General features: G+C 42.9%; 1 protein-coding gene across 1 annotated transcript; it reads left to right on the forward strand.

Annotated features, from left to right (window-relative positions):
* The first annotated feature begins 11,413 nt into the window (after positions 1-11,413).
* Positions 11,414-120,743, forward strand: PAG1 (phosphoprotein membrane anchor with glycosphingolipid microdomains 1). Its single transcript, XM_075141597.1, has 8 exons — positions 11,414-11,576; positions 38,639-38,698; positions 103,692-103,902; positions 107,055-107,106; positions 107,654-107,750; positions 110,699-111,297; positions 115,780-115,839; positions 117,781-120,743. The coding sequence occupies exons 3-8, from the start codon at positions 103,778-103,780 to the stop codon at positions 118,129-118,131; spliced, it is 1,284 nt and encodes a 427-aa protein (XP_074997698.1). The 5' UTR covers positions 11,414-11,576; positions 38,639-38,698; positions 103,692-103,777; the 3' UTR covers positions 118,132-120,743.
* The last annotated feature ends 19,386 nt before the right edge of the window (positions 120,744-140,129 follow it).

A 140,129-nucleotide genomic window follows, 5' to 3' on the forward strand; every position in this document is an offset into this window, starting at 1 on the left:
ATCAGACCATCGTCGCCCTCACCACCGCCGCTCTGCTGATCGCCCCAACAGCACCAGCCACAGCGCTGGTTGCTGCCGCCACCATTTTTCTGTAACCTCTCTGACATGCAGCCTTCAAAGCCTGGATGTTATTCGAGTAATGGGTCTGTCACTGTTTCTCCCCGTCCACCTCCTGCTTCTTCGGCCCTCCTGTCAGTCCTCTGAAGCCACGTGTCCCACCAGGAGCTCGTGTTCACCCATCACCTAGGAGGCCACCTAAATTCTTTGCACAATCCCTGATTTCCCCCCATCAGTCCCCATCTTAGGCAACCTACAGTTATTTGGATGTTTCTATTTTTATTTTTAGTTATTGACACATAATTTTTCTTTCTTTTCTCACATTAGTTCAAGGGTTTATAACTCAATGGGAACTGTTCTGAGAGCACCTCCGTGCAATATGTGTAAGCTTAGTTAGCACGTTTGTCCCTGCTCTGTCCCCTGGTGTCTGCTCTGTCAAAAAAGGCTTTAATATTGTTTTTAAAAGAGTTTACATGTTACATTATGTAATGTAATGTTTACATTCGTTCTGACGTACTTCAGATTTGCTCTCCCTCCTTCCCTCCTTTCCCCTACCCATCTCTCTGCCTGCAGCCTACGCTTTCTGCCTGTCAGCTATAAAGAGATTTCAGAATTTTAAAAATAGCTATTTAAAAGCAACAAACCAAGGCTGAAATGAAATACAGCAGGGAAGAGCTGCTCTAGGGAAACTCCGTAAGTTAGAATATACCAGGGCTTTCCTGCAGGGTTTTAAGGGTGACTTTGTGTAGCTGCATAGAGCTAAATCTATACATTTCATTAGCTGAACCATCATTATGAGAGGTCTGTCCTTTATCTGAGTATAGCTAATTGCAGATTTACTTTGGGAAGAGGAATTCCAGATATAAATTAATTTAAACTAAGTTTTATTACATATTCTTCTGTTTCCATGAAATTTTATTCTCCCATCCCAAGAGTTTACAAGCTAAATCTGGATTTAGGTGCCTCTGTTCAAACAAACAAACTCAACAGATTTTGCCCCATGGTATTTAAGGCCTTTCCCTTTAGAAATAATCAGTTGAGAAAAGATTAGTGAAGATATATTTATGTTCAGACTGTCCCCTGCAGCGAGGTTAGGGGGTATATGCACATACACCAGGATTAACTCAGTTTCTGCTGTAGCACTGCAGTTCTCCTCAAAATGTATAGCCACTGCCCTACTTTTCAGGTGGCTTGGTGAAAGTCACTCCAAATCCTTCTGGCGCTTCAGCACCATAAAATTGTAATGTTTTACTGGGATATAGCATCCTCCTGAAATGGCAAATAATACAAAGGTCAGTCACAAAATGGAATTTGGAATGTTAATGTTGGGAAAATGACCAGAGTTTTCATAAGAAGCACAGCCAAGGAGCGAGCTGATATAGAAGGCCCCTACTAAAATGCCCTATAGGAATTGGTCTCAAAGGGCAGTCTCTGCGTCCCCAGATGTGTTATAATCTTCGATGACCACCTTTTTCTGCTCTTCTCCTTTTTGTGAGGAAGTTACTTGAATACTCTGGGAGTTTTTTCCTTCTTTTTTTTTTTCTTTCTTCATGCAAAATAGCAGCTTTACTAAAACCAGGCTTATGTGTATGTAGAATTACACCAGCTACATGCTGCACGGCACAGTTTATCTTCAATTCTTGAAGTTAAAATAACACCAGCTTGCTCCACAGCCCTTGCTCCCTGCTAAGGCAGTTTCTCGGGAAGGCAGTGTTGGAATATTTACCAGCCCGAGAGGGAGGTGGTGAAAGCCCAGGACAGGCGTGTTCGGCACCTTCCGCCGCTGTTCGCATTCGTGCCCCTCGAGCTGTGCACGCGGTAGATGGAAGCTGTCAAACGAGGTGGTATAGAGCACCGGGTCTATACACATGGACTTTTCACCCTAAAACAAAGACAAAGGAATACCCAACTCCGATGCCAGCAGACAGACATGTGTGAGCTTATAGGGAGCAAATCCTTAATCGCTTTCTTAAACACAAGAAAGACTTCTCATAAATTAAACCCAACCAGATTATGATCTTAAGCTCTTTAAGGATTTGCTTCTGATTTTATAATAGCAGCCTCAGTAAAAAGCGGAGCAACATTTTCTGTAGCTGCGTTAGGAACTCCTGAAGTATGTTATTTTGTAGCAGAAGCTCGGACAGACATTGTAACTGCTGTATCACTACCAGTATAATGGTAAAATGATCTCCTGCATCGCTTTAGTCCTGTTGAGGATTTAGTGAGGTTATTAGAGAGCATGTTTCTGCTTCCCTGCACCGGCTGTACAAGGGCTGCCCCAGAAAAGAGGGCATGAACATAACACCCAGGCAGTTCAAAACCCACATCGATTTGTCATGCCCAGTAATTACATTAATATCTCTGTGGTACAGTCACACAGTATAGCCAGTGGGAAAGGGAAGAAAAAGGATCTGGTGAAGGAAAAAAGGACACAAGTCAGCAAATTTGCTATTACACTGTAGCTTGAAGGACATGTGGGGAATTGCATATTGTTTCTTCATCAGCTTCTTCAGATCTGGTCACCAGTTCAAGGAATTGAGAACAATATTTAAAGTAACCTGCATTTTAATAAATAATGTTGGGTGATAATTGATATAAGCGCTATGATAAGTCAAAAAGTGGTGGCACCAACACAGCACTGAATGAGGGAGCTGAGTGTTTCGGCACTGGTGTGGCTTGCTGCGGCCAGAAGGAAAGCCTCTGTCTGTGTATCCCTGTTGCTGTGGTGAGGACCATCAACTACGTGAAGGAGGGAAGGATTTCTGCCTCTGTGGCACCCCCCCCCCCATCATTCCCAGGCTCTGTCCAGGCTAACGCTGCATGGGAGTTCATCTGCCAGCGTAGGAGAGGTGTTAGGCAGACAAGATGGAGGGGGACAACCATGGCAGATGCCAACCAGATCACCTGGTTTTATGAGCAGGAAGAATTTTCCCTCTACTACCCTACCACAGAAGTTAGAGAGGGGGAGATCAGCTTTTACTGGAGTTGAAACACCCACCTGACACCCCACAGAAGTACCCCAGAGGATAACTCACCGTGGAGCGTGCCAGGTCACAAAGGCAGGAGGGGGCTATGCAGCCTACAGCTGTTAACACCTGGAAGAAAACTGTGTCTGAAGATGTCAAAAAAGGGTTTGCATCCCAAGATTGTTCCAAGACGGGACAACTGATTCCCCTCTAACAGGTCCCTTGGAAGTGAGCTAATGCTTCCAACCAAGGTATTAATTTGGCTTATTTTCTTTTATACTTGCCTTGTTACAAAAAAAAAAAAAAAAGTAAAAAAGAAAGTAGCAGGCATTTTGGAGAGTGAATGTTGCATATAGGGTAGTATCTGCTAGTAGTTTAGAGAGACTTCAGAACACTGAGGATTAAATGTTTTTCCTAACATTAACACTGTACTAAATCAAAAGCTTTATTCTCCCTGAATTTGAAATAGATTTAGCTACAAAACTGAGCAGATAGCCTTTGAAACAGAAAGGCCTTTTTACCAAAAAGGGAATAGTTCCTGAGTTTGCCTGGGGCATGTTTCCTTCCACAAGATTTGAAAAGGTGGGAAAAGAAAGTGGAAAAATCTTTCATCTAACTTATTTTAAAACACATATATTACATTTTTGCATTTCAAATAATGACTTGCTTAAAATTCATTCTGTCTGTAATTCTTCTCTATGTAATGGATTTTGTTTGCTTCTCATTTTAAATACATCCCTGTCTTGGGGCACCTGAAGTATGCATTCAGCTCAAAATTAATTTCTGCAGTTTTAATTAATTATGATGTCTGTATTAAAACTGAACTTCAAAGTTATTTTTAAAATCCTTCTTTCTTATTTGTAAGATACCAACAGAGAGGAGAGATATACATAGCCATAAAAATCATTCTTGGGGTTCAAAAATATTATTCTTTTTTTTTCAGGTCTTCCAGGCTTCTCTTCTGATTGCCTGACAACTCAAAGCCATCCAGAAAAGCTATTACAGAAGTAAAAGGTAGAAGACTCTGTAGGAGCTGGGCTCCTTGGTGTCACAGCTGTGCACCAGGACTGGCTCAGCTCAGCTCACCTCCCGTGGGCTGCTGCTGCGTTCAGAGGAGCTGATGCCCCTGTGGTCACTCCCCCCACCTGTAGCCCTTGTGATGGCGCTTCTTGTAAGGTGGACCGCCACAAGCTGACCCCACGCGCGGCATTTAGCGTGCCGTGTAACTCTGAACCTTTAATTTGACCTCCAGCTTCCTGGCAGGGGAGGTGGGAAAGGTCAACCGCTTTAGGCTGTAATCCTTCAAACCCCTTCCTAAATGCAGTCAGCTGTGAAAAGCAGTCATACATTGGTGAAGCATTTGTCATTCAAATTGAGCATTTGCCTGGACTCCTTCCAGCCCCCAGGACCTGAGCCCTCCCTCGTCCAGACCATGAACCAGGGAGACAGAACCTGTACTTTCCCATTCGGGGTGGGAATGGGCTGCAGTGCCTCGTCCACTAACTTTCACCTTGAGAAATGTAATTCACCTCCTGCACTACCACAGCTGTCACTCTGGACTATACTTCAGCCCTTCTCCTTCCTGCTCTCCGTATTTTTCTGGTGTCTTTGTGAGTAATAATTAATCATTCTTAGCCTAAAGGCAAAGAAATTTTTCTAGCCTTCACAAGAATCAACCTTTTACCTCAGCATGTGACAGAGTAGCAATGTTACTGATTTTCCTTTCACTAATTTGTCTTTCTTTTTTTTGGCAAAAAGCTACTTTTGCGCATTAATGGCCACAATATGTTCAGGTTCGTTACACTTGGCAGGTGGGCTATTAATTGAAATGAGCATTAGTGAATTCGGAAAATCTTTTTTACTCAGTTCCTCGGGCAGGTTCTGATTTGCTTCCAAACACTTGCTCTGTGGTCAGGCTAGATGTTCGTAATGGGCTCCTCTCTGGTAATGGATTTCTTGATGGGTTTTTTTCAGTGCGTTTTTAAGAATCGCTTCAGCTTCTCTAGACATGTTGCAGCAGCATCTCTGTTCATATTTAGCAATGGGAAATCGGTCCTTTACTCACCAAAGCCAGTAATATGTTCTGAACTTTGCTGCAAAAAACTGAAATTGCACAGTTATCGCATTTTTAATACAAAGAGTGGGAGCTCAGATAGACTGAGTAATTTGCGTGACTCTCATTAGAAGCCAGTCTGCCATCCTAGTAATTACGTTCAGACGGGTTTTGGTCAAACTCACTTACTGTATTGTTTCTCCTAGAAAATGAACACTATGATCCTACATGTTCTTGAATGACAGTTTAAAAAATATTGACGGAGGATTATATCACAGCAGTCTTAAAGATTTTTTTTAAGGTAGTTATGCAGGAAAAAAAATAATTAATGAAAATAGTTTGTAACTGTGAATGTAGACAGTCATTATTTTTAATACTAGCAACCAATTTTCTGACTGAATAATTCATACACAGATTTCTAATACTTGTGAAAAAACTGATTTTTATGTGATTTTCTGAACCAAAATATTTTCTCAATCAGTTACGGTCATTAGTTTTAATTTATTATCTTCGTTCTCTTTCCCAACCATCATCTACAATCAGTGCTGCAGATGAATCATTAGTACCACTTCTCCAGTTTCCTATCAGCATGCTGAAAGTCTGATGGATGAAAGTCAGTTTAAGGGTGCAAGTGTTTTCCTTTGTCTCATTCAGGCCATTCCTAAAGCTAAAAACAAGTAAAGCAGTAAAAATAACCATCTTTTCCAGTAATGAGTCAAGATATAAAGAACAACCAAGTCCTCCTGAATAGCAATACTGAAGCACTGTCAGCTAAAATGCTGTCACGGACACCTGCTCACTCCCTCTAAAAATAAATTGCTGGATTGTGTCACCAGAATTGATAAGCCTAAAACATCTGATGTCTCATGACAATAGGATTCCTGGGTGGAAAGCTGTGTGTGGAAAAGTGCTGGGCAGATGCACCGCAGACCTTGCTCTGCTGCCCTGTAGCTGTGCTCCTGAAGAGTGATCCCAGCCCGGTCGAGGCACTCCAAGGCTGGCAAAGTGAGTCAGAAGCCACTGCCGGGCTCCCGGAGCCCACCCCATGGTGGGGAAGACCGGTCATTTGCTAAGTCTGATCGTGGGTCCAAGCACTGCTCGGCAGGTACAGCAGCTCCTTTAGTCTTCTCTCCTTCCTCCTTGACGAGAAGCGTGGAAGTGGGCTTCCCCGATGGTGGCGTCACAAGGAATGACTTTGCCCATTTAATAAATCTCTCTCCTTTGTAGAAAACCTAGGCCCAACGCTTTTGTCAGAAGATAGCTTCCTTGCCTTCGAGGCCTCAGCATGAACCAGGAGGCAGAACGAACAATGACCGTCTCAGACAAATCCGCCATGCTAGGAGCCATTTCTTTGACAGAACTATTTTACGCGCCTCAACCATAATGCGATTTGTCATTGATTTCAGAGATGCAGCTTGTAGCCATCCAGGCTTTCACAGGGTTTTTTTGGCCTGTAAGAAAGTTCTATTAGGTTATTCAATCGGACAGTGCCAGTGGCAGCTTGTTACTGACGTGCTCCTTGAATGGAAGCAGTGCTTTCCTACCAGCCCCCACGCCTCCTTTAAAGTCCCCTTCCTATTTCTAATGGCTTGATTTCCAGAGGTGATGGTACCCTCGGGTCCTTTTGCTCCTTAAAGTAGGACTGCTCAGACCTTTTGAAAACCAGGCCAAAAATGTACCTATAGAGGTAATTGTTATCTTTGTGGGCAGCTCCAGGCAATTCCATAATACGCTCTGTTAAGTGAGGACAAAGTCCACGCTAGATGGATGAGAGGCTAGGAGTGATGCAGGGCTGGCATGAAGAAAGAAACACACGTCAGTCTATTCAAATTTTTTTTCCCAGTGTGCAGGGAGAGGGCGCTGAGCAAGGATGAGCCTCTCCCCCGTCTTAAGGCAGATAGAGCACATTAAATCACACAAAGTGGCATGGGTGAGGGACACTGGAAGGGCTTGTTTAAACCCACGGTACTTCTCTGCATTAGTCACCCATGGGAAATTTACACTCGTGTAGTTTAAAGTTGCATTCTCTTTATAATGGGTTTGCTTATACTATACACAAATGATAATTAGGGGATACACCTCAACATATCTTCAAAAGATGCTTCAGTTTCCCCAAACCGCAGAACCCTGCAGGCTGAGAACTCAGATTTTTCCCCAATTACTTACTAAAACTTCTTTAATGAGTATTTCTATATGAATAAGAGATGTGGAACTAAGACCTCACTTTCTTATATAAAATAAGAACTTAGGGATTGCAGCAAACTGCAGAGCTGCCTGCTCCTGCAGAGTTTGTGCATTCCTGGGTTAACACGTGTAAACTGACCTCTAAAGCTGCATCTGTGAGCACCTAAGCATATCCAATGGCTTGCTCTTGCCATAAGGGGGAAGTCTTGTTCCTTCTCCTCCTTTTCTTTCTCCTCTAACCCAGACCTCTTTCCAGTCAAAGACCCTGCCTCCTCACTTGTGGTGGCTCTGGAGCTTATTTGACTTGCCTGTGAGCTGATTCAACTCACTGACCCAGCAGAAAACCAGGCAGCTGTTTCCTTCTGGGTCACATTTCTGCTCGATTAGTGAACAGCACTGGTGAGTGAAGGGCTTCATTCATTCACAGGTAGCAAAGCTGATAAAAGAGAAATGATGGGATCACATGGCTGGGAACAGGGCCTCCTCGTTTTGGTGGAGGTGAACTGCTGGCTTAATGCATACCATCCTACGAAACTGAAACCTAAGGTGTCTAAATTTGAGCACCTAAATCCACTTTAGACATCTGAAAATGCAGTTTAGTAAAACCACCTGCTTTGCACAAGCGCAGCCGAGGCCAGTACTGTGCCCCTGGAGCGTAACGCCTCCAGCAGCTCCTGCAAGCCCCGCTGCCCCCCTGCCTGCCCCCACCGCGCCTTCCCGTGCTGGCTGGCCGGGCGGCCAGGGTATCGGTACACCTTCACCAGGACCTGGGCTGGGAACTGATCCAACTGAAAAATAACTTCTGTATCCAGCTCGCTCACAAAGAGTTGTGCCGGTACAATGCGGGGCAGCGCAGGGGCTGAGCAAGGGACAGAGATGGGCTATTCCAGCCCGGGTCAGAGCGAAGGTTGTACGTGTCCAGCTGCTCCTTGCCCCCGCTCTCCCAAAATGTTACAAGTCAAGGGCTGTGACCTCCAGCAGCTCGTACGCCTTTTGCTTCAGCTATTACTGTGTTAGCCTGCTGCCCTAACTACTACCAACAACAGCCGTTTGGGCAAAAGGTTAAATCGGGTGCTTGACTTTTCCTGGTTCTTGAATGGGAAAAAAAAAGCAATGGAAGTGCCTGAGATGGAGGGTGGGTCTCTACTATGTATGTACATTATTCTTATATTATTTATGATTATAACCATTAAGTTGCGTAACATAGGCTTGCAAGGTTTCAGCTTTCCTTCCTCTCCTGGTCCCTTATGCTATTTTTTACATTCCTTTGTTGCATCTTGGCTCGTGCTGAACTGTAGGGCCCTTGTGGCAGGGACCACGTCATTTATGTATCAGCGCAATGCCTCGGATAATGGAGCTCTCGCAGCGATGGGGGCCTTTGGGAGCGCCTGTCAGAGAAATGACAGGAGGGAATACTTTCACTCTTGCGGAGTGCAGAATTAATCACGTCTAAGAGTGCTTGATTTTTGCTAGCCTTTTTGAAGGACTTCATCTTTGCCTCTTGCCTACCTGGTTCCTCTCCCTCCATCTCTGCCAGCTATCGATTGCCTTTACGCCCCCCACCTACCCCTCCATTTTGGCTCCGTGGCTGATCTTTCCCTTTTGTCAAGAGATGGCAGGCTGTCTCCTTTCCTTCATTCTCTGCATCTCCCCTTTCCTTCCTGATCTTTGCCTGTGTGCTGAATAGGGCTGCAAATAAAGGTTAGTTAATGAGCAAACCCCACTTCCCTAGATTTAAAAGAGAAACATATAATAATTGTTTTCTTCCTAAATACAGAGGAAGATAAATTAAACCAAATGGTATTTGGAGCTGGAGGGCAAAGGGGAGAAACGAGGTGGGAGAGAAGAAAGGAAGAGGCAAAGGAGAGCCGCCCCGCTCCTTTGGAGCTGTCTTTGGCTTTGTTTACATTTCAACAGCAGTATAGGTTAACATGAGAATACAAATTTTAATGGTAATACCCTTTTTATACCATATATAGTGACTCTTGTTCAAAAGCAAGTATATGGTTTTGATTTAGCTTATGGTTTTTGGAAGGTTTTTCAACTAATTAAATCCAAATAAACTAAGTATCTGGAGGACCAGGAATGTCTACAGTAGGTTTAAAGAGATGGAAAGTTCCTGTGGGTTTCAGTGTACTGGCATGCTTTGTGCATCCCTTGTGAAGACTTGAGGAAAACTGCATTTTGCTGATGACAACAAACTGTGCCAAAAGATACAGCTGAAGGGGAGTAGCTGCTAGAATGTTAGTTCCCAGTCTTTTTGGACCTACACACTACTGTTAGCCTCCAAAATTTCCTACAAATCACAATGTGATTTCATACTTTAAACTGAAAACACTATGAAGGCACGAAATGGCTATGATGGCCTACCACGGCTTTATAGGACTTCTACAATCCTTGGGTTGAGCTGGGGAACCACTGGTCTAGAATGAGGGAGGACGGAGGTAGAACAAAAGTGCTGATTAAAGACTCCACAAGTGCAAATCTTCATTGACTATAACAACAAGAAACCAATACAATTGGAGGGGAAAGGGTTAAAGTCTTTCAGATACTTGGGTTCATTGCAGAGTCACCATGTGGGATGTGGATGCAGATGTTAGGGGTTTCACAAAGCCTGCTTGTTACTAATGGAAGGATTTGATGGGAACTCTCTGCAAGAAGGACAGGCAAAGGAAACCAGAGAACAAAGTCTGAGAAAAACATCATTAGGTCAGCTAAAATGTGCCAGTATAGTGGCATGTTAGGAACAGAGAAGAAAAGCAACACCAGATTGGTAAAATGACGACCATCAGCTGGATATTACAAGAGCTGGCCAGCAACATAGTAGAATAATACGCATTTTGTTGCAGGAGCCATGTGGACAAACTGAGATGGGCTGGACTCTGCTAGATGTGAACTATGTCGCCCAGGGAGGACAGAAGTTGTTGGACAGAGCTTAAAAAAGGCTTAGAAGAAAAAAAAAAAAGCAAACAAATCAACAGAGGAACCCAACAGCTGGCAATACTGAAAGATGATGTGAAGAAAGGATCAGCTTTGAGGATTCATTGGATGGATGTGCATGGAGATAATAAACTGAGCTATAATCTTGCCAAAGGCTAGGTGAAGACGAAAATGCTGAAGGTACTGCTGTATTTGGATTATTAAACAAAAAAAAACAAATAAAACCCCTGACACTTCCCTGCATAGGTAAATCCTTTCTTGGTAAGCATCTAATGCAGATTCAGGCTCAAACCTTGAGCCAGCCACGTATGTGACATCTGTGTTACTGCAGAATGGAATATGGGGTTTGAACTTGTTCTCAGGAAGTAAGAAACTCACTGGGTGTTAGGTCAGTCCTTACATCTGGGTGGAAACTTATGGTAATTGTGCAATTTCCCTAGAAAATCCCCAGAGATCTAAGTTAGACATTTTGCCTTTGCAGCCTTTCCTGCCTTTGCTCTTGCAGTGCTTTCCACTCAAAGTCCTTGCACTTTCCTACATCATGTAAAATATGGTTATTTCTTTCACTTAAAAGACCTTGGTACAGCATTAAAAAGCCACCAGTAACTACGCGGAGGTCCCTTTTGTCATAATACCTGTCTTCATTAGTTACGCTCATTTAATGGGGGAAAAAAAAATAGGACGCATGGATTCATCCTTTTTCCCTCCTTTTCCAGGCTGGCCACCAGAGCACCCTCCAGTCGAGCAGCCTGGAGACGGGGCGTCCATATGCAGCAGCCGGGGGCGGCGGCTCCAGCAAGCCGCTGCGGCCCCGGCCGCCGGCCCCAGCCCTCCGCCAGCGGGCCGCCTGCGCTCCCCGCTGCTCGGGGGCGGCCGAGACCCCCCCCCACCCGCAAGGCGGGCAGCCCGGCGCCGGCTGGCGAGGCCGTGTCCGTGCCCCCGCCTCCGCGGAGCAAGGGGATGCGGCGGCAAGCCGTGCCCCGCGCAGCCTCCGCAAAGGCGCGCTGCGGTGCGCGGGGGGCTGCGGGCCTGCGCTGCCCGCCCGCGGCGCCGCCGCCGCCGCATCGGCCGCCTCTCGGCGGCGGGCGCGGGGACATGCGCACTGCCGCGCGCACCCGCTCCGCGCCCGCGCTCCGTCCCTCTCCGCCGCCTCCCCGCCACCCTCCTGCCGGGCGGAGGCGGGGGAGGGGGGAGGAGGAGGAGGAGAAGGAGGGAGGGAGGGGAGAGGAGAGAGACGCGCTGCAACTTGCTGCGGCTCCTCCCTCCCCTCCCCTCGCCGCGCCGCTGCCCGGCCCCTGCGGGCTGCGCTCCGCGGGCAGCGCTCCGCGGGAGGCGGCATCCCCGGGCGCGCCTCTCCGCGGGGCCGGCGGCTGCCGGTGAGTTGGGAACGGTGCGCGAAGTTGGCGTGTCTGTGTTTTGGGGGAGTGGTGGTGGGGGGGTGGTGTGCTGTCGCTGCGGGCGCGGGTCGCTGCGCGGCTGCGGGAGGCTGCGCGGCTGCGGGAGGCTGGTGGTGGGGCCGCCGCAGGGCTGCGGGGCTCGGCGCGGCGCGCACCGCAGGGCTGCCCCTGTCCGGCCGCGGCGGCCATTTGGGGGATAATTTGGCCGGGAGCGGTCGCAGGTGCAGGGCACGGTCCGAGGCGGGCAGGGTCCGGCCCCCGGCCGGGGTTGCTGTGCGGCTTCGCGGGCGCAGCCCCCCGGCATCCCGCGGCGGCGGGGTGCTCCGCGCCTCCCGGCTCTGGCTGCTGCGAGTCAGCCCCTTAACTATATTTTCATTCAAATCCTGTTACGTGGTGACAGACTCCAGTTTGTTTCACAGTGGCATCTGCTCTTGGTCTTGGAAACTCTTTAAAAGGAAGGGATCACCAGGGGAGAGCAGGGGCTGCTTTCCAAAGCGTTTCGGAGAGAGCTGCAAGCACAAATTAGTCCCAACACATCATTTGCCGTGTGTGCTGCTTGAGGCATTTATTTCCCTTAGTGCTTCTAGGAGGGGAGAGAAAAAACTGGCGAACAGTCATACCAGAAAGTTGTGTAGCTTGAATGTTACATACGCTAATGGACCCAATTATCTAAATAAACAAACATAGTGATTTATAGGTGTCTGAACTATAATGCTTTGAATGATAGAGCTCTTTAACCTTTCTTTCTAAAGAAAGGTCCTCAGAGATTCAGTTTTAAGGAGAGTAATATATCATCTGTGGTGCTGAATACTTGAGTTGATTACATTTGTAAAAGGAATGGCCTTTGAAATAATACTGAGCCATTAAGCAACAAATGCAGAAAAAAAGAGAGAGGGAGAGCAAAGATCTTTTTGGTAGAAAAGATCTTTCCCCTTCCTAGCAGCCGTGCTCAATTAACTTTTATCCAGAGTTCTTATTTTATTAAATTAAACTTCAAAAAAATAGGTGCGCTGTGTGAAACCAGAAACAAATCCTCCTTAGTCCTCTTGAAGTCTGTCTGCGTTGCAGTTAAATGATGACCGGAGCAGTGTCTGTTAAGAGAATTTGCAGAAGCAAGCACTGCTAAAGACACCCAGTAGGTAAATGGAAGTACTTTGTTATTGTATTTGTTTCTCTTAGATAATGAGAAGTAGAAATTTCAAATTCTAGGGTTTCTTATTTTACATCTTCAAAAATTTTTCCCTGGTAAATATACCTATATGTGAGGTGCGCAGCTTCAATATAGCAAAAGTGCCTTCCCTTACTGGAAAAGTGATTAATTCAGGTGTTAGCTTATTTAACAAGGGCCAAATTCTGCAGCCTGTGGAGCATCTCCTGTAAGGGGTGAGTGTCTTTTGCCCTCACTGAAAAAAAATTGTGAGTACAGTATGCGCAACATCTTGCAGGCCTGAAGTACAAGAGCAATTTTATCTTTAACCAGTATTTCAACACAGGATTTTATTAACATAAAATCAATATTCAGGTCAGGAATGGGAATCTGCAACTTTCAAATGAGAAGCTGATCTGAAGGCAACACGTTGCTCGTATGAGTAAAGGATGCGGGATATGACACTCAGCAAGCTCACCTGTCTTTGTTCGGTTCCTTTTATGAAATGTCATTTAATGAGGAAAAGAAACAGGTAATCCATTGCATTTTAAGGCACAGTGCTCCTCATAAGCCTCATTGCCAGGCACCTGAATGTGAATGTGACTTTAGATCATGTATTGTATACAAATGACTGCTACTAGATAACTTAGGCTCTAAATTTATCCTGCTATTAAAGTTATATTGATCAGAAAGAGGCAACTGGTTTTCAAGTCCTAAATAAGAAATGCTCAATAATCTAGAGCTAATTTATATTTTAAGAAGCACTGTTCTGAGGAATCCACAAGAAATGCAATCGAGTTTTCCTTACTGGCTGTGCAGTGGCATTTAGTTAAGGAACACTCACTCTTTCCTGGGGCAGCGCTGGCTTCTTTGACACACAAAGGAGTTAAATCTGTTTATCAGCTCATTGATGCTGGTGGTAAAGTGCTGTAGAGTTCAATGGCTGGAACAGGACGGAGTCTTTTTTCTTCTGGTAAGGATGGCGATGGAGAATGGAGGGTCTTTTTCAAAGTAGTTAACACTGTATCATTTGTAACTGCAAAATATAATGTAAGAATAAGATTAATAGACCAAGAAGGCTTGAAAACATTGTTTAACACTTAATTGAAACAATAAATCATTCAAGTAACATTACCCAGGCTTCTTTAGTGATGCCTCTGCTTCCAGGTGTTGAGAACGGAGCAGATTTGGGCGCTGGGTGCGAGGGTGGCTCAGCCCCAGAGCGGCGGTGGGCGGGCGGGCGTGTTGCAGCCTGGTGGCCCTGCTGCAGGGAGCCCCGGCGGGGCGAAGGGGCGCAGCATGCCGAGACTCGCCCCCACCTGCGGGGTGCCAAGCGAGGGCTGAGAGAGCCCCCTCGCAAGTTTGAGTGTCTGCTGAATGAATGGCAGCTGCTGGCCCTGTCCCTGGTTGTACAGCCTGTAGCTTGCAGGCAGGCTGCCCTGGCTGCTCGCTGCCCATCCCTGCATCCCAAGGATGCTATCGGTTGCAGGTCTTACACTGTGTATAACGATGCCAAAAAACTGCTCTGGTGAGGGAAGAAGTTCAGGACGGCTTCCTCCTTGGGAAGATGGTGTGTTTCTAAATGTTCGTATGATCAGATACTGCTTACGTTGGTTAAAACATGGAAAGGGCAAGCAGTGCACACTCATTTGTGTAGTACTGCTAGTAATAAACTCTAGATTTTAAAATCATTGTGCATTCGTGCAGGCTCTCAGAGGCCTTGTAAAATCCTGCTATGCAGATGAGGAAGCTGAAGCCTGAAGATTCGGCTGCAAATTTACTGAAGGGAGTTGAGATGTCCTTGGTTGCTCTTCCCCCATCTCCATCCTGGTATCCCTCACGCTCTGAATTGCCCCGCCATGCCATGGCTTCTCTGTAGGTCTCTCGCAGGCACATGTGCCACATCCATCTCGCCTTCTCCCCGGCCCCTCACCTCCCGAAAACCCCATGGCCGTGCAGGCAGCACTGCCCTGCTCATGAACCGGGCTAAATACCAACCCGCAGGTGTTCGGTGACTCACTCGAGGCCCCAGGCTGAAAACCCCTCTGCAGTTTGGCTCTGCTTTTCTTCCGTGGTGAAGCGGTTTTTACAACATTGTGCCCGCAGTTACCTGGGCAGGGGAGGGCGAGCTGCGGGTGGTGGGACCTGCAAAGGTTGCTCCTGCAAAGGTGCACCAAGCACAGCTGTCAGGTGAAGATGATGAGTGACGGGAGGCGTTCCTTCGCTTTGTGGATGTGATATAACCAGGTTTTAATTAAAGCAGCGGTGGCAGATTATTAGGGCAGATAAATACTGCCTTGTTACAGCCCTCTTGGGTCGTATGTAAGCAGTATTCGTTTTAGAAAGGATGAATGAATAGTCAGTGTGAAGGATAAAGATCGCATTGTTTATCACTCAGTCTTCCGTGGGAAAGTGTAAACTCACGAGGAAAGATACTGTCCATAAATGTCATTTAAATATTTACATAACTTGGGGATAAAATTTTGATATTAACGGCTGCAAGTACCAAGTCATGTTTGGGTTCCTGTCAGAGGTAACTAGGACTTGTACAGCTGGGGTTGGTCGGTGGTGGGCTGTATTTCTATGTAATGCTTTGCTAGCAGTTATGAAGAGCTCTTCTTCAACGCCACTGTGAAAAAAATTTAATTGTTCTTGTCAAAGTGCAGATACAAAAATTAGGAACTTGGGAGACTACATTTGCTTAAACTCCTGTGCTTCAGGTGGGCTTAACTTCTGGTGTCCCTGGGTAAGCAGCGTGCCAGTCACCGTAATCTGGGCTAGGGGCATGGGGGTTGATCATCCTCTTACAGCTTGTGGCTGTTGATACACCTGCAGGGTGAGAAAGAATGACTCCAGGTGGGGAGGGGTGGGTCATTCCCCCCCCATAAATAACTGGAAATGGTGGGAAATGTTCCTGTGCTGATCCTTGATTTCATAATTCTCACAAAAGTTTCTTTTGTCCTTTTCCAGCTCTCAGAATGTGATAACAACCCTTGAAAAAAAAATGTGTGCTTTCATGTAAATGCAATGAGGATGAGCCTTTGAAAACATATCTTAGCTGATGTTGATGAATAAACAAACTTGGCCAGAGTAAATCTTTTCATCTAACTTCAAGAGCCACACTGTAATGAAGTAAATATAGATGTACTTAATGGGCTCCTTTCATCCAAATACATAACAAACCCTCCAAAGTAATGTAAACAAATCTAAAATGGATTTGTAAGTAGCTTGGTTTTTTTTTGGTACTGGAGCAGTTTAGTCTAACCAGGCTAGGGTGGGAGTGGAGCTTGCTCCCAGAGTTGTGGAGATGCTGGAGCGAGTGCTGCCCTAAACAGCTCTTCTCCTGCGGTTGTTCTGCAAAAAAGGCAGCAAGTGCTTGTTCCACATGTGGTTTAAAACACCTCATTTGATGAGCTTCTCCCTGAACTCATCCCTTTGGAAGGCAGCTTGCAGATGAGGTTTCGAGAGGCAGGGGAACCTGCACTGGCTGCACAGGGTCTCGTTGCTGAGCCCAGGCTGCCCCAAGAGCCTCTCCGAGCGCCGGAGGGCTGACAGCCTGCGCGTGGCATACCACCGCTTGGCCGGACGCTGACGTGCCTAGGGGGCTTGCTCTGCAGGACACGTCCTGGCGGTGCCCCAGCCTGGTTCCTGGGTTCACGGAGTACTTGAATCTGGTGTTAAAGGTGGCCTTGGGGCCGTCATGACAGCTGCTGTAGACACAATCATTGAAATATGACTGCAGCGGTGGTGTTGACTTTGGCAGCATCTTGTTGGTTGGAAGCTGTGGGAAAGAAGAGCTCAAAGAATAGGTCTGCAGATCTGGACGTTCACTGCGTGACAGTGGATTTGGTTTCGTTTCAAGACTTGTAGGATGACTGTTTTCAATGACAGCATTTGTAAATAGATTAACGACTTCTTGTGGAAAGCGTGCCTAGCAAATACAGCTGTATGATTTCACTGTCCTTGCTTCATGAAGAAGACCAACATGTAATGTTTGTATTTCCTGTATCACAGAAAGAGTCTTTGGATCTTCTCTTTAAAAAGCACAGTTATAAAACCATTTTACTTTAAAGACAAGTTCTTTGTTTTGAAAAGGATAAACCCTGTTTTGGAGAAAAAGACCATAATTTGGTCTTATCTTTTCTTAATAGGAAAAGTTCAGGTCCATTTCATTCCATTGTGGAACAAAGTTCTGTTCAAAGCTGGGTGATATGCCTATGAGAGTTTGAATATTAGACTATTTAGACAACTATGTCATCATAATTACAGAAATTCTTCAGTATGAGCTTTTTCTTTGCTGAGATCTTGATGAGTGGGAAATACTATAAAGAATGATTTCTGTGACTGTTGGAGGAATTTTGTGAAAGAGCTTTAAATCTAGCAGTGTTGTACTTTAAAAAACACGACAACTAAAGTCCAGATTCAACTCACTATTTGACACCTCAAATACTCAGACATCCAGTTTAGCTAGTTGTGTTGTGCCACGCGTACAGAAGTGAAACGCATTAAAAACGCTCTGAAACAAAATCTCTTCATTACTCTGTGGATTGCTCACTTCTTCGCTCCCGCGCTTTGTTCTCGCAGGCGCGGGGGAAGAAGGAGGTGCTGCTTTAATGAAGGTGTACGTCAGCCTCCACTGCTCCTTTCAAAAGGTCACCCAACTAAACAGCAGCAATGAAATGCATGACAAAAGATAAATCTTTTATTGTCCTACGGAGATACGTGGCATTCCAGTATTTTAGAGGAACGACTTAGCTGCTGTAGTTAAGACTTCTTTTCATCTTATCGTAGCAGCAGTGCCTATGATGAATTACTAAATCAATGAAAATTTTGCATCTAATGCACGGCAGGATAGGGCCTCAAATTAAGGGCCGTTTGATGTGCAGTACCAATTACAACTGTGATATTTGGGCTTGATCTTTCAAGATTTTACTGCGGTTAAGTATTCTTGCTCAAACTGTTGACTGCAATGGGACAAGTCTTTGTGAGCAGTGATTTCTCATTTGAGCAAGAATTTGCGTTATTGAGCTCCTATTTACCAGACATTGAAGTGTAGTGATGAATTTCTTTTCTTGCAAGAAAGAAGAGCCGTTCTGCTACCCACTGACTTAATAAAGTGTATTTGAGTTGAGTTGATCTAACAAAATCTCATTTTAATGGAAAAAGTGTCTTAATGTAAGATCAGTTCATCTTTCTGATGACTTGATTGCTTTAGAGTTATTAGCCAAGTTCTGTAACAGTCTTTAAAGGTGCTAATACTTGCTTGCAGTTTAATAGCCCTAACTATTGCTAATGTACAGGAAATGTTCAAATCACATCATTGAGAGAGAACCCTAACAAATCTTACAGCTGTTTTAATGTGAGGTTTCAGATGTTACTCTTGTTTAATTGAAAGGTGAATGCTATAAAGGCTTTGTCAGTCTGCTGTTTCCAGATGACAGCACTTTCTATGGAGTAAATGTAAGTCCCAGAGCGCTGATCCCAGCTTTCAGCTTCAGGATTCATCGCTCAAACTCCTCCTTTTTTACCTGGCAGAAGTGTGCATCTGTGGTGTTGTCTGGATTTGTGTCTTGCAAAAAATACTGGTTTCGATCAAATAAAATGAGAAAAATTTTCTGAAATAATGGTCACATTCTGCCTGATACTGGGGAAAAGGGGGCCTTCGCTCCTTCTTCTGGAAACCAAAAGATTAAGCTTCCTTATAAAGGATTAACAGAGCTCTCTTCTGTTAATTCGTAGTGGTGTAGTCAAAGTGCCTGATTCTACATCAGTGGAAAATCCATTATCAATCAATGGGAATTTTGCAGCTGAAGCCAAAGGGATTAGAGACTTGTCATTGGAAGGGACTGAAGGAGGGAAAGGCCTGGATATGCCTGTTGCCGCATGGCTGTGAGCCACCACCAGGCTGTGGCCACAAATAATGGCAGAGGAAAATCTTCGGTTGCCTCAGGCAGGCTATTTCCAGAGACGTAGGGAAGGGTTAGTGCCACTGTACGGGGCTGTACAGAAACCTTACCTGGGGTGCTGCTGGGAGTGAGATGTTACTCATGTCCAAGCAAGATGATTTCGAAGTGGAAGAGGTACACAGAGAAAGATGACCTGAAGTCCTCTTCTAGGGATTGTGCCATGGTGGGGGAGAGTTAATGAGGAGGTCAGATGTGCAATGGGAGCAGGAGTTAGGAAGAGCAGTAGAAGAAGGGCGCAGATTTGGGGGTGAGGGGTGCAGAGGAGCACGGTGCCTACACCACAACTCTCTTACCTGCTGCCACTCAGGCTGCCACTCCGGGACGTTGGTTGAGGAGACTGGAGTGTAAGGGAGATGCAGGAAGAAATTGCTGAAGGAATTGCTAAAGAATTTGCTACTGATGGTGTTGAGGGTGATGTCCTAACAAATTGTGTTGCCTGCCGAAGTTTCTTCCTTTAATAAAGAATAGCTACTTTTCCTCCTAACAGAGTGCATAGACCAACGCTCAGACTGCTAGAGCCTGCAAACTATAAGAAAACCTGCGGTTCCAGACTTTAGTAAGGAATATTCACCAAGCACATTCCGAAATATAATTTAACTTTCTTCTGAAATGCTGTCATAGAGTTTAGCTTAAAAGTAGCTGTGATCTAGAGCCTAGTTGTGGAGAAAAGGGTGGTCTCCATGACCTCTGCTGCAGCGTTTGGTAGGTACTTTTCCAGGGATGGAACCTAATACATCACAAAAAACTATTCAGAGTAAAAATTACACTTTTTACAATGATTTGGTAAATGTAAATGTATTGTCTTGATCTGTTATAATAAGCAAGATTGTGTCATTTAGTTTGGCAGTTACAGAGATTAAATTAATTTCATTTTCCTTTACTCTTGTTAAATGCAAAGTAATTGAGCACACATCATGGAAGGTTGAGGCTCTCTTGTTTGTAGCTTCATCATTTATTAATCTAACACATTAGATGAGAGGCTTTATAGATTTGCTTGCCTAAGGAAAAAGAAGAAGAAAATATATAAAAGCCAAACTAGATATGTGTATTCTGTCTCACACTTTGAGGTACTGTCAAATGTTGCCTCATTTTTAGTACATTTTGTAAGAAAGGAAACTGATTTTCTCCCAGAATGGTAAATTGTGACCTAACGCTTAAATAGTCTGAATAAGCTCATTTTTGGATAGGCAAGGTCACTTGTGCAGTTCCTCCCCCTCGCACTCTTCATGTAGGGATATAACGTTGTAATCAGGCAGGCAAAATAAACTACAAATGAGCATGCCGTAGAAAGGTATGTTTGGGCACTATCTTGACCATCTTAATTGGCTGTCCTAGTTGCAGGAGGAAGCCGTTTGTAACGTGTGCCTTCCTCTAATTTAGCCTTTTCAGAAAACAGTATTGGCCTAATACAGGCAGCGGTGCAGCAACAGCTCAGTGGTGGCAGAAGCGCTCTCTTTCTTACCTTTATGTAGCTGGAGGGGATTTGAAAATTGGATATTTCTCTCCGTCTCTGCAGCTCCAAGTAGCCCCAACACTGCCAGCCATGGATTAGTGAAATAAATCCCTCACGTTCATAGTGAAGTGGAAAGTATAAAGAGCATTTTCTGCCTTTTTTCCCCCTTTATAATGTGTCATTTGCTAGCTGGCACAGTGACCTCCATTTCGTGACTCTTGTGATGTGACTTGTCACAGAGCTTTTCTGTGTGGATTAATTCATCACTCAAGGGCATAGTAGCATGTGACATTATGCATGTGGACCTGAGGTAAACAGTTACCACCTATAGACCACCTATAATGAATCTGTACTTCAAATATTATCTGTTAATGCAGTTTGATTTTTTTTTTTTAAATGTGATTTTCTTTTTTGTTTTATCTCTTTTCTTAACTATGTCCTTGGTAGTCAAATGGGATGCATACAGGCTGGATCGATGGGCCGAGGCCAACTGTATGAGATTCAACAAGGCCAAGTGCCGGGTCCTGCACTTCGGCCACAACAACCCCAGGCAACGCTACAGGCTTGGGGAAGAGTGGCTGGAAAGCTGCCCAGAGGAAAAGGACCTGGGGGTGCTGATTGACAGCCAGCTGAACATGAGCCGGCAGTGTGCTCAGGTGGCCAAGAAGGCCAACGGCATCCTGGCCTGTATCAGAAATAGTGTGGCCAGCAGGAGCAGGGAGGTGATCGTGCCCCTGTACTCGGCACTGGTGAGGCCGCACCTCGAATACTGTGTTCAGTTTTGGGCCCCTCACTACAAGAAGGACATGGAGGTGCTGGAGCGTGTCCAGAGGAGGGCAACGAAGCTGGTGAAGGGCCTGGAGCACAAGTCTTATGAGGAGCGGCTGAGGGAACTGGGGTTGTTTAGCCTGGAGAAGAGGAGGCTGAGGGGAGACCTCATCACGCTCTACAACTACCTGGAAGGAGGTTGTAGCGAGGTGGGTGTTGGTCTCTTCTCCCAAGTAACTAGCGATAGGACAAGAGGAAATGGCCTCAAGTTGCGCCAAGGGAGGTTTAGATTGGACATTAGGAAAAATTTCTTTACTGAAAGAGTGGTGAGGCCTTGGAACAGGCTGCCCAGGGAAGTGGTGGAGTCACCATCCCTGGAGGTATTTAAAAGACGTGTAGATGAGGCCCTTAGGGACATGGTGTAGTGGGCATGGCGGTGTTGGGTTGACGGTTGGACACGATGATCTTAGAGGTCTTTTCCAACCTGTATGATTCTATGATTCTATATCTATAGTCAACTTCTCATGTTGCCAGTGTAGCCAAATTTGGAAAAAAATATTCCTGGCAATTTAGCACATTAACTTTGCCAATGCATTGGGAAATGTTTTTATGCTAATTGTGTCAAGGTACGATACCACAGTTCAGTTTTCCAGGGTATCTTGGTGGACAGTCTGTCAAATCTTTTAAATTGTTGTTCCAGTCAATTATATTGACTGAAGTGCAAGCAAGAATTAATCTTTTTTTTCCATTCTTAACATGAAGATTTAATTTCATACTCTTGATTTACATTTCAGTATCAATTGTGTATTTTAATTTGTGTGAGTGAACCCTGAAGCCCTGACTCAGTTGTGACTCCATCTTTAATTTTGCCTGACAAGTCCATCTCATTTCTGAAAAGCACGTACACCAGGAATTGATTACCATTAGCAGCCGGGTAAATGGTAGGGGAAGAAGTGATGTCTGGGTCTGGTTACAGAATTGCGTTATGCTGTGTGGTCTCGCCAGTTACGGTGGAATTGATGGATGCTGGTTTCCAGGTGATTTCTGTTATCATCCTCCTCAACAGGTTTGGTTCAAAACAGCCCTGGGGAAGTACTGGAGAAAGCAAACTAGTGCAGAAGCAGAGGATTGATTTCCCCCCAAAATGGGAGGTCATTATTATGAGGAAATTAGCTAAATTATTTACTCAGCAAAGCAGGCAGATAGCCAATAACTCAGCATTTATGTGTTTCCCATAAACATAGTGTGCCCAAATGGTGCGGTGCAGTCGGTTCCCGACAGGCACATCAACACCTGTAGTTGGCCTGGGAGGAGAAGCCCAGTCTGTGAAACAAGTGATGGGACCCCCAAACTGCCATGGTGGTGGCCTTGACGGACCTGCCTGGCCATGTCCTGGTTTCCAGCACCTGCAGAGATGTTGGCAAGGTAGGACAGGCGCCAGACTGTGGAGCAGTGGGAGTCTTCTCTTAGAGGTTTTCTGGAGGCAGGCCACCTGGGGGTTTCATCCCCAGCTGTGGACCATGGAGCCTGGAAGCGCTGGAGTCATCCGGCACCATGGGATGTGGTTCCATGCAGAAACGAGGTGGCCTGGGGAGGTGGTTGTACCTACCCCGGGACACCACAGCCCCGGAGGTTTGGACCTCATGGTTGGCAGTCTGGGAACCTGGAAACCCTTGGTTGATTTTTGTCACTTCTTTCCTTCTCCCAGCTGTGGGAATTACTGAAATACTAGTTCTTGGACAGTGGTAAAATTAGCACGAGTTGTCAGTTTTAATCAGTAAATAATGTTTTATTCAGGAAATGCAGTAACCAAGAAAACTTGTTTTCACTTGGTTTTCTGAACTAGGCAGATATTATTCGTTGCAGTGCTGTGATTCCCTGGGAAGGAGAATTTCCAAGACTTTGCAGTTTCTGTGTTCCACGTGGCACGATGTGTGCCCTGCTCCACAGAGCAGTAGTACTGTCTATATTAAGTATTAGCCTGTATACTTAATTACACTGAGCTTAAAAAAAAGCAACAGCTTTAAACAGAAAAGGCTTCCTTTCACTGGAGTCTAGAAGAATAAAGAAAAAAAAACCCTCAGGAATTTCTGTGCTTAAGCTATCTGTCAATAGATAGTAATGGGTTTTCTGAGGTGTAACTCTGAAATGTTAGTGCTCATTTAATAAAAATCATGCTCCCTGCAGTTCATCAGCGGCTGGCACTTAGAAAGATTGAATTCAGAAAAAATAAGTGTGAAGATTGGTGTAGGTAAGTGTCCAGAGCTGAGAGATTTATACCTTTTAAACATCTAGCTACCTGGTTTTATTAACACTCCAGGATCTGTGATGTGTGTCGGTATCAGCCTGACGTTAAGCAGATTGGAGCAAGCACTTGCAAAAAAAATTAGTGCTATTAAGTCAGTCGTATGCTGAAGAGCGAGGTTTCGGTGGCAGGGAGAAGTGCAGTGCTCCTTTCTCTTCCTGCAGCTGGTGTTTCAGTTTGGCAATGGAGGGGTGGTGTGGCTGAAGGCACGTGCTATGCACGTGCTACGCACTTAAAACTTGCCTTTTTCTCACTCTGCTGCATGATCCTTTAATGGATTTTTGTCCCTTAGCCCTGGCAGTTCGATACAGGAAAGGGTTAACTTCCAAAAGCATGTCTGGCAATTTGGCGTGTACCAAACTTTAATTAGGGGATGCCGATACAGTGCAGGTTGTAAAGTGGAGCTTGCAGGAGGATCTAGCCAACATGGGATTGAGGGCCACGGGTCATTTATATGCTGACAGAGGAGTCATCTTCTGGTGGGGCAGCTGTACTTGTGGCTGGCCCCAGCTGATCAGCGCTGTGTCCAGGGGATGTCACCTTTGGCCCTGCTATGGAGAGCAGCTAGGAGTTACCCACATCCAAAATTTGAACATATGAGTGGAAGAGACTGGGAATGAGGGGAAGTGCAGAGTCCTGCGCCTGGGGAGGAACAACCCCAGGCACCAGTACGTGCTGGGGGCCAACTAGCTGGAAAGCAGCTTGGCAGGAAAGGCGCAGGGGTCCTGGTGGACACTGAGTTGGACACGAGCCAGCAGTGTGCCCTTCTGACAAAGACGGCGAGTGACGTCCTGGGCTGCTTTAGATAAAGTAGGATTCTGTGATGGCACCAGCTACGCTCTTAAAGTGGCTGTGCTGGATGGGTGATAGGACCACCTCTGTGCCACCTTCTGTGCAGACATGCTTTTTTTTAAGAGACCCTGTTCTAAAATAACAGTTCTTTAGTTTGTTCTTTAAAAATTTGAAAAAGATTCTCCATTCTCCCCGAAAAAAAGGATATCAGCGTATTCTTGGTACCTTATGTCTGTATCCTTAGTTCACTCCCACTTTTTCACCTTAAGTTTTTAAACAGAAAATCTCTTATATGCTCCCTGGATTGTTCTGCAGGGATGCAGTATCGGTCATTGTCTCCTGTTCCTGCAGGGTGTGTGCAAAAGAGCAGTTATTTCATCTCTGTTCTGCCCACGTACGTGAAAAACAAGGAAAAATCTCATTCTTTGCAGCAACTTGAGCCTGTAAATGTTGGACAAATAGTGCTTACTGTGCAAGCCTCTTGTCTTGCTATTTCTAAATATTTCCTTTCCTTTAAAGCCCGGTTCTTACTAGCTCCATTTCCGAGCCATTTGTAGCTAGCGTCATGTCCCATGTGCCTCCATGGAATAGCAGACGAGGTGGCGAGCTTAGCTGTCGTACTAATAGGCCTTAAGCGGTATCATGTCCAAGACTCAAGGCAGGAGACTTTTATCAACACAAGCCTACAGAGAAGGCTTTTGTTGTAAACCACGACGGTACGCTGCCTGTTTCCTCCTCCTGGCGAGTTAACAGCCGCCTGAAAACAAACCCCACCAAATGTGCCGCTTTTTATGCACGTGGGAGCAGTGGAGCTGTTATCGGTGACCTTAGCCTTCTCGTTTTGGCTTGCAAGCTAATTTTCTATTAATTACAGGCATAGCTTTCATCTTTGTCAATAGGGCAGCAGCAGTAGAGTTATCCTTTGACTATTGATGTCTGATTTGTTTTTATCCCCAGACTCACTGTTTGCAAAATAGACTGAAGCATTTTTTGTATAAATTTATTTCCTATTCACGATTTTTAAAATTCACAAAGAGCCTGATCTTAGATATACTGGTGCTGCCTTCTCAGTGTAAATACTATTGCTCTAGTGTGATCCTTGGAGACTGTAGAGGCTTTCCAGGTCAGGGAAAAAGTTTTTTGAGGTGAAAGAGGAGCAGTCTTAGCATAAGTTTTTTGATTTTCCCAAAGGAGAAGGAAAGGTCTCTCCTCTCCATTTTAGGAGAGGACAAAATCCAAACCTTTACACTCCCCAAATTAAAGGTATGCATGAGAGCTTAGGTACTGTTTAAGTTTTGAATATACTTGTAATATTAGAGACTTCAAAAGAGAAACAGCTGCATACGTGAATAGAGTGGCGAAGACCTTAGTGAGCTGCAAAATGGGTGAAAATTTCTTTTAAAATCTGACATGGGAAGTGGATGTAGACTTAGGTGGGAACAAGAGAGAGACATATATTCCTTCCTACAGAAAAGAGATTTCATTCTTTGGATTTGTTACCTAAAGTCTCTGGTGTGGGAAGAAAAAGTGCTTGGGAAGATTGGAGTTCATACAGCATCGTAATTCATGTTAGAATATTTAGGAAGGTTCAGAAACAGACCTCATTATTAACCAAAAGGTTGCAAAGGTTGACAGGCCAAAGTGTACATGAATAATAACTGTTGAGAAGATTTCCATGAAAACTGAAAATGTGGATTTCTTATCACTTTGGAATTTGCATGTTCATACCCCATTGTGGCTTCAAAGGGATTATACAAGCAAACCCCTGGTGCAGAGAGGTGACTGCACGTATAGAGTGACACTTGGTGCAATGTTTGCTCTTTATTATGCAAGAGGTATGGTTATTTTTAGTTTTGCTTATGTAAAAAATGTGACACTCCTAAAACGGAGAAGAAATATTCCAGTGTTTTCATGTTTTTATTGCAGCTAATTGATATGAGACAGTGATCCTAATATCTGTACCTAATAACAAAATAAATCAGATTTTTTTTTCTGTTTTTTCTGTTGTATATTTTATTTGTCTTATACTCACATGTGGCATGAGCAGTGAACTCAAGAATTACACTCCTGTTGCATTTAGGCAAACTTACCATTGTAATACAAAGAAAATACACACCGAGACTTCAAAGAGCTTCAGAAAATGTCTGAATTACAGTGTATACATATCTTAACTTTTAGGGCTTTTTAGACACTGAGGTACCTTTCCCACACCCAAATAACAGCAGACCTGTTGAAAACAGAAGAAAGTCAGGAGGGAGAAAATTAATATCCTCAGACGTGGCATGGGAGGCTGCTTAAATACATTGTAAAAGTCATAGTATATGGAAGTCATGTATATAAGCACGCAGAAACAGTGGTCTGCTGAAAGCACAAATGTTAGGAGTTATTCAGACTACAAAGATATCCTTGAGCCAGACTGTGTTGAATCGAATGCAAACTGAGCATGAAGATCTGAAAAGGACTTTGAAGAGCAAAGACCCTGCAACGTAAAAGTAAGTGATGAATTGTGTATATATATCTAAAAAGGTGGATACCTGTAGGAGCACTGGTGGGCATGCAGGGTCACCAGGCAGGACATCAGAAAAATGAGAAGCTAGTTGAATTGGTCCTTGCAGGGAAATTTGGGGAGGTGCTGCATTGGGTAACGAAGATGAGAAGGTGTCAGACTGCTGAGGTATCACAACAGAAGTGCTGAGAGAAGCTGGAGAATTGAATACGGAGGCGTCACCATGTGTCATACAGAGCATAGCCAGCGCTCTGAAGAGGCAGCGCTGCTGACAGAAAACACACCACGCGCGTGGATGCCGCAGCTGCCGTTTGTGAATCTGAGCACTGGATTTCACTTAAAAACCCCTTAAAATTTTTGGCGGAAAGCAAGTGGTGATTTTGAACAGGCTGGCAGTGACAGTCCTGGGAGGGTGTGAGCTCCCAGGGGGACAGTTTCTCTCCTCAGCCCACGCCAGCTCCCTCCTTTGAACTTCTGCGGCTTTGCGCCCAGGTGGGTGGGCACAGCAGTCCTGCTGCCGTCCGTTCCTGCCGTCCTGCCTGCAAGCCCTCAACTAACTCCACCATCTAAGTCCATCCTCCCCCAAAACTAGCTCCTTCTTGACAAGATACTCGTCTTCAGCTTGCCTCTGATTTGTGAAAGTGAAGAAAAATAATGGGAAAAATGGGTGCTTGGTCTTTTGGATATTTCATGAGAAGGCTGTATTGTTCATAAATAATTTATGACTTTGAAGCTACACACTTTCTCCCCAGCTTATATGTCTTGTATAACTGAACTGTATGATTTACCTTAAATTGCCCATCTGCCACGCATCATGAATCTTCATACGGCGCTGTTTCTCCTCTCCTGTACGGCCTTCACTTGTAGATAAGAGATTTGCATAAAATGATTTCTTCATGTAAATGCAATCGGGCTGCGGCTCCAGCATCTTGTTATAACATATGTACCAATCCCCTTGAATTGGGCTAGCGCCTACCTCGGTAATTGAATCTATTTGTTTGTTGCTGTAGTTTCGGGAATTAGTGGGGAGCAGGATGCATGCACTGACGTGCTTTTACTGCGGTCTTTGTAGCCTTACCTTATCCTAAGGCTTCTTTGAAAAAAAACAGCAGGTGAGGGTCGGGATGGGGGTCGGCAGTGCTGCAGCTCAGGCTGGCGCTGGGGTGAGAGCCAGGGGCTGGGGGGGGCTCCCCGGGGACACCCCGATTATCCACGCTGGCTCTGAGCCAGGCAGCCGGCCGCTATGGGCACGACCTGCCCAGGGCCCGCACAACCGGCGTAATTAAAATGGTGCGTAAGCCAGAGAGATAAGGAGCCCTGCCATTTCGGTTGGTGTCATTCAGGCTATGACGTGGGGCCTGCCGGGGGTCCGTGAGATGCCGGGGTGTGTGAAGCCCCTGCCCGAGAACGGAGCAACCAAAGCACAGACCATTCCTGCGCCCCTCTGCTCCCAGCAGTCTTAGCCTTGCACTTACACAACATGGAGTATTTTTTTTTTACCCCCAATCACTGTTTTTGGCTGAACCTCTTCATTCATGGTCTCTCTTCCCTGGCCTCACTTTCCGTGCTCTGTTTGACTTCTCTTTCTATTCTTCCAGCTCCTTTTGTAGCCATCTTGTCCCAGCTTTGCAGTCTTCCTGGCACCTCCTTGTCTCCCCTTTACCTGAAGCATGAATAAATGAGATAATGAGACACAGGCCAGTCACCCAATTACTTTGTATATATATATGCATATGTATGCCCTAACCCGCTCCCTTGTCTCTCATGATTCTGTCCTTTTCTACAGCAGTCTCTGGAGGATGGGATTATCTTTTGGTGTGTATTTAGAGTGTTGATGCTGCCGCAGTATGAATAGCATTGACTAATGGTATACGTATTTTGAAAAACTAGAGCTGTATTGTAGTGTTCATTTGGGCCAGTAAAGCCTAACAAATTACCATGTAGCCTAGCTTGTCATCACCGTCAATAAAATGTTTTCCTGCATTCAGTTGCATAGTTTTATATTTTGAAGTTTGAAGGAAAGATAAAATATAGTCGGTACGGCCTGTAATAATTATTTAATGCTTTTTATACTAATGTTAATGTGTTCTGAATAATGGTTTATGGGAAAGATGTGCTAATTTAGGTAATGGTGATAGTATTTTGATCAGGTGTGTAGTAAATGCAGAAGTTGGAGGGTATTTTTTTTGAAGGCTTCTCCATCTTTCTATAATTACCAGATAGATAATATGAACTTGCCAGATCCAACATGCTAATGATTGCCTTCCAGCTCTTAGAGAGACAGAAATTATACACTAGCAGTGTCTGAACGAGATTCTGCTTTGGTAGTGTAATAAAACATACAATACTGTGCTCTCTTGCCATTGCGTAAACATCCATGAATATGTCCCCCATCTTTCAATACAGAAAATAATGAAGATGAAGCTAAATTTACTTTAGGAGTACTCAAATGGCTATTGATGGCTTGGGAATGCTGGGTTATCAATAGTAGCTTTGCTGTTGTCTGACACTTTGTAGAGTTATCTCATGAATCATTTCCAGATAAAAGGTAAATGCCCTTACTGTCCAATTTTGCTCCTTTTAAATTGCCACATTTTTCAGCTTCGTCTGCAGATTTCCTGAAGCAAGCTCTCTGTGGCTGAGATGTAGGGTATTTTCTTAGCGAGACGCCTTTTTTGAACTGGCTCTGAACTGTGCTGCCTGATTAAAGGCAAGTCTGCTAAGATCGTAGCATGCGATGATCATCTGCTGTGCTCTCTATTCCACAGGCAACTTAGCGCTGGTCTGTGCTGGGCCATTAGGAGGAAGGTAAAGAGAACTGGGTTTGGGTAATATTCTTAAATATATCGCATACCGTCGGTGCCTTGCAGTTGGGTGTAGACTAACGGGGAAGAGAGCACTTTGGCTGTTGTGCCACTGGCCATTTTATTAGTTGCATCTTGCTGTATCTCACTTTTAAAGGAATAATTTGCAGCCGACGAATCCCTCTGTGATGAAGAGAGTTCTTTCCAGTATTTATTTTCTTCTAAAATGCAGTTGGTGTGGGATGTTACTACAGAGGAGCATGGACACCTTTAGTCTTTCATACTTATTACCATTACAGTGGGACTGTGTAGGCACAGGAGCGGTCTGAGGTAGCAGGTCAGCCTTCGGATGAAGAAGAAAAAAAAGCAAAGTGGTAGAAGCTATAGCAACAATATTCCTGAATCTGCATGAAATCATCTAATCCGTAGTTAATATAAAACGCTCCTAAAATTACCAGAGCTTTTGAAATTGGTTTCTTTGTTTCAGAAGGAAGTGGTGCAGCACCAAGGCAAGGAGTGGTGTGAATTTACTGGGATATTGCTACAGAAAGGTCTCTGGAGATAGGAGACAGTAACCTCACCTCTTTCTTTGGCTCAAGAGCTGTGAACCAGATCACACGTTGGAGAGTACTCTGCAGCACATGGGGAAATTCTGGGAGAAAGCTTTTATAAGCTTATTCTGTTTGATTTATTCTGAAAATTCATAAATGAGATACCGCTATTAATAGTGTGTGTTTTATACTATTCAGTGTTCTGAGTAAGAGGTGAGGCTCAAGTTCTCCTGCACTTCTTTCAAGCTGCATATAGTAAACTCTTTCCGGACACCTTCTTGTGTCGTAAGTGTCAGTATCTGTAACAGCTGGACTTCTCTAGCTAAGGTGAGGACTGAAAAATACATTGCCTGAGGCTTTAAGGGTGATTTGGGCACAGAACCCCCAGTTCATGGATAGGTGGAATACCCGGAAATCAGCTTTTATGGTTTTGGATGACTGCTGCTTATTATCTTGCCTCTCCTATCTCTCCCCCACCCTGGATCTTCCCTTGAACTTGCTATACAATTGCATAGATTGTATGAAATTAGACATTATTGGAACGACTGCATCAGGCAGCGCTGAAGTCTCCCGCACACACTTTTTTCCAATAGCTAAGAGGCTGCTGTTGACATCTAAGTGTATTGCTGAGTTACTTTAAAAACTGCTTCTGTACTGGGTCATGGGAAAGGTTTTCAGCGCAGTATTTTACCCTGATGCATCTATAACTCTAGCAGCAGCCATCAGCAGCACCACTTCTGCAGCGTTTTCAATAAAGAAATAAATCTCACAGTCATTTTTCCTGGGCTCTGCACACCAGTTCCATGAATTAAAATGCACAAAGAGATTACAGCATAAGTGGGGGTGGTTGTGTACCTACCAGTTACCATGGAAATAATTAAGGGCGCACTCACACTAGTGGACTCAGGAGCACTAGTGTCCCCCCGTTTCTTGTCTCTCTCCCTCCCTTGCAGCATGGTTTCTGCAGGAACAGCAGCTGGGTGTGGGGTTCAAAGGGAGCCCCCCACACCCCTGCTTCACTTGCCAGCCTCTGGAAACCTGGGGAGGGGTGTAGTGACAAGAGCGCCTGAGTATTTCTGGCAGGTTTCGGACCTTTGTTTACCTCAGTGGGTGTTTTTCTTCTTCCATCACAAGCACCAAAAAGATCTTGCACCACCCGTCTTGCTTGCCTCTCCTGCAGTTTGGCAGCATTGTCCCTTTCTCGTCCAGCAGAAGTTGAGGGTCATTTATTCCATGCCCGTGGTTGTACCTGGAGAGCACTAACTGTGCTGGAGGCAGTGCAAGGATGGGAACACCCTGCAGAGCTGACTCGTCACAGCCTCCGGCAGGTGCTGGGTGGGAGAGATTATGGGGCAGGCCTGTCTGGTTTTCCACTGGGAGTATGGACTCCTCTGTCGCAGACTCTCGAGCTGTTGGCATGTCTGAGAAAGATAATTTGAACAAAATCCACAGCTGCTGTAAATTGGTATAGTATCCTTAACAGGCACAGAGCATTATCGTTATATAGTTTGAAAGAACTATACTGTAATATCAGTCCATTTTACTACTCTATTGCTTTGTGCTATTGGTGCCAGCAGAGCTGAGAAATGAGGTAAAGCAAAAGATATGTGCTAGCCCAGTTGTCCCCAAGGTGTGTATTTTACTGTGACTACATACCTGCAGTCCTTCATGGACTTGGCTCTGGAGGGGAGTATGCATTAGTGGTACAGACTCTTCTGCATAGTTCTGCCAAAAGATGGTCTCTTCTGACCTCCTCCTTTTGACTAGACCTGTTTCTTTCTTCTCCTATGTTGTCTTATTTTTGCCTTTTTCCTCACTTTGACAACTCTCCTAGGTGTATTTCCCTCCACGGCCACTCTTCCTGTCTTAGCAGTCTGTCCATTTTCTCTTTTTGCCCAAATGCACTTACATTACTTTCCCGTCTTTCACTTGGCTCCCCGTTGTTGCCAGCCTCCCCTGCAACTCTCAGGTCTCCGTTCCTGCAGCCTCAGCTCTGTGTCCTCCTGTCTCTGCCAAGCCAGGGCCGATCTCCTTTTGTACCAGCTGCATGTTGGATGGGTCTCAGCTCACCCCGGTCTCATCCAAATAGTTCCTGATCTCACTCTCCTTTTCCACCCATTTTTTTCTCCTTAGCTTTTGCTTAGAGCGACTGACTCTCTCACCCTCCTTCCTCGCTACTCTCTCACCCTCCTTCACCCTACTTTTCTCTCTGACTCCCCAGCCAAATTGTCTTGCCTATGCTCATCCATCATCTTCCACACGTATCTCTCAGTCCCAATTTTCCCTTCCTTTCCTTACTCTTCTCCTGTTTTCTTACGCTTGTTCCTGTTTTCACAGGATTACGCCTTTCCCATTTCAGAAGGCAGTAAAAAACATCTCTCAGACATAAAGCTTTTTCCTAGGTCATGTCAAGTCCCTGCTTCAAAGAGTAGAGATACTAGAGCTTCTGAAAGAAAAAGGATGCCAAGACCTTTTAACTTGGGCAGTGAAAAGTACTTTTCTTTGGCTTTATTTTCAGCAACATGTGCATCGTTCTAATGGAGATACCAAAATGATATTTAGCAAGAGGCTGCAATTTTTTAACAGTTGAAAGTGGCTCTGGAAAGGGGGAAGTGCCAGACAGCTGTAATAAGCAGCACTGCTGCCAGCCTCACCTCTGGTACTTATCATCAGGAAATGCCATTACAGTCTTCTAAGTCCTTTTTCTCAACACGTTGGCAAATATGTAGTCTTGGAAAGATTTAATATTATTCTGCAAATTTTACAGGGCTCCCAGCAGAGTCAGTTGTCCAAGGAGAAGGAAATGCATGAGTGTGAACTGCTGCCTGCCTTGCTGGCTTGTAAGAGTCAGTTGGGGAGTGAGAGCCCCACTTTGGAGTTGGACGTTGTTTGGGAGTCCCTTCATGTTAGGACTGCATGTGTGTGTGTATATATAAACATTTGTTTGTTTATTTATTTATTTATTTTATATATATATAATGTATCTCCTAATCATCCTTGCTCCAAGACTAGCTCTATATACTAAATCAAAAAAATAAAAGACACTTCACGAATTACAGGAGCCTGTATTACCGTCGCCTTCCCATTTTATAGAAGAGTCAGACTGGGATGCTGATATCCAGAAGACAGTTGGCGATACTGCAGAAAATTCACAACTGTTGGAATAGATTTTTTGATTTTTAATGGATAAGCTCGGAGAGCAGTTCCACCAACCTTATATTGTACAAGGTCTGCCTGTTAGGTTGTACTTTTTCGCAGATAGTAAAAGGAAGACATGATCCCCAGTGAGTTAATAAGAATAATTCTTTCATGCCGGGAAAAAAAGTGAAAGGAAAAATGAGCTGCATAAGATTTGCCTGTGACATTTAAAGTCAAAATCTGAGTTTATCTGAGTAATTTATCTTTGGGTATTTGCAGGAGGGAGAGCAGGAGAATATGAATGAGTGTATCTCAGTTATGTCTGAGCTTTCTGATAGATGAAGAGAATTTTTGGTGACTCCATCTGGCTGGAAGATCTATCTGTATGATCTCTTCTCCGGCAGATGGAAGATAACACTAGGAGGAGTCCTTTGATTATCAAAGCGTGGGAATTACTCCAGTGCAGTATCACCCTGAGACACCACTTTCTTTCAGAGTGACAGGTGATGTTTCTGGGATGTTAGAGAGAGCTGATTTCCCCCTGCTGCACTTGAACATGTGTATACCAGATTTTCTTTGGCAATATTAAACCTATCCACCTTCTGTATCTGTTGCTGGTGAGGAGCGAAATGAAAATAGAGAGTATCCATGTACAGAACATAGCAAGTACAAAGGGACCAAAGGAAAAGGATGTGTTTATCAACGTCATTAATATTTCTTTTACAATCTGCTTGGATCCTTGGAGTTTCTATGAACTATTTTTTGAAACATGTGAAAGATGATTAGGCTGACATTAATTGACGTCTTTCCTGAATGTAGGGTTTTTTTCTCAAAGAGCGTAGCAATTTTTATTTCCCACTACTGTTGGCTTTGTGCTTGCACACGTGTTTGCAGTGTCCCATTGAGCAACCTCACACTTCTGTCAAGACTTCTCTTTGCGACATGCAGTGTTGCATGTGAACCTACCAGCAGTCCTGCATCCAGATCTTCCTTTAGTTTCTAGGAATAAGATTCAGCTTATTCTTATGAGTACGAGAAGTTAACTAGTGGAGCCAGCGTCAGCCTTCTGTGAATTGCCTACCTCTTTGGCATGTTACCTGCGTGTAACCATCAGAAAGCAGCTATGTGTGTCAGTCCTTGCTTGGAGGGAGAACAAGAAAGGACTGTGCAGCCATAGGAGTCATGGTTCAGCAGGGTTTCCTCAGGTGCCTGGGGAAATGTGGGCTGGGGAAGACAGTCTCTACCCTTTTCTGCACTGCAGCATGTTCTGGTCCATAGGAGAAGGGTCCACCTGCCCCACCATGGCACTTTTGGGGGATTGCTGCATTTCCAACAGGCGAGACTGGAGCACTATGTTTATTCTTCAACCTGTGCTTGTTTCTCATCTGCTTTTCCCCACAGTTGCACATCACATAGAGTCACTTGAAATACAGCTGTTTTCACCAACTGCTTGCTGGTGAAAGGGCTGGAAGGCATGTCCTATGAGGAGCGGTGGAGGACTCTGGGTTTCGGCTGGGATAGAGTTAAATTTCTTCCTAGTGCTGTGTTTTGGATTTAGTATGAGAAGAATGTTGATAACAGACTGATGTTTTCAGTTGTTGCTAGGTACCCTGCTAGTCAAGGACATTCAGCTTACATGCTCTACCAAGCGCTGGGAGGCAGCATAGCCATGACAGCTGGCCCAGCTGGTCAACGGGGTATTCCATACCATGTGACATCATGCTCAGTGTATGAATGGTAGGCGTGTTCCAGGAAGTAGCGATCGCTACTTGGTTATTGGTCAGTGGGTGTTGAGCAATTGCATTGTGCATCACTCACTTTGTGTATTCTATTATTATTATTGTTGTTGTTGTTGTTGTTATTGTTGTTGTTATTATTATTGTTATTATTATTATTATTTCTTTTTCTGTCTATTAAACTGATTTATCTCAATCCACAATTTTTTTTTTTCCTCCCGATTCTCCCCCCATTCCACTGCCGGGGAAGGGGGGGGAGGGGGGCAGGGAGTGAGCGAGCAGCTGTGTGGTGTTTGGCTGCCTGCCGGCTTAAACCACAACAGTCTAGTTTGGAGAAAAGGAGGCTGAGGGGCAACCTCATTGCTCTCTATGGCTTCCTGAAGAGGGGAAGCGGAGAGGGAGGTGCTGATCTCTTCTCCCTGGTATCCAGTGGTAGGATGCGTGGGAATGGTTCAAAGCTGTGGCAGGGGAGGTTTAGACTGGGCATTATTAGGAAGCATTTCTTTACCGAGAGGGTGGTCAAACACTGGAACAGGCTTCCTAGAGAGGCGGTCGATGCCCCATGCCTGTCAGTGTTTAAGAGGCATTTGGACAATGCCCTTAATAACTTCCTTTAACTTTTGGTCAGCCCTGAATTGGTCAGGCCGTTGGACTAGATGATCATTGTAGGTGCCTTCCAACTGAACTATTCTGTTCTATTCTAATATTTTACAGTCTGGACACTGGCTGTGCAGTGGAATTCACCTGTGCTAATGATGCACAGCAGACTATGAGGTTAACAAAAGCTGTGCCTGTGAGACCACATTTGCCTCAGTCACTACTCCCCTTGCTCTGGAGGAGGTTAGGAGAAAGTAATTTGAGGTAGCCCCTTCCTACATACAGACTGCCTTTCCCGACTTACCCATGCTTATCATTGCAGATCAGTAGAGAGTTAGTGCCTGAGTCACACCTCCATCCAAATTCAAAAAGATGGATAGAGGTGACCTTTGTTGATAGGAAATACTCATGTAGGGTGTCTCACTGTCCATCCGTATGGGTCATTATGTATGAACTTGCCCCTTTTACCACATAACTACTGTAGCCTCATCTGTGACATTAACTTATGTTTGTACAAGCAGTCAGTGCTTTGTTCCTCAGAAACCTGGGGCAGATCAGGAACAGTCAGGTTTGGGGGCGGTTTCTGAAGTGAGATGAAGAATTACTTTCTGTGGAGCTTCCCTGTATAATTCACAGGTACATCTTGCTATCCGCCCGACCACTGCCTGTTTCGTTTCACCTCTTGCTCAGTCCTGGTTTTCAACATGAAATTCTTAATCATAGCTCATGTCATATCTTCAGGAAATGCCATTTTAGTAATCTCAGTGTTGGTCTTTCACTGTCTTTCGGTGCCCACCAGCGCTAAACAATACAGAGGGGACACTGTAAACATCTGAGGTTCCAAATGTCAAACCTCAAGATCCTGTTACAAAGAACTTCGGACAGCAGCTGGGTTACTCTACAAGTTTTGATTAAAATGGACATGTTTACTGCTTCTTAAACATTTTCTTTGTTTTATTTTAATATTTATAAAACTTTTCCTGCCTTAAGTAACTTTTGTAAACTTACTTTTCTATTAATACCCTAACATGGCTGTGTGTAATCAGCATGTGATTAATACATTTAATGGAGTTTCAGTCCTGAATGTCAGTCTTTGGCACTCTTTCTGATTTTTTCTCTTTGCTATTCATGTTGGCCACCTGAGACACTTTCTGATTTTTTTTTTTGGCATAGCGTTCATTTTGATTCCATAGTTGATAGCATTATTATTTTATCAAATAACCTGATAAATTGTTACAGCAAGACTGTAGCAGCAGCAGCCAAAGCACTGATGCTTTCTAATGGTGCACTTTACCTCTGCTCTATTATCACTGCCCATTTCATTATTTGCAAGTTGATTACAGCTGCGTTTCTCAGGGGCTATGAAATATTCAGCAGCCCGGATTAGCCTGGGGAGAATTGCAGGCTTTGCAGTTGAACACCTGCCCTCAAAGGCAAAGAGGAACCAAAAACTTCTCGTGTTTAAAACTGATGGGGAAATTCCTTCTCTGCTTTAGATTTCCCACAACGCTGACTTAGAGGTACACGCTAATTAAAAATTGCCGCTTTACTTATGCTTGCCATTGGATGGAGGGAAGCATAAGAATAAATACACAACTACTGCATTTCTGCCATACTTGTCTGGCTACAGCAAAGAAGGAAAGAAATGTTGGTATAATTGGTTGCCTGTGTGTCAGTGTGAGGCAGTTGGCGTTCTGGGTGGAGTTGGGGAAAAAGCTCTCTGTTAAGGGCAAAAATTAACACTACCGGTTATGTTCTCACTTTGTGTCTCTGGAGGACTAGCCAGCAATGATTGACTGAAATGTGCAATATTTTACCAAGTAGGAAACAGATAAGATTTTTATAAACAGGATACTTCATCATTAAAGTAAAGAAACAATTGTTTTGACCTTGACACTGAATGAGTAAGGCCAGCATTGTGATAATTGAGAATGTAGCTAAGCAACAGTTCTCCAGGAGCTTGCACTGCTTTATTTTTAGTAGACTACACCAGTAAGGGAGGGGTGGGGGAGGGGGGCTGAACGAGCAAAGCAACTGGTTAATGCTTACAAAAAAAGAAATTATTTCTGTCTTTGTGCAGAAAGTTTGAGTTGTAATATGCGCTTATACCGATTTTAATTTGGGTTTACATCAAAAGAAAGTAATTGAATCAGTCTATCCTTCTGTGGTCTGAACAAGCGGATAGCCTGACAGTATCCCTGATTTCTTAAGCTGCTTTAGAGACTTGAGTCTCTTCTGAAAATTAATGGTGTAGAAGAAATGGCATATTGCTTCAGAAATAGTCTATTTTATATCTATTTTAGCTTACTTTGGTGGTAATTAGATTTCCTAATCTTACTGGTTAGCACTGTACAGCTTAATTTATTTGAAAAGTTGGACAGTAGTTTTAAATAAATGAATCTGGAAATGCCTTTAAATAAGTTCTTGCAACTACTTGCTGTAGATATGCTCTAACTTTGGTTTAAACTAGTCTTACAATACTACAGCAAGCCAGTTCCCTACAGAGTTAACGGCGTAAGTCCCTTTAAATCTGAAATAAAGGGAAAGGAAAGTAATTTCATCTAGCTAAGTCAATTTACAAACCAAGTTAGTTTGATGTTTCACTTAGGCAATGGAAAGAAAATCAGTCTGAGAAGTTCAACATTTTTATTATGTAGGCCTTGCAGGATTGATTGGAACCACATGGCCACTCTGTTATCCCGTAACTAAAAGTATGTGTTGCAAGGCTGGTGCTAATGGAAAGTTTGCAACCTCTTTACCTCTCTCTGTTCCTAGTAAATCTCCCACCACTGACTTGGATCCTCTTTCTTTAGATACCAAACCAATACAATTACTAAGTAACAATGAGTTTCTGCTCATAAAACCCAAGCAGTTGCAGAAATCTTTTTGAAGATACTGTCACTGCATGGGTATAAACTACCCTAACTTCACGTGTAGGAGCCTTTAATTCTGAGTTGGTCTATGAAATCCATATTATTGGCAACATTACATAAGTGAGAGAATAAAAATGTCCTAATTCTCAGCCTAACTTCTTTATCAGATCTTTGAAAGTCAGAAGATAGTAAACAGACAAAAATAATAAAAAGGAGTTTTAAAACTGTATTAGTTACTCTCAGGGATTTTAAAAACAGGAAGGAAACCTTTTTCTGAAATACTTTTCTCCGGATATGATTTTAAATTTAAAGAAACAGGAGATAGTGTATATTGTTTGTTATATTCCCATGCTGTGGCATAATTGAATTCAGAATTGTGAATTCTTCTTTCTTTTTTTTGCCTAGGAGGAAACATTTGTCAATACTATATATCACTTGAACATCAAGCTCTACAGAGACTCCAAGGTAATTGTTTATGCAACTGCTTTTTGTTTCCTGTGGTGGTCAGCTTGGCTTTAGTTTAGTTTTGTGAAGACCCTTGTAATTTATGAAGGTGCCATGCTAAGCAATTAAACTGGGCAGCAGCAATGTTACAAGTAGCTTTTATAGAAGCTGTTGCTTACAGCTTCGTGATCCATGATGTGCTGTGTGAGATGCCTCTGTGTGTGTGTGTATAAAATAAAGACGTGATGCATTTTCAAAATGCAGTTGTTGTTTTCATGTCTTAAAAAGCAGCAGTACCAGTCCCAGCTGAAAGGCAAAATCAGCTGGATATGTGTTTGTATATGGTCATTCAGAAAGCCTTTCCTTACCCCTCAGCATCCCAGTCTTCTAGCTGTTTGTCTTCCTGGAACTGCGTGAGAGGCACCACGTGCTCTGCAGCACTGGCACAGGCTTTCCTGCCCCAGATGATGGGAGTTTTGGTTGGTGGATCTGTTTTCAGTCAAGCGGAGCGGTGACTGCCTCATTGGAAATTGCTGGTTTTGCTCACTTTGCCAAGTTCTTAAAAGCTGGTTCTGCTGTTGTGATTGCTGTAGATGCCGCAGATCTATACATTGCATTTGTTTGTTTCAAAGCCTGTTTTGAAAGCATAGCAAATGAGTTCTCCATGGGTATGGACAGAAAATAAATAATAAAATAGACAGCTGGGGGTTCATATTTCACGTTCAAGTTACAAAGCTATCCCACTGCAGAGGGTACGGAAAAGAATACTGTGGTTAGGAAGTTAGTCTGGGCATGCAGTCTGCAAGGCATATCTGGTACCTTTGCATGGAGACCGATGAGATCCGGTCTTCACTGTGTAGACTGGTGCTGCTTGCATTCATTTACTGGAGTGATGAGATTTGAGCAACATCAAATTTATATTGGGTTGTCACTTAAATAATTAACATCTCGCAACACCTGGCAGATGGTGAATTTTCAAACGCTGCAGTTATTTTTTATTCCAAGTATCCCGGCCCTTGCTGGGTGGCTGTTTCTAATAAGTGATGATATGGTACTGGACCAGATTTGATTGTATGTAATGCACTCAATTTGTCACTGAGTTGAGAAATACTGGGAAGATTTCAAGTCCCTTCCTTAGCACAATGATAGCCTTGAAACTTTCCGTGGAATCAGTGCTTTGCTAATGCATACCGAGCAGGTGGTCTTTACTTACGACGATAAGTGAAAAACCTTGAAGGTAACCACGTTGCATTAACTGACCTAGTGCATGTTCCTAGCTTTTCCTAAAGGAAGGTTGGTTTGCCCAGACAAGTGTACTGGTTTGACTTTGCTTTTGCGGAAGCTGAGAGCACACCTCTGGTAACGTACTTGGTTACCACAACTTGTCTGACCAGGTACCTCCTGAGCTACAGTGACTGGTTGTACGAGTTTGTGTGAATATACTCTGAGTCCCTCTCTCAGTCTCTTTTTATTATCTGTACATAGTACAGAGATGCTTCAATCTCAAATCTTGAGCCCATGAGAAGTGTATAAATATAACTCACATATGATTGATGGAAACATTGCTTCTTGGTAGTATTTATCTTTAAAATGAACATAGAAATCAACAAGCTTGACCAGACACCTTAAAGATAGAATTAATGTAAAATCAATTTAATATCACACATGTTTCTGGAGTCTTACCTTGTGGAAGCCAGAGGATTGTGATAGATGCCTTTAAAAATGTCACAGGTGAAGTGTTTTAGTTCTGAACTCTCATTCTGTGAGAGTGGCCAAGAAAGCCAACGGCATCCTGGCCTGTATCAGAAATAGTGTGGCCAGCAGGAGCAGGGAGGTGATCGTGCCCCTGTACTCAGCACTGGTGAGGCCGCACCTCGAATCCTGTGTTCAGTTTTGGGCCCCTCACTACAAGAAGGACATTGAGGTGCTGGAGCGTGTCCAGAGAAGGGCAACGAAGCTGGTGAAGGGCCTGGAGCACAAGTCTTATGAGGGTTGGCTGAGGGAACTGGGACTGTTTAACCTGGAGAAGAGGAGGCTGAGGGGAGACCTCATCATGCTCTACAACTACCTGGAAGGAGGTTGTAGCGAGGTGGGTGTTGGTCTCTTCTCCCAAGTAACTGGCGATAGGACGAGAGGAAATGGCCTCAAGTTGCTCCAGGGGAGGTTTAGGTTGGACATTAGGAAAAATTTCTTCACTGAAAGAGTAGTCAAGCATTGGAACAGGCTGCCCAGGGAAGTGGTTGAGTCCCCATCCCTGGAGGTATTTAAAAGATGTGTAGATGTGGCGCTTAGGGACATGGTTCAGTGGGCATGGTGGTGTTGGGTTGACGGTTGGACTGGATGATCTTAGCGGTCTTTTCCAACCTTAATGATTCTATGATTCTATGATTCTCTGTAAAAGATACTCAGCTTTGGAAATGAAAGACCTCTGAAAGGTGAGGGTTTTTTCTCTCTCTCTTCCCTGTTGAATAGCTTATCATTTTTGAAATTCTGTTTGCAATAAAAATGTGTTGATGACTCTGCTGCATGTCAAAAGGACCTGGATAACCTGATGTCTTGCATGGAAAATCAGAAATTGTGAACAGGTTATCATGCCATGTAATCCTCCATCAGCGTTAGACAGTCACATGGTGTCAGCTGAGCACAGCTGTAAGTCCAGTGAATTTTCCTTCCGGTTCAAAAAAGTTGGGAATCTTAGAGCTGGAAAAAAAAAAAAAGATTGTTTTATTGGGGCTTTAGGGTCTTTTTAAATCTGGATTTACTTCTCTGATCCCTTTTATGGTACAACCCAGAAACAGTTGTTTGGCCTTGAGTGAGGCTGGAAGGATCCTTTCAACCAGCTTTCTCCACCAGCTTTGTTGGTGGAGAAATAGTACCAAACTTTAGCCTGGCAGCATGGGATTTTTGACTGTGTAAAAAACCAAACATACACACCCCCCCATAGATCATGTTACAGCTATGGTTTAGAAAGTAGCTGAAGGAAGTACCTTCAGATGGAGGTGGGGAAGGCAAGTGTGGCCAGTGATAAAGGAGGTGGGTGGACTGAGGACTTCTGTCAGCCAGTCAGGCTGCCGAGGGTCTCCCAGTGTGGAACCACATCTCCAGGTGCTGCATGCACACAAGGGTCTGGGTATTTCACTGAGGGCTTCCTCCCCGAGGTTGGTATGGCTCTGCCATGTCAAGGTTGAGAGTTTACAGCCAGTGTCAGTTTTAGGAAGCATAATTATTCATTTAAATAGCATAAAAAGTGTAAGAAAGTGTGAACCGTATAGTTGTTGGTGAAGTGTCCAAGGTAAAGTGGTCCTGTCACCCGACGGTTGGCAGAAATACGTGTTGTGCAGTCATTTTGTTACAAGCGGAGGAATGGCGGTTTCCTGTGATAGGTGTTGTGGGGCGAGGGACGTGCGAGAGGTGAAGAGCAGGGCAGGGGTCTCTTGGGTAGGTCTCTGTAGCAGGACAGCTGAGGTGTTTGCAGACCCTCCCTTGCAAACCTATGTCTTGTGCAGGACAGGCAGGCCTGGTTTGACATGTGGTCATGTCTGGGCTTCGCAGTGGTCTGCCATGTTCCCTGTGTCTCTGCTCTGGGTTGTCTGGCCTAGCGTTGGCATGGCGGAGGCACAAGGCCTGTGGCTGAAGGAAAGGGTGTGAGCCAATGAGCCAGGTGCCGATAGCAGAGGGCTTGCTGGCATCTGAGCGCTCATCAAGACTAGGGGAGCGCCGTCAGGAGCCCGGCCGTGCCTGCTGCTGGAAAGGCAGCAAGAAGGGATGAAGAGGCACCTCTCTCAGAGCTGCTTCAGTGCACGGGACACGTGGTTTGGTGCTTAAAATTTACGGCTTGCCTCTGTTGGAAGTTACTCAGGAAGAGCTGCTCTGCTTTCAGTTTCCATCCTGCCTGTTTCCCTAATAACGTTCACATGGAAACAGTCCACCGCCGTGCCCAGGGGTTGGGGTTTGTACATATTCAACATGAATAAAAAACCTACAAGCTTCAGCCTGAGCCTTCCCCTTTTTGCTTTTGTGGGTTTTTGGCGGTTTTGGGTTTTTTTCTGTTTGTTTGTGGTTTTTTTGTTGGTTGTTATTTTTTCGTTTCTTTTTTTCTGGAAAGCCCCCTCTCTTTGTCTTTAGCACTTCACTTTCTTTGAGTTGGTAAAAGCATTTTCTATCTGTGTTGGTGCTAATGGGCTCCACCATGTTGGCTAGTGTGAGCCTCAAGACATCTCTTCTCTCCACTGCCATCAGTGGTAGCTTCTGCATATCTGTAGGTTTCCTTCCCCAAGACGTCAGGTTTTCCCTCTGCTTTCGTTAGATTGCCCTTCCAGATGGCCGCCTCTCCTGCAGGAGTAAGCACCCCCGAGCAAGGGCGCTCAGCTGCGCTCCTCAATCTGAAAGGGTCATAAATACATGAAGTTTGTGCTTTTCATTACACTGAACGTAACAGGAGGAGCCGCCTTGTCAGCATGCTCCCGAGGGGAGGATCTGCACTAAAAGGTCTGCATAACAGCGGGGGGGGGGCGCGAAAAACCCCTTTGAGAGCAATGTCCCTGGGCTGGATGTTGGTGACTTGGAGTCAGTGATCTCACAGGTCATCTGTGGGTCTGACTACAGCTTGCCGTCTTGCCTTTACCTCTTCGTTTTCTTCCCCCTTTGCTGTTTGCATGGCTGTGCTGCTGAGCCTGGATTCCTGTGGCTGTTCTGAGGGCTGCCGGCAGCGAGCACCAGCAGCTTGCCCCCTGTCCCAAAATAACCCAGCCACCTCCTCACGGGCTTCCAGCGTGAGGTCGATGTTTGCGAGGAACACGGTGGGAAGGCGGCATTTTTGAGGAGGTGAGGATCCATGAGACTTCTGCCCGCTGGCAGAAGGAGGTAACGGTGAGCCGGCAAGGGAGGTAACGCGCACCATCGGCCGGGGCTGAGCGCTGCTGCTTGGCACAGCTTTCCTGGTGCCGGAGGACATGGAGGTGGAAGGAAGGAGGTGCAGGAGTCAAGCTGGTGCAGGTCCACCTTCAATAAGGTGCGGGAAAACAAGTGAGCAGCAATTCCTACTGATGCTGCTCACTGTATGGTGCATTTAACAAAACCCACCCTTCTCGGACGTAATGTAAAGGAATTAAAGAGCTGCCTCGCAACAGGAGTTAAGGTCATTTTCTATAGACCCGTCCTGTAGAAGTGGAGCGATTCAAATATTGCTGCGGCAGGTTTGCATCTGTGGGGCTACCATCTGTGGTGGTGTCAGACCAACAAACTGCTGACTGCGAAAATAGGCTAACATTGCAGGAATGACTAAGGCGATTACAGAGCTGCATGAATGATTAATTTACCCTGCTTTTGTTTCACTTTTGATCCCAGGCCCTCTGCAAAAAAAAAAAAAAAAAGGCAATTTTAGAAGAAGGTGTTTTTAAAATAAAGAATAAGTCAGTTGTAATAATAACTTTACTATGCAGATGTGCAGCGAAACTACTCCAAGAGGAACAGAGTAAAAAATCAGTTGCTACTGTATCTCTGTAACATGAATATTTGAAATTTGTAGATAAGTATTCACCAAACACTTTGCAATCAGAATATCTATTCACATTTTAAGAGGACAATATTATTCTTCAAATAGGATACGCAGTGACATAGTGGTAGTGCTTTCTTATTAACCCTCCTTTAAGCTCAGTTTAGAAAGCATTTGTTTAGTTATTAAAATTACTCTATGTATTTGAGACAGACTTTAGCTGAACAACTGCCTAACACGTGCTAGACACATATTGATTTTTTTTGTCTTAGCCCAACATTTCCCCTGGGCATCATATTATTTATTCATAAAGCAGAAATGATGTCTGACAGGCAGTTAGAGGGGTGTAGAGCTGAAGTCCAGAAACAATGTGAAAAGCTTTGCAAGGACCCCAAGAAATCAATGTGCTGATGCTAAAGAGCAGCCTTTTAATTCTGAGCACACATTCTTGCAATCGTTCAGTGTGGAAAAGGAAATTTAAATAACAAATAGTTACTATTAAAACTGCGGGCCTAAATTTTCATTCATCTTTATTCCAATTATCCGAGCCAAGGTGGAAGTAGGCAGAGAAGGCAACTAGCCAAGCTCAGACACCCCTCAGCCATAAAGCAGGCTTGCTGCTCTAGCCCTAATTTGCACATTTGTATGTAGATTTCTGTGGGAAGTAAGATATTTTTATCAATAAAGATTTAAAACGCGAATGTTGTTGAGAGAGCCAGATATTCCTAAAATGTGCATGATTCATAACCACTTACTCTGAGTGTTAGACTGATGTCTGTACAGCAGATTAAAATAATAAATAGCTGGTATCTTTAGAACATGAGTTGAAATATTTTGATAAGGTAGTCATTGTGACAGACCTGTTTGAAAAAAATTAGGCAAAAGGAGTTTTGTTCTGGTTTTGTTCATTCAAAATTAGATCACAGCATACTATCAAGCAGTATTTGCTGGTGAAAAATATATTTTATTTCCAAAATTGTTTTGTCTACTGAAAAAAAAAAAAAATCGAACTCACAAGTATTCTTAAGAAAATTTTTATGTGATCTTATACTTCTCTCAGCAAGATAAGTAACTTTAATTATTGAAGTATTATGAAATGAGATAGACATCTGAATATCTTGTCAAATCAGGCCACTATGGCATTTGTTTCTTGTTATTTAAAACACAGATAATGCAGCCGAAAAAATAGCACGTCATCATGTAATTAAGTATTTCATTTTAATCTATAAACACAAGGGAGCTGAACTAAATTTGATCTGGCATTTCTTGACTTTCTAGTACTTGACTTTGAACCTGAATGTTCTTTGATATATAGGGTTGGGAATTTCAAAATTTGCTTTGCATATTTTGAGGGGGGAGGGGAAATGTAAGAAAAGAATTCATTTCTACTCTATAGAAATGAAAGTTACTGTCTTTCTCTTGGTTGAGAAGGTGGTCATGTTATTTACAGTGAAACCAAGGCACACATTAACCTCAGGAAGCTAAGAAGTTAACGCGTATTCCTTAAATTGGTCTGCAGAACACCTTATAGTTGTTTTCCCCAGGGAAGGCTTTGACCTCTTCAATCATGAAACATCACAATAAATGCAATTTTAAATCACTCAACTGAGACAGCATAATCTGTGTCCATCCAGAATAAGTAAGAGTGCCTGAAGCATGCACACATTTACATCTTTTTTTCCCAGGAAGTGGTCTTTAAAAAGAAGGGGAAAATATGATACCTCATTGGTATCTTCTAGGAAATCAAATGTATGAACTTTCACACTTAGTGTTCTGACATATGAAGATGACGTTGGGGAAGCACTGTAGTGTTTTCAGATGACTGTCTTGCATGGATTTGAAAATCTAATTTCATTTGACTTGATCTGAAAAAAGTACCAAAAATGACATTTTTCTGGGTATTGTACATGTTGCAATGGGCACATTTTTATGGTTGCTATCTGATGAGAACATGAAGTCATGAAAATACTTCATTTCTCAAAAATGGATGCATTTTGATTTGCTCTTGCCAATACTTTTGAATGCTGCTGTTAACTCACAAGAGTTACCATGTATTTACAAGTAGGTTTTAAATAACAAATTTACTGCATAGCGTTAAGGATGTCTGAATGTTAAGTAGCAACTTTAAATGTCATTTTCCCAAACAATTAAACTATAGCTGTAATAATAATTCTTTTAATCTATTTAGATAGCTGGTAGACAGTTGATTAATAAGGTTTGTTCATCCAAAGCTCAACTGCATCTCTCTGAACTTCTATTTTCTTAATTTAGTTCTGTCATTACTGTTGTCAGGAACATAACTCTCTGCTTTTGACAGCAGAGGAATACCCAGCCCCAGATAAAGCACTAAAACACAAATACACGCATTTTCTGCTTCACCAGCCTGGAGTGCTCTTCAGGACACTCAGACAGAGGACGTCTGCACCAGAGCACGAGGTCTCCCTCTAGTCAGGGGAGGGAAGTAACTACTTTTAGGACATGGTCCATTTAACTTATTTGGAGGCTTATTTTGTTGTACTGTAAGTTGCATTTTGTAAGAGCCTTATAGGATGCTGAAGGGAGTGTAGGTACCCAGCTGTGGGGTAGAATTCAGCTTCAGGCTGAGATACTTCTGAGCACCTGGGTCCTCAGGTGAGCACAGCATCCCCGTTCGAATTAGTGGAGGTGTCTTCCCTGTAGCCGGTGGAGCCTGGAGAGCAGTGCCGCTCTCCCCGAGCCAGGCGCTGCTTTGTGGGATCGCTCGCTACGGATGACCGACCGGGCTGGGCGGGACACAGCGTTCTTGTTACCAGGATGCTGGGACTTGGTGTGCCTTCCAACCTACAGTTATTTAGGACAGTGATAAATTAGCAAGCTAATATGTTACCTACTGGCTTTCCTTTGGGTGTTGATTCTTACTAGCTTTTAAAGGACATAGTGAAGAGCGCTAAGCAAAAAAAATGAAAGGTAAGCCATATTTTTAACAGTCATTTCATTGTTAAGACTTGTCTGAATACAGTACAGCAAAAAGAGTTTCCTTAATTTTGTGATGTTGTTGTGTTCCTAAAATTGCTTTCTTCTGATGCTTTGCTGGAACTTTTGATGAAAAGTGGTTGATTTGGAAACCACCATTAAAAAGGTCGTGTACGGGAAGATGATGTCGGTTGCCTTTTTCTATTTTTACTTTTTTTTTCCCTAACCAATAATCTACCTAATGTCAACATGTCTTTGGTGAAACACCTTGCCTCACCAAACAAACAGAGATTTTCAGAGGCTTAGTAAGAGATTGGCAAATACTAGTCCATCTCAAGGGTCAGTTGGATAAAAGGCAGCACTGCTGTTGAGACTGTCATCTACTGAAAGGCAAATGTGTTTTAAGACCAAGGTTTGTTACTGAGCTCAAATGGACCCCAAATGCCTCTGCTCTCTTAACTTTGTAAAATGGCTGAGCTAAGGAGACAACAGAAAAAAATATTATCTGAAATATTTTCTGACAGAATTAAATAGCGAGTACATATGTGAATCAATTTATAAAAGACCAAGTTAGTTGTGGAACACCGAAGTTTCCAACTGTTGCATACAGATATTTTAGGAGTCATTAGAAGATAGGAACTCATGAAAACAACCAACTTAGCTAATGATGTCCTGGGCTTAAAAAATCAACTGTGAAGGATGTTGAATAAGGCATGCTTCTTCCTCCAGAGATGTCTGTGGACTGAGAGGTGTTTAGGAGCCAGCCCTAGGGATGCCTGTGGTCATGAAACGATGCCACCCCTCAGTCCACTGTCAAGCGTGGTCCAGACAGAGCTTGTGTAGCTTTTACCTTGTTCAAACCTGCTGTAAAAAGAAATTTGTTTTCTTGTGAGCATTTCTGTAATATTCATCTATCTCTCTTATAATAATGGTAGTAAGAAGCAGCCCAATTCCATATCCAAAGCCCTTCTGGCCCATCCATCCACACATCCCCCCAGTTCACCTGCAATATCAGCTTCATCACTGACCTGCTGTGTATTCAAACCTGCATCTGTGGGCTTTATTCATTGCTACTGCCGAAGTTAAGGATGAGCTGTGGCCAGACATCAACACACTTAACCTCATTTTCCCCTTTTAAATCCCCTCTTAAAATCTCCTCTGCCATAATCCCTGCAAAAAAAAAAAAAAAAAGAGTAGGTTAGTGATGTGTTACACCCACTGCCTCTTGTGTTGACTGATGCTGTCTCTTTGTTTCCTCCTATTTCCTTGTCAACCATCCATATCCACTTATTGGCCTTTTCTTAATGTTTGTGACTCTCCAAGGCAAGAACCAACTTTTTGTTCTCTCTGAGCACAGCCTCCAGCGTGCCTGTATCCTGGCCTGGGACTCCTAGATGCAACCGTAACGCAAGGAAGAGAAAATAACTGTGATGGCTCAGTGCTTCACAACTTTTATAGGCTTTTTCGCAGCAGGCTATGAGGAAAATGAATGTTGTTATCATATGTCCTTAATAAGGAATGTTCTTAAAATATTTCTATTAATTTTGAATCTCTGAGCTGAAATACAGATCTCTGTTTTCTTAAGGGCTTCTGGCGTTCCTTAGTATTTAATATCAGATCTCCCAGCGCTTCCATTTGCAGGCAGCAACTGCTGCAGATCAGAAGGTTGGGAAATGGGGAGTTTGAGTATGGAGGGGATGTTTGCTCAGTGTTTTCCCAAGCATCCGTAGGAGCTCTTTGCCAGAAGCTGTGTCACCAGTCTAATCATAACACTCCTCAGGTCTCCTGCCACGATGACTTTATGCCTTCCAGATCGTGGAACGAAGGCAACACGATCCTACGGGCTGGCAGTACTCAGAAAATCAGTAATATAGGAGCCTTCCCCTACGCTTCTGTTCGTATACCCCTACTGCGTAGACCATCAGCTTTCACATGAGGGCATGACGCGTGCCTGGGCCGCAAGGACCGGCTGAGGCAGGACCGCAGGCGTTAGGAGCTGTGCTTTCGGGGCAGCGTGTGTTTTGCCGCAGGCGGGCCCGTGCGTGCGGCAGAGTCGCGGGCTCCGCACGCTGCCGCAGCGCTTGGCTGAGCCCGGGTGGCTGCTCCTCTTGGGAGAGCGTCAGCCTGGGCAGATTTGGGTGGGCTTGCGCTGGGACCACAAAAGGCTCCTCCACACCTGCCACATGTACAGAGGATTTTTACACCAGTACTATTAAAATATAAATATTATAATATAAATATAAATGATTTTTTTTTACATAAAATACCTTACTGCTGTTACTACTCTGTAGTTTTCTTAAAATTTAAGTTAAACTTCAGTATGTTTTATCGTTTCAATAAGGGTTATGTTAATTGGAATAGCACATTTAGTCAACAAATATTTACTGGGGGACAATAGTCTTCCTGTAGATCGCATCTCTCATTAAAACTCTCCAGTTAAATGCCGTTAAAAGCATTCGCTTCCTTTTATTGAAATGTAGGGCCTACACACAATATGTGCTAGTATAGGGTGGGATAAAGTTTTAGCTACCATTTGGGATAGGAATATTTTAATTGCCATTGAATCTATTTTTTAATGTCTCTGTTGGTAAATCTGGGCATTGTACTCTCATTATGCAGGGTATGACGGTGTTGCCTTCCTGAAATCGTGGTAAATCTCAATGTATGGCTTTTTTTGGTGTATAGGAACATCATGATTTGAAATGTCGCTGTCTGTGACACTTTTGAGACAAGTAGCATATACCAAGGAGAAACTAAACTTCCTTTTCAGTGGTGTAAATCCTCTTTATGATGTCCTTAGATCAGCTGTTGCTCTCTCTCGGTAAAGCAAGTACTGCTGGAGGTCCAGGTACTTTGCGTCTTTGGCATGGAGAGTATCTCCATTTTGCATGATAGACAAGAGGAATGCATTCATGACAGGTTGACTCATTTGATGATGATGGATTGAGGTTGCTGGCGTATGCTGCCAGAAAATTTAGTGAATAGGAGATGTACATAAATGTTATTTACATATTTTCTGTATTTGCGGGATGTTTGTCAGTATGTGCATGTATAATACATTTCTAATTGGAGATTGACAAACGTAGACGGGGCTACACTACAACATTTGTTGGTTGTAGAGTGAAAAGTTAAAATATACAAAGCTCCGTCTAAAAATATATGAAATAATGCATTTCTTGCCTATTGAGGAAGTCATATAATGGATCTGGAAATATAAAGAATTTAAAGCCACAAAATCAGAAGTACTAGGTCAAGCTTTTCCAAACTGAATTAAAATATATTTGAAAGAAAGATCTCTAAGATGCAGCAAAGTTAGTTTATTTTTGTTTCTCTAGAGAGTCTGACCTGGACATCCATGTTCAGAGCGGAAGAAGAGTTCGGTACCTGTAGGATCCAGCTGCAGACACTGTCAGCAAAGCTCCCTGTTACGATGGCACTTTGTGTAGTGCAGGCGCTGGGCTACTCTCTGCCTTGCTCAGACCATGTTTCTATATAGAGGCCTTTTAAGCATGCCTTTGCAAATGATTGCCTTAAAGCTTTTAAAGTTTTTGCGCTGCAAGAAGCTGAGCAACAGTTTCAGTTGTTATTCACAGCATATACTCTTGGCATATATTCCTGCAGTCCACATCAGAAATCCCCCTCGAATTAAATGGGCTTTTTGCCTGACACAGTCTCTCATTCTAACTAAATTAGCAGTAACAGACTTAACTATAAGGTTTTTTTTGCTCTGGGCACATTCCCTAATAAATACCCTTCACTAGTAAATACTTCACTGTATCAGTGAGATACAAGAGCTTTTCATTCTTTAAACTCAGCAACTGTTTTTTATTTCGGGACTGGTTCTGTTGGAAGAGGAGTTTGGTTTGGTTTTATGGTAAGAGAGATCACTCTTAAAAACAAGCCTGAGCGTATAATTAGGACATTGCCTTATGAAATTACTATCTTATAGTATGTGAAATTTTTCCCCACTGAGCACCTTCTGCGTTAGAGATTGATGTGGCCAGGTCTAGGAGGGCTGGGTTCTTTTTTAAATGCTTTTATTTTCCAGGTATGTATTAATATTGAGTAGAGGCTGATTCATGCTAGACTACATTTTTAGCATGGATTTAATTCCACCAGGAATCAGGGTAGTGAAACGTGCTGCATGGCAGCTGGCACAACAGCATTTTTAATCAAATAATAGATTCCAGCTGGTGGGGAGTCAACTGAGTTCTGAAGCAGCCATGACTTAATGCAGATCTTCCTTATTTCTTCAGTAAAATGCATTACCTTTGCATATTAAGCAAATATAAATGGAGGAGGGGAAGTGAAGGAAAGCAAATTTGCTAGAAATAAAACTAATTACTATAACCTCATAAGGTGAGTTAAACAAGGGAGAATAGAGGAGTTTGTGTTCTGTGTGATAAATTATCATGGACTCTTCTCACGTATCATGAAATGATTTCTGGTTTGCAGGTGTGGTGGTGATTACAAGGTTAATTTTCTATGTTCAAGGTTCATTCTGTCCTTGAATACCGCATTTAGTGCTCTTCAACTACCTACTACTGCCACTGTCACCAGAAGTCATCCTAACGTTAGTCATCAGTCTCTGCACGGTACTTACCTGGCTAGGTTACAGTACGGTGGTATGAATAATAAACCCCAGCAGCAAAGCGGGGGTCTTTCTGGTGTCACTGAACTGACAGTTGTTTCAGACAGAGCTTTTTCAGTAAAGTTGTCTTCTCTGCTCTCACTAAAAGTGTAAAGATTTTGATAGGATTAGATAATGAGGATCCTATCGATACGTAGAGCTGCAACAATGTGATTGTGCTGCAAAGCCAAATGTAATGGTACTGGAAAGGTCAGTGCATATTGGAAAATGTCAACAGGTGCTGCATTTTCAATGATTTTTCTTGTTAGCTTCTATCCCATGACCTAAGCTCAGCGCTTAGTCAGGATAAGCAACTCATTCATCACTTGATGTTTACTGGGGCTTAGTTCATGCTGTTGAAAGAAATGGCAAATGCCACAAAAAGAACATACAGTGGCTAAGGCTTTTTCTTTTCCTAGTTTTCTCCCCGTCTGGAAGCTGAAGCGGGACGCTGGCTAGTTGCCCTTCTGTTATTGTGTGTTGGCTGTTCCTCACAGAACCAAGGTGAAGTTCAGCATCGCCTCACCAGAATCAGTAGGGTCTCAGTGGGAGCAGGGATCCCGCTGTCCTGTCCACAGCGCAGAAGCATGAACCTTTGAGGAGCTGATAACTCCCATCCCAGCTGCAGAGGTTTGATACTTCACACAGCCCAGGCTGAAAGTAAATAAAGTATGAAAAAGCATGTCTGATGTGAGGAGACCCTTTCTGAGCTCAGGGACCCCCATTCCCTCCCAGTCCCTCTGAGGTCACTTGTTTCAATCAGGAGCCGCTGCATGACAGCAAGATCAAAGCTGTTGGAAGCAATCAGACTTCTTCATGACATCTGCTGAAAGTGTGCTACAAGGTAAGTTTTGTCTTAAAAAAATCATTTCTTTTTACTTTATCTGTGTGTTCAGAACTTAATCCTCAGTAAAAGTCCTATGGAAGAAGAATACTAAGGACTGTTTTTATGTAGATGGCTGCAATTAACGTAAATCTATTAATCCAGGCTAGCAAGAGAGTATTGATTGCGGTGTTTTTGCACTACCTTCTGACAAGATGTAAGTGATGAGAGAAAAACAAAGCCAAATTGATCTCATAATTTCAGGAGGTGTCTTGAAAATAAAAATAAATATTCACATACCTTCAATTTATTGCCTTTATTATTTCCATGATGCTTCTATAGTTATTGTCTGTTTCTGACAACATTACAGTATATATTAGAGACGTTTTGTATTAGGTTTGGTTTTGCCATGTCAGTCGCCTTGTTCCTCATGTAGCTTCTTGATGCCATAAGTAAGTTAAAAATGGTTCTGAATGTGGAAAATGCATAGAAAAAGAAAAAAGTAATCTGGGATATGGCAGATACTAATAGGAGTTTGAAGGAGATACTTAGGTAAGCTTTTATATTGAAAAGTTCATATTGAGCTTCTGTTGTGCATTGGTAGTTCAAGAGATGCACTGGAAGCCTGGTTGCTTGTGTCTGTGATTGGTCAAAACCCCAAATTTATTTTGGTGCAAAATGCTAGATTTGAAATGTGCTTTTTTTCATACAGAAGCAAAACTGGGCCTTTTGGAAACATTAATGAAACGGTATGGAGAAAAATTCATCCCAGAGCAGCCAAGTGTATTTTGGCCAGGCACTTCCGAGTAGCACCGAGAACCCAGCCCCAGGTCTCTTGTCTGAGACATCCTGGACAAATGCAGACTGACAGTCAGTCAGCGGCTTCTGGTCAGGAACATGTATCTCCCGCTTTCTCCTGCTCTCTCCACTAATCTGGAAATCTTAACCCACATCTGGGAAATATTTCTAACACCAGCTTTCTTAGGAAGTGACGTATTACTGCCAAACATTTCAGTCACCTTCAGTTTCAAACCAAATTTGATACATTTAGAGCCAGCTTTGGTAATTTAAACTAATCTGGTTGAGCACTGGATATGTTCTCATTTTCAGAAGAGCCCTATGAGTTAACAGGCTTTACATTCTATAAAGTGTATGCTGATGTGCATCAAACAGTTGAGGTTGTGATGACTAAGTTAAAGATACGGGTTTGTCTTCAGCCGTATTGACTGGAATGGCAGTACGCTGGTTTTCATTGAGTTCCATTGAGTTTCATGCACCACCGGCAAAGATTTGACCAACAATCTGGTGGTTTTAATGAAGTTGTGTCAGATTCACAGGATTCATTTCAATGAAAACTGATAAATGAAGGGTAACAGATTACATATTGGTCATGTAGTTTAAGAAAGCAGTTATTTCAGAACTAATTAGTCTATTTATGAAATAATCTAATAAATATTTAATGATTTGTTTGATTCTTATAAACAAATACTTGTGCTTGTAAAAGCTAATTAGATGAGCAGAGCCCTTCACTTTTCATGGGCAGAGTTATATTTGTGTTGAAGTGTTTGTTGTATTCGTGCCAAAAAACAACCAAAAAACCTCATTAAGATCTGATCTTTCAGACGTGCATGTGCTTAACTTGACTGCTCAAATAATGTTGCTTTGGCAGTGTTGATTTCAATACTTTGATCGTGAAATACCTCATGTAAGGAGGGGAGAAATGAATACAGCGGTAGTGTTGATCTGTATAAACAGTCATTAATAAGTACACGTTGCACCTTTCCCTGGAGGCAGAAAACCATGTTTCTGCTGAGTGGATGAGTAAAATGAAAGTGCTCGCCGAAGATACTTATTGTCTTGAGATCCATTTTGCTGCTGCTATCTTAGCCTGAACTCAGACTTCAGAGTGACTGTGTCTGTATTTTTCTGTGCACAGATTTCTCTGGGCACTGCTCTCCAGCGTTGAGGCTCTTACTCCTGTTCACCATATGCTAGCTGCAACACCTTTGGCTCAGTTCCCTGAACTAGACTAGGGATAGCACATAGACGTTTATAAAGGTAAACAAGAATATTACTTGAGTGTCTTTACAAATAACAGAGGGTAATTTGTTTGCCCGCTGGAGGAGGAATGTTTACTATCTAGCAAGGAAGGAAAAGTACTTCCCCTCCAGACTTTAAGTAGAAAAAATTACTGCAGCTTAAAGCCCCTGGACCCTGGAGCGCCTGAACCTCTCATGTCGGATACCAGCAAATCCTCAACTGACGTTTTTGGGATACAAAAGAAGGGCCCTGGGATCTAGCAGGGCATGGGCTAAGGCAAGATTAAGGGAGAAGTATGGGAATAGAAGTGAAAAGCCATGTAAAATTCATGAGGGGTGGGGAAAGGAGATCAACAAGAAGATGGCAGGGGTAGATTTCTGTGATTGTTGCTCCTGAAGGATGGCTGGCAAACACTCCCACCTGCCAGCATTTCATATGCATTTCTGCCTGGCCACAGTCTCATTTATAATTATAACAAGGTATTTGAATTTCTTCTGCACTACTCCTGTGTGGAGTTCTTCCTGCATTGGTTTTCATGTTTATTTTCTCAAAGGAGAGAAAAATTTGCAGACTCCCCAAATATTCTAAGAAGAAAAGCCAGCCGTTTATTTAAGCTGGTTCTCAATATGCAGAAAGTTGCCTCCAAAAGAAAATGCTAATGTTTGGCTTTAGGCTTTCCTGGGAACACAAATAAACTGTTGTTTATTTTTTGTCTTTGGAGATTTTGTAGGTGTTTTTATTTCTTCCTTGTTCTTTTAAGGCTTTTTTGCCACTTATCTAGCATCTCGCATAACTTTGATATTTATCTTTGCAATAGAGTAATTTACATGAAGTTATGCAGGGTTTTGAGAATGTTTTCTTTACCGGTAGACAGAATAGGAAGTTAAAAATCATCTGTTTTCCATTCTGTATCTGTTTTGCAGCGCATGTTGAAAGAGACATATGCTGCCGCATGTGTGATGAGGCTAATTCTGTCTTTGCCTTAATGGAGTCGTTCACACTGAGCTTCCATTCTGATGAATTAAATGAGAAATTATGAATTTAGCTTCACAGTGGGCCCTCGTGAGATTGCTTTGTTACAGCACTGATTCCTTGCTAAAAGCTCTGTGAAACTCGCCCAGCCCTGGGTCCTCTCCAGGCTGCTGCTGCCACTTTGCTCTGTTTCTTGAGGGTCATCCAAGGGAAGCTAGGGGTGATGCAAGGCTTCAGGAGGCTCCAGTATCGCTTCTGGTCCAGCGTTGCTGTGAAATGGAAGTCAAGTCTTGGTAAAGCAACAAAAACTCACGTAGGTCAGACTCTGCCAGTCTATGAAGAGTTGTGTTTTCTGAGGCTCCTGGTGGCACTCCCAGTACCTTTGTGCATCAGGGACTCATGGAAACAGCGTAGCTGTAAAGGTGAATTTTTGAGTGAGTAGGTTCAGCCTTGACTCCACAGCCATTACAGGTTATCTAAGTCAGGGATATTGCTCAGGGCGGGCTGTGGCCAACCACGTGGTCATTTTGACTACCCGCGTCCAAGCCTCGGTGAATGGCATTGAAGGATTTCTTTTTAATGGGCATGTTAAACATGGGACAAATTTAATTTTAGTATTGTCATTTAAAGTCATTTCTGATACAAATGATTTGCTGGCAAATGAAACGTTAGGTCTGCCATAATTTGGGGCTCATCCAAGTTTCCGCTCCTCTGAATGCAACTGATCCAAGTGATGGTTCAGCTGTGCACAGTGCTCTTCGGTACTTCAATGTAGATGAGTCGTTCTGACCGTGATGATGAGTGCAATAGCTAAAACCCCTATACATTCATAACAAAATGTGCCTGCCATCACCTCCTTAAAAAAGACTGAAACGCCAGTGTGGTTGGCTGTTATTTTCATTCACTGCAAGTGGAAACTGCTTTAAACAAACACATACCTCAAAGTTCCCTGTGGGCATTTTTAGTGCAGAAAATAGTGTTACTGTTGAATACCTGAAAATATCACGAAACTTTTATTTAAAAGAATAATGAAAAATTAGCAAAAAAATTAAGTTGGTATCAAAGAAAAGAAAGTAAAGCTTAGAATAAAACCCTCTATAATGAGGTATATTGTATTTTATACAGCAATCACAGTGTATAAAATATTCTGGCAAAATTTCCCAACTCGAATAGCTCACCATGCACTTGTATGTTCACAAAGATACTCATCCCAGCTTTACTAAAGAAAAGGACAGTAAAATTCATGTAGAACCTAAATGTGCTGTGCATCTATAGTAGAAATGTCTATCATGAGATTACATTGCATTTAGATTCATGATGACCTGTCTTTTCTTTTCACTTTGATTTTCCCCGACTTGTAGTTACTGAAGTCCCCAAAGATTACAGGGGCAGAATGCCTACAAGTGCTCTTTAACACTTGACAGCAAGGGTCTGACAGCGTTGTACACACGTAGTAAGCACGCTAACAATTGAAGGATAATGCTGTATGCAGTACAGAGGGTTTACAGAAGAGGTAAATGGGGATTTTGCGGCTTATGATGGAGAGTCTTTGATATAACAGTTTCAAAAATTAGATTAGGGTGTATATCATTTGAAACTCTTCTTCAGTTGTGCTGTAAATTTAATGGCAAGGTTTTGTTGAAATGAGCTCTTGTGGTCTGCAAGGAGGAAAATCAATCAGCATGTGCCTTATCATTTTTCTATATCCTTGGTAGGGATGCAATTAAATTCAGTATGAAAGGTCACAGTGTGGGGTATACATTAACCTCACACTAACCCTGTATATGATACTGCCACGGAGAACGAGTTAATAAAGATATCAGTTGGAGCTGTATGTTTGTTCTCTTTTTTCCAAATGTATCTGTGTGCACAGACACTTCTAATTACATGTTTGTGCATAATGTCAGTAGATATCGAGAATATTTGCAGTGCTGCTAATTAGGTTGTGGGCTAGTGTACACTGGAACATACAGCGGAGTTACGCTGTTGGTGGCCGAAAACACTTAAACTCATTTGTTGAAGTTAATATTAATCCAGGGATACGTCAATGAGACAAGGCTTTGTTTCATTTCCAGACTCTGATGATGTTTAAAACAGCAGCTGCAAAAAGTGTGTTTAATTCCAAAGTGCAGTAGTGTTTCTGAATGCCATTTACATTATACACATTCGCTCCAGATGAGAGAAATTAAATTTCTTCTTGAGAATTGGACAACTACTTTGGTGGTGAAGAGAATCTTGACCTTTTTAACCTTTTAAATTAAGTTATGGGGAGGTATTTGATTTTAAGTTTGATTTGGCAGGCCTCTTTAAAGAGGAACCGCGTTTCCCATATTAGCTATAAAAAAACCCCAGTACAGTGTGACATTAAGAACAGCAGTGCAGTTTCAGGGACAAGTTAGAGAAACATAATATCCAGCACTCCTTTTCCAGAGACTAGCAGTGAGAGGTCATCAGATTTTACTTCTAAAAACATTTCTGCTCCTCCCTGAAAATACATTTATTGTTATATAAGATTGCAGAGTTTCTAATGAATATATTGAACAATGGGGCATGAGAATGAGAAATATAAAATTTATACTTCAAATTATGAGATAGAGCCAGGGGAAGTGGATTTGGGCAAATAACAGCCTGTTAGGCCAACCTAACATATGTAATATTTTAGAGCAAATTTTGAACAAGATTAATAAAGTCGGGGAAGCAAATGGAAAATGAGATAAAATAAAACATGATTAATAAATATTTTGTGCCAAGGGTAGCTGTGTCATCTTCTTCAGTTCTGTTGCTGAAGAAAGGCAATAGATGTAATCCATCTCAATTTTGATAAAGAATTTGAATATGGTACCCACATGGAGATTTATCAGCATGGTAAGAGAAAAAGAAGATTTACAGAAGAAATTTTAAATAGCTAGAGAATTGAATAAAGAGGAGATGGCAACATTAGTCTTGAAACAGGAGTGTTGGGCCAAAGGGAGGCTGGTAATTAAGTTCCTCAAAGGCGATGAAACATATTTAATGTCTTCCTATCATTGTCACAAATAAGCAGTAGTGCGCTTATGAATTTGCCGATGACTTAAAGGTAAGAGTCACTGACATTTCAGAAGAGGATCATAACATCATACATGAAGGATTAGGTTTTCTTCCAAGTTAGTGTAACAGATATGGCGTGGAATGTAATTGTGCAAAGTGCAAGGGAATCATCTGAATTTAGTCTGTGAGCTGGGTACTCATCAGCTGAAAAACAGGAAAAAACAAATACAGCTATATTAGGTCATCTAGGACCAGGATCCTAGATCTATGACCTATTGTAGATCTAGGATCCTAGGACCTATCCTATCTAGGATCATGCTACCAGTATGATGCTGCTGTTAATAAGATAAATGCATGCCAAGAGGGTAGTGGGTGAGGTATTTCTAGCAAGGAAAGAAAATATTAATAACGTATTTTGAAGTGTTGACAAAGCACAGTGAGAATACTGTGTACCATTCACATTAAAGAAAGACGAGTTCAACCGGTAACAGGTTCACAGAGGGGCTGTCAGGACGATCAGGGGGATGATGGATCACGTGTTGTGCAAGAAGGCACTGTAAAAACCTTGGATGTTCAGATACTAAAGTAGAGGCTGAGATACTGCTATCTTCAGGAGGGTAAACATACAGGAGGAGAGTAAACACCAGGGAGCGAAAAGAGCTAAATTTTAGGTTAAATGACAGAGTGGGCATCAATAAAGCAAGTGGACCGTGGGTGAAGTGGGGCCAGGCAATAGAAGACAGTCCCTGGTTACCTCTGAGGTTCATCAACAGCCCTTTGCTGGTGCAGCAAAGGTAAAAATAAAGAGCAGCTCTAGGATGGAATTTCTTCAGTTGATGGAAGGGACTCAGGAGTTTTCTTGCAGTCCTGTGCTCCTGTATTTATTTAAGGTGTTTCTCTTGAGGAATGGGATGTGCACGTGCCTCTCTGTGTGTGAATGTTTTAATTAAATTGCTAGCTGCTTCCATGTGTTTGAAGCATTCCCCGGTGGTGTGTGTGTCTGTGCGCTGCGGGCAGCGTAAAAGAAGATGTGTTCTTGTGTATGCAGCTGCAATGCAGCAGAAAAGGGGAACACTTAAGAGACCACAAATTCTGCATCTCCTGAAGGGACGGTTGTCGGTTGCATCACTCATCGCAAGTCCTTTGCTATTGTGGGAATGTGCTGAGTTTCTGCTCCTTTTTTGATAATTACCGATCACTGCTCATGAGCACAACCTAAATATTGACCTGCCTTCAGAGAAATAGAAAATCTCCTTTCCTACAGCACACAGGTTTCCTTCTTGGAAGACTACTTATGCTGTGAAGGAAACTTCAGCAGTTTCACAGAATCACAGGAGCGTTGAAGTGGGAAGGGAGCTCTGGAGGTCATCTGGTCCAACCCTTTGCTCAGGCAAAGCCACCTACAGCTGGTTGCCCAGGACTGTGTCCAAACAGTTTTTGAATATCTCCAAGGATGGAGACTCCACTACCTGTGGAAGTTTCGGTGTGGAAGTGGGTTGAAATCATGCAGACAGGGATTAGACGGGGAGATTCCCAGCAGTTACAGGAAGGTTTGGGGTTGCAGTGAGGTTTGGGTAGCTGAGGCACAGGAGATGAAAGAGAGCCGAGTCCTGAGTCAGTGCAGTAAGTGCTGCATCCCGTGTTTACCTGGTTGCCTTCCCAAAGGCAGGCTGGAGCTCTTAAATTGACTCTTTGGTCATGTTGACTTTCCACGCCAGGCGCACTACGGGTAAGTACCAGCTCTGCTGTGTCACCTTCCAGCGGCACGTGCTGCCAAAAGCAGGCATATAGGTGCCCTTGGATACTGTAGCTGTGCCATCAGTGCTCTGAGCAAAGCGTGGCTTCTCTGCTGCTTAAATACCGCCGTTGGGAGAGGACCTTGGACATGCGCAAGAGGCAGCTTGGGCATGAGAGGAGGACATAGCGGGTGGTTTGCTGGGCCCCGGGTCAGCCCGCAGCCCGGGGGGCGGCAGCTCTGCGGCAGGGCCATACTTGTGATGCTTGGGTCAGCGCTGCTTCTTCTCCGCTCTTCTCACTGCTCGTCTTCCCTCATTTCACGTGGCCCTCCGAGGTTCGTAGGGCTCTGTGGATTTGGGGAAAAAGCATGTGTCACGGTTTCTGTTCTTCCTAATCTTGAAAAAGCCGAACTTAAGATTTCAGAGGAAATCCAGCCATTTGTTTCGTCCATTCGTACGCTAATGCTCGTGTTTCCTTAACTGCCACACAAGGAAAGAGTGGAGATGACAGTTTATTCCACTTAGGGCATGTGAAGCTTGCTTTTTGAATCACCATAACAATGGTTATCCTTAGTGGGGTTGTATCCTGAAGCATCTGCTTCATTTTTTTTCTTAAGATTATTCTCACCCAGTTTCTATGCTTACATTGTTTACCCTTGACATGAATGACTATTTCTTCCAAATATATTAAACACATTAATCAAGTTTTCGTGGCTGAAGCAGGTTTAATATGCATTTTTAGGAGAGTATTGGACAGATTTCAGTGGTGTTATTCCAAGAATATTACTTGCTGATTTACTCTGCTTTGAGAGTAAGATGATGTCTTTTGTGTCAGACGTGCAGCATGGCAAGCCAACAGACGTGAGAATAGAGAGTGACTTGATGCTACAAACAAGAATGTGCGATTTTCCCCTTTCTTTCCTTCATCTAGTTCTGTTTAATACCAGCAGAAATGGCACATCTCCCACCTTCGTGTGAGTACAGTTTCTGCATTTTTGCAGTGAATCCAGAAAAGTTTGATGAGGGCTTTCCCCAAGGGGACAGAGGAAGCTGTGGCACTGTCCACCAAACCCACCGCTTCTCTGAGACAAAGCTGCTTCACAGTCCAAACGAGCAAAGGTGCGTAATTTTATTTTTTGTGGCATAAAGACCTATGAACGTGCTCAGGAACTATACACTTCATTGCATAATTTTCTGGTTGATGATGCCTTAAAATTGTAGAGCAGTTGTATTACTTTTTATATAGCAGTATGGTGAGGTTCAAGAATACTACTTAATGGTATTGAACTTTAATTTGAACACTGAGGTTCATGGGTTTATTCCCTTAATATCTCTTGAATTAGTACGGGTGATAATCACTGCCAGCCTTATCATTGCCTCTTCTTGAGGAAGGATGAAAGAAATACAAACTAGTTCAAGTGTGAGAGATGAAGTGATGATGGTCCTCATAAACTCATTACACAAGATGAAGAAAACTGGTCCAAAAGTTCACAACCTAATTATTGCTGCAGTTATAATGTAGTGTGGGAACTATTCTGTTTCAGGGAATAAGGGAATACTTGCTCTTTCAGTCCGAGGCCTTATTATGTTTGTATTATTACTATCAGCATCATGATTCTGCCAAATGAAAATATGTATCCAGACATGACGTGGTCTTCTGCTTTTCACAGTTCATTTTTCTGGTCTGTCGATGAGTGCAAGTTCCTTCACCATGATTTGAAACTTCTTAAGGGTGTAGACAAATAAATGTCCATTCCCACACTGTTAAAAGAGAAATTTGTGGCTATTCTTACCCTTGGGGTGGGAGAGGAGCTAAGAAGATTATATTACAGAAGATTGATTTCTGCTCGTCATGTTAAACGGAAATCTGTTTCTAATCTGGTTTGAGATAAGAATTCATAGTGACCATCTGCATGAAAATTTTACCCATAGTAATTTATTTTTAAAAAAATCTGGCTCAAAATCTCAGCTTTCTTTTTTTTTCTCCCTGAATAGTTTCCTAGTCTGGCATCTCAGGGAAGAGCATCTGTTTCAAAGATGTCTTTGGAGGTTGTAAGTTACTACTCTTAACCTTTTTAAACCATTTTTTTCCATCATACTGCCTCATACAGCCAGTAAGAAGTCTCCAGCTGTTGTGAGCAAGCTCTATAGTATAGACATTGTCTGGTTTGGCCTGACTTCATTAAAGATTAGAGATATGACCACACTTCACTCCTTCATATGAACATCTTTGTTCATCATTTTCCCTAAAAAAAATAAATTTGACAGTGTGATTTTCTTTCATTATTCACAATTTTGATGGATTCCTTCTACTAAAAATGGTCCCGTCTCACATTTCAGCCTATTAAAAAGAAAATTACAGCAGAATCAGACAGAGGGCTAATAATATTTAGTAAGTCCAGTCTGCACTTAAATTTTTCATTATCTTTGATGACCTGTTTAGAAATTCTGTGTTTGTAAGTTCCAGCCCAGATTTTCAGTAGGTCTCAACGAATATATTTATTGGGATTTACAAATACTTCATACTTAGGCTGTATTCTATCCCCACAGGAACTTTTTTCTGCTGGACATTCAAATAATTATGCTTTATTCACATAACTACTTACACAAATATTTTAACATTCACATTACATTAAATAATGTACTTACATTAATGTAATATATTGACATTAATCTCAATACAAATGTAAAATGTTAATTGCATGTACTTGAATATTCTCACTGCAGCACTGTATTAGGTTAAGGATTCTACCGGGTATCAGAGGGGAGCAGTGTTCCCAAAACTCCTTGACCTGGTTCCCTGCAAGAAAGCAGTTAAAAGCCAAATGAGGAGATGAAAATGTCTTTCACAGCTGTGACAGCACAACATATGTTACTGCTTTGTGTGAAAATGAGTAGAGACAATTTAAACTCTGCATTTGGCCAATTAATTTTATGTCTTTTCTTTGACAATAAAGATGCTGTTGGCAAAACCTGTCCAGAAAGGACAGAGTGGGTATTCCTGCAGAGACTGCCTAGTAGATTGGGATGCTTCTGGCATACAAATATTTGTAGCAGATGTTTCCAATTAACTGTAATAATTCTGAAAAATAAAGGAACTTTCTTCAGGATCTCCTCTACGAATATTGATGCAGCAGCGGTCTCCTCAGCCTGGAAGGGCTCACAGTATCGGCGCTCGGGGTCGAGAGGATAAAAAATTGAGAAGCGATGATTTGGCTCAAAAGCTGAAGGTCCAGGTCTTTGTATGGGGGGAGAATGAGGAGAGAACTTTTGTCTCAGTTTCTCTCTATTTCCTGGCTTTTCTCCTCCCCGAGCCCTCCCTCGCGGTCAGCCCCGAGTGCCTGCCCGAGGAAGGCAGCCTGGCTCCTGAGGCCGTGCCTGGGGACACCGGCAATGCCACCGCCTGTCCACGATGCACCGCGCCAGGGTGTCATGCCCGGGAGAGACATTAATTTCTGCAGGCCAGTGTGGACGGTTGTGTTAAGCCCTAGGTGAGCTTAGTGCCAAAATGAAAGGATGTTTCCCTTGGGTGCTGGTGCTTCTGCGGAGCGCTCTGTCTGTAGAGACTTGTGAGCTCCACAGGGGTCCAGCAGCTCTCCACGCGGAGCTGCGCAGTTTGCTCAGAACCATTTTCAATGACGTATGGAGAGCTGAACTTGGTGTGGCTGTGCTCTGGGACACCAGAGTGAGTGTGGAGGTTTCTGGTACGGATCTCTTCAGGGCCTCGGGACTCTTCTTGTCTGCTGTCCACAAGCAGATGGGAAGTTGTACGACTTAAAAAAATAAAAAAAGGCAAAGAGTTTTTCTCAACTTGCACACAATTTCGTATGGCGTTATTTTAGCATAGTTACATTTCTTGTCAAGTCCATATTGCTTTATTTTCTTCCGTATAGGTGTGTTTCTTTTCATATCTGTAGCTAAGTCTAAGTAGTTTTAATTTGAACTTGATGATTTAAATATTTTCATTCTTTTTATTTTTTTGAGTGCACCAGTATTTTTGCCAGTTCTATTTATTACTTTTTTCATAGCTTTGTTGCAAGACTCATCTTTGCTCTGATTTCACCTCGTTCTTCCTAACACTTTTAAACTCTTATGTTACTTTTTTAATTTTTCAGCTCATATGGTAGATTCCACTTTTTGGCAGTGATTGCAAGCATCACTAGTGTCATTTCTTTGCTTTTGTTTTTGCTCCTTTCAAAAGTTAAAGCCATGAATGAGATTATTTGAACCAGGCATGCTCCGTTTTAAGATTCCCAACACAGGCTCCACGAGAGAAGGCTTTGGCCTTGTGGAGCTCCTGAGCGTTTACCAGACGGAAGAAGGGGAACTGGTGCAAGGTTATCTTGAGATTTCTGAACTTCTGTTCCAGTGGAAAGATACTAAATCTTGTTTCAGGGCACTTTTTCCTAAACTGTGTCTGGAAGGCTACTGGACAGAAAGCTCCAGCCTGGGGAATCTCAGGTGGCCATCCAGCCTAGCCAGCAAGCGCATTGATCTCACTGCTTGTCCTTTTAGCACAGATACCCATCTAACCCGCTTATCCTGAGTTGCCTCTGTCTTTCCAGAGGCTCGAAGATCCATCTTTCTCCTTTCTAGCTGCCAGACCCTCCTGCAGTGCTGCGGGGAATGTGAGCCTGCAGGAAATGTTTCCACACTGATGACGGAGAAATGATGGGCTGGTCCAATGGCCAGAGCCAGGTATCCTCAAGCAACAAGGATAGTGCTGCATCCTTATATATTTTCCACATTCAGCTCTCCGAAGCCTCCTCATCTGTAGCGTTTGCAAGGTGTCCTGCTTGCGATGCCGCAGAGTCAAGGTCCCAATTCGGAGTAGGGACCAACCTAGCCATGGGGAACAAAACTTCCTGGCTGGTGTTGCTGCCCCGATGGTATGGCTGTTAGCTGTAAAAGCCACTGGGAATTAATCTTCCCTTTCATTCCTGTTTATCGCTCCTGCCCTTTTACGCAATGAGGGTATTAGTGCGGTTGCAATGCAAACCCATTGTGTGGGATCCTGCCTGCTGCTGTCCTTTGACACGAGCCTTCAGTTACTCCACGCTTCTCCTTTTGGCTTCTAGAAACTCAGCTTCGCAAGCTGTAAAGGGTCCGTGTAATGTTTCTTTCAAAGCCCAACTGACTGTGTATAATCTTAAGCCACTTCATTTTCCGGTACTTTACTTCACATTATCCGCTTTCAGTAGAGAATTGCATGTTTAAGAGACAAAAATTTTAACACTACCAAATAGTTCCTTGCAAGGTTTTTTTAAGAGAATTGTTCGCAAAGCAAATTTCCTTGCAAGTTTTCACAATTTGGGAGTGTCTCTAATTTACCGCAGAGTCAGGAAAACACAGAAGATAAGGTCTCTGCAGTGATAGGAATCCTTCACATTGCACGTGTGCCGCTCTGGTTTCTTTTCACGCATTCATCCGCCCTTCAGACACTATTAGTTAGAACATAAAATTATATGGAGGAGTAGAGCTTTTGCTTTTGTCTTTTTTACATTAAAGCAGAATTAAGGATAGCAAGATGATGCTGAGTCAAAATAATCACGTCTGTAACTCTTTTAGGGCTAGCGCCAAAATAAGAATGAGACATGACAAGGGGTCTTGAGCAAATAGAAATGATAAAGCTGAAAACACAAATGTGAAGGATAAATGGTTCCTATGAGCTCCATCTGTATTGAAAAAGACTATGTCAAGAGCAGCGTTTAAATTTTTTTGGCTGCACGCTTGCATGGGACAGAATGTAGTTAAAACAATTCCTGTAAAAGCTTCTTCCTAAGCAGGCAGATGTCTGGAGAAATGAATGAGTGGCGGGGCACCGCAGGCTCGTGGCAGGCGAAGCGGTGGTTCTGGGTCAGGTTCTGGGCTTTTCCACCTGCACGAAGCCAAAGCGTTTCTAATGATTCAACAGAGCGGTATTGTACAAAGATTTAGATAGGCAAAAATAGGATTTAAAGTGGCAAACATGATGGTAATACAATCTTTCACATTATTTGCAGTGGTTTTCCCTATCCGTTTTAACCACTTCCTGGCCAGAGTGCAGAGAGAACAAAGCTGTGGTCACCTGAAACGATTTTCTAGGCATTTTGAGAGATGCTCTTGCAGCATAGGTGAAGCATTAACGTAGTGTTGCTTTGGCATGCCTGGGGGATTTATGTTGTGTTGATTCAGTGATGAATCAAGTAGGCAATATCCAGTGCTGTGAGTGGTACTGCTAACGCTGCCAGAGGAGAGGGCTGGAGCAGCCGGCGGGGGAAGGACGGGGATGCGGCTGCAGCAAAGCGGGGGCTGAAGAATGGAAGCACAGAGCAGAAGTCGGAGATGGTAGGTCACAGGTAACAGCAGATGTTAATTGGTCTTGTCTTTGTAACTGTTAACAGCGGTTTTGTACGTGCAATTATACTGGGTGGTAAATACGTACTTTGTCTGGAGGCATGACTTCAGTTGCTTATCCTTTTATGCCCTCCCCCATGTTAAATATTGGTATAAAGACCCCAAATAGCACTGTGAGTGTTTTACTTTTTGAAAAAGGAGCTATTGGCAATTATTATTAGAAGCAACATAAAGGCCAAAGCATTTGACAACTCCTGTGCTTACTGACATTAAATTCATGCAAAGAATGGCCTCCTATTTAAATGAGCAAATACCAAAATGACTGCCTAACTTATTCACGTTTTTTGCATGAAGCTCCTCTTGGCCATAAGCTGATAAAACACAAGCAAAATAAGTTTTGTTTTATCAGGATTTGGAATTAACAGAGAGACTGAACTTAAAAGAAAAAAGCTGCTTTATAAAGAGAGGCAAGGAGATTTCTCTGTGTGTCATTTTTGAAAGTGTATCCGCCAGCCCAGTTATATCTGTGTGCTAATAGGATCTCTTGGAGAAGATCTGTATATGGCTGGTATTTCTTATTGTCTGTGTTTTAGTTTTGAAGGGGCTACACATGTGAGATAGCCCACCCTTATTTGAGTTTATTTTCTCTATGTTCTATAAGAGAAATAAGAAAATAGAAGAAAATCGAGAGACCCGCATTAGTTGGCCCCATTGGGATTATTGGCTGTGGTGATGCTTCTGGTGGCAGGGAACAGGAATTGGTTCCCAGGACATCAGCTTTCCCAGCTGACGTTCCTAGGAGATTTGTCTGAGCAAAGATTCAGGCTTTGACTCACCGTGACTTCTGGTGTCTAGTACAGAGAGGATGCTAAGAGCCACCCCGAAAATCTGATTTTGAAAGTGATGGAAAAAGAGAGCTAATATTTTGTCTTTCCCCTCTTCAGACAGTAAAAGCAAAGGTGGGAAGGGTACAATTAGCATTTGTTGAACATTATTCCTGAAACACTTCAAAGAAGGCTTTCCTAAACATTTTGCATGATTAATTTGTTTCCTCTACCCCGCTGATTTCAAATGAAACGTTTCTCCTGCTTGCAGTGTGTAAGGCACACTCATCTCCTTGGCTGGAAGGTGAGCCGCACTTTGCTGCCTGGATTCCTATGGCAGCGGCGAGTGATCTTGTCTGAAGTTAAGATGCTCTCCGTCACCGCGGGACTGTCACAATGTCTCAGAGGCAGCAGTCAGGGTCCCCGGGGGGAAGCTCACAGCTGGCTGCAGCTGCTCCGACGCCTTCCTCGCGGAGAGAGGAATGCACATGAAAAAGGAGAAAAACTGTAATGAAATCCATTAACAACTGTTAGGAAGGAAACAAGCTAGGGAAGATGAATTTTAGTATAACAAAAGCTATGTATACAAAGCCACCTTCTGTGTTGCGATAACTGACAGCTACAAAACAGGGTGACCTCTCTTCTCGGGGCTGTGGTGGATGGCAGGGCAATGGAGGTGGGGACCCCCAGGCTTGCTCCCTGCTCCGACATGGCACGGAGCGCCCCAGGAACGCTTCCCGGCTGTGGCAGAGGTGCTGGCTCCGCTGGCTGCCCAGCCGCTGCTTTCTCCGCACTCAAGGGAAGGGAGCTCTCTGAAAGCCAGGCTCTCAGTATGGGGGGAGGGGGGAGGGGTAATATGTTTTGGATGGGGGGGAAGCACATGGGGGCTTCTTTACTTGTTCATCTCCCCTCAGGCTTAACGGAAAATGTTTTTCTCACATCCCTGTCTGTCCATCTGGCTGCTTTGGTGTGGGAGAAAACACATGCTGAAGCCCATATAATTCACATGGATTTAATGCAAATACTGAAGAAGAATTTCAGGATTTGGTTAAGTGTGGGTTTTTTTCTAAACGTAGGCTAATGCGATCCTCTGCGGTGTGCAATTACATCTTCTGGCAAAGCTTGCTCGATTAAGCAAATCCCATCTCTGATCTCTGTTTTAGGCTTTTATGCTAGCATCTCTCCCAGTTCAATAAGTTGGCATAGGCAATACTGTTTACTATTTTGTCCAGCACAGAATCTGGAGGTGGTGAATAGGCTTGTGCTAACCCTCTGGCTGTCTCAGCAACTTATGTAAAAATGATAGAGGTCACATTCAAACATTAAAATAAAAGTCTTGTCATCTACAAGTTATTGCAGGATTCCTTAAGCATCGTGTTCAGTTCCCGCTGGCAGAGTGATTTAAAAGGTTATTTTCTGAAGACAGAGACATACAAATGTTCTGGGAAGTCCTCCTTGTCCGGGCGCTGATCAGAGCGGTGATGCTCTGCACTCTCTGTCCGTCAGTCCACTCCGCCTGCCACCTCCCACGCATGGGAGGACGGTGGTAGGTGATGGCACACAAGCAGCAGGTAGCTGCAAAACTCATCCACTGAAACGAAGGCGTCATGGTAGACGAAGGCTTGTCAGTGGTGGTCTGCCTCAGCAGCTTTGGTTTGGTGTTGCATGCTTTATTGAGCCGAGGTCCTGAGGAGGCTTTCTTGATAATTACAGGGTAAAGTCTCCATTGCAGATACTGGCTTTCATACATCAAAGGCTGGTGGAGCGGAGGCACGCCGAAGGCCGAGCCTCTGCTTGCCGGCTGTGATTGATTCTTGATGCTCAAGATAGTTTTCATGATGTTGTTATTAGTTATTAAAAAAAAAAACCAAAACAACCAACTTCTGTCACAGCCACGCTGTGTGATCAGGGCAAAACCTTTACGAACAGATGCTTTCAGGGCTTTCAGAGAGCTCTAGCGGTGGTCAGGCACCTCTGGCTTACTGGGCCACTTCACCCCCAGAAGTGTTTGTTGAAAGTATACTTGAAAATCAGGGCAAGGTCCAGTTTCTCAGCACCTTTGCGTAAACCTGGCTTTAGAAAACACTTGAGAGATTTGCTCTTTTAAGTTTCCTGTTTTATTACTCTCTAAATTCTTTTAGTCCAGCCTTCTGAACCAACTTTGGGTGAGGCTTTCAGATATGTGCCAATCCATCCATGGCGAGTACGTCCAAGGGAGAACAAAGTATTGAAGGACAATATAATATTAGATATAAAACCAGCTCTGATCTCTCACAGGTAGTGTGGAGTCCAGGCAAAAGGCATAAAATCCCACGGCAACAGTAGCAGAAAGAAGCTGGAAATGCCTTCTCTTACTGATCTGTTGCTCATCTGTTCAGGAGCTCTTTGAATTTGAGGTGCCAGCAGCTTCTTTAGGCTGTTTTTTTAATATTATACCAGTAACATCGGTCAAACTTTGGGCAGTGTTGCTAGATTTCAGGCTAGTGCCACGTGAAGCCGGTGCACGGACAGCCAGCTCTCCGCTCTGTCCTGTGGGTACTTAGGAGGACAGCACAAACAGCCTTAGTTGCATTAGGAAATGTTTGATGTAATTAACCAATGTTATATTTATGTTTTGAAGGGGATCAAGGTTGTTCATCTTGTTTTTCCTGCTTTTTAAACCAGTTTTCACTGTGAAGGATATAGTGATAATCAAAGAGACCAAGAACTGTTAGCTGACAGTCTACATCCCATCCTGTTTTTCCTGAAATGAATCTTCCAGTATTAAACACTATGCCAATTCACTGTGGTTAAATAAAAGTTTCTGAGAGTGGTTTCTTTTTCTTTTTTGTATATCCCTGGTTTTATGAATAAATAAATGCTACAGACATCTTTAGCTCTGATTGAATACTTCAATTCAGTGCTTCCAACAGTTTCTACAGAGCAGTAGGTCTGGTAAGAGGACTTGTATAGTTTGTGCAAATGCTTGTACAGAGAAAATTACATCTTAATAATTACTTTTCATATAATGCAATTTCTTGAATACAAACAGTTTTATCTGATATGCTTTTGCTGAGTATGATGCCATCACTCCTGGCAGCAAAACCCGGATAATTCAGACAGGTCTGCCGGGATCAGGACTCAGAAATGCAAGTCAGTGGGAGGCAGGATGCAGAGCAGTCGTGGCTGGCGATGAAGTAGCAACACAGGTATCCTTCTTCTCAGCTGCTTTATTGTAACTTGTCAACAAATGACAGGAGGATGACATTTATAAACTCAAAATGAAATCCTCGAATCATAAATAGATTTATATCTTCTGGTGGCTGTTTTGCCAATTAGCATGGTGTCACTTCCATTTCCAGAACCTCTGTCCACTAGTATCCTATAGGCTGGCCAATTATTTTGAGCACACTTTAATCAGATTTGACATCTTTTAAAAAAAATTATATTCCGTTATGCATTTAGAATTTAGCAGTTTGATTTAGATAATCAGATCCTGTCCATATATCCAAATAATTCAGGAGAGTTTCTCCTGGTTAGCTATGACAATATAGGATAATGGATTTGCATTATTTTTTAACCAAATCTGAAAACATTTGAATGTCGTGAGTCAGAAAGAGGTTTGACCTGAAATTTAATTAAGGAATGGAAAATAGGAAAAGTGTGGGGATGCAGGAGAGAATTAAACTAGAAAGAAAATATCTGCTCACTCAAGACTTTGCGCCTGTTAAATAGTCTAAAGAGCTCTTGTCATAGAATAGTTGGGCCTTATAAATGGGATAAATTTGAAGATTAGGAAGAGTGGAAAATGAAAACTTAGTAATGTGATTTCTTCATTTTTAATAAAAATGAGCAAGCTGCAGGGAAGAATAAAAGGCAAGCTGAAGTCAAAGGAAGCACATTTGTAGCCATCCATGTCCTAATGAGTAGCATTAGGAAACCATATGTAAGTATTTAGTCTTGACTGTAGCAGATTGAATACATTTGTTTTGTCTGGACTAAGCGAGCCCAAATCTATCAAGTATTTGGGTGAAAAAACAGTTGGAAATTCTGGTTACTACAGATGGAAACCAAAAAGCCATGCTCAAATGCTTGATAAATGCTGGAAGCAGATGAGGTGAAAGTTTCAGTTCCATTATCGGTGCTAATCTGACAGGTGGAAAGAGAAGAAAGAAATTTGCAAACACATCAGGTGTTCTTATAAAAATGCTTTGCTGAATGTGTAGTAGTTCATAATTACTATAATGCTGCAAACCAACTTCCATTAAAAAAAGATTTAAGAAAATGATTTGCATTCTTGTAATACAGAATATTAAACTTGGACTGTATTGGTACACTTTAAATCTTTTTAAGGCTTTGACTTGTCTGCTCTAAGAAGGGGCTTTAGACACATGATAGCTATGCCAAATTAAAATCCACATGGCCATAAGTCTTCTGTAACTTGTAGAGGTGATGTCTTCACCTGCGCTAGTCAAGAGCTTTTAGCAGAGAACAGACCGTAAACCCAAATGTGTCCAAGTAAAATACTTCAGTAAGACAGATAGCTCAAAATGAAATGCAGCCCTCTTCAGCAGTGGATGCAGTCTGGCGTGTGCGTCTCTTCAGCATGCGTAGGAGATAGGCAAGTACTTCCCAGGACTGACGAGCTCCCAGCCAGAGCAAAAGGTGATGCGTGATTAAGTGTAATTACATGTGTAGTCCCTGGGTCTCCCACAGGTGGAGAGAACGTGGTGCCATCCAGCATTGGGCTCAGGCAGGTGGAAGGACCTGATGAGGTGCACGTACCGATGCCATGCAGTGCCACAAATACAACTGTCAGTGGAAGTAACTCTCTTAAAGAGTTAACGCAGGAAGGAATGGCAGTGACAAGTTGGACTGGAAGAACTGTAACTAAAGGAAGTCTAGAATAAGCAGTGGTATTAAATCGGTTTTCATCAACAGCTAATCCAATTTTAACTAAGATCTGTAGAGTTAAGGCTTCATTATCACCTGATGCAGGCTGAACACATCTATCTTTGACTAGTTGAAGATTTGATGGAACACCTATTTAGAGAAGTAATTTACAAGCGTAACTCTAATCTGTATGGACAGAGATGTTCATAATTTTCTTAAAGATGTTTTCTTTATATTTGTAAAGATTGAATTTGATATCAGGGTATTAGAGTGGCAGTGACTAAGACTTGGCATTCTTCATTGGAGAAAGAAACTCTTGGTCTTGTGTTTTCTGAAAACTGAATGTTGTATCCCTCCCTTGGCGCTTAGTTGTAGATGTAAAGTAGGAGTGTGAACGTGTGTGTGTTGTAAAAACCAGATTTTTCAGGGTAGCAGCATACTGAGAAATTTAATAATCCTTCTGCAACTCCAGAGACACATACTGTACCTTACTGTCCCTGCCAGAGTGTGCACTGTGCTCCTTCCTCTTGCATGTTTTTATGGAAAAGATCTTCTCTGAAACTTTCATTCTGTGCTTCCTTAATCCATCCTTCCACTGAATATAAAAACTCTTTTGCCACCAAAACTGCCCTGAGCAATATCTTTGTGGTTTTATACTCTTTGAGAGCTAAGGATGTGTGAGACTGAGGTGAGGGACATCTCAGATGGATGGTGTACCTCCAAAGATACTGGAAGTTAACGGAATTACTGTGGGGTTACACCACTGAAAATGAGGTCATCTTCTGTACTTTTAAAATAATTGTGAAAATAGTCTGAAAGTATTCTTTTTTCATGTGACACTAAAAAATAATGGCTGGATCTTTACATGCCATAGATGTGGGGGGAAAAAAAAGACAATAAGGCCTTTAAAAAATCAAAATCAAATAGGATCACAAAGATCCAGAGAGAGAAGGATCTCCAAGGAAAAAATTTATAAACTATGTCGTATAAACCACATATATGTAAATGATAAATCTCTATACATCTGCTGACCAATGTAAATACTATGAATTTTGGTTTTCACATTTGAGTTTGTGCACTAAGTACAACATGAGCCCTTAGGTAAAATCTAGAGGTGCACACTGTTAGAGATGAAGTGAGATGGCACAGGCAGGCTGTAGCACTCTCCTCCGCTCCAGACCCAAGATTTCCAAGAGAAGTAACCATCATTAATGTTCTCAACTACCTCCAAGCCAAAGTATACCATGTATTAGACATTGTGCATTAGGCAACCTATTGATGCTATGTTGCAGTTCCCAAACGTTGCACAGTTAAAGGAGGAAAATGGTACGAGAAGAGTAATGCCAAGGACCACTGATTCATGTGGACTAGAAATTTAGGAGAAGCAGAAAAGGGAGGAGGAATAAAGCTGGCCTGTAGGACATTGCTCTTGATTATACTTGACCTGTTTTAGTTGAAGTAATTCTGCTTGCCTCTAGCAACAAGCATTTCCTAATGTAGGAATTAGATGTTGCATCCTTTACTAGTTATTGAATGGTGTGTGCAGGCTGGCCTCCACGCCGTTCTCATTTAGGGCATCCTTTTGACTCTAAATAACTGCCTCAGCCCTTTCTTTTAAAGGATAGAAGTATATGGATTTTTGAGATTACTTATGTAACTCTGCAGAGCAAAAAGAGATCACGTTTGAGATCCATCGGCTGTGATACTGACCCTGGAAGCTACTTTGATATTTATGATGTTCTGTCAAAGAACATCTGATTTTGTTTATTGCCATGGAGTCGTCGGGCTCTGCTGATATAAAGCAATCCTGATCCGCTTAAGTCCATTTGGCAAGATACTAAAGACAAATAACTTTATCTTATTAATAGATAAAAGGAAAAAGTTTCCTTAAGAACTGTTATTAAAGAATAAAATTAGAAGAGGTGGTTGCTCATTTACAGCTCTCCTTTCTCAGCTTAATTTTGAGTACGACATGCAGAATCTTACTGGGCTGTTACTACCCACTGGCACTGCCGCTCAGTTCTCCTGAAACCGATGTTGGAGTTTGGCCTCAGTGAAATGCTTTGAAACAAGTTATTTTCAAAACATGCTTATGGATTTCCTCTGGAAATCTCCCTCTTATTTTGCTGTCTCGTGTTACAAACTCATATGCGTTAATTTGGAAGGGGCATATCTGTGATTGTTCATTACTCGAGATAACGCTTGACAGTTCCCCAAAAATGTAACAGCAAAAACGAGCCCCGAGAGCTGGGGCAGCCGTGATGGCTGCCTGGCCCCGCTGCTGATCCTCAAGCCTGACCTGGTAGGACCTGCTAAAAGGGTGAGATAGGGCCCCTGGGGGATTGCCAGCAAATAGCCAATTAATACTAATTGCATGGGAAATTATTGTAATGCTGCGATGGTTCATCGGGGACCTGGAATGAGTTCACAGCTGTGCTGCACCCTAGGGCTGCGTGTCCCTTGGTGTTTGCTTCTAGAAGAAAACGCATTGTTGCTTGCTGCTCCGTTCAGTTGCGGTGTTTTAAAATCTGAACTATAATTAATGTGGAGGAATCTGAAACAGCTCCCATCTATCGTGGAGTTTGGCTTGGGAATATTTGAGTTAAACTGTAAAATTCCAATTGGTTTCAGGAGGGATCATCACCGACTCCTCTGGAGTCGGGCCAGATCACTTCTTGTTTTCTGATAGGAAAGAAAACAAAGCTGAAGTTACATGAAATGTGTGCAACACGCACACGATAGTCCTTTCAAAACAAGAAAAATACAGACGTTGGATTTTAAACAGGCTTTCTGCTTTGCCTCTCTGATTTCCAAGGGGAGCTTTGCAGAAAACTGGGATTTAAGATGCTGCCGTCTTCCCCTCTTCCTAGTGACAGCTGTAAACATCTGCTGAAGATGTCATTCATTGTCTCATCCTACAGTCGGTCGTTAAGATCGTGAAGCATCGAGCCTCCTTGAAAATTAAACTGGTAATGCTGTGGGGAGGGAGCGAACAGCCAGCGTGCTCGGAGGCTCTCCGGAGTGTGGTTTCCGAGCGGTGCGAGAGCAGCCGCCGCATCCGTGCTCCGTCCCGGGGATAACGCCTCAGCATGGAGGGGAGCTTTCCCAGCCGGTTTGGGAGGGCGGGCGGTGGCAGGTGGGACGTGTAAAGCACGCTGCTGTGTCATCGCGCTGCAATTTCGCCTCTCCGTCCTGCTCTCGAAAAGGCAGACAAGGCTTCAAGTCATAAATTGCATTTCGTGTAACTCCTCCCTATTTCGGCTGCTTGCTCACGCAGCCACCCACGGATCGGAAACAAAAATGTGCGAAGCGAGGCGGGGAGCCCTCTCACCAGCGCAGATCCCATCTCCCCTCTAGGCGCCGGGGTGCCCGTCCTGCGCCGACACCGTCTTACTCCTCTGGAACATAACGAAGCTTTGGCTAATCACAAATACATAAACCTTTTTCTCCCATCCGTTCTCATCAGCCTGTACTCCAAGAAGAAGAGGGGGAAAAAAAAAAGTCCGGGGCTGTACATGAGCGTGTCTTTGTGCCACTGTTCGCTCGGCGGGCTGACAGAGGCGGCATTGTTCGCAGGCTGTGGCCGGCTTGGCAGCCAGAGAAGGTGGGGATCTGCGCCGCGCATACGGAATCGGCGAGCGGCCGAGGACAGGGGTCGAGAAACTCCTGGAGCTGCATTAATGACAAGAGGGAGTTTCATAGCACCTCGCTACTAGCTTCTCCTGGTGCCTTCCCAATGCAAATGGGGTCCGGCACGAGGAGTGCTTGTTAATTAAAGGTAAGGTTTTTTCTTTATAGTAGCATGGTAGCAATTGCTGCCCTTCGGTTATTAATTGAAATATGGGTGATACAACCGGAGGAGAAGTTGTGAAGTCAGCCGTACTCCTTAGGAGAATAAAGCTTCATGGTGGCATCGTGCTGCAGCTGAGGGTTATTTAAGTTTGTCTGTTCCCCTTTATGTGGGCTTAGTTCGCGTTACCAGTAACGAGAAAATCTGTACGTGTTCCCATCAGAGGAAGAAAAGACCATTTAGTCTCCTTCTCCAGCTTTCTTACTTTTTAAGCCAGAAGCTACTATGTATATGCAATATTAAATGGATTTTGCTAATAGAAATCATTAACATATAGCCATTAGCTAAGGTAAATGCTTCTTCCTATTACCAGAGACAGTTCCTCCCCCCTGCAGATACTCCCTGGGGTAGAAAACAACCTGTACAGTGGTAAAAAATTAACATTTGTTCCACACACCTCAGCAGAAAGAAAAATCATTGTTGCATTTATTTTTTCATTCTTTGTAATAACTAAGATTACACAGACTGTGCTAAACAGGTTTTATGTTGTGCAGATATTTCTCCTGTGTTCTTACTCCTTTGGTGATATTTTTAGTAGTTTTTAAAAATTACTATTATTTTTCTAGTTTTAAAGTAAAGATATATTTTGTCTGAGCATTTCTCCAGGTCTCTTTGCTGTTCTTACTGCTATCTGTCCCTTGTAATTGTTAACTACATTTTTGAGAGTTTGTATTGCTATTTGGAGGAGATAACGAACATGGTCTTAAACGTGCATGCCTTGGAGCTGCAGCTGTTGTTCGTGTTGAGTGCCCAGGTTGATGTGCTTTTGGGGTTGTGGTCAGGACCCCCAGCACAACTCCAGATTTGGGCACTTAATGTCACAAGTGGCATTTGAAAGATTTTTGTTGATTTTTTTCTGAGGAGAGATAAAAAAGAGGCGAGTGTCATTTGTGCACGGAAGGGCCGTACTCTTTTCTGCTAGCGTGCGTATGTAGCAGCACTGCTCGTTGCACGTAATTCGGGAGAACAGAGCTCGTACCTCCTGTTTGCCCGATGGCGCATAGCAGCCCCACACGCTGCTTTTGTGCTCCTGTTCGGGTTTAATCTTTAGGGAGCAACTGTTTCAAAGAATAAACACATTGCCTCGGAGGAGAAACTCTGGAAAACATCCTGCTAGTGACAGTGGCAGCCGCTGCCCATCACGCTGGACGTCCCTCTGCCAAAACCGGCGGGGCTTTGCTAGCCGGCCAGCCGACGGCCGGGGGCTGCAGGCTGCGTGACCGCGAGGTGACTGGCACGGTGGGCCAGCGCCTGGGGGTGGCCGGAGGAAATTACGTTTATCCGTGGGGAAACTGCGCGGCTGCTAACTGCTTGCTCAAAACGCGGTACCTGGGTTTATCCTGGCCCTCGGCCCAGGGGTTTACGGCATCCCCTTCGTGCAGGCGTCAGCCCCGCTAATCCTACGCAGCCCCCAGGCTGCTCGGCAGTGGGGCCGTGTCGGGCACCGAGCGGGCAGTCATGAGCCCATTCGCGCCCTCCGTGGAGGCCTTCCCCGTGCACCCCTCCTCGCTGAGGGAGGGGGCTCCTCCGCCGTGCAGCGGGGCTGGAGGGGTGATGCTGGACCCCCCATCCTGCCGCTTGGACACCAGCATTTAACAATGCCCTCCTCATCAGGGAGACACGTTCCAGACAACACCTGCTGCAGTAAAGTAGGACATTTTAAAGTAATAATAAGCATATTTAGAGCTGTTTAATTTTTTCTTTTGTCTATCAAATGAGAGATATTTATGGTCATTACCTCCAGGAGAGAGAGAAGTGAGACCCTAGAAAATCTGAATGATTTTCTTGCACTTGTCAGGGACCAGCAAGTGTGGAAATTCCAAATCAGAGCTTGTCTACACAAGAAAAAAATGGAACCAGAATAATTAAAGGGGTTGCAATTCACCCCCGTTCTTCAGTGGATGCTTTACTATAGATACTCTTACCAGGAAATAAAAATATATGTGGATAAATGTGGTTTTGCGTTAAGTCAAAATTGGTCGTTTATCATTGTGAATACACTGGCTTACACTGCTGTAGAGCATGTTACTTTACTTTTACTGCTGTGTTTTAACTGACAAACACAAAGTTTGATTCGCTGTTGATTTAAAAAAGTGGAGCAAATACGTCTCCCACACATAAAATTATTCTGCTTAAAGTTCATTTGCTAAATGCTGTGGGCTTCATTTATGTGGTGACTTTTATACAGTGACTTTTATAACCCATTTCCTCTGGAGTATATGGCATTAAGCGGGCAGGGTCAATTTAAAATAGATAGCTTTTGCTTACACAGTCAACTTTTATCTATTGTATATGTTTCTATAAACAAAAAGATGCAGCAGAGTGGGTGATGGATGTAAGCACAGGCAGGGCCGTTGCAGTAACTTCTTAACCAGCACTTCATCGTTTTTTTCAGCACAGAAGCTTTTGCTTCCTCACTGGGAAGACCTATATGAAGACCTGCGTGGACTGTAAGGTAAGGAATACCCCCTCTGAGAGCCCGGTTTTTGAAGTTGTTCTTCGTCATTTTGCATTGCTACGGAGTTTCCCATGTGAGAAGTTGCTTCACTCTGCATCTGATTTCTTCTCAGAAGGACTTCCATATGGTGGTCCTTCGTTGTTCGGTAGTAACAAATACGTGAGCCAGATTAACTGTTCACTGTGTAGATGATCATATGTCTTAAATGGTGTTGAATTTCACTGTCGTATGAAGTTTTATACGCATACTCTTTCTCTCCCACGAGCCTCAAACAGTTCCTTTGGGGAAAGGATCATGCTGTGTGCCTGGTGTGCCTCTTGGTGCAGCAGGTCCCTCTGCAGCATCACTTGCAGTACTTCATTCAACTTCGAAGTGTTAAATTAAAACAGGAGAGTCTGGTGTGTTTTCTCAGAAATACCATTGCTTTAGTGTCACCTTTCCTTCTCAGCTTCATTTCTCTCTTCTCCTGCTGGGTAGCAACCCCCATCATCTCCGCACCCCTTCAGACACGGTGCGCTCGAGGCTTTTATCCGCAGGAAGACTGATGGTCAGCAAACAGCATCATTCTTGCCTCCTCTCCCAAGATCTACATCTGTCATGTTTTACTCTACCTCACGCACCGAGTGAACAAATAAACGGTCAATAAATGAAGAATCTCTTTGAAATACGATGACTGGCAATTGTGTAGCTCTTCCAATTTGGGGGCCTAAAAGACAGGCTTTCATGCAGTGCTGGGCACATTGCACAGCCCGCATGGATATTACAAAGTCCAGCAGTGTTAGTATAGTATAGCTGTGCTGCTTGTTTCCTTAATCTGCTTGTTTAGAGACACCCGGAATATTCATCTTAATCATCGGTTTCCGCTGCATAGTAGGTACAGGAGGAAATACCACAGAGAGCCCTGTCACTGGGAAAACGCATCATTTGAATGTGCAATGTAAATATTTTAACTAACCAAATGTAAACACTCTTTTGCCTTTAGGATAGAAAAAGCCTGTCACAGTCAAAAACGAGCTGACATAAGAGTGACCCTGTATAGATGAGATACAAAATTGTGTTCACACATTTTGGTAATCAAAACAGAGCCCTTAATGAATTGCCTAGTGTGAAAGGAATTACAAACACAAATGTGCCTGACACGACGATCTGAAGTTGCTGCTGTATTAATGTTAGAAGGAAGGACTTTCAGGATTCATGAGGATTCGAGGTCCATGGGGGGGATGATGTGAGATGAGAGAGAGGAGATGATGAGAGATGTGAGATGGTAAGAGCTAGAGAGAGGCTGGAGACCCTGGAGGAGAATCTAAACTGTAAGTATGCTCTGAATATCTGTGTTCCTCTGTGCCTCTGGCTATGACTTGTGTTCACCATGCCAGAACAGTTAATTCAGAAGTTTCCAAGGGTTGGAAGATGATAGAAGCAACTAGATACAGCAAGAAGCTCCTTATTTCATTCACGGATGTGCTGTGGGTTTTTCAGTTGGTGGATGCAAAGGAAAGCAGAGTTCTTAGGGAGCTCAGAGCGGTTGCTCATTAGCTCTGCCTACACCAGCTTCATAAGTGCTCGAAGACTTATGGTCAAGTGGTATATGACAGAAACCAGACATGGGATTTAACTTTTGGTGCTGAATATGGCCCTGAAAAATCGGGCTATAACATAGGATACAGAATCCTCCAGATACCACCTGACTTTATCGTGCAGTAGATGTTAAGAAGTAGAGACCCTAAATGGTCTTTGGGCTAAGCAGAAGAAACATCTGGAGATTATTTCATTGGCTATATGTTCTAGCCCGTGGGTTGTTTATATCAGAAGAGGAAGAAACAACACAGAGGATTTGACTAGACTCCATGGATTGTGAGAAACTACTTAGATTTTATTTCTGTAGGCACAGGTCTATGTAAATGCCTAAGCAAGTAAGCTTTCATTACTGGAATAGCTGGGCGATTTTTTAAAGTTGATTTTTGCTTGTATTACCAACAATGGGTAACACATTAACATCTGCCTCACATTTGCTATTTCTTTGTTCTAACAGCTGGAAATTTACATCTACACATAGGCCTCAGAGCTAAAAATGTCATTCCCTAGGTTAAAAACCCATACTGATTTTTGTCATTCTCCTTGTTAGGAAAGGAGAACTGGAAGCACAGGGAAAAGACAAACGGGAACGGTAGCCCCCAGGTGATAAACGCTTTCAGTTGGAGCACAGATTAATCACGTATAGCATAGCCTAAGAGTGTCATTGGCTGCCATTACTACAGCAATTTAGCTGTAGCCAAATGATCAAATCTATTAAGAGTAAAAATTATCCAAAGAAAGCAGAAGAAACCAAATATTTAAGTCATCAGTGAAGAGAAACAATAGCATTTTTTTCAGTATAGAGGAAATTAAGAGCCTTTTTTGTGTGGATGAGAAGTGTTTTGCATAGATTGAGAATAACTTTGACTTTATCCTTGAATAAAACTTCTAGAAAATCAGTCATTTTATGCAATAACTTCATGCATAACTATTCTCTCGAATATAGATAATCCAAATCTTCTTTACCTCCCATACAGATGTATCAGTTTTCATGGGAAAGCATGAATACTTTCAAAAGTAAGAACTTCATTTTTTCCCTTTAGGAGCACGAAGCTCATATACTTTTGCTGAAGTGCTGTATTGTGCTTCACACACACACACACACACACCCCCCAAAAAAAAAAAAAAGGACCTAGAATGGCTTGTTTTAGCACAGGAGAAAAGGTAGGAACAGATTACTTTGTAGAGCTGAATTCATAGCGTTTTTTTCCTAAAAGAAAATAGCACTATTTGAAGAAGGGTTTTAGATTGCTGATGAGAGAGAGGGAATTTAAGAGGAGGGAAGAGAAGTGCAGTTGAAAAATGTTTGGAATGACAGTGTAAACTTCAGGGAGAAAGGGAATTAGATAAAAGAATCTGTGAGAGTGGGAATAATAATGTGAAGGGGAACAGACTGTGCTGGTGGGATCTTTTGGCCTAGGTTTTGAAAAGAATTCAGAAGATGATCTGCAATCTCTGTCTTTGTTTGGGAGGGGGAATGGGAATTTTTCCATTTATGGTAAAGTGGAGTAATAATGTCACTGCCCCAGCTGTTAAAATATTTTAAAATCTACTTCAAACTGATTATTTATTGCAGTGTTAAAGCATAGACCGTTGTGGTCAGAAGAAAGAGAGAAATTGGAATCGATTCCAAAAAGTGGGGTGAAAGCATAATTTATACTTCCCTGAGAGGGGATGGGACCGCTAGTCCAATCTGGCTCATTCTTGCTCGGTCCAGTAATAGACTGGTTTTTAGGAAGCCCCTTTGGATATAGCTGTAAGTGAACAAATCTCAAGGTTCAAATCTGCAAGGGGAACTTGGAAGCCTCCATCAAAACCAGGGATAAATAGGATGCATATTTTGAGTCGGAAAGTGCCGTCTGAGGGTGGCTTTGCAAAGCACGTGCGGACCATGGCATCCCAAGCATCTCTGGCATACACTTGAGAACTGACTTGCGTAAGGCAGTGTTTCTGCCGAAGGTGGATGAGCTGCACGGCAGCTGCCGTGCCTACAGCTGCTTCAGAAGCTGCTTTTTCATCGGGGTACAGAGTAATCTCTGATCTTTGCCTACTTAGTCATTTCTATGTAACACAGTCTTTGAATTCTTATCTGCATATCACCTATTCCAGATGAACAGCAATAACCGTCAGCGTTAGGTAAATCTGCCTGTGAGATGAATTTATACTTGCCCTGTCGTAGACTGTCAGTAGCCTTAGACAATCTGCTAACATCAGACTAGCTTGGTTTCTTAGTTCTGCTCTTGCGGCACAGCCAATTCAATTTCTGTGTATGTCAATTAAGGAGAGTATGTGCTAATAATATTTTACATTTACACAGCACCTCTCATCCCAGAGTACTTTATAAATCATGTATATTCAACACCACTGACCTTTTGCAGTCCCTTGAGAGCAGGAGAGCAACCATTTTACAAAAGCAAGACAAACCATAGGAATTTTTTCTCTATAATACTGGGGGGAACCTATTAACTACAGAATGAATTATATGTTCCCTAAGCTACAACTTCAGTTTTTAAAGACTTTTATTGAAAATTTCCTCAAGAAAAGGTGCATGATCCTACATTTTGTGTACACCATGAACAAAGAGCTAATCCATCTTTCCAAGACTGGACCCCTGGAAACATTTCACTCTTGCCTCTAAATGAACATAAAAGTATCACTACCTCTATATCTTGGCTGTTATTTTATCTGTAAATTGTCACCTCTTCCTGCAGGATCTGCCCAAAATCCTATAGTCTGCATTCCCCCCTCAGCTGCTGAGGATCCCCCCATCTCAGTGTGAGAGCTACAGCAAAATAGATACATCAGAAAACCTATTTAATTGCTTTTGAGGGATTCAAAAGTAACTGATCTTCTGCGGTATCAAGCTGAAGCAATTCAGCGTGGCTATGCACTGGGCCAGCACAGGCAGAGGAGAGATAAGCAAGGCCAAAGGAACAAGGAGGAGGAGGACGATGGCGATGAATTAATCTTCCTGGCATTCAGTGCCCCTTCCCGTTAACATTAAGAGGACGATCCGAAGCCTGCTGAGATCAGTTAGCATCTGTCCCTGCAGCACTGTGGCCATGGGGAATGGCAGTGGTCGGTGAGGGAGCGTGCGAGGTCCTTGGTCTGCCGGGGCGTCCTTCTTGTGGTGTGCAGAGGCTCAGCTTGTGTGCAGGACTACCTGGTGGGGACAGATTCCCTCTGTTTTCTTTAGGAAAAAACTCCAGGGGAGCTGCTTTCCTTTTTTTTAAAGAAGAAAATAGATACGCAGCCTGTTCTGGTACAGTATTTGCCAAACCAGCCGTTCTGGAGGTTAATTTGGGCATTATTTAATCTGTTGTTTTAAACAGAAGGACAGCAACATTTCTATTTTAGTCGTACAATTCAGCAAATGGATTACAAATCCGCAGTTAACTGTGAATGCCATGGATGGTAACTCAGTTAATAGTAGATTAAAAGAATCTTTAGGTTTTCAGTGTATTGTTTTGCCATTTATCTCTCTTCGTAGCTTGTCTGGGTTTAATGTAGTTTATTCCATTTAGGAGCATTACTGAGACAAACCCCATTAAAGCAGGCATTATAGTCCTTGTTTTGATTAGCACTCAAGGCCACTAGATAATGATGCTTAAAAAAAAAATCTCGTGTTTCTCTCATGGTCATTAGCACTCTGATCACCACCAACCTGCCTACGACAGTGTAAGTCGTTTTTTTTTTTTCTCTTTAAATCCCAGAGCCAATTGTGAATGCCTTTAATATGGTCTGTGACATTTGAACTGTAACATTTATCTCAAAAATAACAATTGTTCTTTCAGTGCAAGAAATCGGATCTTCATATGTAAGACTTGTGGTGTACTAGCTAATATTTTGCAAAGCTATTTTATTGCAGCGATTGCATTTAATTTTATTTTGTGGTGAGGTCTTCTAGACGTTCAGGTATGTACATGTTCTTCTCAAACAACACCCTGACCAGAGAAAGACATTTGCACCACTCCTACCAAGATAGCAACCAGTAGAGGACCATTTCAGTCCCGGACTGCTACGGGCAATTAAAATAATTTCCTCACATAATGTTTAAAGCACTGACATGTAATTCTAGGACAAAGCCTTGCAGCACCTCTTTCCAACACTCGTCTGCACTCAGAGGATAAGCAGCTGCTATTACATGCTAATGTCTTTTGCGGGTGAATGGCCATTTTAGGACCTGTTATTAACTCTGTGCAAATGGGCGCCTTTTCCATCCTAGTGTACAGAGTTGACCTCACATGCTGTTCCCTTTATAGGTTTTAGTTTTGTTAACCAAAAAGAAAAACGAGAAAAATCATGAGTTTGACGAGTTGGGCTTGGCATCTTGAAGGATGGGGAACGTCCATCTGTAATCACACGCTCCAGCCATAGGGACCAGGCCCCTCACCTTACAGGCACGTGAAGCTGCAGGTCTCTAAGAGCAGGCGGCTAGCCAGGACAATTAACATTTCCAATAACACAGTCGGCTCATTTTACCAGTATTGTTGTGTTTTACCTACTGTAGTTGAACACTGGTGTACCTGAAAAGAGGCACTCACCCTAGCCTTCACCCTTTATTCTTACAGACCAAAGTCGCCCTGTGTTTTCACTCACTTGCCAGCTCCAGGTACGAGAGCCCAGCAGTCTCCTGAGGTCCTCTGAGCTGCTCATCAAAGCCTCAGAGCAGGCCGAATGCTTGTTTTCATGAACATATTTCTATAAAGAGAGATAAAAATTGCTGCTTTTTTCCTTCTTTCTTCCTCCTGAAGAGGAAAATAATATGTGCACAAACACGTGGCATATGGAGCTTTATTATAGACTTGCTTTGGCTTATGACTCTCCCGTATTACTACCAACGGTGTGTTTCTGGCTGCGGCCGTGATCCCCCAGCCCTGCTCCTGCGTGTGGGGGACGAGCGGCCAGGAGCACCAAACAGAGAAAACGTTAGTAATTTTTGTTGGACTGTTTCTCCATTCTTTCCACCAATATAAACCTTCTGAGCACAGACGCCCTTTCTGCCCTTTTATCGTATTGCAGCCCGAGCCACCTAATCTGTACGCCTTTGGTTTGGGCGTTTTTTGGTGAATTTTGCTCACTAGAGCATCCCGTTCTGCTCTATTCCTACTATTTGTTTTGTCTAGTCTTGCTTAGAGTAGATAACTAATGCAGTAGTTAAAATACCATCATGTTAGTGCTCTATACCAGGGATGGAAACCTGCTTGTCTCAGCAGCAGTTACACATGAACCAGGCTGAAGAATGAGCTTGAGAATAACACTGGATTTAGTATTCAACCAGTCACCACACTAACTTGATTTGGCCTGTTATTATTTTTACCTAGATAGTTGCTGCAGTTAAATTAAAAGCCATTTCCCAATTTCTAAACAACAGAAGTGAATCACATCTCTGGAAGATATTATCTTAATAAAATCCATTTAAAAATATGTAAATCCTCACTTGTGAACTCCTGATAAATGGAGAATAGATTCCCACAGTTCCTTATTTATTTAATTTATATGCCATTATAACTGTGAATGAGGCTTTACAAAACCACAGGGACGCAATCTTTGCCCTAAAGAGATTGTAGCTGAAACTAGACACAACATATAACCAATGGCTTCAATAGACAAAGCAGGATTACACCAAATAAAAATGATTCATATTGTGTATATTATATACATTGTAACTTTGTGATAATACAGTTATTTGGAAAAGACCTGTTTGTCACCCCTGAATGTGGTGATTAATAACAAAGCTCTGGAATAAAGCCATCGTTAGTGTTTGCTGGTTTAAACCAGAACACTTGAGACCCTAATGACTAATCATTGCTTTCCTAAGGGCGATTTAATTGAAAAGCTGGATTTAATGGAGGCAATATTCAGTGGCGTATTTGACTTTGTAGATGCTGTGACCTCCAAGGATCTTCACTCTGGTTTTAGACCCTTCTTCTAAGCTAATGACATTAAGTTTGCCTTCCGTTTTTTATTACATGATGAAGGTAGAGCCTCTTGGAGGCTCTATCAGGACTTCCACGCTTTCTTCACCCTTCATTGTGGGTACATAGTGGATAATAAGATTTCTCTGAATTTTAAGTAAAGGAGTGTCTCCATACATGTAGAGCTCTTTTTCCACTATTTAATTGTAAGTACCTGTGTAATATTTTGTTCCTGGGAATAAGCCGTAATTGTGCAGTACATCATTGTTTGAGTGCTCCTCAGCAGAAGAGGCTACCATCCTCATGTAAATACTGCATGTACTTGTATCACATCCTCAGGCTTTATTTTGGCATTTGAATATCTAGACCTTTTGTTTAACAGGACTTTGGATAAGGAACTGAGATTTGGCCACTATTTCCAGAGCTCTGCTAAAATAGAGCTCATCTCATCTGCTCTCTGGAAGAGAGGAGCAGGTAACACGCCGACGGTGGGAGCAACACGGGCTGGGCGAGGGGCATGGGGCTGGAAACGTCCCCACCTTCTCAGCCCCTTCGGCGGGCAAGGGTCGGGGTTTTTCTCCCCAGCAATTTGCTCAGATACAAAAGGGGGTTAGTGTAGCTGCTCACCTACCCCACAGGATTCTGGTGTGGCTAATTAGTCAATATTTGCACAGCTCTGTGAAAACACTTTAGAAGTGCCAATTATGAATTATAATTATCTTGTGAAGATGATTGGGAGTCCACGTTTGCATGTTGATTCAGGCCATGGGAGTAAGCCTTTCAAATAACGGCTCTTATTTAAATGCCTTACCTATTCCTTATCTCTTGTGGTGTGTTTTTTTTAAGGATGATGAGAAACATTAGTTTACCCTCAGGAAAGACCAGGTCTGACTGTTTTTAATAATGACTTATGTACTTAGTCACAGTAGGTAAATTTACAAACCAAGCAGGACACACTCAGAGATCGATTCTGTCTGCTCGGCAGATGGTTTTACACAATAGGCATCAGGACAAGCCTGCTGAGACTTTAAAACAAATACTTCTAAGTAACATTGCCATAAGCCTGTTAATACAGTGGCATTTCCTGTTTTAAACTCTGCAGAGCTCCTACTTTATTTATATCCCATCTATTTACTGACGTATAATAGATTTACTCTGGGAAGAGACTAAATCTCAGTAGACTTACACAGAAGGCTGACATTTAAGTTTCAACTTACTTTCACAAAATAGTAACTAATGCTCAGCGCTAACTGCAGGACACTTAGTTATTTTATTCATAGCAGCACACCAGTATTAAAGACAAAGCAAGAATAGCCTACAAAAGAAGTCCATGACTTGACTTACAGTTTTTGATATTCCTGGAATCTTTCTGTTGCAACAAGAATGCTTTTATATTTTTCTTAAGGTCCCTGCATTTTCTTGTAACTTTATAAATGTTGCTGGTCTCTTTAACTGGATAATAAAAGGCTTTACTATTTATTCTACTTTTATGTAAATTAGTTGGGCAAATAGTTGCCTGTAATGCAGGTTTAATATTTTAGAGTGTAGATGTGTATGTTAATGTTGCATTAAATAAAAAGAAACCTAGAGTTGCACATAATTCCACGGAGGGGACACCGTTCTGCCTGCAGTTATTATACCAGAGCGACTGGGAACGGAATTGGGCCAGAAGTTCCCTGCATACCTATCTCTTTGCATAACATAAAATTTTAATGGGGAAAAATTACAGGGAAATGAACACTTTGTTTAAAAATGTTCATGAAGGGAGAAGAACTTTTCTTTTTTTTTTCTGAAAATGGGTCTTTTGACGGTTGTTTGCTAATCTTATGCTTACACATGCATTCTGTAGCTGCATAGGGACGTTTAACGCAATGTTGATATGAGCCCACACATTGGTGCTCCAGCAGAGGGGTCTTAAATATTCATACGATGACTAGATTCATGTGGTTTTATTTGCTGCTTTTCTTCCCTACCGGGAGTCCTAAGCACCATCAGATAATTAAACATTATAGGGTCTGTGCTAGTAAACATTTCTGAAAATCTGGACATTCATTTTTTGTCTTGCCAGCTGGAAGGTGTGTGATGCTCTGGCGTTGTTCTGCTTGGAGAAGAGTGTTCTTTTGATATTAGACTAAAATGTTTCATCCCTGCATAAATTCTTACGGCTTTCTGAGAAGGATTTAGTGCTGAGAGCATTCAGCCCTTGTGTAGAAAATGATTGTAGAGGAAGGTGCTTGTATCTGCGTAACAATTAAGCATGATGCTACTGGTATGAGATTCAACTGCAAATGAAAACTCGTAAATTTAGGCAACTACCTGCAAGGCACCTTCAGGCCCCGTTATAGTCAGTGGAGATCAGGGCCCCCTTCAGCTGCCCACCCAGAAGCAGCTGGTGCCATTTGAGATGCCCTGGGACATTTTTCATAGTCTCTAATCACTGTTTGAGAAGCGTGAGAGTTTTCTGTAGGTCCTGTGCCGTGTCTGCAACCACATCCAGATGCGGGTTTCATCTGCCTAAAGAGAGGGCATTGAATGCTGTTTTAAATGCCATAGGCTACGCCCCTTGGCCTCCAGCTGCCACTCCAGAAGGGCACAAATCTCCTGCAGTTTCTGCATCAAGTTGTCCATCTCTGTGGACATATCTGCACAGACGTTCAGATAGCTTGGACGTCCTCAGGCAACTGAAGGACCACTCAAGTGGTCCTAGCTGCCTATGTTTAGGCAACTAAATGGCATCCCTGTGGGCTGGTCATCTGCATCCCTTGCCAGGCTCCATTGCCTGGTAGCCCCTGGGAATGCAGGAGGCTCAGGCGCATCATTCACACATAGACACACTTGAGCATCTCGCGCCTCTCATGATGGGTGGCTGACTCCCACCCATCATGTCACACGTGTGACATTTCACTGAGCCTGCAGTGCTGCCTGGAGCTTTGTTGATAGAAAATGAAAAAACTATGGAAGGGCTGAGAGGAAGAAAGGAGAGAAAACTGTAGTTGCTGCCCATGTTACTGCTCTGCTGCACCCTGTAACTCAGCCGGTGAGATGCGCTGTGGATTTGACCCATGGTCTCCCCATCCTCCAGTCTCATCTGCAGAGCCATAGAACAGCAATGTGGGCAATCAAGCCAAGTCAGAAAGCTGCACCAGGGGGAAATCAGTGGCCCTGAGGCTTGATCACTGGGCAGCACCAGCACAGTGGAATAAATTGGGCATCCTGAAATGGGTCAAATGACTGTCCTTCTGAGACAGCAGTAGGTACTCTATGGTAACTGACTTGTTTTCTCCATCTGTTTGGGCTGACCTTTGAATTTTCCATCATCATTTTGCCTTTTCCTTGCCTTCGCTTCACCTGTGTTTGCCAGCAGTGCTGTCTTTGCCTATTAGCAGTTGTGTACCAGCTGCTGTGCTTTTTTCTTTTTTTGGCAGTTTCTGTGCAGATTTTGCTTGCTTTTTTGCCCCAAACCTTTTTGGTGCACGTCAGCATTTTATCTGTTTGCATGCACTAGGGAATGATAGGAGCCATGATCTATTTGGGTCAGTGCATGCCTGTGTGTAACCATTCCAAAATGAGGGATTTTCTAAGAATAAATTCTCCCTCACCAATCTGGTTCTCATTCTTGCCCACATAATATCTGTTAGCTCCCTGCTGCTATTTTTAGACTTGTGAAACTGGGGTAAAGAGAGTGATGAGTCTTTCTGTTGTTTTTGCTTTCTTCCAGCCGAACTCAGTCTTGCATTTCTCTGTTAGTTGAATAACTCATGGAAATACATAGCAAAGCAAGTAGTTTAGCAGCTGCCCCAAACTAAGGTCTACGGTCATGTGTAACAAGTCAGCTGAAAATTTGAAAAGAATTCTCTAAAAGGATGGCACGATTGTTTTTCTGAAAGTAGCACATCAATTTGATACTGTGTCTAAGTAAATGCAGAGCTGGATTACCTCTGCTCTTCAGGCAGTTAGCTAGCTGTTCGCCGAAGTTGAGAAAATCTTTCAACGAAAGGAAAAATTAATTTACTATTGCTGCCATCAAATTAACCTGTAAGTGTTTCAGCTTTCAATAACTAATGGTCACCCTCTTGATTTGTGAATGGTTTCTTTGAAAACTGTCCCATTAAACTGTTTCTTCTTTCTGCAGAATCTGATTGCTTTACAATAAAACTGTCTCCCTAAGCGATGGAAAAGAATAAGAAGAGGTTTGTTCACCATATAGTGTTAGGTTATCCTTTAAAATGAGTCACTTTCAGGAGGGTATTACAGCAGGCCTGAGCATGGCAAAATTCTCAAAGAATAAAGATAAAGCAGATGAAATCCAGACTGCTTGGTGAAGCAAAATCAGACCTGAAGAGGGTATTTTAATAGTGATGTAATGGTAAATTGTAAAAGATAACTAGCTTTTGAAATTGCTGAAGGGATGGGGGGGTGTATTGTAGCTGTATACGTTCCTGAGCTGACATCTCATTATCACATATATGTTTGTGTCTTGTATGTTACTTAATGTTATTTATCACATTTTAGGTAAGCAGTCCTATTGCTTCATTCCTATAATTTCATTCTCTTTCTGAGAGAGCGTTTTCATGTATTTCTTGTCATCTGCCCTTTGTATTTCTGACATGCCCTGCCTTTTCTCACCACTTGGGCATCCTAATGTTAATAGGCCATAACCAAAGTAATCAATAGATGTTGATATCAGTACTGGTAATTTTATAAGGAGTTTGTGTGAGTACGTTTGATTGGTGTATTATTACAGAAAAATAATTCAGGGGGGAGAAGTGCTAAAACAAAAATGTTTCCCAGGGTGAGAAATACTCAGCTAATGGCAAGGGTGTCGGTGCCCTGCTAGAAGGACCAAGCCTCGAGGTGGGTGGAGAGCTGGTGGCAGCTCTTGGAGCTGTGAGGCAGAGGTGAGCTGTGGCAACACCGGTGTGGCCTCCGGGAAGGAGGAGGCGGCGGCTGTGGAAGGAGGAATGAGGCTCCTTGGGTGGCAGAGGGTGGGTGAAGGTACCAGAAGGAGGCAAGACAACAGAGGTGGAGGCTTCCTGGCCGCGCGGGAGTGGAGGCAGAAGCTGCCTTTGCGGTGTGCGTGCACGTGGACCTGGGCTCAGGCCTCTGGCGCGTGTGCGTGTGTGGTCACATCTGCACAGCTGACAGACTCTTCTCAGCTGCTGTGTGAATGGGACGTGCTTACTACTGACCAGTCATACAAAGGTTTCGAGCTTGCTGTCTGCTCTTCCCCTTGTACGTCACCAGCGTAAGACTGTTCTTCTTCTTACCTGCTCTGTTTTGGCTGTCTCTCCTGTCCCTGGAGAGCAGTTATCCTGTATCCAGTATGGGTTTTCATCAAATTCCAGTCTTATTCTTCTCCTTCAAAACCTTAACAGGACCAAGTTCTGAGGGAAAAAGTAATGATTTGGGTCAGCACAAAACCAAAACCTGGAAGAAGAAGAGTCAGGCTGGTTATTGATTGTGTGAAGTGATGTGATGCTCTGCTGGTCCTGTCTACCAGCAATTGCTTCTCTGTCATCGTACTTTGGCAGCTCTTAACTCAAAGTAGTAGCAAAGCTTCTTGCAGCAGGCATGATGTATTTATCCTCCTCTCTGCAGTGCTACCCATATTGTAGCGCTTCCTGCTAAAATAGTGCCAATGACAGTAACATGGGAAAGCACAGAGGCAGGGGAAGTCTCGCAGCATTAGTGATGCTTAAATTGCAGAAAAACTGATGCCAACAGGCAGCAAAAAGAACAGACTGGAGGAAGGGGAAAAACAGGCTTTTTTAAAGTCATTTGTTGTTCAACAAATTCAAGTTTACAAGCTACAGGCCAAATTCTGTCTTCCGATTCTTGCTTAGGTGCAAGAGGGGTGTATTTTTACTAGGGATCATGATTATTCATGTCGAGGAAATGTTCTGTTTATCCCAAGTTCAGATGCAAAGCAGTAGTTAGTAGACGACATTCAGGCTGGAGATTTCCCTTGAAAAAAGTGAGAAAGTATTTATTTTCTGAAGTATTTATTTCCCTTCACAGATAGTTTCCTACCGTTAAATATCCAGCAGTCAGGAGAAAGAGCCCAAAACTGTGACAGGCAACTGCATTTGCTGGATATGTAAATGCAATATTCATACATAGCTTTATGGAGGGTTTCTTTTCCACAGAGTATGAACCAAACATCTCAATTAAATCGAGAAGGGGAAGACCTGTTTTTCATTAGCTGTGAAGACTTTCAGAATTACATTAGTTGCAGTTCATTAGATCTTATAATCGTATTTGCTGCGTGTCATGATGAGGGAGTGAGGGGTTTGGGTGTGCATGGGGGAACCCAGCTCGTAGATCATTCCCATAGGACCTCTGATTAGCTCCTACTGCCTCAGTCCATCGGGATCAAGCCCCGAGCTTTATATTTCCCTCTCCACAGCAGGAGAGCAGGCGGATAAAATGCACCACGTGCCAGGACGTTGGTGTGGGGGGCAGGAAACAGTTGGGTTTATTTTGCCTCGCTACCCCACGCGGCTCCAGCTGGCAAGTGGGGCAGCACTGGTGCCTGGGTGGGAAGGTGAAGCCACAGGACATGCTGGACTGTCACAAGCAAGCGGTGTTTTCATTTGCCCCAGCTCTGCTTCCAATTGAAAGGACAGAATGACATGATAATGCTAGTCTCGGAGGGAAACTGCAATGAAATGGTGCAACAATGTGAGGCCGTGGAAAGACCTGGTCTGTCCGTGCTGCTCCCACTGCGCAAAGGCTTAGCCGCGTTTTCCGTTCTATGTGTCAAGCAAGAAAGTCAACTCAAAGGAGTACGTCTGAAGACAAGAATTCGAACCGTGTCTGTTGTGCAACGCCTTTCCCAGAGGGTCACCACACATTAACCTCCCCTGCTTTTGTCCGTGATTTATAGATATCTCCTCTCCTAATTCTAGGTGTCTGAAACTTCACTGGTCTGTAAGAGGAGACTAGGTATGACCAGCTTTGAAGGTCATACCTAGTCTCCTCTACCTTTGAAGGTACCCCTCTCTCCACAATCAGAAGTTAGTCTTTACTGACCATGCGGAGCACACAAGCAGCCAGTTTAGATTATTTTTAGATGACTGAAGTTAAGGCAGCACCTCCCCTCAAGGACCACACGGCTGTGTTTCCAACTCAAAGGAGAAACGGAAGATCACGTCGATGCAGCACTGGCTGGGAATACTGGGTGTCTGGGATCAGTTCTCATCTCTGCCAAAGAGCTCTTAGAAAACTGGCGAATCCTTCTCTGTCTTGGACATTTTTTTCATGAAAGGGAAGTTATTTACGCAGGGATTCTCTCATGTGCTGCCTTGGTCTTATCTAGATAAAACATAAACTCTTCAGGACAGGGCCTGTCTCGAGCGATGAAGGCGGCTCTGGATATATGCACCAAATTAAGAAAAGTTGACATCCTTAATGAAATACAAATGCTAAAAAGTTAAAAATCACTTTATTGAATCAATGAGAGTGAATAACGAGAAATTTGAGCTTGAAATAGCTCTTCACCTTTACAAGGCACATCACAAGATGAACACTGTTTTCTTAAAATTGGTCTGTCGCTAAGTTAAATGACTGACTGCTGCCTCTCTTGCTGTGGGATATTACACAGCTCAAGTCTCACTAATTCCTTTTGTTTCAAGATTATTTAATCTTAAATATAACAGGCCCTTCTGATGTAATTTGTGCTCTACCTCCAAGCACCATCTCTTAGCTTCCCTGGAACACTCCTGTCTTCCAGACTTTTATATCTATAGATTATAAGCTAGTGTTGACGCTCAGTAATCTGGGCTTTTTAGATTTAAAATTCTTTTGATTAGGGTTTTCAAAATTGGAATGATTTTGATGAGCTTCATTTTGGCTCATTAAAAGGCTGTAATGTCCTGATAGTTGGATAGAAGGCATTTTTAAAATTTCTCCGTTTAGGTAGAGTTAATCTCGCTGTAAGTACTAAAATTTTAGCAATCTAAAAGTTAAGTATCAGTGGAAGTCATTTAGTCTTCTCCTGTGATGAGAACAGAGGTGAGATCTCAGGTGGGATCCCACAGATAGCATCTGGGTGAACAGAAGCCTGTTTTTAGAGATGTAAACGTACAGAAGCTGAATCCCACTCTACGTAGTGGTCTCGTTTTTTCTAAAAAACTTCTTCTTCAGCAGCATTCCATTGGGGATAATCAGAGCATTGTGTTTTGCTGTTGCATATTTTGCAATCTTCTGTATTTTTATAAGTTCAGGGTCCTTTGGAAATTGGAAGTGGCCTCTGGAAAAGTACTATCTATCCGTTGTGTTTCATGGGCCTGATTCAAACACCAGTTTGAAAACAAGTACGATTGCCATGGATTTTAGAGGTCTTTTAGGTCAGATGACAGAGGCAATCTCTGTGTGTGCCCACTTCCCAGGCTTGGGGAAATTTCTCTGTTTCCATTATTCTTACCTGAGTTTGCAAAAGGGTAGCTCGAAATGTCGTTGCGCTGCAAAGACTGAAAGGGGACTTGGCATGGTAGAATTACTTAAACAGCAAAGTGCATTTATAAACAGGCTGTGTTTAATACGAAATAGCATCTAGTTCCAGGAACAGCAAAGCTATCAGGAATAGTTGTGTCAGAGCTGGAAAACACTTCACAAAGACAGCTTTCATTTCTATATGCTCTAAAGTATGCAGTAATCGTGGTCTAATTACCTCACTGCAGCCAGAAAGCAATATGGGATATTGTGGGGGTGTGGGAAAGAGAATAACATGCTACAATTAAGCTGTAATCTTTGGCATGGTCACTCATCAGATAAAGCTTTTCTGCTGTCGCATTCGAGACAGTCATTATTTGGCTGCTAAAGTATGGGGAAAATATGTGGTGGTGTTCCTGGGAGCTGTTTCACAGAGGCTTCATTATCGGTTTCTCCCTCAGCAGCTGGCCAAGCCCAGCCGATGCTCTGCATTTGCAAGCTGTGTCCGCAGCGCTCCGCTTTTCCCTGCCTGTGCTGGGGGGTTTTGTACTGCTGGCAGTGAAACGAGGGTAACGTTATCACCCACCGTGGAATGAATTTGTGAGCTTTAAGTTATCGGTTTAAAAACCTGTTTGCTCAGGACCTGATTTATAATGGAGGATACCTTTGGCGGAGATTTGTGAGCGTGTGGTTTATACACAGAAAGACCTTGTGAATGTGGGAAATGAATGTGCTAGCTACGTGACAAGTTGGGTGCATAATTATGCACATGTATTAACCCCCGGATGCAGACTGTGTTTCACTGGGACATAATAATGTTCACATGCAATTATGCTCACCTGCCTTTGAAAATCTAGTTTTACAGTCTGGTAGAAAACCTTGCTAGTGACATCTCTTATTTTCTAAAATTCTCCACCATTTTAATAGAAACTGTTCCGCTGCCTTGAAGCAAGCTCTTGAATTCACAGGCTTAATTGTTCATATGACTTTCCTGATTCTTCCCACTTTCCCAAATGTCTTTCTGAGGAGGAGAGGCAGCCTGCAATGCAGGCTGGTGTGGAATTGCTAAAATTCTAGTAGGAATACAGAGGAAAGCATGGAAGGAGAAGTCAGGTCAACTTTGCATATGTTGACCCTGAGGTGATGTGGTCTGACAAGGCATGAATGAGTTGATTGGAGTATGAATGCAGATTGCGCTGTAGATCAGCATTTATTGCTGCAGAAGCCTTTTTTAATTTTTCTGCAATGCCACAGAGAGATGGTTTCAGAGAGATTTGGTTTCTCTTTAGAAGATGTTAAGATGTAGAAGGGGTTAAAAGTGACCGGTGGTTTGGGACTGTTCAGTCGTGTTTTAGATCTGTTTTTGCATTATAGAGCACACACATCCTTTGATAAGCCAACTATGATTTCTGTAAAAGTAGATCCAGTGGGGAATTAGATCAGAACCTCATTATTCTGCTGCTTCACAATGCAGAAACATCAACTATTTTGAAGGCTTATGGCACGCACAGTCTCTGCGAGGCTCGTCTGACAGCCTGCAACAGCAGCGCAGTCCATGTCAGTAATTCCTTCCAGGATCAGTCTTTCAGGACCAGGCCTTAATTATGTGCACATCTGGTCTCCTGCAGCAGTTCTTCACTGCTTGGAATAACACGTGTCTGTCTTTAACTGTTCTCATTACATGGGTGCTGCCAAGCCAAGCAGCAAAAAACACAACTGCACCAGAAGAGCTTTAATCAGTTGTAGGAAAGGATTTGTCCTGATTTAGTGCACAGGAGCCCCAAAAGTGAACTGCAGTAGGTACTGCATGAGAAAAGTGATCTTGGTCTTCAGGTTTGCGTAGTTCAGTACTGGATCTACATATAAACAGCTAGAAGCTGAAACAAGGCAACGCAGGTGCAGAAGCAGTACCGCAAATCAGTCTTACAACTTTTTTACAGTGCATTTGGAGAAAATTCACAATCTTGATTTTCGTGACACTGTGGTGTTAGGAGAGGTTCTGCCAAGCAGGACCTCAGTCCAGACAGCAGTCCTGTCACTTGTCGCCAGAAGCATTTAATGGCAATTGTTCTTGTGCACCTAGCACCAATTTAAAGCAAAGATAACGTTTGTGTATTCAAGCTGTTCCATAGTATCATCTATTTTAATGTAGCAATGCCTGAGAATTGTCTGAATTTTCTCTTTTTGATAAAATTTCAACATCTTTGTACTTACTTTACTAGGTACTCATACATGCTTATTGCTATTTTGATATCTTAATACAGCTTTTGTCACCTATAACAGAGGTGATTGCCCCACGCAGCAAACAGAACTGGGAACGGGAGAGACAGGAGCTGGAGTGGGTAGAAAGCTGGTCATGTCATGTGGTGGAGGAGTACTGAGAGAAGAGAAGGAGCTCTAGCACGGGGGGATTGAGGTCAAAAGGACCCACTGTTACCAGATTCTCAGTCTGAGATACGAAGGATCTGGTTTTACCAAATTAGAACAGCCTGTGGCATAATTTTGGCTGCAGTCAAAAGGCTCTTTCCCAAATTAATCCCAAGAGTTAGCTCTGGTCAGGGACCACTCCTGAAAGACAATTTGGATACAACCACCATTCTGTGGATAATAAGAAAGTTTAACAGTATGGGCTTGGGCTGTACCATGCCAACTGGCTGCAGGACAGGAAAATTATCCCCAACATGTTTCATTTACTGCTGTGGATGTAACCTCAGTGTTCAGAGCACAACTCCCACCAGCTTCTGCAGACAGGCTCCAAACCAGGACTTGCAGTAGGAGATACCTATGAAAAGTTTGTCCCAAGTATTTTGCCCACACAGGGACAAATGCCGCCCTGATGGTGTCACAAAATTTGGGTGTAATGCCGTATCAGGTTACGCTGTCAGGAATCCACCAGCTGTGGCAAGCTACAGAAAGGAGACACTCAGGAGCTGCCTCCAGCTGCTCTGCCGTTAAAGCATGGTGAGGCCACATGCCGGAAAAGGTCAGAAAACAGTTTCAATTTAAAATCAAGAGGTTTAGAGAAGGAAGGGTGCTTTAAGTTCGTTTTAACCCAGTTCACCATAGTGCTACGCTTAAGCTCATGCCAGGAGCACAATGGCATTTCCCTGCCAGCAGCGTGGTGTTTCCATGCATGCAGAGAACAGTCCTGACATGGAAACGGTTCTGGATTGAGTGAAGTGCATCTGCCACATCCTCCCTCTTCTCTAAATCAAGTGCGTAGTTTGGTGTGAACTCTTGTTGGTGCGGGAGTTGTGGTGATGGATTGCCTTCCTTCGGGTGTTTTCTTTAGGGTGGCCTGAGGACGTTACATACAAGGGACGTGCTCAGTCTTTGGGCACTTGGAGGACACTGCACCCGCTGATGCCTGAGCTGGGTCTGAAGTTGCAGAGGGAGTTTTCTGGAGAGGGAATAAGGTAACAGGACCTCATTAGGTCTCCTGTAGGACACTAGCTTCATAGAGAAAGTCTTTTTTCAGGATTTGAGGGAACAGAAGATAAAAGGATCTACGTCCAGGGGTGCTACTCGCACCTGCAAGACTGTTTCTGCCTTGTTTGCCCAGGTTTCTGTTCTGGTTTTGTGTTTGAATGACAGTGTTTGCAGCTGGATGTAGACAAGAGGATATTAGTTTCATACTTCTCAGCCCCTGTCTCAGTTTGTGATTCCACATATCTTGTACTTCACCATTTTCTGGTTTAAGGCAGCTCTCCGGGGGCTTGCTACCAGAGCAATAAAAATCTCATTTAAAAATTACGACACCCACTTTCCCCTCTCCCTCCCAGCACTGCTGGGGTGGAGGGGATCTTCCAAACGATGATCTGACTGATCTGTTTTGCAGTATAGCAGCTGATTACTGATGGCAGTGGGAGCAGGAGGGGTGGTAATGAGAAGAGAGCAGTAGGAGAAGCTCAAGAAGGAGCCCCGGCACCGAAGCTCAGCAGAGAGGCGAGCACGTGGAGCTCCTGGGCAGTGCCCGTTAGCCGAATCCGGCCTGACAGCCCAGGACAGGGAGTCGCGATCCCGCAGCTCTCCCTGAATCTCTCCTGTCCTGTCGCGTTTGGCTTCTCGCATTCAAAGTCGCTCAGTTGTCAGAACAATTTCTTCTCTTGCCTACGCTCCATCTATAATTCATTAAGAAACCCAGAGAGGTGAAGCTGTCGGCTTTTCCCACTCTTTCCCCTCTGGAAAGCGTAGGCCGAGCGTGGTTTGCAGCAGGACATGAACGGAACGGCTATAAAACCCAGAAGCCAAGGGGAAGGCAGTGGGAGAGGGACACGCTGCCATCTCCTGCCAGGCCTTCTGGGCCACTGGGGCATGGCGTCTGCCTCTCGCAAAGCACGTCTCCTATGTATTTTGCCGTAAGCTGTGGTGGATCTTTGCTCAAAAAACCCAGGTCAGATCCTGGACCCGAAGCACACTGGATCTGTCCGTTCCCAAGCTTCAAAGGAGTTCAGGCCTCAGTCCAAGCTTTTCCTCACTCGTTGAAATTGTCACTCCATGTGCTCCCTAAAATTGCAGCCTATATCTTACACACAAAACTGCTTCACCCCGGATACAGTGTTTTATCCTTCAATTTGGCAACAAATTTGCACCTGCACATCCTACCCTCCCATCATCACCGACTGAGGCTGAACTGCCTCAGCTCTGCTTTATCCCTGCAACAGCTGTAAGGAAAAATAACACATTATTCACCGTGAAAGTGCGGGTCATGCAATGAAATATCCGTCTTTTTGAAACTGCAAATGTAATTGTGCATTTAAATGCAATTTTGAGGAAATGGCTATGGGCATTATTTGCCATGTAGGTTCCACTAATGGCAAATATTGATGTCTAAAAAGCAAGAGAAAGTTGCCACAAGAAGGAGAAATTTTATTCAATATAGTGTAAGGATTAGTTTTCTGAACTGATAATGGCTTTGAAATGTGAACGTGAACCGTGGTTTGCATTTTGCCTTAGATGAAATAACCAGTTTTCTTATCCAGGTTTTCCAGGCCTGTCTCTATTACTCATTTTTAGAGTTCAGCATCACCAGCAACTTGTGTGGAGATTCCTGTGGAAAGGGTACAACAAAAGAAATCTTCATCTTAAAAAGATCATCATATACGAAAAAAAAACCCCAACCAGTTCAGTTGACTATTATTCTCTCTCAGCTGTCTGCAAGGTGAAACTATTGAAGTCTGGCAGTCTTTCAAGGGTGGAGGTAGGACTTTTTTCAAGCCCAGCAGATGAAAGGCTCCGTGTAAGCTCCATCTTAGCAGCAGGGTTTGCATTCAGCTCTGAAGCACGCTCGCAAGAGCCACAAATCCCCGTCCCCGAACAGTGACTCACCAGAGGGCAGCACAATACCACTTTTTATTGTAAAAGCAGGAGTTAACCATTTCAGCTGCCTAAGAGCTTTTTGAAATTAGCTGCTTGTTGTTCCATAGTTATGATTGCAAATAAGTTTCTTTTTAAAGCTAGCCTCTGAAGCAGCTCCAAAATACATTATATTAGGCATACGTTAATGTTTTAGTGTCCAGGCATTCACCAAGTGGAAGCAGAGTAAGTCCAGACGGTTGTATTTTCAATGTATCTCTCTGCCAGGTTTCTGTCCGGGGCGGTCAGGGCAGCTGATGGGTGCTTGTCCACCTTCAAGTATTTCAGAAGCTCTCCTATGTTAAAGGCACCAGCCCGAGTAAATACTGTTTCAGCCTCATTGTTTGGGAGGCATTAAACAGTAGGAGTAAGCTCTCTGATGGCACTTCATGAGAAGGGTTCACAGAAGGTGAATGTAGGCATGCTTTTTTTGTGTTATATTTACTTCTGGTTGTCCTGTATGCTGAGCAGCTTCGAGGTCCTCTAGCACTTACACCAAACTCTCGCCGTTCAAGGAGCTAAGAGGAGTCACTGGTCACATCTTGCCTGCGCAGCTTCCCTTAGGCAGGGCTTCATCTGTCATCCCTCTCTTCCGATGACTCTATTCTGCTTGCACAGGTAAGGGGTGTCTCCAGCAGTTGCCTCCCCTGGTTCAAGTGCCACTGTACTTTTCCAACCTTTTCTGACCTCCTTCTGTCAACTTATAGTCAAAGCTTTGGTATCTAAATTCTTGCTCTTTTGCTGTAGATTAACTACATCTTCTGTCCTTGGTCACTCTCTTTGCTTCAGCCTGGTGGGATCTCTCACGCTTAGCTTCAGCCTGGCACTTCACTCCTGACATTCACGCGTAGATCTCCCTCGACTCTCTCCCTCAGATCTCACTCCTTTTAAACTCAGTCTCAATTCCATCTGCTCCTGCACTTCCTAACTCTGTACTGAAGTCTTCAAAGATGCAGCTTTTCCATGGGGCTGCTCCCCATGCAACCTTAGCTTTCCTTAGCTCAAATATCATCTTTATTTAAAGGCCAGCAGCCTTAAGAATATATGTGTAGAATAAAAGAATAACTTTTCCTACCGTGTTAGCTTTTGGTATATTACTTAGTCTTCTGAGAGGAGTGTAGTATTGTTCTTCAGAGTAGGTATAAAATCATGAGCTTAGTAGTAGAAATAATTGAAATTATGTCTTTCAAGACAACTTTGTGTCTGCTTAAAAAAAAAAGTGATTCTGTTTTAAGAAAAAAGAAAAATATTTTGAAATCCCTATTCTTTTTCTTATATTTTCCTTTGCCCAATATTTGAAGGGAAAAAAAAAAGAAAAAAGGTTTGTTTTTCATTTGCATTCTCTCTTCTATTTCTTGGAAAAACTAAGGAGGGAAAGACAACAAAAATACTGAAAAAAGATTGGATTCAGTTTTCATTTTTTTCACATTTCATTTCATCCTTTTTTTCCATGGAAGGAAGGAAATTAGTAGTTTTTTAAAGGCAAAAGGATGGGAAAAAAGAAGGCAAAAGATCTTTTAAGAATAATTTTTAAAAGCTTTAACAGGGCAGAAAATGTCTTTGAAAATTCATAAAAAATAAAAGTTGAAAAGAAGAATACTTTCTATTCAAAACACTTAACAAAGCTTTGGAGCTAGTTAAGGCAGCTAAGTGTGGTGTGCTTTGTAGCGTTATCTAAATGAGGACAGTCCATCACCTCTACAGGAATCATCCCAGTGCACAGTGCCCTTGCGCCTAATCAGAGAGGTCTTTGTGGGCATTACACAAGGTTTCTCCTGACTAAATCTGATTCCGCTGCTCTTAAGGTCTCTTCATTTCACAGTCAGTGATGTGACTATGACTCAGTGTAGAAATGACCTGAGTTTTGCTTTAAAATAGGGATGAGGCAGGGCTGTATCAGATTCACATCTGCAATATACATCATTTTTAGAGTGGTCTGCCATTGCTTTTAAATGTTTAATTTTTCAAGCTCTACCAAGATGACCACAGAGGCACATTGCTCGGCAGTGGTCGTCCCCAAAGAGCAGTCGCTCTTTGGCACCGGTGCTCAAGGCTACCAGTAAGATATATCTGTGCTTTGGCAAGGTGTGTGACACCTACTCTTCCCGTCCTGTGTATTTATGGGTTTGGAGAAGTAACAGATTATCTGGCTTTCTTATAACTTGGGCAAACTAGAAGTATTTAACTACGCTTTGAAGTTTGTCTTCCCAGGATCGGCAACTTTTTCCATCTTTTATTTGTTTCCTCCCATTTCAAGTTATTGCAATGCCATTAATATCTGAAAGAAAAAAAAAAAGCTTTTATCCACCATGGATAAATTGGAAGAATTGGTTCTTCTTGCAAGGTGTCCAGAAACGTGGTAGAAACCAATGAGCCCATTTGATGTAGGAACAGAAATGTTACTTGTAAGAGCTACCTAGTCACACAGTTTAGTTGTTAATTTTCTTCTGCTGACTCACCAGATTTCCTTTGATGTGAATGGCCTTTTTCTGGAAATTAATCTTTTTTCTCGTAAGATATTAACAACAAAATGGTGACATGGTGTTTTCTGATACTGTTATGATATTAGTACCTAATTGAATTTGCTATTACAAAGTGTGCTTCTGCTGCAAAGAAAATATATATATATGTATATACATATTTCATGTATAAAAATATATATGAAAATATATGCATAAAATTAAAGTGAGTCTTAATGGCTTTAGACATTATTCAATCTTATGTTTGTGCTACTTTTTCATTCCCAAAAGATAACTGCTTATTTTTTAGCCATTGTGTTGTATTTCAGTGTTTATCAATCTTGAAGTCTGGCTGAAAGCCTGTAAATAGACTTTGCATAATCTATTCCTAAATTACGGAGAAATTGATATCTTCAGCAGTGCAGAATGAAAGACTTATTTTTAATTTTGCCATGTCAACAACGTATTACATTAAAAATATGTATAAAATTTTGGAATATGTTGTATACCAAAACTTATATATCATAAATACCGATTACCTGGGATGTTTCTGCAGGGGCTGCTATGCTGTAGCAAAAGTTATGTTTATTGAAGTTCTTAAAAACCACTCTGTCTACTTTTTCTCATTAGTTATTTTCTTAGACTCGGGGAGAAGCAAAAAAAAGAAAGTTCAGTATTATTACTCTCCAGACATACTATTAAGAAAAGAAGCATTTCACATAGAAATAAGATTAGATCTGATCTGCTGCAAGAAAGGCTTTTGTGGTATTTCTTTCAAAGGCTTACCTAGCTAATTTGTCACTTACTTTAAGCACCGAATCACGTGCAGGCAGGAGACGTTGAGAGGTGAACGCCTGCTGCAGCTCTCTTTTTGGCTTGTTAACTTTGCAGAAGTTGTAGTTGGTTTTGAAAGCTCACTTTTCAATGAAGTTAACAAATATCACTGCAAAATAGACTACTCTGTCCCTCAACGTGGATTTATAAACTTTTTCCTCAGAATACGAGTACAGAGATACTGTACTACCTTTTATTCGTGATTCAGATTGTAGATAGGTAACAGCTTGCGTTAATATTTGACAAGGTTTGTTCTATGTCACTGTCAGAAACGTAGCTGAAAATCTCTTTGGCGGGCTGGCTTGTACTTGAAACTGTTTTTTTGTAAGATCTGGATTTGAAAATCTCTCCTGCTAGATTTGTCGCTGTCAGATTCATTGTCTTCAAAATTTGTATTAACCTCTAATGGCGTTTTTCTTTCTGCAGAAGCAGAAGGTGCACGCAGCACAGATGCCAGCCTTCTCCAGGGAATAACCTCTTCATCCCAAGTGACGCCAGCTCCTGCTAGTACCATGGGGCCAGAGGGTGGTTTCTTAGGCAGTGGGCAGGTCCACCTCATCCTGTGGGGAAGTTTGGCAGCCATGACAACACTCTTGTTCCTCACCTTCCTCATCTTCCTCTGCTCCAGCTGCAACAGGTAAGGCTCAGGAGCTTAGCAGGCAGTAATGTTTCTTGAGTCAAATAGTGTGGGGATTGAAATAGCTTCACTAGTAACTAGTTAATAAGAAATACTGAGGTTTTAAGTACAGAAATAAAAAAAGTACAATACAAAATCTGTTTTCAGAGCAACCCTGAATTTGAAAGGGTCTGTTTTTTCTAAAATTAATTTTTTTAATTTTTTTTTTTTTAATTTTTGCTGTGAAGGAGGAATGCTATTGATCTTGCTAGGTGCTTTCTCCTAAGCTGAAGCCTGGAGCGCGGAGGGACGCTGGCTGTCGCGACCCGTGGTGTGCGGGAAGGGGAGCGGTGGCAGCGCTGAGCCCCATCACTCCTGCGCGTCGCTGCCGGATCCCCCAGCTGGCAGAGCTAGGCCTGGTGCATCCTCCTGGAGAGCAGATCACACCGCTCGTCTGAAACCAAGAAAATTAGATGGGCCAAACAGGACCAAAAAAGTATGGGTAGAAAGGAAAGGAAGGTGATTTCTCTGTATTTCATCTTTCCTTTGGCTGCTCCTGCAGACTAGGGAATTGGCCACTCAAGCCAAAATGAGTAAGAATCAGATGATGATACTAAGTAATGGCTTATACTCATACCCTATTCTTCTTTTCTTCTCCATAAGTGGGTTCGATTTCACCAATACAGACACTTCTACTGACTTTGTTTATTGACATTTCAAGGCCCCTTCGTGACACGTAAGCTCAGCCCTGCTGATTGCACAGGGGGACGGGGCAGCCTGCGCTCAGTCCAGGGTGCCCTTCCAACACGTCCGACCCTTCACGACGAGGAGAGGGACTGTTTTGGTCCATATTGCTACAGTTTGCCAGCATAGCTCAATCAGCCAAGTGTATGGGGAAAAAACCCCATTCATAACTCAGTACAGCAGCAAAATCTTTGGTTTGGACCCTTATGCCTATAGGAGCATGTTCTTTCAGCATCGAGAGTGTTGAGGAGGCTGTGCAGCCATAAAATACCCTGTATTGACATAATGTGCGTCTATTGGAAGGCCCCATTTTCCAGCAGGATTTCTCGAATGCCCATGCTGCAAAAAACAGTCATGGGCAAGACCAGACCCCAGAAGTTGGTTGAAACCCTAAAAAGCGTAAGTTGGAACATGTAATTTCATATGATTCAGGTGAAATGCTTTTGTTGCACTGTAAGCTGTTAGACGCCATTTCAGTATCTTCCTATTCATCACAGTTTGCTGTGATACCTGTGTAGAAATAGTAGAAATATGTTTGGGGTTTTTTTTTATTTAAAAGCGTAAAACCTATTTTAAAAACCCTTAAGTCCACAACAAACATCGCAGTTAGGTACTGTGTTTTGTCTTGTAACACTCCAGTCCTTTAAACATCTCTAGAAAGACGGTTTTAAGACAGAATCACACCACTGAGTATGCGTTTGCAGTTACAGAGATATATTGTCAGAAACTATCTGGTGATGCTCTTTAATAGTTGCTAGTCTGGACACAGTATCTTATTTCAGGTCATTCTGTAGGGCAGGTTGTTTATGCATAAATGCAATTATGCAAAATTTCTTCTTAGCTTACTGTTCAAAAACGGTTCAGGACATGGAAAACTGAACAAAATCTGCTCTTTTGTAAAATGTCAGAGTCAGAAAAACCTCTAGTGAGGAAATTAAGTATTTGTAAACTTGTAACTATGCTCTGCATTGGTGCAGACTCACTTGCTCCATTTTCTTATTTCCCAATTAGGTACAATTTTAACAGTTGTTAATGTGGGAAGTACGGTACATTGCAGACTTCAGAAGCAGCACAGATTCCATATCGTCAATATTTTCTCACCTTTTTATTTGCCTTTTCACCTAGGGGAGGGACTATTATTATTTTAAGCTCATGGTTTATTACAGTATTTCAGAATAAGAGTGGTATTTCCAAAATGGTAGAAACTGGAAATGTGATCCATACTTTGAGTCCTATGAAGGACGCAGTGAAGCAGGATTCATTTTAAAATTAAGTTCAAGGCATCTGCTGCTATGACATTTGTAGGCCTTCTTGAACTGCTGTTGCGAATGAGTGGTTTAGAGGCCGCTCAAAGAACCACTGTCGAAGGTATTAGCAGAAAGTGATTTTAATAGAAATTTATGAAAGCGCAACTTAACAGAGTTCGATGGCAAGGTTCACTCTATCACTTACTACACAGATGAAGCATACAAAGGGAAAGAGCATGGGAAACTGAAAAGTCCTTGGCTAGTGTAAACACTACTTAGCAACAACTAAAACATCAGTGTGTTATCAACATTATTCTCATACTAAATCCAAAACACAGCTACACCAGCTATTTGCAAGAAAATTAACTCTATCCCAGCCAAAACCAGGGTATCGTGTTAGAATTGAGTTGGAATGATTTATACAGAGGACGAGGACGAAAAGGTTAAGGGAGACCCTCCCGTTGAGTCACGAGGTTCCACTTGAGCTACGACTCAGATAAGGGGGTGGCAGTGATCCCCGCTCTCGTCCTCCACTTGGGCCAGGCAGCGGAAGTTTCTGGTACGATCGGTACATTCCCCACCCTCAGCTACGCAAGAGTTCCTGATACGGTCAAGGGACGCTTCACCGCCTGACAGGGCCAAGGTTTAACGGGAGTTTCTGAGATCATGGAGCGGCCCAGGAAGGGGCGGGGGGGAATGCACCACCACAACTGCTCATGCTTAATTATAACTAGTATCCTGAGTGGGAGAAGGCTGGATTTTGTGGGCCTTTTCTACTTCTTCATAGGATAAACACTTTTTACTGACACAGTTTAAGGAACTCCCCAGATAGTCTGTCACCAAAACATGTATCTCATGTATCTCTGAGCATTTCAGATATGATTAAATTGAGGATAATATTTTGATTATCATTAGTTACTCCTTACTGCTTACTCTTATACTGAACAAGAAAAAGGGTTGTGTGTGTTTGTTGTACCTCTTCAGATATGTTCACCACCCTACCTTGATGGTGACCTTACACAGAGGTCATACCGGTCCCTGTAATTAACTTTCAGTTACTCCATTTTCAATATTATTGTGAATCACAGTTCTGCTCCCTGCAGGTGTGTAAGGTCTATTAATGACTGGCATTTGTACATTGGCATAATCTGTAGTAACAGTTCATACATCTTTTTCATTAAGGGAAAAGAAGGCCAAACATCAGAATGGAGATCATGAAAATCTGATGAATGTGGTAAGTATTTATTTCTGGTAGCTTGTGTCTGTCTTGCCGTTGGCTTGCACCAAGCTCCTTGCAAAATACTGCAGGTTGGAAAATAGCTCAGGAATTTGGAGATGGCTGAGCACGAGAAACTTTAAAAGTTGCAGAACAGAAAGAGGAGGAAAACTTGTGTAGACCCTGATAATATGCACTTTCTCGATGCTCTTTCTGCCACCATTGTCACTCCAGATCTCCTGTCTTTCTTTCACTCCATTTGCAGCGCAAGCGCAGTGTTCCTGTTTGTCAGCTGCTGTCTTCTCCCGGGTTGAAGCCGTGGTAATATCTATTACCATAAAAGTTGGAAAGGAGATCACTCTGGACATACTTGCATTTATTTGTTTTAACACCTGTAAAAACAAGCACCTAAATCTTTGAGTGTCATCGGCATGGTTTGACTCTCCTGCCAGTAATACCCGTGAGTCAGAGCTCCCAAGATCAGAATGAAATTTGTCATGTATTTATTTATGCAAACGTTTGTTCTGATCCAAGAGTGATTAGATCTCACTAATTTGTGTTGCAGCCTTCCGACAAGGAGGTGTTCAGCCACTCGATCACCAGTTCGGCCACAGAGCCTCCTCCGAGCAGCGACCAGAACGGGGCACTCAGCAACGGCGAGGGTGAGTGACGCGGCCCCTGCGGGCGGGATGAACGAGCGGTTCCGTCCCCTTGCTCACAGCTCCCATGGTAGCTGCACATCGGTGATCTCTCACGTCCTACGTTTCTAGCTGTCAGCTTTCCAAGCACACAGTCATGCCATTTATCTGTTTCCCTCTGCTCACCTCTGGAGGTCTGACACCAGATCGGCTGCTGTATCCCAGGGCAGTGGCTGGGCATGCAGCTCTCTGGAGGGCAGTCCTTTTCGTACGCAAAACTTATGTTCAAGTAAAAGAAATGCGGTGAACGCATTTGCCTTGCTGGGAAGTCAGCAGCCCACCCCATGGAGATGTTGGCATTTTAGGCTGCATCTCCACTTTCCTGCTGGGCATGCTCTAGCACAGCCCTGCACTCCGGCTCCCAGTCCTCCATGCCAGCCAACACTGGAAAGGTGCTGAGGTCCTCCTCTGGGCCACCAAGCTCCATCTGCAGATAGATCAGGCCGTCAGGCAAAGACTGCAGCGTTCCCTAATCTCAGCCAGCTACGGAGTTGGGATGTGACCAGAAGATGCAGTTGCACCTTGGAGCTTCACTCCTGGAGGCTGTGGAAATATTTCAGATCCTCCTCCAGGGACTACAGGTTTGGATCATAGTCCTGTGCTGTACGAGACTGTCACTTGTATTTTTGTATTTTAGGCAACATAAACAGGCAACATAAATAGGCTTCCTTTTTTTTCCTTAGTCTTTACTTTGCTGAATGCTCAAAATGATTCACAGTGAAGTATCACTGGAAAATATTTTACTCAGCTGCACCTAAAAATAAACTCAGCTCAGAGCTGCCAGGAGCCAACTGTTGTCTCCACACTAGGCACCGACACCGGGGGCTGCACTCCCAACTTATAGCCCACCTCCTCATCTCACTGTGCAGCCGGAGGCTAAGCTATTCAGTCTTTACCCCTCAGAGACAAGTATCCAAAGAAATTTTTAAACTTTGTTTTTGCAGCTAATCACTGCTCCCATCCGTTGGCTTGTTGCGTATGTAGGTGTGTGTGGCTCACCAAGGGACTCAATGCGCAGAGCAAAGCCCTGCGGAAGGGAAGCGTTTCTCTTTGCTACGAGTCACCACACGTGCAGCTGTCAAAGCTGCTACTAAAAGGCGTACTATCAACCAGCAGACAGTTCTCAAACTGTGTGATATTACTCGGTTTACACTCTGCACAACAACCCTTGTGAATACCAGGAACCAATGTGCTTTAATTTCTTATTTATACTTTATGTGTTCTTTTTGTCAATAGTTCTTTCTTTTGCAGTTTCTGCTAGCCTTTTGAGCAGAGGCAGGGCTATGGAAGCAGCACCATCAAATGTGGTTTTTTTCCTTTGTTCAACCTGCTAGTGCTGTGTTTATCTACACCAACCCCTTATCTACACCAGCCCCTTCTGTGCTACTACCCATAACCACAGGAGCACGGAAACGTGAGCTCTCATTGCTTCTAATTATCCCCGGCAGGCTGAACGAGGTGGGTGCTCTCTGGAGCCTGTGGCAATGCTCTGCATAGCACAGGAATCCCTGAGAGCAAGCACGAGAAGGGGGAAACGTGTTCCAGCTTCTCCAGGCCATTTCTGATGTTCCTCAGGAAGTCTGCAGCCATCCTGGATAGTGATTAGGACACCCTAAGTCCTAGTCAGGACACAGTAAGACACTTCCTCCTATGCCACCTATTCCTCCCCAGTGGTATGCAGGAGCCAAGTGAATGGAGAAGGATGTTTTCCTTTTCTTCTCCTCCCATCTCCCATCCAGACAGCAATTACCATCTCACGCCTCCAGTTCCATCCTGAGTCTTGCTGTCAGGGTATGGCTCCCTGCGGGTGCTGACTGCGTGAGTCTGCATACCCTGAGCACAAGATAAAGCAACATCCGTGACAACCACCAAATCAAGGGTACTGATTGCTTCGGCAACACTGTATGTCATCATGTCAAACACACTGAAGAAAATGGAAGAATGAGTTGATCTTGCTGAGACAGTACCATAGGAACTGTACTAAGAAAAGTAAAGCTATTCAGAAGTGATTTTTCAAAGAAATGGTGTCACGGAAAGTAACATACCATACACTACATGCTTGTATGTGCCCATGTATACTTCTCTGAATGCAGGCAAATGTCATATGTGTGCACTGTAAGATGAGAAGTCCCATAGATTTCAGTCTCTAATACCCTGTAGTGACAGTGACACGTGACCTGCTTCTGGGACTTAAAATAACATATTCTGCTTAACGCTACTTTATGAAGTCTAGTCTTCTCTTTTGTGCATATGGCTGGCTCGTTAGTAGGTTGTCAACCTACATTATGTGCTGCGAGACTAAGAGAAGTATGGCATAGCCTTCCAGTGAGGAGCTTCTGGTGTAGCGCGCAGTGAGGCTGACTGCGGCAGGGCTGAGTGAGGTGTGATTCAGATGAGAATTTGGCCAGCATGTTAAACAAGGTGAGGGCTGGGTAGGGAGGAAGCAGGAATACTTTCCTTTTTGATTCCAAAGGATAAAGAAATGGAAAGAGGAAAAGAGGCTTTTTTTAAAGGCACTTGGTTCGAGGGCTCCCACCGATGTGCGAGTCTCCCATCTGAGGTTACTGAGCAGTCTGTAAGCATTCAATATAACCGACTACAGCTGAACGTCCATGCACACCTGCACCTACCCACCCATCCCCTCTTGTTACTGTGAATGCTGTTGCTATGTAATGTGACTTGGGGGTGCACAGAGTATTTAAGATGTTGTGAGAAAGCTATTTAACAGTAGAGTGCAGGAATCTCTGTAACTGAAACCTTTTGATAAACATGACGACCACTAGACATTTCCAGGCATTAATATCATTATCATTTTCAATGAGACACAAAACCAAAGTGATGTAGAGAGTACCAAATCGCACTCACTTATAGTTACGCATTTGTTTTAAATACTTCTTTATAATTTTCTCTAGTACTCTCAGAGGACAGTACAACTGCCTGTATCCAGCCTTATGAAGAAGTACAGACGTCTGTCTCTGATCTGCTAGATCAACAGGATAGTCTTGGAAAGTCCATAAAATGTCACCAGAGCCGGGAACTACCCAGTATTCCCCCTAACACCACCATGGAAACCATCATCTCAGCTAGAAATGCAGAAAATGATCAAGGTCTTGGAATGGAAGGGCCTTACGAAGTCTTGAAAGACAGCTCCTCTCAGGAGAATATAGTTGAAGACTGCTTGTACGAAACTGTGAAGGAAATTAAAGATGTTGGAGCAGTAGCGAGCATGGAAGGGAGCTGTAACAGCAAATCAAAGGCTTCACTGACAGTTTCTGAAGGTCAGAATCAGATTCCTGAGTGCAGAATTGAATCAGCAGAATATGCATCTGTTGACCGAAATAAAAAAAGTCGCCAAAGTGCTAATTCAGAAAGCCCTCTTGACAACACACCAGATGTAGAGGATGAGCTTCCCCCTCCGGTACCCATGAAACTTCTTGATGAAAATGAGAATGTGCAAGAAAAAGAAGTGGAAGGAGAAGAAGTAACAGAAGGAGCAAGTAAACCAGAGAAGGTAAATACTGCAAATACTTGTCCTTGCCAAACAGCCAAATGATAGAGAACAATAACAAAGAAATGCCAAACCCCCCCCGAAACACGCAAGGTGATGCAAGACTGTAAAATATGGAAATATGAAAATGTACAGTATGGTCTTTGCATTATAGGCATGTAGTCATTCCATTGCAGCCTATATTTTGGATTGTTGCAATATGCACTTCATAAGGCTTTTCCCAAATTATCCAGAAATTGTATAGGAGGCCTCTGCTTCTTTGTTTAATAGTATTAGACTTGTGGGAGCTATTACAATAGGTATCCAGTATCTCTGTCAGCACCTGTATCTTGTTCAGAATCCAACCCTTGGTTTTTTTTAATGAAACCTCAATTTACAAAAAGGAGAGGGGGGCATTCTTGGTGGATGCCCTAACTTTAGATGTGCCTCCTTTGTTGGGCCACCTTGACTTAGCTCTGCAAGTGTTAGGCATCTGCTCAAAGCCACTCGTCTCGTCTCTCTCTGTAGGAGAGAGGGACAGAAAGAGAGAGAGATTGCAACTGTAGGCTTTTATATTTGTCAAATTCTGTATGTCGCACATAAACAGAGTAATGAATTGCTACCTGCTGAAATCATTATGTTTTCTCAGCAGCTTATTCTTTCTCCCAGCCTAGGGACAAGTTAGTGGTGAAAAACAGAATTATGACATTTTCAACAAGTTATTTGCCCATTTTTAGTTTTTCACCAGAATTAATTTTCAGGATGCTTTCAGATCATTGCACAGAGTTTTCATAAACTGCTGAGTTTGCATTTTTCAGAACTAGTTTAGATAACTTATTATTAATTGTGAATGAAGGAACTGTGATTTTAGCAGATGAATATAATTTTGGTGTCTGAGTCATCAAATAATATTAGGTATTGATGAAAATTTCAAAAAAATCCTTAAGATGCAATGTGACATTTTAATATAAACATTTACCTAAAAAATCATAGCAGAACTGAGGTATTGGTACTTGTTTCTGCATTTCAGTAATCCAGGCAGAGGGCAGAAAAATACCTTGTTAAATAACTGACTAACCATGTAACCTATAAAGCATAATAGAGTCAAAATGAATGAACTGAAGACTACTCATAATATAAAAATTGTTTATCTGGACTCTTCAGTGCACATACTTACAAATAACGAGCTCGTTAAGTAAAAAATTAAGATGTGATTGTCAACAATAATCCGCCAACACTCCCCCCTCCCAAATTCAGGCCATATGTAATTTTTAATTAAACTTTTAGAGAAACAGCTTTCCGTAACAGTGACATTTTTCCTACCAGACTTGCAGAAAATCATTGTATTTCCCAGGCACCGATACAAAGGAAAAGGGTTTGCTGCTCTGTAGCTCCCCAGCACACCGCGTATACAGTGTCAGTAACTGCAAGGAGTGGGAATTGATTAAAATGGTTCAGGTTTTGAAGGATTAATCAAGAGATGACACATGCAGTCCCCTAAGTGCCAGAAAAAAGGTGTTTGTCTAATTAAAATTTATTCAGAGCTAAAGCCATCCTGAGTTAAAGCTTCGGCAGCATTAGATCGTTGCCGCGTTCGCTGCTAGGTACATGCATTATGCATCGAAGCGTGTGCCTGTCCTGTCCTTGAGAGCTACAGCTGCAGCAGAGTTGGAAATGGTAATTGATGGAATATATAAATGTCATTATTGTTGGCATTGTGCGGGGAGGTGGTTGCAGGATTGTTTTTCTGTTGTGATGATGATAATTTTTCCCCCTATTTTGCTGCTTCAAACAATGCAGAGCAATGCCTGATTTTTCCGATGTAGCAACCAAAACCCAGAAGTTTATGGAAATGTATGTTATATTCATAACTCTTTTAGTTAAACAGACTCCATAGGTGTCTCTTTTTCCCTCCGCTCTTGTGAGGCTACTTAGCTGCCTTGCTTAACATGACATCCACATCCCAAACTTTTCAACCTTCTGCCTTGACCCTGATGAAGAGAGAGGCTGGGCGTACGTCGTGCGAGTCTCTCTCACCACAGTCAGGCTTTGCTTTAGTAGGGCACAAAGAAGGGACAGGCAGGGAGGCTGCTTGTGTAACCGAGACTTGTACCTGCCAGCAGACAGAGAACAGACCGTGTCCAGGCTGCTTCAGCCTCAGCCGGTGAAAGAGGGCAGCCGGGATGATCCCCAGCCCGTGCCAGTTCCCGAAGCACACTCACTCGGGAGAGAGCTAGGTGGACCAAGCCAGAGACCGTTCCAGTATATAACAGCATGAAAAGGATAAAGGAACCTTTCGAGAGCCAGACGTGCAATAAACGGGTGAAAATTAATTATCTAAATTGGTTATTGGCCGTGACCCAGCCAAATCCTTTAGAAGGTTTTGGTGAAGAAAGGCACCTTTACAGGCCCTCGAAAAACTTGGGTGTAGTTCTAATAAAACTGGAGAGGCAGACTAGTTTTTCTTTAGTTCTTCCTTTTTAATTAAAAACAGGAAGTATGGATCTCCTTTTTCACCCAGGTCTTTCCAGGGAGCACTGGTAGAAATGCTCTCAGTGCGTATGTCTGGCTGCTGCCATCTGATTTCAGACTTGCGCAGCCTGAGGATGGGCAAAGCATCTCTTAGAAATGCACCAGAGGAGAATGGTTTTCTTGTTCTGGTGCCCGAGTCAGGAGCAGCAGCTGAGCCAAAGAGCAAAAAATCAAGTGCTGTTGAGGAACAAAAGGCAAGTGGAAGGCAAATAAGGACACATGCTGTTTGTGTTGCTGCTGTTGAGGTTTCAAGCATAACTTACAATATTGCTAGGCACAAAATGTTTAGGAGCAAGTATTTTTTTCAGTTTCCAAGATGACAATATTCTTCAAAATTGATGTGTTATAGGTTTCACATTTAGAAGAAGGAACGCTAGGTCCCAGGGAGACAAGAACAGGATTGCCAACACCCTGGGGTATTTGTCAACACTTGAGTGGGAAACTGGAGAAGGGGTCCTGACACGTGGTGCTTATAGACACACTGACGAGAGAAAAAACTTCACTGAAGAATTTTGCAAGCACGTTTGTTTTAATGTGTGAGGATGAAATTAGTAACTTATTCCTCAACACAAAAAATATCCTGCAAATAAGAAAGGCTAAACTGAGCTGCTGCCGTGAAGCACATCTAATAAAGGGCCAAAGTACATTTGAAAGTCTCGTTTTTCTTTTTTTTTTTTTTTTTTTGTGAGTAAACAAACCACAGGTTAAAAAGCGCATTCTCCAGGCAGTGAGGAAGAACCAAGGGAGTTGTTAGGTGTGAGGGAAGCCCGCCGGGGAGCAGCAGACAGACCTCAGTGCACTTTGGGTCAGGGTCTTCATCAGAAGTGCCGCAGGGGTTTGAAGCTTGGTATTTATCAGAAGTAAAAACACCAAGAAAAATGGAAGTAGGAGAGAATCTGTTGTAATGAGCCTCTGTGGAAAAAAAAAGTCTTGTGTGTCTAATATCTGTCTGGAAGCGGTATTTGATTGACTGTGCTAAACATAGCTTTCCTTCTCCACCTTGGTCTGCACTGGAGGAGGACTGAAGTATTTTAGGCGGAGAATTGGCGTGAAACTCCAAAATACGGCCCATTACAAACAGTGCTGGAAGGCTCCCTCTAGATCACTGTGGAGCAGGAGTCCAGCAAAGCCTCCTCGCCCCGGGGGGAGGAATCACACGGCTGCTGTGAGGTAGCCAGGGTCTTCGTTGCCATAAAGGTCCTCAGACATTTTTCGTAAGAGCAAAATGCTTTTCCCCCAATGTTTTGTGACCTAATTTCTACATGACACTTTACATGCTTGAAGTTAGGCTTGATACCAAACCAAGCCCTCCATCCTTCAGTAACTTTGCTACGTGAACTGGATCCATCCAGTTGCTTTGAGGGTTGAGCTGCCCGTCCCAGGGCGGATTGCAGCAGGTCTTTTCCACGTTTGTGGTCTGAGTGGTGGTGAGGCAGTGCTGCTGTGCACCTCTGCGCAGCTGCTGCGTTTCGTGGGGGAGGAGGACACGGCACCTCCCTTGCAGCACTTCCAGGATCCACTGAATGAAGGATAACAATCGTCAGGAAGGCGCCAGTTGAGTATTGTTCTTTTGTCTAAAAGCATATCTGAAAGTCACATGGAAGGCCAACTAGTGTGTCACAACAGCTGACTTTTAATTGTTCAAAAGCCTTTGCAGACTCTTTTTTGCTTCATTAGAAGTGTAAAGGCAGGGATACAGCAGAGCAGAGTTTGTTTTAACCATTACATTATTTTTACCCTTTTCAGGTCAGGACAAGAGCAGATACATTAAAAAGCTCTACTAACCTCAGGGCTGCTATCTCCAGAGATGTACTCTGGATATTAGGGATATTAGCTATGTAAAATGGAACTAGTGAGCAAATGACCATAAAATATAATGTATTGACGGTAATGGGAGGATTTTATTATAGGTTTCACACTGTTGACTGGTAATGAGCCTTTTTTTTTTTTTCTTTCTTTCTTCCTTTTTTACAGAGGCTTAGTTCAATGTCTTACAAGTCTCGAGAGGAAGATCCATCTCTTACAGAAGATGAGGTAGGTTTCTTGCACGAAATTCAATAACTAACTAGAGACCTTTTTTCAGGCAGAAATTAGCATAAGCTCTGCATGATTAAGCAGGATCTAAGAAAGGTGAAATTTGTCTGAAGGGAAAATGAAAGCTGAAGTTTCTCTGCACAGAGTTTGTACTGCCACATTCCTAAAATCAGAAGTATTCTAGCATATGGCTACATTAGGCCAATAGGTTAAAACATAGTGACCACACTTAGCTTATTGTTAGGGCAGCTTCTTGATTTGGATGATGAGCTTTACTTAAGAATAATAATCAGCATTTTGATTATTATTCCTTTCGAAACATGCTCCACCTTCCCCACACAAAGTGTTTGGGGCTCTGGGAAATAAACGGAAGCTCAATAAAAGCACTGGAACATAAACTGTTCTTTAAAATGTCTGTTAGTCAAATAAATTGAGGAGATTGAAACAAAGACAGAAAAGTTAAACAGAAATAAGGTTGCTTGTGATCATCTCCAATACACCCGTGCAATTTATAAATATGTTCTCCGGACATAAAAGTAAACACAAACTTGGCAATGAGCTGAGTGAGCTAATGCTTTCTGCTGGGAGAAGTGCTCCCAGACATTAACGAATAAATTGATCCTTGAACTGGATTCGTGTAATTTAATGCTGGAAATGGTTGAAGTATGGGTGAGCAGAAAAGCCATTTTTTGTTGATTGGCTGAAATTAGTAAAAAGCAAGAAGTATTGCTATCTGCAATTGGATGTCTCTCTTTATTAAAAAAAATTTTAAAAATACAGAATTAGCAGAAGCGATCTAGTTCATCAGTCAGTGTTGCCTAATGGTAATAGACATTTTCATGCCAATCTATTTTAATTGGATTGATACAAATTCAGAGTGGTCTTGCATGCTTGGGAAAGACTTTAAATGTAAGAGCAATGTTACAATTGCGATATTAGGTACCAGAGAAGCAGTGTAGGGAGTTTCAGCTGCCTGCCCTGTGCAGGGGGTAGTGTCCGCTTGGACTGGGAGAGGGAGACAAGAGGCTTCCTGTGCTTGGTGCCAGCCCCGGCGAGCCCTGAGTGGAGGGACACGTGTGGACGTGGGCTTCTCCTTCACCTTTTCATTAAGTGCCACCTTCGTGCACTAATTTAAGCATACCACCTCCTTAGAGGGGATTTTTACAGCTAGGAGTGAGACTCTGGCTCCCTCTCTTGTGTTTAAAGTAGCTGAGAGGTTTCAGTCTCTAGTCTTAAGTTCTAATACGCAGTGACTGAGATGCAGCTCCTCTTTGTTGGCAGAGTTTAGTCAACAGGACAGACGTTGCGTATCAAGATCGGCACCAACTATTTGCTATTTTCTGGTGTGGGTAATTTATCTCCTGATTTTTAATGTTCTCTTCACATGACTTGGTGCCTCCTTGGTCCTGCCTATAAACACAACAAATAACTACTCTCCTATTGGGGTGTCTCTAAATTAAAATTTAATACTATTAAAAATAATAATAATTTTAAAACCCCCAAGGATCAGACAGCATCCTTCTTCTACATTGCAGCAGTTAAACCTGATCATCCCTCTGACGCCTGTCTCCCCATTGAGCCCACGCTGGCTCCAGGACCACGGCAAAACTTGCAAGTGCTTCTGCTCACAAAACCATTCCCTTTTGCCCAGGATCTAATTTGCCTGTAGGGGATTTATGTTCAAAGAATTTTTACATTTATAAACTTCTTTTATAAAGCATTTTATAAGGCATTATTTTTTGAAAGAAAATCAATTTATAAATGCATGCCAGAAAACAAAGGATTTGTAAGAAATCTTTTTTTTTGTAGGAAAGGATATGTTTTTGTTAGAAGATCCTGTCTTTTCTTAAGTAACCGACATCCTTGTGGTGGAAGGGGTACAAACTGGCACACAAGCTTTATGCCTTGCTTAAATACTCAGCAGGTGTCTCCTTTTCCTAGATCTCAGCCATGTACTCGTCGGTGAGTAAGCCGGGACAGGCCATCAAGGCACTGGATTCTCCTTACACTTGTATTCAAGAAATTGCATCTCAGAGGTCCCCATCTATTTGCAGTGGCCTCTATGCAAGTGTGAAGGACTTTGAAAACACCCTAAATACTACCACTGTGCCTCAGTCAGCGGACAGACCAAACGGGGAGCTGGAGCCTGACTATGAAGCTATCCAGTCAGTGAGCCAAGAAGAAGACAGGACCTTGTCTGTGCCTAACACAAACCACACTGCGCTTTCGGGAGAGAATGACTATGAGAGCATAGGGGACTTGCAGCACCACAGAGATTTCACCAGACTTTAACTACTCTGGCAGGCAGATCTCAGCATTTATCTGATCCGCTGGTATTTTCAAAGGAACATGTGAAACACGGAGAGGGAAGTGCTTCTCCTTTTGAGGAACAAAGCTAAGTAGAGAACAAAAGTGGTGAAGAAGCAGTGTACATTTCAGCCGGGGTGTGATACCCACTAGGTTATTCTGGGTGGTGGATGGAGGCTCATGGGAAAGGGTATGTCAGGTCGGAATGAGGACCAGGACAACGTAAAGGCTTCTTTACTATTAGCTCGACGACAACCAGAATTTGGAAAGGACTGCTGGCCTTGTTGTCCTGGTAGGATTGCATACCAAAAAGACCGCCTTTACACAAAGCTAGCTTTTCATTTTAAAAGATTATTTTATGTCATTTGCTTCAAAGTGTTTTTCAAGCATCATTTTTCATTCAAGTTTGGGCATCCACTTTGTTGAGCAAATCACGGATCATCGTACCTCAACTCAGACTTAGGTTGCAGGGCTGGGGAAAGCGTGCTCACTTCTGTGTCTTTTGGGAAGCTCTGTCCACGTTCATTGCAACTAAAGTGCAAACAACAGTAATTCATTTCACAAGGGACCTACTCCAAATGTACTTGAATTAATTGTTGGCTTTTTCTTCTTTTTTAATGTCAAGGGCTGTAGAATGTGACTTGCAATATTTGAGATGTGTACTGGTATTTGTAGGTTTTTTGTTTGATTATTTGTGAAATACTGCTTTAAAATGGCAAGTGACACCCATAGCGTTCTTGATCCATTCCCCTCGTGTGCACACAGACCTCCGCGTACACACACTAGACAATTGTCATGTTGCAAAAAGTTGCGCAAATTGATGCGTTGTCATAATGTTTAGTCTAACCTTGACAGTGTTGAATCACCTTTTGAAGAATTTTGCTCTTTTTTAAGCTTAAAATATTTTAATATGTTTTTCTAGTTTATTATATAGGAAAATGTATGTACTGTGTTGAGTGGATATTTTTTATTTTTACAACATATTTTTCATCTTCAAAGTTTTTATAGATTAATTTTCAGTTTTGTGTAACAGGAGGAATCCCATTATTTGATTGGGCTTTATTTGGTTTTCCTTTAATTTTTTTTCCCTATTTTAGAAGTATGTAAATGAGCTTCAGGGTTCTTTTGGTCTTCTTGAGCAGGACATGGAACATGCCTTGCTGTTTTTAAGCTCAAAACAATGGAGTCTGTGTAAAAGAAAACTGCCAAAGGGCAAAAAAGAGGCAGAGAGAGAGTGGGATTTAGTCTGGGATAGCCACTGGTCCTCCTTGTTCCTCTGCTAAAAGGAGCAGGGGGGCAACCAAGAACTTCTTGGGGCTCTGACAAGCAGTTTGAAAGCCACCATCTTTCAAAGATACCAAGTTATTCTGTTACTGTTAAAAACAAAGTACAGTGCTTAGATGAAATAAATAGGTACTGGGTTGACACTTTTGTTTTCTTCAAGAATAGTACAATGAATAGTACAATAGTGCAAGAATAGTCCAACAATAGAAAATTGGCGTTGTGTGATATGCATTTGTACACAGTTATGTGTACACATGTGGATATATCCCCATGTATATAAGCATACACATGTAATTTGGACACAAGTATAAATTATGGTCTGAACTTGGTAGCATTCAAATAACATTCACATACGTAATATTTGGCATGTGCTTGAAGAGTAGTTTCTTTTCAGTTCAAAATAAACAGTCCATAAAATGAGGTTGGCTTATTCCATAGTAGCCTAAAACGAGTTTAGTTTCAGTTCAGTTGGTACTGGGTTTTGATATATTGGATTGAGTTCTTCTCAGATCACTGTTGGCCAACACTCAACATTACTTGGTACTATAAAGTGCAAACACAGATCTGATTATACACATTTATTAGAAATTATTTCATAACTGAAAGAAGTGTATTAATTTATGAGCTTTGCCTGTAAGTAGTATGGCTCTGAGGAACAATGCAAGTGTGCAGTCAAACTCTGCCTGCAGGGTGATTCAGACTTTGTGGATCCTGACCTCCTGCGACAGTGCAGCACACTTGATCTATGGTTCTCTTCTTTCAAGGAAAAGCAGTTCAGATCAGTCTGCATCCATCGTGTTCTTGACCATGCTGCCATGCTTCCATAGCTGCAGCAAACTCTTTGCTTCCACTTCATTGCAGTGCTTTTTAAAGCTGACTTTGGTCTTCCTTTCTGGAGTTTTTCCCTCAAAAAAAGTTCCTGTTTCTGTTCCCTTGAATGTGAATTCATGAAGTTTGCCTTTGACTGTTCTCTTCTTCTACTTCACACTGTTTAAGGCCAAAGATAAGATGCACCACGTTTCAGAAGATCTTTTGTGCTAGGTCTGGAGAATTTCTGAAGTCTTTTAACTGTATGTTTGCTGTCTGTTCCTTGCTCAGGGGGACGGGTTTTTATATGTAGTCCTTAGCCTGACTCCTGCAACTTAGTGGCAGGCATACCCTAACTCCTGAAATTCCCAAACACACCTCAAGATGGGATCTACAATCCTTAAGGATTGTCTTACTCATTACGTCGATGACTGCTTTTGGAGAAACAGTAGCAGCATGAGGTTTGTCAGGTTCACCAGATGCAATTTCAAGACCAGTTTAAAGATTGAACTCTTTATTGTAAAATTTTGAAGTGCAAAAGAAGAAAATCAAACATCATTGCAGAAGTGCCCCCATCAGCAAGTGAAAGGCAGGAGGAGGGCTGCCTGGTCGCTCTTTGTGGTCTTTCAGAGCAGAATCGAGAGTGTTGTTTTGGAGGAAGGGACACAAGACTCAGCTCCTTCCTTCCTTTCCTTCCCCTGTTCTGACAGCTGCTCCTTGAGACCCCCAGACTTCCCTTTTCCACAGTGAAATCCCTCCCCCTCTCTTTTTTCTTTTGTTCCTGTTTTTAACCTGCCTCATACAGCCTCGCACTGAAAGCTGGTACTGAGTTTGCAGTCCTTGGTGCTAGCACATTCCTTCCCATTTAAATGACTCTCAGGCTGGTCACAACCTTTTCAGCGTCCACTAGACCCTCAGCCTGGTGGGGAAGGAGCTCAGATTCTGGATTGCTGCCCTCAGCCGTTGAGACCCCCTCACATTGGACTCTTGGGAGCTGCAAATAGGAATTGCCCTCCTGAACAAAGACACATGGGGGAGTCCATAACTCCCCTCCAATCTCCAGTATATGGTCTAATGCTAAAGAAAAATGTTTTAGAATTCAGTCCAAGGTTCTTAAGTGAATAATTACATCTCTTGACAAAGAATCAAGCTTCTGTTTTAGTTCCCTCTTCCCAGAACTAAGATCTGTTCCTTTATGGCTGTTGCCAATGCTTTTCACTAATATATTGGATGGAAAGATTTTTCCAACAGTAATCCCCAAACAGATTAATCTGACTGTAAAGAAAAGAGAGTCTCTTTTACTTGTCTCTTCATTGCTGTTTTTTCTCTTTCACCGTATCCCTAAATAAAACGTCAACATTCAAATTGAAGTATTTGTTACCTGGTGATTTTTTCTGGGGAAGCTTCACAGTGTATTTCTTTGCCTCCATTTTTTGGCACAACTATATAATAAGATCTCACATCAAATTGCCATAGTAAGGCCAAGACAAGCTGTAATGTGTGTGTAACTACGCTAGTGTAAAGGTCTTTTCTGTTTTCCGTCTGGGAACTGGTAGAAATAGGAAATGCAGTTTGGATGTTTCTTCCATGAATCTGTGTCTCCTGTATGTGTTCTAACCCCATACCTAAACCAGTTGCCCCTTGCTACCATGGCGCAGAATTGCTTTCTCAGTCACAGAGAGAAATAGATTCTTTAGGGATATTTGTAGCACAGGCAGGTACCTAATTACCACAGTTAGATCAGTTATAGTGCCTTTTTTACTAAGTAGCTAGTACTTCCATACTCTTTTCCATACTGTGTTTGTTTAATGCAAAACTGCAAAAAGACAACCCCCGCTTTGTCTAAGTTGGAAACAGCTTTATAGAGACACATTAAATGTACTGGACCTCAATTAGCCCTACAATAGCAATAGTCTCTCACAAATGTCCTTTAAAAAGCCCAGTAATGTAGCTACAATGACTAAGCTTTGCAATAAGAATTATCAATCTTCTTTTGAAGAACCTAAGTTTTTCAACAGTGAGCATTCAGGGAGGCAGTGGTCTTTGTCCATGTCAACTGTGAACAATTAGTTGCTTCAGTCTTTGTATTAATATCAATTGCAGGCTTGCTTACATGTGGCAGGATTCATGGGGTGAGGGATGAGTAGGTGCGAGGATTCATATTCATGAGTCACTCAGAGCTGGACCATCCCCACAGTAGCAACTGGCTGAGGACCAGCTGCCTTCTTCTCTAAGCCCTCATCTATCGTGCCTTCAGGGAATCCATCCCACAGGGATTCTTCTGGGCTGCATGCGTCTTCATAGCTCCCTGAACAGCTCCTGTCCGCTGTCTTGATCACAATTCTGTATACACGGTGCTCTCTGTTCAGCCTTTCAATGGTGCTTTTATAAGATGCTGGATAAATGGTTTCAATGTGCTTTCTGAAAGCTGATGTGTAAAGTTGTGACACAGACTGCTGTCTCTAGTATTGTCTACTTCCCAGAACTTAGTGTTAACTGTGTCACTCTGACTACAAATGCCAGTGCTGCCCTGTCTCTTGTTCATCCCACACGCAGTCAGAATGGAGTCATCACGCATAACAAGCCTAGGTTGGGCCACAGGTGTTTAAAAGCAGCCATTCAGGCCAAGTGCCTTGCCTTGAAAGCTGTTAGAGACATGACTCTCATCTGGGCAGTATGGGATTGGAAACATCATAGAGCCCAGCTCAAGTACTTTTTTCTGTCTCCTATTGTGCATATACATTTGTTTGCAATATATGTAAGAAATCTGTTTCTGCAACAAACATTTTAATTTGAACCACACTCCAATGAGGGATTTTTGCTCTTAGGCAAATTACCAGTTATTTCAGACAAATGTTATTTATTTAGGTTGGAACATGCCTGAATAAGGCTGTTATGTGCCTCATAAATAACTTGGTGTATGTAGTCTACTGCAAAACAGGAGAATGCAGAAAGATGCTAGCCTGACAGATGCTCCCGTGGTGGTGTGCTGAAGACTTTCAAGGGCAAGTCTCTTCCTGGGAGCAGGGAGCATAATTGCTATCAATAGGATTTCATACCCTGGTGCTGAAGTTGATTTGTAGCATCACTTTTGGGATGGTCATGGCTGAAGACATTGCCAGAGCAGATCTCAGCCTCAAAAAAAAAAAAATTTTAAAAAAGTATTTTTATATCCCTTGCTAGCTAGCTACATATGTTGAGGATTATGCTAAGATAAATGCTATGGATGGAACATCACAGAGATAAAAACACAGGGTTCCCTTTCTTCAAGGAGAGAGAACCCGCTTTGGTTAGGTCAGTATGAAAGATCTCAGGCTTACAAAAAGTATTAAACAACAAAAGTATTAATTGCCTATGTGGTAATTTTCCAGGAGTGCATTAGGGTATCACATACACTAAACACTGTTCTTTTCCTATGGACAACAGAAATATGAAAGCTTATTTGTAATACAAGGTTCCCATTGATTAACTGATAAAACTTCCTTTACATGTAAGCCCAAAGGTCAGCAAGAGCGTCTACACAGTGTAGATATATTTAAGCTAACTCTAAATGATCCAGCTCAGGTGTTGCAAGCAGAATCACTAGAACAATTTAATGCTTTACTTGGTCTGACCAGCTCACATAGCTAACTCCGGCACACCAGTTTCCATAGCAAATGCATGGGTTATCTTTGTATTACATACCCATCAGCTTGCACCCAATCTATAGACAACATAAAACTTACCCTTCTGTTTTTTCAAGCTCTGAGGTTTTGTTTCTGGAGGTCTTCAGTTTCAAACTGGCCAGAAGGACAGTCACTACAAACACAATAGCAAAGTGCCTAAAAATAAAGATGTTTTTGTAAAGGTAAAGATGCTCACTGTTACTGCACAGCAACTTGTCTACTGTATGTGGTAATCTCTTGCCATTCCTAAATATTGGCTTTCATTTGTGATGTTCATTTATTGTCACAATAGCACAGTCTGACAAGGTTTCTGTCTCTGCAAATTTATTGTCTAATTTTAACTAGCATATGTTTGTTACAGAAAATATAAAACAAGATTCTTTGTTCAGTTTAGAGGGCAGCTATGTTATTTCTTATAGGTTATGATAATGCAACAACCTTCTTAGATGATTTGCAAAGTAGTAAGTATCACTTGACTTCAAAATGCTTCATTTGAGATTTCGAAATGCCTCGCATTCACTACAAGACAGTGTTACCAACTCTTGTTAAAATTACAATATCTTGTAATATTGGGGAGGGTTTTAAACCTTACAAATCTTATTACTTAAAAAAAAAATACAGCGCTAATGTTTTGACCTCCTAATGTCTGCAAAGAGACTCTCATATTTTAACTTTCAGCATAAGTTGGATTTGGACTACCCTGTTACTTATGGAACTGCTCCTCCCTGCCATGTTCAGCCATCACCATCTGAGTATCTGTTTTGTCCTTGATGAAATATGGCAACTGTCCGGAGGACACAGGAACTGCATCATGTAACACTTCTGAATGGGACCTTTTTAATGTGCCTGTGGGATTTAGGAGCCTGGACTTGTGCTCTAAAGCCAGATGTTTTGGGGAAATCACATCCTCTCTTGCAGACTTCTGTGGAGGTCTTCACTTCCTTTTAAGGCAAGAAGTTCTGTAGCTTGCAATCACTCAACTGACATGGAAAGATGTATGTAAGAGGTAAACTGGTACAATGTTTAAATGTATTAGTAAAAAAACACCTAAGAGTACAAGAACCTTCTTTCTCACATGCCTGAGAATACTGGAATTTGGCCTTTATCTCTGAGGCTATTTGAGAATGGTCACGTAACCAGTCTCATCAGAACATCCTAGCAGCAGACAAGTCTTTGAATGAGCACCTGGATCACTCTGGTGGCTCCTGAGTTTCCACACGTACCACCTTCATGATTTCCAGCAGGGCCTGTCTCTACTCTGTGGCGATGACTGCTTAGGAACGACCCTTTGCTTCACAGTCCTGACCCCTTTAATTTAAGAAAGGGGGATGTGAGCTGCTTCTCCTCAGTCTGACTTGTCCTTCTAGATGAAAGTGTGCTCAGAGCCCACCTGCAAACCCAGAAAAGAGCATTTACTGTCGGGCAAGACAGGTATAGCCTACTGCAGCAGCTAGGAAGAGAGAGGTAAAAGGAACAACAGCTAAGTTTCATTTGCACTTCAGCCATGTCACAGACTACCTGTTTAGAAAGATTTTTACAGTAGAAGAGGTTACAGTTAAGAGACACATTGACGATGGATGGAATTGTTTATTCTTCTCAGTATTCCCTATACCCAAAGAGGCAGGGGCAAGTCCTCTCTGCCCCACCATGATGCAGTTTGCCTCTGTATCAACAGAAATTAAATGAAAATAAATTCTAAATACATGTTTTTGTTCTATCATAAATCCAAAATGGACAAATGTAGATGCACTAATGTAAATACCATGTGCAGATCTGGACTTGCACAGATGGTTTTTAGCAAAAAAAAAAAACCCTGGATTAGTTTATTTAAATAGAATTATTTGCATGAGACAAGGGTGCAGGATTGGAACCTAAGACACAGTTTAAAAGGAGTTTGGTTTGGTGCTAGGTATTTTTGTTTGTATTTTCAGTGAAATATATTTTCTTTCTTTTATGTTAGTGAATTGATATGACTTCCTTAGGAACAACAAAAAATAGTCTGGTATATGGATAATTATCTCTAATAGCTATTAGTAAAATCATGCCTCAGTAGGAGTCACTTTAAATTGGGTGCTATAGGAGCTTCAGCATAAAATTGCTTTATAGATGAAACATTGCATACTTAGAACATAGTGGATAAATATTTGTAATTACAGACACTTTCATTTATTTTATCCATTGTTTTATAATGGAAAAAATATTTGTTACTGGAATGGTTTTCCAGCAATGTTCTCTTACATAATGTTCTAGCAACAAACTGTGTTTTCTGAACAACCATTCGATTCTCTGGTCACTGACGTAGAACTGCAAAACATCCTCGAACCAGTATGATTTTCTAAAAAGAGAGGATTAGAACCGTCTAGCTATCTTAGCGTGGATACAGTTAAATATACTGCGTGGTTCAGATCTGTAGGAAGTAAGAGCAGTTCGAAGAAATGACTGTGCTATATAAACCTGGAGTCAGTGCATGCAGACTTCCGAGATGGCACTACCTGAGGCTTGTTTGCTACGTGATGGGTTATTTAGCTTGCTACCTTTTTGAAATCAATATAGTTTTATTAACACCACTGCAGACACTGAAATACTGTAGTTTTGCAGAATGTATGTTGCATAAATTGTAGCTTGACTGTAATTGCAGAGCTTATCCTACTGGTAGAGCAGTTCAGATCCAACACTTAAGTTGCATTTTGTAAATTGATAAATGCCATTAAATTCCTCTCAACATTTCGTAGTAGTATACACAAGTTGATGTAATTTAGTCATACTATTATTCCAAGAATCTTCATCTGATGTTTCTAGCCAATTCAGCTTTTGGCTGCTGAAAGCACAGTAGGTAATTATGGTTATTTACTGTAAATGTAGACAAGTTTTATGTAAATATTTCAGGGGAAAAAAATGCTACTTAAACAAATGAGGCAGTTATCTAAAAGTAAGAACATAGGTCAATAATATAAAACACAGGTTTTATTTATGTATAGTAGTATCCTAATATTTACTTGTTTATATGAAGAAAAAAATCTTAAGATTCTGTACTGTATTCTCTGAAAGCTTTTAAGAGAGGCTCTGCCATTTTCTCTGGTTATTATATTTGCAAATAACTTGAATTTATTGGAAATCCATGTAAATAATGTCAAATGGGAAACACGTTACATTGCAATGAAATGAGTTCAATTCAAAAATCCTGGCAAAATCCTAGTGGATTTAAATCTATATATAAATTCAATAGCCAGACAGAATAAAACACAATAAATAAGCTTTGTCTTTTGTTTTGAGTTTTTTTTAACCTGTGCCTCTTTTTGTTGTTTTCTTAACAAACGTTTTATTCAGTCCTTGTAGTCACTTCCTCCTGCAGGTCCTAAAATCTGCATTATTTGATAGAATTTTGTTTATTCCAAGCATCTTGTGCTGATTTTGTTATTTGACAAGAACTATTAAGTCTTCTTTGTGTTATATAGCACCTTACTCCTCCCAAAGCCACCATCCTGTCAAGATTCAAGCATGCACACAACAGCACCAATTTTAAGTTGCCTCTAGACTAAAGGAGAAACTCGCATGAATATAGTGGCACTATGCTCTTTAATGCAGGTAGGAGTATTGGATTTGAGCCTTTGAAAGTTGTGCAGCTTTCAGCATTTTTAAAGGGCTGCAATTACCAGCCTTATGGATTATCTTCTGAAATTGCCATGGCATTCGATTCCTTTTTCTTTGCTAAAGATGCTCTCTAGGCAATGTTCCCCAGCCATTTGCTGCACTGCTCTGTCAATGGCAAGACTCTAATTTGTGCAGAAATACTTTGAGAACATCCTGAAGCATTTCAGAGGCAGCTGAGGTAGGACCACAGCTGAATATGTAACACAGATTCTGCATGTAAGTCTAACACAAGGAAATGTCATCTTTTAAGCATGGCACTGGAGCAAGGCTTCTTTGTACACTAGAGCATGAGGCTGAAATGGTACCTAGCCTGCTGGGACTTGCATTCTCCATGAGTTGCACCTTCCCTCTCATTATCTTTAATTACAAATAAGAGAAGAGCAGCTTTACCCATTTAATACCAAGTAGTTACTGATGAACACGTTCCTGGAAAATCCACAGTGCAGCCACAGATTAGTTATGCTGAGCTGGGAGGCTGAAAAATTAGACTGGCGCAGACAAATAGTATGTGTTCGCTGTCAAGGTAATGGCTCTTTAATGTTTAATCTGGGTAAGCATATTTTAGAGTTATAAGGTTAGAGGTCAAACAGGGGACTTGTAAAAATAAGGAAAATTTCATGTGAAAAATCATTCAGGATCTGATCGTTTAAAAGAAGATTGCTTTTTACTGAACATTTGTTCATGGACCAAGAAGCAGCGAAATACGTAATTTGATATAAATTTTTTATGAAGTAACTTGTTGAATATTACCCAATACAGGCTGTTCTCCTGAAAAATGCATGCATTGTTATTATCAAGAGAACTGTATCACAGCTACTAATTTTTTTCATTCTTCATTCTAGTTACTATCAGCCATAAAATAGTTCGATTACAATGGCCAGCTTCACGTTTGAGGCCAACTATGCAGAACTATAAATGTGGCTGGTTGAAATATGGAACAATTTGCCCAGATTCTGGCTAATGATGAAGCTGCATGCACACACTTGGGAATAGAAAGTATGACCGTCTTTGTTCTCCACTGATCTTTGACATCACTTAAAAGTAAAGCTTTAACCTAACGGGAGCTTGGTACACAATCAAGAGTATACTGCAGTGACACCTGGTGTTTAAAATAGAATTATTCCCTGTGAAGTGTGACTGTCAATTTAATTGGGTACATATTCACTCAAAGACTCACAGTTCATCCTGTGTTCATGGAGCATAGCATTTTACTGAACTAGAAAGCGTTGGAGCTAAAGAGTGGCTTGACATTACTTGTAGAAAATGTCATCTGACAGATTTGTTTCAAAAGCCCAAAATTGCAGTGACATGATCTTTCATGAATGGCTGTTCTTCCTAGCACTCTAGCTGACGAGATACTTTATCACTACTTCTTCTCAGTTGGTTATTACACAAGTGAAATTGACCCTTCATATAACTCACACAACCGGAATTTCCGTGCAGCCTTTGTGGAAGGACTGATAGGCAAGAACAGAGAACTGTCAGTTCAGACAGAAACCAGGGATCCCATGCGTGTCGCGGTGCTAGAAAGCATATTAGAACTATAATAGATACTTCTCAAATAGTCCCTGCTAAAAAGCTTATTGACCAAAGCAGTCAAAATCTGCATATTTACAGATATGACTGAAATGGAATGTAAATCCCATCATCCGTTAATGTAATTAAGGATTATTAGGGTAATATAAAACAATAATGAGGATCTTTATTCTTAAGGATCACTATTATTAAGGATTACAGTTTGCCACAAGATGAAGAAAAATTAAGGAAGATCTGGTAGCAATCTGTATATGTAGACTGCTGGACAATTTCTATTATGTAAAGTTTTTTGTGACCTGTTTTGAGAAGCACATACATGCTCCACATTTATGTAGTTCATCTTTGAAATCTAGCAAAAAGACAAAACTCTAAGGCTAGCTTTGTGGTTTTCCTTTGTCCCATAAAATTCTGTAAGGGTTTGGCTGAGCTACAAAAGCCAGATTATCCTAAAAGTCCTTGTTTCCCTTCTTTAATTTTTCTGGGAAGTGATGGAGCCTCCAAAAAAAACCCTGAACCTGTCTAAGGCTGTGCTTATGCCTCAAGTCAAACAGCAGAGAACCAAGCCTTCTCCAGCAGATACTCAAAGGCTAACACTCAAACCAGCATTCAGAAGTCTTTTTCCTCTCTTTCCTGCAGCTTATTTGCAGCGGCAAAGTACAAAGAAAAAAAGATCTATGCAAAATGAAGTCTGGATTGGATCTGAAAAGAGCAAACAGCTGCTGCTTCAAGTAACGTAATTAGTCTTGTAACCCAGCAGTAGAACCAGCAGTGTGCTGTTTCCGGGGTAGAGGGCTGAGGCTGTCATGGGTTGGAGAACAGAGTTATCAGTAGCTTCTGTCTTTAAAATACCTAGAACTGATATGAAAAAGGCCTGTATTAAAATTAAAGTCTCAAATTCAAGCACTCAAAACATGAGGAAATGCTAGATTTCCAGTTGTTCATATAAGCTCAATTCCTTCCACAGTGCATTCACAGAATGGTTGAGATTGGAGGGGACCTCTGGAGCTCATCTGGTCCAACCCCTGCTCAATCAGGGACACCCAGAGCAGGCTGCCCAGGACCATGTCCAGGCAGCTTCTTCTCCAAGAATGGAGAATCCACAACCTCCCTGGGCAACCTGTGCCAGCGCTCAGTCATCCTCACAGTGAAAAAATGTTTCCTGATGTTCAGAAGGAACCTCTTGTGCTTCAGTGTGTGCCCATTGCCCCAAGTCCTGTCACTCAGGAAAAAAAGGAGAGTTTACCACCTTTGGCAGAAGGGGCAGGCAACTCAAGAAGAGTACAGGGATCTCGTTAGGTCGTGCAGAGTGGAAATTAGAAAGGCAAATGCCCAGCCAGAACTCAACCTGGCCACTGTCATGAGAGACAACAAAAAATGCTTTTACAAGTATATTAATGACAAAAGGAGAGCCAAGGAGAATCTCCATCCTTTATTGGATGTGGGGGGGAATGTTGCCACCAAGGATGAGGATAAGGCTGAGGTACTTAACGCCTTCTTTGCCTCAGTCTTTAATAGTCAGAGCAGTTATCCTCAGGGTACTCAGCCCCCTGAGCTGGAAGACAGGGACAGCGAGCAGGATAAACACCCCATAATCCATGAGGAAGAAGTTAACGACCTGCTACGTCACCTGGACACTCACAAGTCTATGGGGCTGGATGGGATCCACCCAAGGGTGCTAAGGGAGCTGGAGGAGGAGCTTGCCAAGCCGCTCTCCATCATTTACCAGCAGTCCTGGTTAACTGGGGAGGTCCCAGATGACTGGAGGCTTGCCAATGTGATGCCCATCTACAAGAAGGGCCGGAAGGAGGATCCGGGGAACTACAGGCCGGTCAGCCTGACCTCGGTGCCGGGGAAGATCATGCAGCAGTTCGTTTTGAGGGTGCTCACGAGCCATGTGCGGGACAACCAGGGGATCAGGCCCAGCCAGCACGGGTTCATGAAAGGCAGGTCCTGCTTGACCAACCTGATCTCCTTCTATGACCAGGTGACCTGCCTCATGGATGAGGGAAAGGCTGTGGATGTGGTCTACCTGGACTTCAGTAAAGCCTTTGACACTGTCTCCCACAGCATTCTCCTGGAGAAGCTGGCGGCTCACGGCTTAGACAGATACACTCTTCGCTGGGTAAAAAACTGGCTGGACGGCCGATCCCAGAGAGTTGTGGTGAACGGAGTTAAATCCAGTTGGCGGCCGGTGACGAGCGGTGTTCCCCAGGGCTCAGTACTGGGGCCGGTCCTGTTCAGTATCTTTATCGATGATCTGAATGAGGGGATCGAGTGTTCCCTAAGGAAGTTTGCAGATGACACCAAGTTGGGCGGGAGTGTTGATCTGCTCGAGGGTAGGAAGGCTCTGCAGAGGGACCTGGACAGGCTGGATCGATGGGCCGAGGCCAACTGTATGAGGTTCAACAAGGCCAAGGGCCAGGTCCTGCACTTCGGCCACAACAACCCCAGGCAATGCTACAGGCTTGGGGAAGAGTGGCTGGAAAGCTGCCCAGAGGAAAAGGACCTGGGGGTGCTGGTTGACAGCTGGCTGAACGTGAGCCGGCAGTGTGCTCAGGTGGCCAAGAAGGCCAATGGCATCCTGGCCTGTATCAGAAATAGTGTGGCTAGCAGGAGCAGGGAGGTGATCATGCCCCTGTACTCGGCACTGGTGAGGCCGCACCTCGAATCCTGTGTTCAGTTTTGGGCCCCTCCCTACAAGAAGGACATGGAGGTGCTGGAGCGTGTCCAGAGAAGGGCAACGAAGCTGGTGAAGGGTCTGGAGCACAAGTCTGATGAGGAGCGGCTGAGGGAACTGGGGTTTTTTAGTCTGGAGAAGAGGAGGCTGAGGGAAGACCTCATCGCACTCTACAACTACCTGAAAGGAGGTTGTAGCGAAGTGGGTGTTGGTCTCTTCTCCCAAGTAACTAGCGATAGGACGAGAGGAAATGGCCTCAAGTTGCTCCAAGGGAGGTTTAGATTGGACATTAGGAGAAATTTCTTTACTGAAAGAGTGGTGAAGCCTTGGAACAGGCTGCCCAGGGAAGTGGTTGAGTCACCATCCCTGGAAGTATTTAAAAGACGTGTAATGTGGCGCTTAGGGACATGGTGTAGTGGGTATGGTAGTGTTGGGTTGACGGTTGGACTTGATGATCTTAGAGGTCTTTTCCAACCTTAATGATTCTATTATTCTGTGATTCTATGACTTTGTCTTTAATTGCTTTAGCAGGTGTGGGGTGTTTTTTCCTGTAGAAACTGTCTCAGTGAGTTTTAGGCATAAAACCAGCAAGAAACTGTATGAAGTATGTGAAGGTATATATAAATCTGAGATTTATTTCCCTCCAGAGTTTGCAGCCTAGGTATCATTTAAAGGTTTGGTACATGATTGAAAGATGTTGATTGCCACATGTCTGTGACATGTCTGTAGGTGACACTATACAGACTGCCAAGTGGAAAGATAAGACGACAAGGATCCTGTCCTTAGTAATTTGCAACTAAAATACTCATTGGGCAGATGAGTGCAAAGAGATGAGTGGGAGTAAAGTCCATTCTCTGTTGTTCATTGTAATAGGATCCTTATGATACTCTAGACAGTGAGATTATTTTTTTCAAAATCGCCGCTAGGTCCTCCTGGGTTCATCTACAGTGCTCTCCAATACATGCGGTGTCCAGAGAGCGTCCTAGCTCAGACACAGCCGCTTTTGCAGCCCATGTTACCAAACATATAGTTGGCTCTGGCACATAGCGTACCATCCTGTGAGCTGCCCCAGCACAGCTCCAGCCTTGGTCCTGCAGGTCTAGCAGGTCTAGCCCCAGCTAATGAGCCTCCCTGGAGCCAAGCAAGCCTGTGCAGAGGGAACTGGTGTATCTCTGAATCAGCACTGTGGTTTGGCCACAAACTAGGTGATTACCAGACATAAGGGAGATAATTAGGTGGTTTTATTTTATTTGTTATAATTAAACAAATGCATGTGCATATGTGTCAAGGGGAGGGGAGAAGACAGAGAATCATAGGTTTGATACCATGTAACTTCCGTTTTCAAAGCTTTTCTTGTGCACTTTTCCACTTTGAATTGCCTGAGCAATGGCCTACAGTGAAAATTGTCAGAAAATTCAGGATAGCATGAAAATGAGGGAAGAGCCTCCCATCCTGAGAAAGATTTCCGGTTGTTTGTGGTCAGTTCAGTGGGGTTCACAGAAGAAGAGAGTTTGGAAGCAGAGAACTCTACCACTGGAAATGTGTGAGCTGGAGGCAACACCACCATGAGGTGCTACAGCAAAAGAAACCCCATTCAGGAAGGGAAGATGGCCTGGGGCTTATCCTGCACCCTTCAGCCACATATATGGCAAAATTAAAACCAACACAACTATCCTCGTGCCTGAGGGGGCTTACAGGAATTTAATAAATTAAGTAATTTTAGGTTAATCTAAAAAATCCTCAAAATACAAATTATCACTTTTTGGACCCCAGCTGAGCAACTTTCCATTTCCATTCATGAAAACATACTTTAACATGTATGGAGGATACTTATGAGGATATTCTAGCCCTAGATGTCCAACACAAAAGAAGGGTTAAGTGTCTGGGTCCTCTGTACCACTAATGGAGTTAGGTGCCCTCAAAGGAGTCTCGAACAGGCAATGTACTGAGAACAAACTGCTTGAGGTAGTCAGTGAGGAATGCAGAGGGCAATATTAAAGGCTTGCCAGCCCCTTTCAGAGACCAACCTAAGATAGGTAGGTACTTCCTGGTAGTCATCTTTCACAGACACAAACCATTCCCATTTGTTCTGACAGCTTGTGTCTTGAAACCTGTGTGTTGGGTGAGATGATGACAACTACTATTTGTAGCATGAAAAAATTAGCCTGAAGAAATACTTAGCACATATTCTCTTCTGGAAAAGTGCAAGTATGAACTCATTCAGAGACTAAATAACCATGACTGCATCCATAAGGGAAGCACACGTCCTTCCAGTTAAAAATGTCTCTATTTGTGCACCCTCACCCTTTTGGCAAATCTGCATAAATCCAATGCTTTAAAGCACGTGCCATCTCCATTATAGTATACTGAGAAATGTAAAGTGCTATGTAACACTTCAGACTGCATTCAGAATTGATTTAGAGGAGTGCTTGAACTCATTTGAGATGAAGATCTGGTCAAGCCAGGACATCCCTCATTGATTTCAATGAAGTCCAGATTTCCCTCTAGTGTTTCAGAACTAACAACAGAAACCACACATCGAGGGACTTGTCCCATGTGATGCGCGTGCAATTTTCTTACTGCAGGAAGAAGAAAGTTGCAGCACTGAAAGCCAGGCAAGTCAAATAGTGCCATTTGAAGTGTAGTTCATTTGTGATGAAGTTAATTCACCTGATCCTCTGTAAAGTAGATTTTCCACAGACGAAAAAGAATGAGAATGCTATCACATCACAAGGGGTTCTTGCTACTGCCACACTTATTCTTTGCGGCCAGAGAGGACAGTTTGAGGTAGGTGAACAAACAATAGGAATTTTCTTCAGACAGACTTTGCCTACATCTGCTTGTTTGTTTTTTTTTTTAAGTACACATTCACTGAAGGGGACTGCTACCTGGCAGCTCCTGTTCTTGGCTTGAGAGATCCAGTTTGGTAGACTTCAGTCATGTTAGGCTTGGGGCTCGAGCCAAGGAATGACTTGGATATCAAAAATCACCCAAAATCTGGAAGTGCAGTCCAGACCTACTGCTGTTTAGGGTCATGCTCCCCTGTATGACCTGCAAGCCCTCTGAGCACTTGCTTGCACACCAAATGGACCATCCCAGTAGTAATTTAATTCAAGCAATCAGGTGCCTGATTTAATTATGCAGGTACCATTGGGATCCAGAACCTAGACAGATCCTATTCTGAGGGCACTGGTCCAGCAGGCATGCTCTGAACACACCTAATGCAACTCAATGTCATGGAGTTCAGCATAAAAACAAAGAGCCACAGGCACATTCAGAGAAGGCGGGACATCTTCTGGTTAAATGCTAGGCAAGGTGATGTGCTCTCTTCCCAGGCAAAGAGGCTTTAAACCCACCTCCTGCCTCCAGAATAGATCTCCAACCACTGTGTTATCTGACATAACGGAATGCTTCACCTCTCCTGTTGAAAAAGGGCCATGTTACTACATCCACAGCTTGTGGATTTGACACCAAAGGCCTAACCAGTAACTGCTGTTTTATGTTTGCCTTTCCTCATCATACTGAAAAAGTGTTTTTCTGTCTTTCCTATACAGCTGAAAGCCCTTGACATGATTGGCTCTGAATCCATAAATGGTCTCCACAGGCTCCAGGACTTCAGATGCTTTTCTCAATGCAATCCTGAGGGTGGTAGGCTCCTTGTTATGTAGGCTTTGGGGCGCCCAAGTATGCACTAGAGAAGTACCCTGGCTTTTTAATTCATGAGTTGCACTCTATGTTGGGGCAGAAATAAAAAGCTTGCCATTATGCTGCCAATAATTCCCTAAAACCAATAATTTCTGTACCTGATAAACGTTTCTGTAGCAAAAGGATGAAAAGAGGCTATCCGCAGAGTCCATGGTCTTGGACAGCTTTGGTGTACTTACTGTTTATACAACATACATCCGCTTGTAGTAACAGCCACTCATGAACAACTTCTGGTCCTGCCCATTTTACTGTGAGCAATATTTGTGCTGCAAGGGATGTACTCCTCAGTCCACTGAGCACAAAAGAAAGCATGCGACCCAGAGACAACTTTGGACCAACATGGCCATCCAGGGAGACTGCCAAGTCTTCTGTTCCTAAGGGGAAGAAAGTGGGTACTGCAGGGTACAAGAAACTCTATTGTTTGTGCCTGATGGGGTGGAAGAGCCGGGAGGGGTGGAAAAGGACAGCAGACAGAACACGGTCAGAATTAATTTTCATTTCTAAGATTCCAAAGCTGAATCTATGATTAAAATTTCAGTCTTAGGTTCCGGCAGATATGCAGGGCAGCAAGCACCCTTCATACAGATGTCTCAGAGTTCTGGGAGGTTTTAAGTTCAAAACACTGACTTCAGTATTCAATAGCCCTGGCAAGTGTTAAGAGGAAAGCTTTGGCATGTGTTAAGGATCTCAAAAAGAGGGGGGAGGGGGACTGCTGCCAAAAGCTCTCCGTTTCAAACTCAGTTTCTCTCAGAAACTCAGTTTCTATTGCTGTTCATTAAAGCTGCTATTTCTACACCTGGAAAAACAGAGAGACAAAGAACAGGGAGAGGATGAGGCTCTTTGTTTCAAACGACTATTCAGTTCTTGCATTCCCACCCCTAGGTTTTTGGCGGTACATTCATAAGTGAAATAATTATTGACTATGCTTCCCAACTTGAGTTTGGTTTAGGCAGTAACAAAGGCTTTTTTGGCAATTGGGCTTAATCTAGAAACTGAAAACAATGCTCAGTGTTTCTTAAAAACAAACAATGTTCTTACTGTTTGTTAAGGTTTGGGGTTTTTTTTGTCCTCTGGTGCTATTTTGAGTTCTAGCATGTCTATTGTACACAAGCTGGAGCACTCACTCTGGTTGTTTACAACAATTTCCCTCTTGTTGCCAGGCTTTTCTTCTATGAAGCATAATTTTGTAGGCAACATACAAAACAAGCTGCAGTGTAAATAAACTTAGTATGTGTGAAAAGTATTGGCTCAACACCCCTCAAAACTGTCTGTAGCCCTAAAAATGTCATGAGAGCATGAAACACTCATGACAAGTCAGAAGCACAGTAGGTACCTACTTGGATTCAATGTTAAAGGACTGTTTTATTTGCGCAAATCTGGAATTGAAAAGATTTCTCTAATTTCAGTGTCTTTAGGACAGGCTCTGGTGCTTACCCAGATTTCACTCTGACTGCTGAGCTCACTGCGGTCACAGCTGCTATTGCCACTGACATGACTGAGACCACTGATTTCAGGGCTGGAGGAGACTTTTTGGGCTGCAGTAGCCAGAAACTTTGTTTTTCTGGGGCAGACATGCCCGGCTGGCCACATCTGGGAGCTAACAGTGGTAGAAGTGCTTTGGTCCATTGTGCTTTCACAATAGGCTTTTGTTCTCCACAAAAGGCCTATCTACCTCACTCGATGCACACCTCGGATTACCTTATGGTCATAAGACAATGGCTTGCTGACTTTTTAATTAAACTTCCCTGGGAGAGGGTTAAGCAATACAACGTCTCACCGTGACAGAGGTTCTCCAAAGAAACAAATAAAGAGGGAAGCAATGGGGAGTGCTCGTTACCAGTTGCCTCACCCTCAAAGATGGCTTGGTAGGTGGCTACAGCACAGCATCATAGCCTCTCCCCAGCCATGTAATACATCACACACACATCAGGCACTTCCACCAGCCCAGTCCTGCACAGTGGTCCCCTCATCAGACACCACTTCTGCAAGGAAAAGAAGTTTTGAGAACCATTGTTTGAAGGTTGAAAGGGGAAAAAATGTTTCCTGGCCCCACAGAAGAGTGGGGACAATGCAGGACTGGAAAAGAAGAATCTCCCTGGGCTAACAGCACACATATCAGTAAACCAGTTATTGGTAGAGATAGTAGGCCAGCTCCCACAACATATCCCACAGGTAGTTCCCAGGAACTGAACAGGGCAGTTTATGAAGATCTTGAGCTGCTGTTTTCTAGCTGCTCCCTGACTGCAGCTCTAGAGAACAGTTCTGCAGGTGGCACAAGGATTCTGCATCATTAGCTCTGATGTGTTGCCAGGATTTGGGTTTCAAAGCACAGTGAAGTTGGTGCTTGTTAACTGTGCAGTAAGCTGCACTGAAGAACTTTGTCTCCTTGCTTCAGAAAGACCAACATAAGACCAAGTTCATGAAGTGGTTCAGAATGTGCATACACAAATTACTGAATGCTCCTGCTCCCCGACCCCCTACTGCCACCACCACCATTGTAATACTCGCCAGCAAGCACCATCCCTTGGCTAGGACCACCCTTTGCTAGCCATTCTTTGCTACATAAAGCAGCTCCTGGAAGGCGCTGTAATGAACACAGCCAATCTATGTACCAAATACAGTACCAAAGAGGGTCAACCTATGGCTGGACAAACCCACCGCTTAGGCTGTTAAGAGATGAGTGAGTTGCATCAGGTGTGAGAGTTGCTCTTTTCTCATTGGGTTTGCCAGACTCTGCCCATCACGTCCCATGCATTTGCACATGCTGCGCTGGGGGTCACATACCATTTTAATCTCTTCACCACCCACTCGTGCCTATGGCTTATTTCCTAATGCTCCAACCAGATAAGCCACTCAGTCACTGGTAAACAGACAAACAAATCCAAGGTGAAGCAAACCTAACAGTTTACTACTAGTACTGCTAGCAGAAACTTCCAGCTAGGACATCTCTGAGGGATCCACGTGTACTAAATGCCTCATACACCACAACCTTGTATCAGAAGAGCACTGTAGTGATTCTAAGCTGAACACTGGAAAGTCAGGAAAAGCCTGATGTAAGGTTGCCTGTGCAACCTTAATTTGGCCTCCTTGTGTCATATAAGTCTTCAATTACAGTCACACGCTGTCTTTTTCCACTAGCCCTTTGTTTCACCCAGTGCACAGAATGGACAATACTCACTTAATGAGCAGCTAGTCACTATTTTATTTTTTGCTTGCTGCTTAGCATGTGACCCCATCCTTTGTCTACCACATGCTTCCCAAATCCTGCTATGAAAACCTAATGATTAAGTCCCTTGTTGGGGACTTAATGTCCTGCCCATCATTAGAGCATTTGATTGTTTCATGGACATTAATGGCATTTATTTTCCTAACTCTATGGTATACTTATTATTTGGTGAGTGTGTGTATGGTACAACAAAGCTGAATACAGTAATACTGAAAAAGATAAAAACAAGCATGCAAGGAAAAATTGTCCATGAGAGGGCCACACGTGAACTGCTGAATATCTTCAAGTTAGAAGAGTGTGGCCCAGAAGGCATCCTCAACCAGTCTACATGAAAAGGGCTGCTACTTAATGGATGCATTATCCTGACCAGTGACACCTCTAGTTCTTCTTACGTAGCGGGTATCTCAGCAGAAAATTTGGTATGTGCATCCAAGTGTATATGTATAACACAAGGGAGATTTAAGAGAAAAATATTGCACAAAAATAATATTAAAAAAAAATAATCCTTAAGAGCACTGAAGCATACAGTTATACTGTAAATTCTCCCTACTAGCTTCATGACCAAAATCAGGGGCCAGCAGACAGGAGCTTCTGTCATTCTCCTGTGTGCCCCTTTTCACACAGAGTTGTCACATGCTCATCCCTGCAAGCTTGGGACAGCCACTGAAATCCTCACTGATGGCTACTGCACAGGCACATTTTCATTTGTTGTCATAACCACACTGGTGTAAAAGTTAGCCAAGAAACATAGCTCTTGTGAATGGGTGTCTCATCTCCTCCACATGCTAACATGTGCACCTTCTTCTCAGCGTTAAAGAAAAATCTGACTCGGATATGCCACCACAAACGGACAAGAACGCTGTCACGTATTCAGAACTAGGAAATTTTTTACAAGTCATTACTAAAACAGAATGACAAAGGAAGGTATTAACAAGGCTTATAAATTTCTCATTAGAATGGATGCCACTGTCCCCAAGGTAAGAGCTGCCCTAACTTGAACACACTCTCAGACTTCTTTGAGAGCAGTTTCTGAATGCCCAGAAGTAGTCATTGCTGGAATTACCTTCCCTGAATCTGACACGATTAGGCTGGCCCCAAAAACAGTTAAGTAACTCAGAAATGGTACACTGTATGATCACACAAGCCATCATAGAAAGGAAGATCCCTTTCTATTCACCAATTGTTTAATAACACTATCCAGTTTTCTGATGAGCTGGTGAAAAACTGTGTCCAGGACCTCCGAGAACTGACAGCTGTAGTGCATCTTAGATTGCCTCAAGAAAGAGGTCAGTTGCACTGTGAAACCTAACGTTAGAAAGAATTATGGCTGCTAACAGTGGGATTTCCCAACCAGAATATGTACATATGCTATGATGTGGAACACAGGCAAGATAAATTCAAAACTTCATGGACATCTCAAATTTTCTGGAAG

Source organism: Calonectris borealis, chromosome 2 (assembly GCF_964195595.1).
Source record: "Calonectris borealis chromosome 2, bCalBor7.hap1.2, whole genome shotgun sequence".
Taxonomy (NCBI): Eukaryota; Metazoa; Chordata; class Aves; order Procellariiformes; family Procellariidae; genus Calonectris; species Calonectris borealis.

Bases quoted from the DNA above. Each gene is read 5' to 3' on its own strand.
- PAG1 (XM_075141597.1), top strand. From the start codon at position 103,778: ATGGGGCCAGAGGGTGGTTTCTTAGGCAGTGGGCAGGTCCACCTCATC. The intron at 103,903-107,054 runs GTAAGGCTCAGG...TTTTTCATTAAG, and splicing joins CTCTGCTCCAGCTGCAACAG to GGAAAAGAAGGCCAAACATC. The intron at 107,107-107,653 runs GTAAGTATTTAT...TTTGTGTTGCAG, and splicing joins ATGAAAATCTGATGAATGTG to CCTTCCGACAAGGAGGTGTT.